Source organism: Salmo salar, chromosome ssa21 (genome assembly GCF_905237065.1).
Source record: "Salmo salar chromosome ssa21, Ssal_v3.1, whole genome shotgun sequence".
NCBI classification, from domain to species: Eukaryota; Metazoa; Chordata; class Actinopteri; order Salmoniformes; family Salmonidae; genus Salmo; species Salmo salar.
This window is the reverse complement of record NC_059462.1, coordinates 7,520,001-7,640,585: the sequence shown is the minus strand read 5'-3', so window position 1 is coordinate 7,640,585 and position 120,585 is coordinate 7,520,001. Positions and strand designations below refer to the sequence as shown.

Here is a 120,585-nt window from a genome sequence, read left to right as displayed (position 1 = left end):
ATATCAAAAACCAGCTTTTTAGATTAGCATGTGATGTTCAGAACTAGCATACCCACCGCAAACTTCCGGTGAATTTACTAAATTACTCACGATAAACGTTCACAAAATACATAACAATTATTTTAAGAATTATAGATACAGAACTCCTTTATGCAATCGCGGCGTCAGATTTTAAAATAGCTTTTCGGCGAAAGCATATTTTGCAATATTCTGAGTAGATAGCTCGGCCATCACAGGCTAGCTAATTTGACACCCACCAAGTTTGGTGCTCACTAAACTCAGAATTACTATAAGAAAAATTGGATTACCTTTGCTGTTCTTCGTCAGAATGCACTCCCAGGACTTCTACTTCAACAACAAATGTTGTTTTGGTTCAAAATAATCCATAGTTAAATTCAAATAGCTCCGTTTTGTTCGTGCGTTCAAGTCACTATACGAAGGGTGACGCGCGAGCGCATTTTGTGACAAAAGATGTCAAAATATTCCATTACCGTACTTCGAAGCATGTCAAACGCTGTTTAAAATCAATTTTTATGCTATTTTCTGGTAAAATAGCGATAATATTCCAACCGGGTGACGTTGTATTCATTCAAAGGCTGAAAGAAAAAAATCGAGAAGTCTCATGGACGCGCATCTCCAGTGTCACTGTCCCCAGGCTGACCACTCACAAACAGAGCTGCTGTACTTTGCCCAGAGACAGCAGACACCCCATTCCACTTTCTGGTGGCTTTAGAGAGCCAACGAAAGCCTTAGAAAGTGTCACGTTACAGCACAGATGCTGTAATGTCGATAGAGATGCAACAGAAGGACAACAAATTGTCAGACAGGGCACTTCCTGTATGGAATCTTCTCAGGTTTTGGCCTGCCATATGAGTTCTGTTATACTCACAGACACCATTCAAACAGTTTTAGAAACTTTAGAGTGTTTTCTATCCAAATCTACTAATTATATGCATATTCTCGTTTCTGGGCAGGAGTAGTAACCAGATTAAATCGGGTACGTTTTTTATCCGGCCGTGAAAATACTGCCCCCTATCCCAAAGAAGTTAATCCATTTTAGAATAAGGCTGTAACTTAACAAAATGTGGAAAAAGTCTAGGGGTCTGAATACTTTCCGAAGACGCTGTATATTCTGGTGGGGAGATTAGTTTGTTATCAAGGCAGGATAGTAGATACAGTACATTTTAAATAGGAGACAATAGAAGACAGCTGTGGGAGGCAATTACTTACTTGACTTAAACCCTTTTGCTATTTGAGGAGCATAGGTCTTTCACAAACTTCCTCCAGTGGGCTCGGTGTTGGGTGGTTTTCACTTCTTTCAAGGATGATTATACGTCTATAAGTTCTGCCTCCACAGACCTTGCTCTGCCTCCACAGACCTTCTCCAGCTGTTCCTGGGTCTTCCTGGTTTCCTTTTTTCCCAGTGGGTTCCAGGTTAGAGTTTTGTTGTTGTTGTGTTGGTGGGTGGGGGGGGGGTTTCCTCAAGGTTTCCTCAAGGTGTGCCCGATCCTCAAAGTGTGCCCGCTAATGTCCAGTCTCTGGATAATAAAGTTGATGAGCTCAAGGCGAGAGTTGCTTTTCAGAGAGACACCAGCGATTGTAACATACTCTGCTTCACGGAAACATGGCTCTCTCGAGATATACTGTCTGACTCTGTAAAGCCAGTTGGGTTCTCAGTACATCGCGCCGCCCAGGAACAAACATCTCTCCGGGAAACAGAAGGGTGGAAGTATATGTTTTATGATTAACGACTTATGATGTAACTCTGATAACTTATAGGAACTCAAATCCTTCTGTTCACCCAACCTAGAATATCTCACAATCAAATGCCGACCGTACTATCTACCGAGATACTTTTTGTCAATAATAGCCACAGCGGTCTATATACCACCTCAAGCCGATACCACGACGGCCCTCAAAGAACTTCACTGGACATTATACAAACTGGAAACCACATTTCCTGAGGCTGCATTTATTGTAGCTGGGGATTGTAACAAAGACAATTTGTTATACTACCTTCCAGAATGCATATAAGGCCCTCCCCCGCCCCCGCCCTCCATTCGGCAAATCAGACCAAGATTCCATCTTGTTCCTCCCTTCCTGTAGGCAGAAACTCAAACAGGAAGCACCCGTGGAAAGGACTATTCAACGCTGGTCTGACCAATTGGAATCCACGCTTCAAGATTGTTTTGACCACGCGGACTGGGATATGTTCAGAGTAGCTTCAGAAAATAATCATAAGGGTGCGTGCTCAGCCCCTCCAGTACTCCCTGTTCACCCATGACTGCGTGGTCAAGCACGCCTTCAACTCAATCATCAAGTTCGCAGACAACACAACTGTACTAGGCTTGATTACCAACAACGATGAGACAGCCTACAGGGAGGAAGTGAGGGCTCTGTGAGTGTGGTGCCAGGAAAATACTCTTTCACTCAACGTCAACAAAACTAAGGAGATGATCGTGGACTTCAGGAAACAGCAGAGGGAGCACCCTATCCACATCGATGGGACCGTGGAGAAGGTGGAAAGCTTCAAGTTCCTCGGCGTACACATCACTGACAAACTGAAATGGTCAACCCACACAGACGGTGTGGTAAAGAACATGCAACAGCAACTCTTCAACCTCAGGAGGCTAAAGAAATTTGGCTTAACAGCTAAAACCTTGACCCGATGCCATATGAAGATCATCAAGGACATCAACCACCCGATCCACTGCCTGTTCACCCTGCTATCATCCAGAAGGCGAGGTGAGTACAGGTGCATCAAAGCTGGGACAGAGAGACTGAAAAACAGCTTATATCTCAAAGCCATCGGACTGCTAACCAACCATCACTAGCACATCAGAGGGGGCTGCCTATAGACATAGATTAGGAATCAATGGCCACTTTAAGAAATGGATCATTAGCCACTTTAATAATGTTTCCGTACCTAGCATTACTCATCTCATATGTATAAACTGCACTCCACACTATTCTACGGTATCTTAGTCACTTTTAAATTGTGTTTACATATTGCATCACCCATCTCATATGTTTAAACTGTATTGTATTCCATACTACACCACTGACCGTTAAACAGCCATCTCCAGCACATCAGAGGCTGCTGCTTATAGACATAGATTAGGGATCACTGGCCACTTTAAGGAAATGAAACACTAGCCGCTTTAATAGTGTTTCCGTATCTTGCATTACTCATCTCATATGTGTAAACTGTACTCTATACTATTCTACGGTATCTTAGTCACTTTAATTGTGTGTAAATATTGCATCACCCATCTCATATGTATATACTGTATTCTGTACTATGCCACTGTATCTTCGTCCAATGCCGCTCTGTCATGTATGTATATATTCTTAATCCATTCCTTACTTAGATTTACATGTATTTTGGGTATATGCTGTGAAACTGTTAGATATTAAGTGTTAGATATTACTGCACTGTCGGAGCTAGAAGCACAAGCATTTCATTACACCCGCAATAACATCTGCTGTGTACGTGTATGTGACCAATATTTGTATTTTATTTTTTATTTGAGAGTCAATTTGTTCATTCTGGGAGTTAATGTTTAACCAATATTGTAGGATACTATGTGTGTTATGTGCTGAGTGCAACTCTAGCCCCAGTGTCGTCTGTTATAAAGACGCTTCAAGCCGGTGATCCACTGTTAACACTTTATTCCAACAGCCAATAATTAAAGGCACAACAATGGCGGTTTCGACAAAGACAGTAAACTAAACAGGTGTGCCTGGATTTTCCATGATATCCAAAAGGAAAACCTGCTGATCAACTAAACCTGCCAAGTGGCCCATGGGTGAGGTTAGCTGGCCAATAGCCAGCCGTTACAGGGAAGAAGACCCCGCCCTTCCGATAAATTCCCCAAAAGACTTTAGCCAAAAACAGATTTGCCTAATCCATCCAGCCTAATGTAACCTCTTTGTTTACAACCTAAAAATGTTAAGACTATATGGTTTAATGTGTTACTTGGCTCCTAGTCCAGTGGTCGTTAAATAATTGTAGAGTAGGAGATTTGCAAGATAAAGATAAATGGTTGACCCCTTTCCCAAAAACAAGACTTGCTCAGAAGCTTTCAGAAATGTTTCTCGACAGTTGGACTTTGCTCATTGCTTCTTTTTTTTAACTAAGGCATGCTATTATCACCATTTCACTTTGTTAATTCCTTTCAATAGAAAGCCTATGTCTTGGTAAAGTAACAAAAATTGCTCCGTTTTAGATAAAATGGAATTGTGTTTGTTATCTGTAGCTTATGCCTGCCTGACCATACCATAACCCCACCGCCACCATGGGGAATACTGTTCACCACGTTGACATCAGCAAACCACTCACCCACAGGACGCCGGGTACAGTTGAAACCGGGATTTACCGTGACGAGACCACACTTCTCCACTGTGTCAGTGGCCATCGAAGGTGAGCATTTGCCCACTGAAGTCGGTTACAATGCCAAAATGCAGTTAGGTCAAGACCCTGGTGAGGACGACGAGCACGCAGATGAACTTCCGTGAGACAGTTTCTGACAGTTTGTGCACAAACATTTTGATTGTGCAAACCTACTGTTTCATCAGCTGTCCGAGTGGCTCGTCTTAGACGATCCCGCAGGTGAAGAAGCTGGATGTGAAGGTCCTGGGCTGGCATGGTTACACGTAGTCTGCGGTTGTGATGGATGTACTGCCAAATTCTCTAAAACGACGTTGGAGGCAGCTTATGGTAGAGAAATTAACTTTCAATTCTCTGGCCACATCTCTGGTGGACATTCCTGCACTCAGCATGCCAATTGCTTGCTGCCTCAAAACTTGAGAAATCTGTGGCATTGTGTTGTGTGTCTAAACTGCACATTTTAGAGTGGCCTTTTATTGTCCCCAGCACAAGGTGAACCTGTGTAATGATCATGCTGTTTAATCAGCTTCTTGATATGCCACACCTAAGGTTGGATGGATTATCTTGGCAAGAAATGCTCAGTAACAGGAATGTAAACAAATTTGTGCACAAATTAGAGAGACATTTCTGTGTGTATGGAACATTTCTGGGATCTTTTATTTCAGCTCATGAAACATGGGACCAACACTTTACATGTTGCATTTCTATTTTTGTTGAGTATTGTAGGCCTACGGTAAGGGTAGCCTACTGAGTGATTTTGGTTTTAAAAATGGGAAATGGGAAGCAAGCAATTGTTACAGGAAAATCACTTAAATAATATCTTCTAAATAGGCGGTATTGACGAGGTTCTCATCTCTCGTTTAATGATGGGCGTGGACACGTGGCCTACATCATGGGGGGGTTACACACCTCCAAAGCACAGCAATAATAATGTAAGCCTGCCTATAATACATATAGAAATGTAAAATCAGGTCAATGTTTTGCTCCTCTCAAAATGTATCTTTTAATAAAGCTTTGGTGATTGGGATTGATGTTCAAGTGGTTTCACCAGTCACACCTTTTATCGATGGTCTTGACTAGCCTACTTGATTGCATTGGGCAGGACAAAAAGAAAACAGACTTCATTGAGAGGAGGGGAGGCTATGCTTGGTTTTTAATGAAATAAAATGGGAAAAACCTTAGTTTTCTATGTTTCTAAATAATAAGTAACCAGGCACCAAAAGCACATTACTCTTGTTCCATGTGCTATGGGCAGCGTACGTCACGGCTGGATAGGCTGTGTTTCCGCTGTCAAAACCAGCTTTTGGTTGGTCTTGAATATTTATTTATTTATTTCACCTTTATTTAACCAGGTAGGCTATTTGAGAACGACTTCTCATTTACAACTGCGACCTGGCCATATGCCTACCAGCGCTGCCTGAAATTAGCACGTTGGATCATGTTTTTAAGGACACACCTCAAATATTTCCACCCGTTTTATCTGAGCACAAGCTGATATAAGACAGGTAAATTACCCATCCTTGTGCAAGAGTTTGAAAATAGCAGACTGCTGGCTTTAACAGGTCGATATTGCATACGAACTCAGGTGTTTTACACTACACTCTAAAAAGAAAAGGTTCCTGGGGGATCCTTAAGGATAATTTAAGGTAAAAAAAAATGTCCCTTAAGGTCCCTGTATGAGCTTTAGGATAATATAAGGTTAAAAAAATAACCTTACATTTCATTTCAGAACCTATACTCTGCCATCAGTTCGTTTTTAACTTTTATAGACTTAATGGGTGCTTTGAAGAAATATATTTTCAAAAGAGGGGTTTGTTTTGGAACAGCCGCCTTATCACCAGCCAAAAATAGAGCCCTGAATGTCCTAATGAAAGTGCATAGGCCTACCTGATGATATGTGGCCGCTGTGTTAAAAAAACTGAGTGGCTTTCTCTCGAATTCATTGATGATCAGATATTTCAGTTGTAATTGGTTCTGTTGTGCAAGATTTTTACAGTTAATAGGCAACTTTAGCACTGTACCAAACTTAGAACTTTTTTTAACAATAGCCTATTTAGAAATCAAAACCTCTCTGGTGATGCAGCATGCACTCATTCATTGTCATGCTCTGTTGTGGTATTGAAAGATTGTCTCCAGTCATGTAAAATAATGTAGAACTACATGAAATGTATTTCTAAAAGCCCTTTTTTTCTTTGACCGCAAATAAGATCCTACACAGTAAAAAGTGGGTGTAAAAATAACAGTGTTGATTTATTTTAACCTCTTAGGGCTAGGGGGCAGTATTTACACGGCCGGATAAAAAACGTACCCGATTTAATCTGGTTACTACTCCTACCCAGTAACTAGAATATGCATATACTTATTAGATATGGATAGAAAACACCCTAAAGTTTCTAAAACTGTTTGAATTGTGTCTGTGAGTATAACAGAACTCATATGGCAGGCAAAAACCTGAGAGATTCCTTTACAGGAAGTGGCCTGTCTGACCATTTATTGGCTTTCTTTGACATCTCTTTCCAAAACAAAGGATCTCTGCGGTAACGTGACACTTCCCACGGCTCCCATAGGCTCTCAGAGCCCGGGAAAAAGCTGAATGTCGTCATTCCAGCCCCAGGCTGAAACACATTATCGCCTTTGTCAAGTGGCCGATCAGGGGACAGTGGGCTTAGGCGTGTGCACTGGTCGCCCCCGTCTTTCTTTTTTTTCCTCTATTTACCGAAACGCAGATTCCCGGTCGGAATATTATCGCTTTTTTATGAGATAAATTGCATAAAAATTGATTTTAAACAGCGGTTGACATGCTTCGAAGTACGGTAATGGAATATTTAGAATTATTTTGTCACGAAATGCGCCATGCTCGTAACCCTGATTTACCATTTCGGATAGTTTCTTGAACGCACTAACAAAACGCCGCTGTTTGGATATAACGATGGATTATTTGGGACCAAACCAACATTTGTTATTGAAGTAGAAGTCCTGGGAGTGCATTCTGATGAAGAACATCAAAGGTAATCAAACTTTTGTAATAGTAAATCTGATTTTGGTGAAGGCTAAACTTGCTGGGTGTCTAAATAGCTAGCCCTGTGATGCCGGGCTACCTACTTAGAATATTGCAAAATGTGCTTTCACCGAAAAGCTATTTTAAAATCGGACATATCGAGTGCATAGAGGAGTTCTGTATCTATAATTCTTAAAAGAATTGTTATGTTTTTTGTGAACGTTTATCGTGAGTAATTTAGTAAATTCGCCGGAAGTTTGCGGGGGGTATGCTAGTTCTGAACGTCACATGCTAATGTAAAAAGCTGGTTTTTGATATAAATATGAACTTGATTGAAAAAAACATGCATGTATTGTATAACATAATGACCTAGGATTGTCATCTGATGAAGATCGTCAAAGGTTAGTGCTGCATTTAGCTGTTTATGTGACATTATATGCTAGCTTGAAAAATGGGTGTCTGATTATTTCTGGCTGGGTACTCTGCTGACATAATCTAATGTTTTGCTTTCGTTGTAAAGCCTTTTTGAAATCGGACAGTGTGGTTAGATTAACGAGAGTCTTGTCTTTAAAATGCTGTAAAATAGTCATATGTTTGAGAAATTGAAGTAATAGCATTTCTAAGGTATTTGAATATCGCCCCATGGGATTACACTGGCTGTTGCCAGTAACATTAGAAGCCTCCTCCCTAAGATTGTTTTATTCACTGCTTTAGCACACTCTGCCAACCCGGATGTCCTAGAAATGTCCATCTCTAACTATAACATTTTCCGACAAGATAGAACTGCCAAAGAGGGCGGAGTTGCAATCTACTGCAGAGATAGACTGCAGAGTTCTGTCAAACTATCCAGGTCTGTGCCCAAACAATTCGAGCTTCTACTTTTAAAAATGCACATTTCCAGAAACAAGTCTCTCACTGTTGCCGCTTGTTACAGACCCCCTTCAGCCCCCAGCTGTGCCCTGGACACCATATGTGAATATATCACCCCCCCATCTATCTTCAGAGTTCGTACTGTTAGGTGACCTAAACTGGGACATGCTTAACACCTCGGCCATCCTACAATCTAAGCTAGATGCCCTCAATCTCACACATATTATCAACGAACCTACCAGGTACAACCCTAAATCCGAAACCATGGGCACCCTCATAGATATCATCCAACTTGCCCTCTAAATACACCTCTGCTGTCTTCAACCAGGATCTCAGCGATCACTGCCTCATTGCCTGCTTGCGTAATGGGTCCGGGGTCAAACGACCACCCCTCATCACTGTCAAACACTCCCTAAAACACTTCAGCGAGCAGGCCTTTCTAATCGACCTGGCCTGGGTATCCTGGAAGGATATTGACCTCATCCCATCAGTAGAGGATGCCTGCTTGCTCGCTCTTCAAAAGTCCTTTCCTCTCCATCTTAAATAAGCATGCCCCATTCAAAAAAATGTAGAACTAAGAACAGATATAGCCCTTGGTTCACCCCAGACTAGACTGCCCTTGACCAGCACAAAAACATCCTGTGGCGTTCTGCATTAGCATCGAATAGCCCCCGCGATATGCAACTTTTCAGGAAAGACTGTCACCACCGATATATTTATGACAATCGATATTTCAATAAGCATTTTTCCATGGCTGGCCATGCTTTCCACCTGGTTACCCCTACCCCAGCCAAACTCTCAGCACTCCCTGCAGCAAATTCAAATCAAATAAAATCAAATAAAATGTATTTATATAGCCCTTCGTACATCAGCTGATATCTCAAAGTGCTGTACAGAAACCCAGCCTAAAACCACAAACAGCAAGCAATGCATGTGAAAGAAGCACGGTGGCTAGGAAAAACTCCCTAGGAAAAACTCATTAGAAAGGCCAAAAACCTAGGAAGAAACCTAGAGAGGAACCAGGCTATGAGGGGTGGCCAGTCCTCTTCTGGCTGTGCAGGGTGGATATTATAACAGAACATGGTCAAGATGTTAAAATGTTCATAAATGACCAGCATGGTCAAATAATAATAATCATAGTAGTTGTCGAGGGTGCAACAAGCACGTCCGGTGAACAGTTCAGTGTTCCATAGCCGCAGGCAGAACAGTTGAAACTGGAGCAGCAGCACGGCCAGGTGGACTGGGGACAGCAAGGAGTCATCATGCCAGGTAGTCCTGAGGCATGGTCCTAGGGCTCAGGTCCTCCGAGAGAAAGACAGAAAGAGAGAAAGAGAGAATTAGAGAGAGCATATTTAAATTCACACAGGACACCGGATAAGACAAGAGAAATACTACAGATGTAACAGACTGACCCTAGCCCCGCGACACATAAACTACTGCAGCATAAATACTGGAGGCTGAGACAGGAGGGATCAGAAGACACTGTGGCCCCATCCGATGATACCACTGGACAGGGCCAAACAGGCAGGATATAACCCCACCCACTTTGCCAAAGCACAGCCCCCACACCACTAGAGGGATGTCTCCAACCACCAACTTACCGTCCTAAGACAAGGCCGAGTATAGCCCACAACGATCTCCGCCATGGCACAACCCAAGGGGGGCGCCAACCCAGACAGGAAGACCACGTCAGTGACTCAACCCACTCAAGTGACGCACCCCTCCCATGGACGGCATGGAAGAACACCAGTAAGCCAGTGACTCAGACCCTGTAATAGGGTTAGAGGCAGAGAATCCCAGTGGAAAGAGGGGAACCGGCAAGGCAGAGACAGCAAGGGCGGTTCGTTGCTCCAGCCTTTCCGTTCACCTTCACACTCCTGGGCCAGACTATACTTAATCATAGGACCTACTGAAGAGATAAGTCTTCAGTAAAGACTTAAAGGTTGAGACTGAGTCTGCGTCTCTCACATTGGTAGGCAGACCATTCCATAAAAATGGAGCTCTATAGAAGAAAGCCCTACCTCCAGCCGTTTTCTTAGAAATTCTAGGGACAATTAGGAGGCCTGCGTCTTGTGACCGTAGCGTACGTGTAGGTTTGTACGGCAGGACCAAATCGGAAAGATAGGTAGGAGCAAGCCCATGTAATGCTTTGTAGGTTAGCAGTAAAACCTTGAAATCAGCCCTTGCCTTGCCTTTCCAATCTCTCAAAAAGAATGTGGTGATCGATGGTATCAAAAGTGGCACTAAGATCTAGGAGCACGAGGACAGATGCAGAGCCTCGGTCTGACGTCATTAAAAGGTCATTTACCACCTTCACAAGTGCAGTCTCAGTGCTATGATGGGGTCTAAAACCAGACTGAAGCGTTTCGTATACATTGTTTGTCTTCAGGAAGGCAGTGAGTTGCTGTGCAACAGCTTTTTCAAAATTTTTTGAGAGGAATGGAAGATTCGATATAGGCCGATAGTTTTTTATAATTTCTGGGTCAAGATTCGGCTTTTTCAAGAGAGGCTTTATTACTGCCACTTTTAGTGAGCTTGGTACACATCCGGTGGATAGAGAGCCGTTTATTATGTTCAACATAGGAGGGCCAAGCACAGGAAGCAGCTCTTTCAGTAGTTTAGTTGGAATAGGGTCCAGTATGCAGCTTGAGGGTTTGAAGGCCATGATTATTTTCATCATTGTGTCAAGAGATATAGTACTAAAACACTTTAGTATCTCCCTTGGTCCTAGGTCCTGGCAGAGTTGTATAGACTCAGGACAGTGGAGCTTTGGAGGAATACCAAGATTTAAAGAGGAGTCCGTAATTTGCTTTCTAATGATCATGATCTTTTCCTCAAAGAAGTTCATAAATGTATTACTGCTGAAGTGAAAGCCATCCTCCATTTGCGAAGGCTGCTTTTTAGTTAGCTTTGCGACAGTATCAAAAAGAAATTTCGGATTGTTCTTATTTTCCTCAATTAAGTTGGAAAAATAGGATGATTGAGCAGCAGTGAGGGCTCTTCGATACTGCACGGTACTGTCTTTCCAAGCTAGTCGGAAGACTTCCAGTTTGGTGTGGCGCCATTTCCGTTCCAATTTTCTGGAAGCTTGCTTCAGAGCTCGTGTATTTTCTGTATACCAGGGAGCTAGTTTCTTAAGACAGATGTTTTTAATTTTTAGGGGTGCAACTGCATCTAGGGTATTGCGCAAGGTTAAATTGAGTTCCTCGGTTAGGTGGTTAACTGATTTTTGTCCTCTGACGTCCTTGGGTAGGCAGAGGGAGTCTGGAAGGGCATCAAGGAATCTTTGGGTTGTCTGAGAATTTATAGCACGACTTTTAATGCTCCTTGGTTGGGGTCTGAGCAGATTATTTGTTGCAATTGCAAACGCAATAAAATGGTGGTCCGATAATCCAGGATTATGAGGAAAAACATTAAGATCCACAACATTTATTCCATGGGACAAAACTAGGTCAAGAGTATGACTGTGGCAGTGAGTAGGTCCAGAGACATGTTGGACAAAACCCACTGAGTCGATGATGGCTCCGAATGCCTTTTGGAGTGGGTCTGTGGACTTTTCCATTTGAATGTTAAAAACCTCTTGGGGCTAGGTGGGACGCTAGCGTGCCACCCGTGGTGCACTCCATCAACAGCAGGTGCATTTCAAGAGCGGCAAATTTGAATCCAAATAAATGTCAAAATTCAAATTTTTCAAAAATACAACTATGTTACACCATTTGAAAGATAAACATCTCCTTAATCTAACCACGTTTTACGATTTCAAAAAGGTTTTACGGCGAAAGCATAAATTTAGAGTATGTTAGGACAGTACATTTACAAGAGTTGTGTGTAATGTTTTGTCAAGTCAAAGACAGGGTCACCAAAACCATAAAACCAGCTAAAATGATGCACTAACCTTTTACAATCTCCATCAGATGACACTCCTAGGACATTATGTTAGACAATGCATGCATTTTTAGTTCTATCAAGTTGATATTTATATACAAAAACAGCGTTTTACTATGGCATTGATGTTGAGGAAATCGTTTCCCTCCAATAACCGGCAGTCAAGTCAGCGTCACAAATTAAATAATTAAAATTAGAAAACATTGGTAAAATATTATATTGTCATTTAAAGAATTATAGATTTACATCTTTTGAACGCAATCAACTTGCCAGATTTAAAAATAACCTTACTGGGAAATCACACTTTGCAATAATCTGAGCACTGTGCCCAGAAAAATACGCGTTGCGATACAGACTAGACGTCATGTTGGGGAGATCTAAAATCGAAAATACTATGTAAATAATCCATTACCTTTGATTCTCTTCATCAGATGTCACTTCCAGGTATCACAGGTCCATAACGAATGTAGTTTTGTTCAAAAAAGCTCATCATTTATGTCCAAAAATCTCCGTCTCGTTAGCACATGATGTAAGCCAGCCGGACTTCTCGTCATGAACGAGGGGAAAAAATATATTTCCGTTCGTTCAAACATGTCAAACGTTGTATAGCATAAATCATTAGGGCCTTTTTTAACCAGAACATGAATAATATTCAAGGTGGACGAATGCATAGTCTTTTATAACGTATTGGAACGAGGGTACCCAACATGAAGTAGCGCGCCAGGTGTCTAATGGGACATCACCGTTCCATGGCTCTTGTTCGGTCAGATCTCCCTCCAGAAGACTCAAAACACTTTGTAAAGGCTGGTGACATCTAGTGGAAGCAATAGGAAGTGCCAAAATATTCCTAAACCCCTGTGTTTTTCAATGGGATAGGTTTAAAGTCAATACAACACATCAGGTATCCACTTCCTGTCAGAAAATGTCTCAGGGTTTTGCCTGCCAAATGAGTTCTGTTATACTCACAGACACCATTCAAACAGTTTTGGAAACTTTAGAGTGTTTTCTATCCATATATAATAAGTATATGCATATTCTAGTTACTGGGTAGGATTAGTAACCAGATTAAATCGGGTACATTTTTTTTATCCAGACGTGCAAATGCTGCCCCCTAGACCCAACAGGTTAAAGTCACCAAAAATTAGAATATTATCTGCTATGAATACAAGATCCGATAGGAATTCAGGGAACTCAGTGAGGAACACTGCATATGGCCCAGGAGGCCTGTAAACAGTAGCTATAAAAAGTGAGTGAGTAGGCTGCATAGATTTCATGACTAGAAGCTCAAAAGACGAAAACGTCATTGTTGTTTTTTTTTGTAAATTGAAATTTGCTATCGTAAATGTTAGCAACACCTCCGCCTTTGTCGGATCCACGGGGGTATGGTCACTAGTGTAACCAGGGGGTGAGGCCTCATTTAACCTCTTACATCTAGACGTTCCGCTAGCGGAACACCTGCTCCAATATCCAATGATAGGCGTGGCGCGAATTACAAATTCCTCAAAAATACAAAAACTTCAATTTTTCAAACATATGACTATTTCACAGCATTTTAAAGACAAGACTCTCCTTTATCTAACCACACTGCCCGTTTTCAAAAAGGCTTTACAGCGAAAGCAAAACATTAGATTATGTCAGCAGAGTACCAAGCCAGAAATAATCAGACACCCATTTTTCAAGCTAGCATATAATGTCACAAAAAACAAAACCACAGCTAAATGCAGCACTAACCTTTGATGATCTTCATCAGATGACAACCCTAGGACATTATGTTATACAATGCATGCATGTTTTGTTCAATCAAGTTCATATTTATATCAAAAACCAACTTTTTACATTAGCATGTGACGTTCAGAACTAGCATACCCCCCGCAAACATCCGGTGAATTTACTAAATTACTCACGATAAACGTTCACAAAAAACATAACAATTATTTTAAGAATTATAGATACAGAACTCCTCTTTGCACTCGATATGTCCGATTTTAAAATAGCTTTTCGGTGAAAGCACATTTTGCAATATTCTCAGTACATAGCCCAGCCATCACGGCTAGCCATTTAGACACCGACCAAGTTTAGCCCTGATCAAACTCCGATTTACTATTACAAAAGTTTCATTACCTTTGTTGTCTTCGTCAGAATGCACTCCCAGGACTGCAACTTCAATAACAAATGTTGGTTTGGTCCAAAATAATCCATCGTTATATCCGAATAGCGGTGTTTTGTTCGTGCGTTCCAGACACTATCCGAAATGGTAAAGAAGGGTCGTGCGCATGGCGCAATTCGTGACAAAAAAAATCTAAATATTCCATTACCGTACTTCGAAGCATGTCAACCGCTGTTTAAAATCAATTTTTATGCCATTTTTCTCGTAGAAAAGCGATAATATTCCGACCGGGAATCTCCTTTTCGGCAAACAGAGGAAAAAATCACAAAGACGGGGGCGGCCAAGTCACGCGCCTAAGCCCACAGTCCCTTGATCGGCCACTTGAGAAAGGCGATAATGTGTTTCAGCCTGGGGCTGGGATGATGACATTCAGGTTTTTCCCGGGCTCTGAGCGCCTATGGACGACGTAGGAAGTGTCACGTTAGAGCAGAGATCCTTAGTAAAAGATAGAGATAGCAAAGAAGTTCCAGAAATGGTCAGACAGGCCACTTCCTGTAAAGGAATCTCTCAGGTTTTGACCTGCCATTTGAGTTCTGTTATACTCACAGACACCATTCAAACAGTTTTAGAAACTTTAGGGTGTTTTCTATCCATATATTATAAGTATATGCATATTCTAGTTACTGGGTAGGATTAGTAACCAGATTAAATCGGGTACGTTTTTTATCCAGCCGTGAAAATACTGCCCCCTAGCCATAAGAGGTTAACACATTAAATTCATCAGGCTTAAGCCATGTTTCAGTCAGGCCAATCACATCAAGATTATGTCCAACCCCCCCGCTTCTCCTTCACCCAAATCCAGACAGCTGATGTTCTGAAAGAGCTAAAGAATCTGAATCCCTAAAAATCAACTGGGCTAGACAATCTGGACCCTCTCTTTCTAAAATTATTCGCTGAAATTGTTGCAACCCCCATTACTAGCCTATTCAACCTCTCTTTCATATCGTCTGAGATCCCCGAAGATTGGAAAGACACAGCGGTCATCTCCCTCTTCAAAGGGGGAGACACTATAGACCCAAACTGTTATAGACCTATATCCATCCTACCCTGCCTTTCTAAAATCTTCGAAAGCCAAGTTATTTAACAGATCACCGACCATTTCGAATCCCACCGTACCTTCTCCACTATGCAATCTGGTTTCCGAGCTGGTCATTGGTGCACCACCATCGATAAAAGACAATACTGTGCAGCTGTCTTCATCGACCTGGCCAAGGCTTTCGACTCTATCAGTCACCGCATTCTTATCGGCAGACTCAATAGCCTTGGCTTCTCAAATGACTGCCTCGCCTGGTTCACCAACTACTTCTCAGATAGAGTTTAGTGTGCCAAATCGGAGGGCCTGTTGTCCGGACCTCTGGCAGTCTCTATGGGAGTACCACAGGGTTCAATTCTCGGGCCGACTCTTTTCTCTGTATATGTCAATGATGTCGCTCTTGCTGCTGGTGATTCTCTGATCCACCTCTACGCAGACGACACCATTCTGTATACATCTGGCCCTTCTTTGGACACTGTGCTAACAAACCTCCAAACGAGCTTCAACGCCATACAACACTCCTTCCGTGGCCTCCAACTGCTTTTAAATGCTAGTAAAATTAAGTGCATGCTCTTCAACCGATTGCTGCCCGCACCCTCCTGCCCGACCAGCATCACTACTCTGGATGGTTCTGACAACTACAAATACCTAGGTGTCTGGTTAGACTGTAAACTCTCCTTCCAGACTCACAATAAGCATCTCCTATCCAAAATTAAATATAGAATCGGCTTCCTACTTCTCAACAAAGCCTCCTTCACTCATGCCAAAAACATACCCTCGTAAAACTGACTATCCTACCGATCCTTGACATCAGCGATGTCATTTACAAAATAGCTCCCAACACTCTACTCAGCAAACTGGATATAGTCTATCACAGTGCCATCCGTTTTATCACCAAAGCCCCATATACTACTCACCACTGTGACCTGTATGCTCTCGTTGGCTGGCCCTCACTACATATCCATCGCCAAACCCACTGGCTTCAGGTCATCTATAAGTCTTTGCTAGGTGAAGCACCGCCTTATCTCAGCTCACTGGTCACTATAGCAACACCCACCCTTGGCACGCGCTCTAACAGGTATATTGCATTGGTCATCCCCAAAGCCAACACTTCCTTTGGACGCCTTACCTTCCAGTTCTCTGCAGCCAATGACTGGAACAAATTTCAAAAATCTCTAAAGCTAGAGTCTTATATCTCCCTCTCTAATTTTAAGCATCAGCTGTCAGAGCAGCTTACCGATCACTGTACCTGTACACAGCCAATCTGTAAATTGCACACCCAACTACCTCATCCCCATATTATTACTTACCCTCTTGCTCTTTTGCAACCCAGTATCTCTACAGTGCCTTGCGAAAGTATTCACCCCCCTTGAACTTTTCAACCTTTTGCCACATTTCAGGCTTCAAACATAAAGATATAAAACTGTAATTTTTTGTGAAGAATCAACAACAAGTGGGATACAATTATGAAGTGGAACGAAATTTATTGGATATTTCAAACTTTTTTAACAAATAAAAAACAGAAAAATTGTCCGTGCAAAATTATTCAGCCCCTTTACTTTCAGTGCAGCAAACTCTCTCCAGAAGTTCAGTGAGGATCTCTGAATGATCCAATGTTGACCTAAATGACTAATGATGATAAATAGAATCCACCTGTGTGTAATCAAGTCTCCGTATAAATGCACCTGCTCTGTGATAATCTCAGAGGTCCGTTTAAAGCGCAGAGAGCATCATGAAGAACAAGGAACACACCGGGCAGGTCCGAGATACTGTTGTGGAGAAGTTTAAAGCCGGATTTGGATACAAAAAGATTTCCCAAGCTTTAAACATCCCAAGGAGCACTGTGCAAGCGATAATATTGAAATGGAAGGAGTATCAGACCACTGCAAATCTACGAAGACCCGGCCGTCCCTCTAAACTTTCAGCTCATACAAGGAGAAGACTGATCAGAGATGCAGCCAAGAGGCCCATGATCACTCTAGATGAACTACAGAGATCTACAGCTGAGGTGGGAGACTCTGTCCATAGGACAACAATCAGTCGTATACTGCACAAATCTGGCCTTTATGTAAGAGTGGCAAGAAGAAAGCCATTTCTTAAAGATTTCCATAAAAAGTGTCGTTTAAAGTTTGCCACTAGCCACCTGGGAGACACACCAAACATGTGGAAGAAGGTGCTCTGGTCAGATGAAACCAAAATCGAACTTTTTGGCAACAATGCAAAACGTTATGTTTGGCGTAAAAGCAACACAGCTCATCACCCTGAACACACCATCCCCACTGTCAAACATGGTGGTGGCAGCATCATGGTTTGGGCCTGCTTTTCTTCAGCAGGGGCAGGGAAGATGGTTAAAATTGATGGGAAGATGGATGGAGCCAAATACAGGACCATTCTGGAAGAAAACCTGATGGAGTCTGCAAAAGACCTGAGACTGGGACGGAGATTTGTCTTACAACAAGACAATGATTAAAAACATAAAGCAAAATCTACAATGGAATGGTTCACAAATAAACATATCCAGGTGTTAGAATGGCCAAGTCAAAGTCCAGACCTGAATCCAATCGAGAATCTGTGGAAAGAACTGAAAACTGCTGTTCACAAACGCTCTCCATCCAACCTCACTGAGCTCGAGCTGTTTTGCAAGGAGGAATGGGCAAAAATTTCAGTCTCTCGATGTGCAAAACTGATAGAGACATACCCCAAGCGACTTACAGCTGTAATCGCAGCAAAAGGTGGCGCTACAAAGTATTAACATAAGGGGGCTGAATAATTTTGCACTCCCAATTTTTCAGTTTTTTATTTGTTAAAAAAGTTTGAAATATCCAATAAATTTCGTTCCACTTCATGATTGTGTCCCACTTGTTGTTGATTCTTCACAAAAAATTACAGTTTTATATCTTTATGTTTGAAGCCTGAAATGTGGCAAAAGGTCGAAAAGTTCAAGGGGGCCGAATACTTTCGCAAGGCACTGTACTTGCACATCATCATCTGCACTCCAATATTAATGCTAAATTGTATTTATTTTAGCCTCTATTGCCTATTTATTGCCTACCTCCCTACTCTTCTACATTTGCACACACTGTACATAAATTGAAAAATCTTTCTTTTATTTTGTGTTATCGACTGTACATTTGTTTATGTGTAACTCTGTGTTGTTGTTTTTGTCGCACTGCTTTGCTTTATCTTGGCGAGGTCGCAGTTGTAAATGACAACTTCTTCTCAACTGGCCTACCTGGTTAAATAAATAAAATGTAAAAATAAATGTATCCTGGCACCGTGCCAGAGGCACAGATGAGCTCATTGTTCAAACACGGATTTCCACATTTCCATGTGTCCCAGTGTTCCAATACCAAAGCTACAGAGCAGAGGAGAGAAAAACAGAAGTGGAGTAGAGGGAGGGAGGGAGGTAGTGATGGGGGGGCTGTGTTATACATGTACTGTACAATCTTTTATCAACCTGTACCTTTTTGCTCAGCATTGTATATGTATTTCTATTGGCTAAGAACTCTGAACACTGCAAACAATCTGCAAACTACAAACAAATCTGAACCTGGGAGAGAGACATAAACACTGGAATAGGCAAATACACAACATCAGAAATGCTCATAGAATTAAATTGGCACTCAAACTGACATTACAGATTCATTCATTCATGCAGACAGACAGTGCAGTTAGAGAAGTCACATGAACGCACACAGTGGCAACCTCTGGCTCACTTGTCTCTAGCAATTTAGGGCAAGACCTGTTACCAGGACAACCACACCCCTCCCTCTGGCTTTGGGGGAGGTTTTTAAAAACCTACCACTGAGTAGAGAGAGAGAGAGAGAGAGAGAGAGGAGTAGATAAGTGGGTGTGATAAAACTGCACAATATGATACTGAGAGAGAAAGAGAGAAAGTGAGAGAGAGAGAAAAAAGGGAGGAGAAAAGTGGGAGTGTACATACAACTCTTGCTCTACTACACAGTGTAAAAAAGGGGATGGGACATCAAAACAATCAAGAGAAGAGAATCTCTGTTACCTTCTCATTCCTCCTCTGGAGCTAGAATCTCTGTTACCTTCTCATTCCTCCTCTGGAGCTACTGAAAACAGCAACAACAACAACCACCAACTGACTGAGACTTTTCACATCTCAAAACTAGACAATCCACATTCTCCCTCTTCAAAACAGGACATTTAACCCCCTCCACCCTGTGGCCATGGGAGAAGACTCATTGCACACCGAGCGCCTCAGCAATAGCAGCAGCATTTTGGTCAACCCCCAGCAGTACCATGCACAGCAAGACAACATGGACCTCCTGGTGCCCAGCTTCAGCCCCAGCTCGGCTCCCTCCTCCCACACTGACACCCTCTCCAGGCTGGGCTTGAAAACCCCCGGGAGCCCCGGAAGTCCCACCAGTCCCATGGCCAGGGATCAGGTGAGTGCCATCACAGTGGTGGCTCTACTTGACAAGCTGGTCAACATGCTGGAGGCGGTGCAGGAGAACCAGCTGCGCATGGAGCAGCGCCAGGCTGACCTGGAGGGCGCCGTGCAGGGGGTCCAAGGCGACGTGACTCGCCTGTCCAAGAACCACACCAGCACGTCCAACAGCATGAGCAAGCTGCTGGAGCGCTCGCACAAGGTCAACACCCACATGAAGGAGGTGCGGGAGCGTCTGGACAAGCAGGCGTCGCAGGTGAAGCGGCTGGAGGCCAACCATGGACACCTGCTCAAGAGGAACCATTTCAAAGTGCTCATTTTCCAGGTAGGGATAGAGGGGTGGATGGATGGATGTGGTTTAGTGTAAGGGGAAAAGGGAAAAGGGGTGAGGAAGAGAGAATATTGAGAGAATTAAAGAAATGTAAGAAGTGTGTTTGGGGGTTGTGAGAGAAGGAGAGGGACCAATGTTAAACGTGTTAAAAGTTTTTGTTTGTGGCACCTCCCGAGTGGCGCAGTGGCTCTGCATCGCAGTGTGCCACTAGAGATTCTGGGTTCGAGTCCAGGCTCTGTTGCAGCCGGCCGCGACCGGGAGACCCATTGGGCGGCGCACAATTGGTCCAGCGTCATCCAGGTTAGGGGAGGGTTTGGCCAGCAGGGATGTCCTTGTCCCATCGCACACTAGCTACTCCTGTGGCGGGCCGGGCACCGGGCACAGTGCACACTGACACTGACACGGTCGCCAGATGCACAGTGTTTCCTCTGACACATTGGTGCGGCTGGCTTCTGGGTTAAGTGGGCATTGTGTCAAGAAGCAGTGCGGCTTGGTTGGGTTGGGTTGGGTTGGGTTGTGTTTCGGAGGACTCATGGCTCTCGACCTTCGCCTCTCCTTAGTCTGTACGGGAGTTGCAGCGATGAGACAAGACTGTAACTACCAATTGGATACCACAAAATTGGGGAGAAAATTGGGTATAAAAGTGTTTGTGTGCATATGTGTCTAGTGTGTGAGAGCGAGAAACAATGTTAAAAAGGTTTGGGAGAATGTTGAAAGTAGTGTGTGTGTGTGTGTGTGTGTGTGTGTGTGTGTGTGTGTGTGTGTGTGTGTGTGTGTGTGTGTGTGTGTGTGTGTGTGTGTGTCAAACTGATTGTGGACGTTGGGAGCTAATGCAAGGGTGTTTTTGAGTGCAGTCTACACTGTAATGTTTGTGTTGTGTGTAAATGACAGGCTTTGCAGCTGTGTTTGAGAGAGAGACATGGTGTGAACATGTAACTACAGAGAGAGAGATGTGTGTGTGTGTGTGTGTGTGTGTGTGTGTGTGTGTGTGTGTGTGTGTGTGTGTGTGTGTGTGTGTGTGTGTGTGTGTGTGTGTGTGTGTGTGTGTGTCAAACTGATTGTGGACGTTGGGAGCTAATGTAAGGGTGTTTATGAGTGCAGTCTACACTGTAATGTTTGTGTTGTGTGTAAATGACAGGCTTTGCAGCTGTGTGTGAGAGAGAGACATGGTGTGAACATGTAACTACAGAGAGAGAGAGTGTGTGTGTGTGTGTGTGTGTGTGTGTGTGTGTGTGTGTGTGTGTGTGTGTGTGTGTGTGTGTGTGTGTGTGTGTGTGTGTGTGTGTGTGTGTGCGTGCAAGCTGTGTGAGGATGGTTGTGTGTGTCTGGGAACACTGCGGAGAGGATAATAAAGAAAAGCGTAGATCACTACTCGCACTTAAACTAGATCTGTTTTCAAGACCAAATGGCCATTATGTATAATGACCTACAATCAATGGTGGAAAAAGTGCCCAATTGTCATACTTAAGTAAAAGTAAAGATACCTTAATAGAAAATGACTCAAGTAAAAGTGAAAGTCACCCAGTAAAACACTACTTGAGTAAAAGTCTAAAAGAATTTGGTTTTAAATATACTTAAGTATCAAAAGTAAATGTTATTGCTAAAATATCCTTAAGTATCAGAAGTAAAAGTATAAATAAGTTCACCAGACGGCACAATTTTCTTGTTTTTAACATTTACGGATAGCCAGGGGCACACTCCAACACTTATACATAATTTACAAACGAAGCATTTGTGTGTAGTGAGTCCGCCAGATCAGAGGCAGTAGGGATGACCAGGGATGTTCATTGGGTGAATCGGACCATTTTCCTGTCCTGCTAAGCATTCAAAATGTAACGAGTACGTTTGCGTGTTAGGGAAAATGTATGGAGTAAAAAGTACATTAGTTTATTCAGGAATGTAGTGAAGTAAAAGTAAAAGTTGTCAAAAATATAAGTAGTAAAGTAAAGTACAGATACCCCAAAAATCAAAGTAAGTAGAACTTTAAAGTATTTTTTACTTAAAGTACCTTACACCAATCTAGTTAAATTAGATCTATGCATTAAGAGTGAATGCATCTTGCTTTTCCTCCTCTCGGATTACTGAAGTGATTTACAATATATAAATAATAATATAATGTAAAAAAGTATAATATACCACTTGGCAGACACTTACAGTACAATTACTGAATCCACATTTAATAATTGACTTTGATCCCTGCGGGAATTCAACCTGCAACCTAAGCAATATTAGTGTCATGCTCTTACCAACTGAGCCAACACATAAAAGGTGTGATCAGAGGATTTTAATAGTATTTGAATAGTGTTTCCCAACCTTACTCTTTGGTCAGTCCTAGCTCACATTATACTAAATATACGGAATTATTGAGTGGCCAGTATATTCTTGAATGATTTGAAAGGGCTTGATACTGTATGTGTTCAGTCAGGAAAAAAGGCAAGTCATATTGACACAGGCTAAGCCCTGAGAGCTCATAGTCACTGATCTTATCTGGTTTCCCAGGTGCTACTGCTCTTGTTCAATAGCAACAGGTGCAAATACTGCACATTGTCTCCAACTGCATGACTCTAGTCTGGTGGTTGTGCATTGGAGTTGGTTATCCACAGGTAATCCCTATAGTTGTTGCCTACGTGCAATTGCTTAACTGTTTTGAGTCCTTATAGTGTTATGGTCTAAAATGGTGTGACATAATGATGATGGGGTCATGGGGAATACTGATGGGTAATAATGATAGCATTATCAATACTGTATGACCAGCAACATACAGTAAGAGTAAAAAAACAAACATCAGAGGATGCCATTCTGTTACACAGTGCTACAAAGAACACGCTATGAGTCACAAAAAACTCACTGATAAGGCATTTAGATTCTCACTCCGCACCCCTGAGCTCTCTTTTGTCTTTTATTTTCTCCTGGCCTAGAAAATATCTCTCCACTGATTGGCGTATTTGTCCACGCATTGATTGAGAACACACGGTGCTCTGTACGTGCCACACAAGTTGGAAATGCCGCCGTGCTGCTCCCAAGGGCGCTCGGTAAATACGGCACTGCCATGGACAGGCTGACAGATCCGTGCCCCTCGGGTGCTCCTCTCCCTTTAACGAGCCCTAACGAGGCCGGAGGAAAATGTAGTGCTTAGTGTAGTTCGTAGATTGGCCCGTTGTTTGTGTTTGTGCTCCAGTGCTTTTCATGTCTCCCTGACCTCCCCTCTTTCATGGGGAGACACATATTCTCCCCTTCCCAGCCACAAAACAGAGAGTGCAATGCCATGTGGTAGCTTCTGTTTGTGACAAAGTTGGTTCTTGATACCAAGGGGAGGGGAAAAGTCTTGGATTAGCGAGAGGGTAAACGTTAATTTACATTAAAATGGGAAAGAGGTATAGTAATACAACTGTGGAATGTGACACATTTTGCTGTGCAGTTCCATGGATGTGTGTTTGTGCATGAGTGTGCACATGCATGCATAAGTGCATGTGCACGTGTGCAGGCATCTGTTTGTGTGTGTGTGCGTGTGCGTGTGTGTGTGTGTGTGCACGTGTGTGCATGTATGCAGTTTTCAAGATGAGTAGTGGGATTGGAGGGGTAGGATGGGAAAGGAAGTGATGACCTTTTATCACACACAATCAAAACACATTCAAATCCAACAGCATTGAATGAAAACACACTTCACAACCAAATAAAACATGCTGCATCAAGAAAACGAAACAGCCTTATCGAAAGACGTTCTTTAATACATTCAACCCGAGGAACTTTGGATAACAATGTATTCGTGCTGGAGAGTGTAAACAGATCGTAAGTTGAGTGACCTTGGTCTTGCCCATTGTATTTGTCATCATCATTTTTAACAAACACACTTGAATTAAGAATGAAACATTTTGGCATCATATAAATAGTTTTCTGAATTAAATTGAAGATTTCAGTAGTCAGCTTTGATTCATTAAGACTTTACTGCCATTGTCACAGAACTCTTGACCAAAGGTCTCTAGGCTTGTCAGCATCGGTGGCAGTGAGTAAGCACTGGTATTAGGTTTATTTACCCAAGTTCCTTATGCAGGATAAGGTAGAGCCAGTCCTGCTTTAGCTGCCTCACACAGTTTTTTCTGATTTAACCCTTGATTCAACGAATCATTCTTTGAATACTTAAAAATGCATCCTTCCCTCCTTGTTTCCTTGAAATATGCACACATCTATAAGGGATTGGATAGTTGAAAGTAAGGTTACCACCCCTTTACTTTACCACCCCATTATCAATCCAACCAATTCAGATATATGATTACTTCAATGAAGGTAGAAAGGAAGGAGACATTTGTAAAGTATTCCAACAAGGCCTATTATTTGAACTCAGGAAAAGCCTAACTAGACATAAATATGATTAACTAACTTCAGGCCTTGCCAGTCAGTTACTGTGCTTATTACGCTCTCATATCATTCTATTCAACAACGTTGATGTAGTGTAGCTGTTAGTACATGTGTCAGTTAAGGGATGCATAGTCAACTCTATAGTGTCTATGTTATAGAACAGATCTATTTCCACAGGTCCTAGCAGGAGAACAAGACTGGCTTGAGGGTGTGTGTGTGTGTGTGTGTGTGTGTGTGTGTGTGTGTGTGTGTGTGTGTGTGTGTGTGTGTGTGTGTGTGTGTGTGTGTGTGTGTGTGTGTGTGTGTGTGTGTGTGTGTGTGTTTGTGTGTGTGTGTGTGTGTGTGTGTGTGTGTGTGTGCGCGTCTACGTCTCTCAGGTGTTATGTTCCAGTAGGCAAGGCTCACTTAACCTAGCTCAAGGCATGGTAATACCACTGAAGCTCACACTCACGTACAAATATCCTCTCCTTGTTTTTACCTCTCTTTCAAACAACAAAGCCTTCCGTTTCGTTATCCCCGATGTCCATGGATGAGTTTGGTTCAGTGACACCTATCGCAACATGGAAGAGGGCCTTGAATCCCAATACTCATCTGGGTCATGTTCATTAGGCACCAAATGGAATAAATCAGACTGGAACAAGGAGGGACTAACTGTAACAAGTTTTCCATTGAAAATATATAAAAAACACAACCCTGTTTCTGTCCCACAGCCTAATATGGCTCTCTGTCTGTGGAGACAGAGAAAGGTAGTCCTACAGACTCAAGTGAACAAGCCTGTTTGTTTATCCTGTGGTTCCTCTCTTTGTTATCGGTCTCATTTTCCCTTTGAAGTTCATTCCTATTTTAATCTCCCTATTTTTGAACAGACTACGGAGAGAGAGAAGTGTATAAAAGCTGGGGAAGGATAGACAGAGCTAGAAGTAGAAAGAGAGAAAATGACAACAGAGAGAGGGGAACAGAGTGAAGTAGCTGAAAAGAAAAATCGAGGGATAGAGAAGGGAAAGGAGGAAAGGACATATGTGAAGTCAATTAGACAAAATGATAACACTAGGAAATGAGCCCAAACTATTGTATTATTCAATAAAAACATGTTTATTTTGGACCAGGTTAAGTCCATTTGTATGCTGTGAGGGCTAGAATTCAACAGTTTAGTGAACACACAACTGTATCCAGATATATATATATATTTTTGTATTTCTTAATTTTAATTAGCAAATTTAGTCCTCAAAGGCCCATAACTCCAAGGAGTGTGTGTGTGTGTGTCATGACTCATGCACACAAACACACACACACAGACACACACAGACACAAAGCGCTTTGGTTATGTTCCACACGCAGGAGGTGATTTATCTGAAATGATTACAGAATCTAATTGGAGGAGAAGAGGTGACTGAGGGAAACCAGCGGGGATCGAACCAAGCCAAAGAGGCTAATTGTCTCACAGAGCTACTGTAGGAAAGAGAAAACAATAGTTATCCTTCAGTGGCCTCAATCCAGATGGGATTCATGTCATCTTGCTTCTCTTTGTTCCTTTTTGACATTTGAACCATGGCTCAGGCAGCCATTCATCCACAGTCACAGGACAACGTCTAAAGGTCCAAAAGAGAGGCTGAGGTAAGAGAAAACAATAGCCCACTTTTAATGGGTTTTATTTCAACAAACTAGGGCTTGAGAATTTCATTCTAAATCTGTGTTGATTTGACCTTTGACCTCAAATAGAAGTTTCCAAGTAAACACTGGAACAATCAAGCATAGCCCCGGGAAATTGGGGTGCTGAGGCCTCAATATATACTGCTCAAAAAAATTAAGGGAACACTAAAATAACACATCCTAGATCTGAATGAATGAAATAATCTTGTTAAATACTTTTTTTCTTTACATAGTTGAATGTGCTAACAACAAAATCACACAAAAATAATCAATGGAAATCCAATTTATCAACCCATGGAGGTCTGGATTTGGAGTCACACTCAAAATTAAAGTGGAAAACCACACTACAGGCTGATCCAACTTTGATGTAATGTCCTTAAAACAAGTCAAAATGAGGCTCAGTAGTGTGTGTGGCCTCCACGTGCATGTATGACCTCCCTACAACACCTGGGCATGCTCCTGATGAGGTGGCGGATGGTCTCCTGAGGGATCTCCTCCCAGACCTGGACTAAAGCATCCGCCAACTCCTGGACAGTCTGTGGTGCAACGTGGCGTTGGTGGATGGAGCGAGACATGATGTCCCAGATGTGCTCAATTGGATTCAGGTCTGGGGAACGGGCGGGCCAGTCCATAGCATCAATGCCTTCCTCTTGCAGGAACTGCTGACACACTCCAGCCACATGAGGTCTAGCATTGTCTTGCATTAGGAGGAACCCAGGGCCAACCGCACCAGCATATGGTCTCACAAGGGGTCTGAGGATCTCATCTCGGTACCTAATGGCAGTCAGGCTACCTCTGGCGAGCACATGGAGGGCTGTGCAGCCCCCCAAAGAAATGCCACCCCACACCATGACTGACCCACCGCCAAACCGGTCATGCTGGAGGATGTTGCAGGCAGCAGAACGTTCTCCACGGCGTCTCCAGACTCTGTCACGTCTGTCACATGTGCTCAGTGTGAACCTGCTTTCATCTGTGAAGAGCACAGGGCGCCAGTGGCGAATTTGTCAATCTTGGTGTTCTCTGGCAAATGCCAAACGTCCTGCACGGTGTTGGGCTGTAAGCACAACCCCCACCTGTGGACGTCGGGCCCTCATACCACCCACATGGAGTCTGTTTCTGACCGTTTGAGCAGGCACATGCACATTTGTGGCCTGCTGGAGGTCATTTTGCAGGGCTCTGGCAGTGCTCCTCCTTGCACAAAGGCGGAGGTAGCGGTCCTGCTGCTGGGTTGTTGCCCTCCTACGGCCTCCTCCACGTTTCCTGATGTACTGGCCTGTCTCCTGGTAGCGCCTCCATGCTCTGGACACTACGTTGACAGACACAGCAAACCTTCTTGCCACAGCTCGCATTGATGTGCCATCCTGGATGAGCTGCACTACCTGAGCCACTTGTGTGGGTTGTAGACTCCGTCTCATGCTACCACTAGAGTGAAAGCACCGCCAGCATTCAAAAGTGATCAAAACATCAGCCAGGAAGCATAGGAACTGAGAAGTGGTCTGTGTTCCCCACCTGCAGAACCACTCCTTTATTGGGGGTGTCTTGCTAATTGCCTATAATTTCCACCGGTTGTCTCTTCCATTTGCACAACAGCATGTGAAATTTATTGTCAATCAGTGTTGCTTCCTAAGTGGACAGTTTGATTTCACAGAAGTGTGATTGACTTGGAGTTACATTGTGTTCTTTAAGTGTTCCCTTTATTTTTTTGAGCAGTATATATATATATATATATAAAATTACAAATATTTTTTCCCACCAAATGAGTGCATTAGGCCTTTATGACTCCTGTATGAGAGTAGAAAAATACTTGTCAGCAGAGCGGAGACAAATACCCCAGTGCTGGTCGGATGCTGGTCAAGCAGCAGGGTCTAGCGTTCTGCAGGCCGACCAGCATGTTCTATGCTGATTAATCAATGCGCATGCAAAAACACAGATATTGAAACAAACAATTTAAAACATCTAACTGCAATATGTGACTCACCACCTGGATTCAGTCTTATGTAGCAACATTTGAAATTGTGTTTTTAACATTGGATAAAAGTAGAGATTCAGAGCAACACAATAATATATCATACACTGCATTTGAGGAACAACGGGAAAGTTGATCAACTTGTAAACTCACTTTTGAGAAAATCGCCTTTGAATGTTTTGGTATCTAGTGAAGAACTTTTCTTTGTCTACACCTATTCAGCATCGTTCACACCCTTTAGCACCACCCATCTCATTTCACTCTTGCTCTGGCCAATGATTTGTTTACCTCTGGGTAACATGAAAACAGCTTAACCAGCTCTGCTGGCAACAATTTCATTACGCTTTTTTGCATACGTTTACTGACACCAACCATATTCAACGGGTGTTGTACACACGTCACATAACATTAGCTAACGAGCCAGCCAGCTAACATTAGCTAGTTAAACAACAATGAACAGTGCCAACAATGCCACAGTGCTGGAAAATAACCAACCAGGTTCAATGTTAGCTAGCTAACATTAGGCTCTAACTAGAAAAGCAAAAGGCTCTGGAAAACGAATAATAACATCAGCTAGATAGCCAGCCAGCTAACGTTAGCTAACTTGCTAACAGTACACTTTAGCTTAAGAGATATAGCTAGCTAGCTAGGTAAACAATGAACCTAACTAGGTAAACAACATTTAAGATCACACACGTCACAAAACGTTAGCTAATGAGCCAGCCAGCAAACGTTAGCTAGTTAATCAACAATGAACAAAGTGCCAACAATGCCACAGTGCTGGGAGCTATCCAACCAGGTTCAATGTTAGCTCGCTAACATTAAGCTCTAACTAGAAAAACAAACGGCTCTGGGAAATAAATAATAACATCAGCTAGGGAGCCAGCCAGCTAACATTAGCTAGCTAGTTTATATGGCAGACCAATCTGAACTCCTCTCTCTGCATTTCCAGCTCACTCATTATCTCAGCCAATCATGGCTAGGTTGCTGACTTTTTCTGTGGCTTAACCAACAAGGCTCATAATTGAACAATTGTATATGTATTTACGGATGGCATACAAGTTTGTTAATAAGGCACATGAAAGTTCACATGTTCGAGAAGGCATTTCTGCCAAAAAACACATTTTGATAAAAATAAATAATAAATTACATTCAAACAGCTCTCCTGTGTGTCACGTCCTGACTAGTATAGGGGTTATTTGTTATTGTAGTTTGGTCAGGACGTGGCAGGGGTGTTTGTTTTACGTGGTTAGAGAGGGTATTTGATTTATTAGTCCGGGGTTTGTTAGTCATTGTTCTATGTTAGTATATTTCTATGTTCTATTTAGTTAATTGGGGTTGGACCTTCAATTGGAGGCAGCTGGTTATTGTTTCCTCTGATTGAGGGTCCTATAATTAGGAGTTTGTGTTTCATGGGATTTTGTGGGAGATTGTTCTTGTTTAGCTGTTTGCCTGACGAGACTGTCAAGTTCGTTTTGTTTTGTATACGTTTATGTGTTTTCCTTCTTCACCTAATAAAAAAGAAGATGAGTGTACATTTTCCCGCTGCGTCTTGGTCTCTACCCTAAGACACCCGTGACACTGTGAAGTTGTGACTTGCGACATACGCCTAGTTTCCTGAATCGGGTCACATATAGTCAAACGATGTATAGAATCAATCTTTAGGATGTTTTTATCATAAATCTTCAATAATATTCCAACCGGACAATTCCTTTGTCTTTAGAAATGAAAAGGAACGGAGCTCGTGTTCACGGCCGTGCGCGTGACTAAACTAAAGGCTTTCAGCCTGACCACTGGTTCAAACAGCTCTTATTCGCTCCCTTTTCACAATAGTAGCCTGAAACGTTCTAAACAGTTCTAAAGATTGTTGACATCTAGTGGAAGCCTTGGGAAGTGCAATATGACCCCATTTACACTGTATATTGGATAGGCAATCACTTAAAAAACTACAAACCTCAGATTTCCCACTTCCTGGTTGGATTTTTCTCAGGTTTTCGCCTGCCATATGGGTTCTGTTATACTCACAGACATCATTCGAACAGTTTTAGAAACTGCAGAGTGTTGTCTATCCAAATCTACTAATTATATGCATATTCTAGCTTCCGGGCCTGAGTAACAGGCAGTTTACTCTGGGCACGCTTTTCATCCAAACTTCCTAATGCTGCCCCCTATCCCTAAAGAGTTAAGGGCTTGTAAGTAAGCATTTCACTGTAAGGTCTACACGTGTTGTATTCGGTGCATGTGACAAATACAATTTGGTTTCATTTGGAAAACACCTTAATCGGCATTCCAACAGTGTATTTGATCTGCGCATGTGTTAGCACCAGACAAGTGAGCCTCCCTCTTTTTCGCAATTGAAGTGAGTTCGGAACAACTGAATGTAAGTGTCTTCTAAGTAGTTTTCACATACAAACTTTGTATGTCCGAACTCAGAATCAAATTTGCTTCCCAAAAAAATAACATGTTCGCTGTCGTAGAACAATTATTTTGTTTGATGATTTTCTGCATTTATCAGAGTGCCATCAGGTAGCCTGATTTCAGATGTGTCCATGTAAACAGGATTTGTCACAGTTTCTGTGTTATTTGATTGTTGTTTCCTTAGGTTACCGCTGGTGGGAACCCTTGCCCTGTTTTCTAGTTTCCAGGTTACCCTCATTATTACTTATTGGATTCACCTGTGTTTAATTACCTCCTCTGTTCACCTGGTTGCCTTGTTATTTAGGTTCCTCAGTTGGCCTGGATCTTTGCTTAGGTCTTATTAATGTGCTTTTGTCTTGTTTCTGTTAAGACTAAGTAAAAGTTCTGTATTGACCCTTACCTCTGCTTGCTGTGTTTGAGTTTGTACTAGCATTATTGTTACAGGATTATTAGGGAAATCGTTCTTCTTACAAAGCATGTAAATGTTTTAATGAAACTATTATATTAATCTGACTATCCACAATAATCGCATTGTGTGTATATAACCGTATTCATTGTCTTACTTCAGTTAGCCACTAAATCCCTAGTTGGAAACCAACTTCTTTTTAAGCTGTGGGCTGGCATTTTGCATACTGAGGGAGTCTCCAAATAATTTGGTGAAGTACTGCAAGCTTGGTCCACATGGTCCAGCCCCTTAACAATTAGAGTTTCAGCCAATGAGCTTCATAACCTCGCCATTTGATTGACTATCAAGATGCACCTGAATCTTCATGGACCCGAGCCAGACCAGAACTAATGGAGTCAACGCATGGATTATGTAAACAATTGCCATTATTTTTAACATGTCAGCCGAAGAGGTAAGGTATACAGGCTATGTATAGTGTTTTTAATGAACACTGATTTACAAACTGATGTATTTTATAACATCACATTTTGTTAGTCAAGCTAGCTAACTATAGCCAGAACCATGTATTTTAGAAACACGAAATCATGAATAATGATGAGTGAGAAAGTTAGAGGCATAAATATCATAGCCCCCAAAAAATGCTAACCTCCCTTGTTATTGTAATGGTGAGAAGTTATGATATGTATCTAACATTCCTGATTAATTCAGGATTATCCATAATCATGGTAGCATCCACATGAATGTAGAAATGTTTAGAAACATTCTATTCTTATTTAGAATTATTTGATTTTCCAAGATGGCGTAGCAGCAAGACGTGTTTGCTTTTGTCCCGTTTTTGTCCTGTGGAAATATTCAGCTTTCATTTTTCTGTATACATTTCAATCTCTTTTTCCATGTTCGAATTAAATATGTTCCTGCAACCCGCCTCACCCAACGTGGTACGGATCTGCAATTCTTTTAGACCTTATAACTGGAACCTCCATCAGAATCTAGCCAGCTAATTAGCTACTAGCTATTTAGTCATTGTTAGCCACTGCTAGCAATCTTTAACTTTAGCACAGATACCAACCACTAGCCCGGATAATAGTCTGCACAGCGCGATATCAGCCCTGAGCATATTGGATTGCTTTTTATTTATTTCCCCCCCCACTATAAAACCGGATTCCTGCCGCAAGCTCTGGACCATTACACCGGATCATCGCAGCTAGCCAGCTGCTACCGAGTGGCTATCGCCCTTGTCCAGAAGCAAGCACCAGTTAGCCTCGAGCAAGACCCATTCCCCCGGCTAGCAAACGAAGTACACCAACTACAATACCACTCTTGCCAATTGGCCTGGACCCTTTGTCGACACGGAGCCCCGCCGATGCATCACGACTGATCTGCTGACGTATTTTGGCCGATGTGCTCTCAACCGGCCTCTGCGTCGTTGATGTCGGTGAGGACCCAGCTACTAGCCCCCGCTCGCCTAGTGTAGTGACGACTACCGAGTGGCTCCCTGTTTCGTCCATTGCTGCTTATTGGACCCTATGATCACTCGGCTACACAGCTGATGCCTACTGGACTGTTAATTAACATGGTACTATATTTTGTTTATCTGTCGGCCCCAGCCTTGAACTCAGGCCCTGTGTGTAGCTAACTGACCCTCTCTGCCCGTTCATCGCTTTTTACCCATTGTTGTTGTCTTAGCTGTTTACCCGTTGTCTTAGCCCTCCCAATCAACACCTGTGATTGCTTTGTGCCTCTCTCTAATGTCAATATGCCTTGTATACTGTTGTTTTGGATAGCTCTCATTGTTTTGCTCGCTCTACATGCCTCGGTTAACTCTCTTGCCCCACCCCCCCACACATGCGGATACCACACCTAGGTTAACTGGCGCTTCCAGAGATGCAGCCTCTCTCATCGTCACTCAATGCCTAGGTTTACCTCCACTGTACTCGCACCCTACAATGCCCTTGTCTGTGCATTATGCCCTGACTCTATCCTACCATGGCCAGAAGTCTGCTCCTCTTACTCTGTTCAAAATCATAAGACTTGCTTTTAAAAATGTGTATAAATCATTTTCATATGGTATATTAAAGTTGTTACAGCTTACTGCAGCCATAGCGTTATAGAAGTCTTGGTGTCTTCTGAACAAACCATGTTGACATTTGTGCAAATGTATGTATTGTTCAAAAAGTACACTTTTTTTTACATTTTTATAAAGTTCCAAGAAAACAACATTGTGTGAATATTATTTACATTTATACACATTTTACATAATGATCTTCTTGCCCAGGTATCGCCAAGGCCACAGGAAAGTCATGATTGCTAATGTCCATCTACTGGGGATAAAGAGCATATACAACATTTCTTTAGCATATAGAAAAGGGTTATATGTCAACAACAAAAAATGCAGAGCCTTTCAAACCACTATGACATTACAAGTGGGAATTTGCACACAGTGAGTCATGAATATAAAGCTGTGTACCGGATTTACCAACATGTAAACATGTAGAGGGGCTGGGCATCCTGAAGATGCACAACACTACAATAAAATAAATCAAATCATGTAGATATTCTGGAATTATATTATGATTCCATTCTCATACCTAGTCCATTGCTCATGTGAATCCTACAGTAGATTTGGCTATAAGTGTGTTAGGGGATTTGACATTCATGTGATGAATAATAATTTTTATATTTTACTCCCCTTTTCAATTTTGATCTTGTCTCATCGCTGCAACTCCCCAACAAGCTCGGAAGAGGCGAAGGTCGAGTCATGAGTCCTCCGAAACATGACCTGCCAAACCACGCGCCTTAAGACGCGCATGCTTAATTCGGAAGCCAGCTGCACCAATGTGTTGGAGGAAACACCATTCAACTGATGACCGAAGTCAGTCTGCAGGCGCCCGGTGTGCCACGAGTTGTTGCAGCGTGATGAGCCAAGTAAAGCCAACCCCTCCCCTAACCCGGATGATGCTGGGCCAATTGTGCACCGCCCTATGGGACTCCCGTCTGTAGTGACGCCTCTAGCACAGCGACGCAGTGCCTTAGACCGCTGCGCCACTCGGGAGGCCCTAAAGAATTCGTCTCTATCCCACCCCGGCTTCCTGACAGATCACAACACTGTCAGTTCCTACTGCTTGTTCAAGGCATGCCCTTTGAGCATGAAGCACACATTTACAATGGCGTTTACACACACATTAGCCTTTTATGTTATCAAACTGGTTCCTTGACATTTTTCAAACAAAGTTGACCTTTTCACAAGAACCAATCCGATTTGTTTTGCACAGAACAATTTCGATAAGGTTAATGCTCCTGGAAAGCCTGAGAATCCTGTCAATGTTAATTGACCTAATCAATATTAAATACACTTTAGTGGATGTGAGAAGCATTGCCTCAAAGCAGAGTCTTCTAACATCAATCACATGGTTTGCCATGTCAATGGAGGCTTTGATAACATGAGTCTATCCATATGACGTACAGATTAGGGAATCTGAGCAGCATTGCCTCAAACTGACTCCTCTAAATTAAAAGTGCTGTTCTATTGTATACCGCGTGGATTGATTGATTCATTTGACAATTTTTTTTAAACATACATAAGAGCATTTCAGCCAAAGAGGCCTCCTCATACAATTTAAAATTTACATTTTACATTTACATTTACATTTACATTTTAGTCATTTAGCAGACGCTCTTATCCAGAGCGACTTACAAATTGGTGCATTCACCTATAATATCCAGTGGAACAACCACTTTACAATAGTGCATCTAAATCTTTTAAGGGTGGGGTTAGAAGGATTACTTTATCCTATCCCAGGTATTCCTTGAAGAGGTGGGGTTTCAGGTGTATCAAAATATCATCAAGGATACCACAATAAAGCTTGGAAGCTTTGCTATTGACTGTGTAATTGACTGTGAATGGAGGCTTTGACAAGATTGGTCTATCCATAGGACGCACAAATTAGTGAAACTGTGAATCCGTGCAGCAGGCCTTTAAATGAAAAGCTTTCTTAGTCTTGATGATGAACTCAAGAGAACAGAACACTGATGACAGATTTACCTCCACCGTCACTGGAAGCTGCACATGCTTGGCATCCGCCTGATTCCACCTGAGCTGTGAATCATGCAGTGCGTGGCTTAGATAAGGTCCTGGGTATCTGGTATCTGCAGGTTAATAAAACAATCAGGAGTATCTATGGTATTTCATTTGGCTTCTCACGGTGGAGTAGAGTTCCAAATATTTAGTTAGGGCCGGTAATGTATAATTATTTTGTTTATTGGTTTGCTATGATTGATTGATTTGCTATGATTGATTATTGGTTGCTTTGTTATGAGGTATGTCTGATACGATGCACTGTTCAGGACCACATTGCAAATAAGTGTTACGTGATCATTTCATGTGTTATCTTCTGAGCACTAGACCTACACAATTTGTACAATCTTTTCCACCACAAAAGTAAATAAAATCAAAAGAGTTGTTCACACACCTTATATAGAGATCCAGGTGCATAGAATCTCAATGTTTGACAAAAAATAAACTCCAGCACACTGGCATTCGTGCATGCTCCACAATGTGTTTATTGGCTGTCAAAGCAATGTTTTGGTCAATAGACCTTAATTAGGCACCAAATGGATGTGAACGGACTGAAACAGGGAGTGAATACCTGGACTCATTTTGTTTTATCCTGTCGCCCAGCGTTTTAAAGTATTTTAAGTTGCATGCCCTAATGTACAACCCAGGTTTTTTCCCCCACAAAGTAACATGGCACATTAACATACTTGTGTTTTCTGTAACGTATTACGCTTAAAATACACATTATCCATGTGTCACAGTCACCAACTCAAAAAAAGAGAGGCCTTTAGTCTATCAAGAATAATTTGAATTTATGAAAAACGTGCTATTGGTTGACTGGTCTGACTTTTAATGGGTGACTGATTGGTGTTCTTTCCAGGGAGGGCATGCAATTGGTGGTGAGTGAGTGATGGACAGGGTGGGAGGGGCTCTTCCTGTCCTTCTGGTTGGTCCAGTCCCTAACTTTGCACTAATGACAGCCTATTGACACATGATATGGTCCTAAAAGCAATGTGTGGCATCCTTCCTCTAGTTTCCAGCATTCTTCCATGCTGTGTAATAGATTCCGGAGGGCACAAAAACTCCTAGTTTCACACACATGCACAAGCACACACAAATACACTTACTTTCCACTCCACTTTCCACTGACTTGAGATATATTACTCAAACTTTTGAGCAAATCCACTTTTGACATCAACGCATGATTTACATAGAAGTTCATGTTATACTGACATATCTTGAGCCCTGAGTGCATTTTTAAGGAGATAGTTTGTATGAAAAATACATGTTTGTATCAACATTAAGACAAGTTTCTTTTAATTTCATCTCCAGACATGTTTTGATTGATCTGATTTTGATTGGTTTGTTTGACCAGGGCGTAGTGTGTATTTGCACTGTTTTGTTGAGTGCAAGAATCCAAACTTTTTTCAGCAACAATAGAATACTATTTTAGTCTAACTGAATAGGGGCTTACTCTGTTTAAATATCCATGGTGTGTGAAGGAGTGCTGTGTGTGGGAGTGCGGGTGGCGAGAAGCCCATAAGGAAGGGTTTTAGTTTTTTCACAGTCAGTGGAGAGGCCCACACACGCTCGCACACACACACACAGTTCTGTAGATTGTGAACTATAGGGTGTTGTGGCTGGTACATGTAACTGGTACTGTTGAATAACTACTGCTCTGAAATTGCAAACCACCAACTGTCATTTGGGGATTTATTAAACACTTGAAACATGACATCCGTTTATGGCTGCCAAAGCATACAGCGGCAAATTATGTACTGTGAAGTTGATATTTATATTCCAGACTCTGACATTGCTCATTATGATATTTATTTATGTCTTTACATTTTTGGGGGATTTGTGTGTATTGTTTGGTATTACTGCACTTTTGGAGCTAGACTCATAAGCATTTCACTGTACCTGTGTACGCAACCAATAACATTTTATTTTATTTAATATTTGTGTGGATTATATTCGTGATTAGATTAAATGTCTTGAGTCAATAAGTATTCAACCCCTTTGTTATGGCAAGCCTAAATAAGTTAAGAAGTAAAAATGTGCACTCACTCTGTGTGCTATAATAGTGTTTACCATGATTTTGAATGACTACCTCATCTCTGTACCCCACACATACAATTATCTGTAAGGTCCCTCAGTCGAGCAGTGAATTTGAAAACAGATTCAACCACAAAGACCAGGGAGGTTATCCAATGCATCACAAAGAAGGGCACCTATTGGTAGATGGGTAAAAAAGCAGACATTGAATATCCCTTTGAGCATGGTAAAGTTATTAATTACACTTTGGATGATATCAACACACCAGTCATTACCAAAATGCATGTGTCCTTCAAAACTCAGTTGCCGGAGAGGAAGGAAACTGCTCAGGGATTTCACCAGACCAAAGGTGACTTTAAAACTGTTACAGAGTTTAATGGCTGTGATAGGAGAAAACTGACGATGGATCAACAACATTGTAGTTACTCCAATACTAACTAAATGACAGAGTGAAAAGAAGCCTGTACAAAATACAAATATTCCAAAACATGTATCCTGTTTGCAATAAGGCACTAAAGTAAACCTGAAAAAAATAAATGGCAAAGAATTTAACATTATGTCCTGAATACAAAGTGTTATGTTTGGGGCAAATCCAGCACAACACTTTACTGAGTACCGCTCTTCATATTTTCAAGCATGGTGGTGTCTGCATAATGTTATGGGTATGCTTGTCTAAGGATAGTTTGGGGGGGATAAAAGGAAACTAACAGAGCAAAGCCTAATCCTAAAGGAAAACCAGTTTTATTCTGCTTTTCAACAGACACTGACAAATGCAGCTTTCAGCAAGACACTAACCTAAAACACAAGGCCAAATATACACTGACATTGATTGTTCCAGAGCATCCTAGTTACAGTTTTGACTTAAATCTATGGCAAGACTTTAAAATGGCTGTCTAGCAATGATCAACAACCAACTTGAGAGCTTGTAGACGTTAAAAGAATCATGTGCAAATATTGTACAATCCAGGTGTGAATATCTCTTAGAAACTTACCCAGAAAGAACCACAGTTGTAAACACTGATAAAGGTGATTTTTAACCTGTATTGTGAATACTTACAGTACCAGTCAAAAGTTTGGACACACCTACTTATTTAAGGGTTTCTTAGTTAAAAAAAAAACCCAGACAGATGTAGAATAATAGTGAAGACATCAAAACTATGAAATAACACGTATGGAAAATGTAGTAACCAAAAAGTGTTAAACAAATCAAAATACATTTTATATTTGAGATTCTTCAAAGGAGCCACCCTTTTCCTTGATGACAGCTTTGCACACTCTTAGCATTTTCTCAACCAGCTTCACCTGGAATGCTTTTCCAACAGTCTTAAAGGAGTTCCCACATATGCTGAGCACTTGTTGGATGCTTTTCCTTCACAATCACCCAACCTCAACCCAATTGAGATGGTTTGGGATGAGTTGGACCGCAGAGTGAAGGCCAGGTCATCTGATGCAGCACTCCATCACTCTCCTTCTTGGTCAAATAGCCCTTACACAGCCTTGAGGTGTGTTGGGTCATTGTCCTGTTGAAAAAGAAATGATTGTCCCACTAAGCGCAAACCAGATGGGATGGTGTATCGCTGCAGAATGCTGTGGTAGCCATGCTGGTAAAGTGTGCCTTGAATTCTAAATAAATCACTGAGTGTCACCAGCAAAGCAACCCCACACCATCACACCTCCTCCTCCATGATTCACGGTGGGAACCACACATGTGGAGATCATCCGTTCACCTAGTCTGTGTCTCACAAAGACACGCGGATTGGAACCAAAAATCTCAAATTAGGACATCAGACCAAAGGACAGATTTTCACTGGTCTAATGTCCATTGCTCGTGTTTCTTGGCCCAAGCAAGTCTCTTCTTATTGGTGTCCTTTAGTAGTGGGGTCTTTGCAGCAATTCGACCATGAAGGCCTGATTCACACAGTCTCCTCTGAACAGTTGATGTTGAGATGTGTCTGTTACTTGAACTCTGAACTTATCCTCTGCAGCAGAGGTAACTCTGGGTCTTCCATTACTGTGGCGGTCCTCATGAGAGCCAGCTTCATCATAACGCTTGATGGTTTTTGTGACTGCACTTGAAGAAATGTTCAAAGTTCTTGAATTTTTCCGCATTGACTGACCATGTCTTCAAATAATGATGGACTGTCATTTCTCTTTGTTTATTTGAGCTGTTCTTGCCATGATATGAACTTGGTCTTTTACCAAATAGGGCTATCTTCTGTATACCACCCTTACCTTGTCACAACACAACTGATTGACTCAAATGCATTTATAAGGAAATAAATTCCACATATTAAACTTTTAACAAGGCACACCTGTTGAAAACCTCTACAGGATTGGTGGGTCCCCCATGGGACAGGTTGTAAGCATGAGGTTGTAAGTAAAAAGAACATTTCCCAAGACAGACATATCTGATATTGGCAGAAAGCTTCAATTCTTGTTAATCTAACTGCACTGTCCAATTTACAGTAGCAATTATAGTGAAAGAATACCATGCTATTGTGTGATGAGAGTGCACAGTTATGATCTTGAAAATGTATTAATAAAACAATTAGGCACATTTAAGGGTGTATAGATAAACATTTTTACAGAAATACAATGGTTCATTGGATCAGTCTAAATGTTGCACATACACTGCTGCCATCTAGTGGCCACAATCAAAATTACGCCTAGGCTGGAATAATACATTATGGCCTTTCTCTTGCATTTCAAAGATGGTACAAAAAAAACACAAAACAAAGCGCATGTTATTTTCTTTGTATTATCTTTTTACATTTACATTTTTACGTTATTCTTTCCTACATTCATATAACATTTCCAAATTTAAAAAATGGGCAGAATACCTCATGAAGCTGGTTGAGAGAATGCCAAGAGTGTGCAAAGCTGTCATCAAGGCAAAGGGTGGCTACTTTGAAGAATCTCATATTTTGATTTGTATAACACTTTTTTGGTTACTACATGATTCCATATGGGTTATTTGGATGTCTTCACTATTATTCTACAATGTAGAAAAGTACAAATAAAGAAAAACCTTTTGACTGGTTCTTTGAAATAAGATATTTCTGTTATTAATTTGCAATAAATTTGCAAAGAGTTCTAAAACATATTTTCTCTTTTTCATTATGGGGTATTGTGTGTAGACAGGGAGAAATAATTTTTGAATTCAGACTCTAACAACAAAATATAGAATAAGTCAAGGGGTATGAATAGTTTCTGAAGGCACTGTCCTGTAGCAGTGCACATGCAGGGTTTGATTTAAGTTAAGATCTAACTAGACTAAGTTGTATCTGCTTCTGATATACAGTATATACATATGTACAGGTAACTGTCAAAATAAAGAAAAAACCTTGAGTAAATGAGGGATACAAAGTATATGGAATGCAGTTGCTTCCACACAGGTGTGGTTCCTGAGTTAATTAAGAAATTAATAAAATGCCCAGTTGTACCCATTATTTTGGCTACCATGGTTAGAAGAGAAAATATCTCAGTGACTTTGAAAGAGGGGTCTCAAAGGAACATAAGGGGTTTAATGTGTTTGAGTGTGAGTGTCTCAGTCACAAGATCTCAACACAATGAATACTTATGGGAGATTCGAGAGCGACGCCTGAGACAGCGTTTTCCACCACCATCAACAAAACACCAAATGATGGAATTTATCGTGGAAGACGGGTGTCGCATAACTAGATTTCCAGATACTTGCGGAATCTTTGCCAAGGCGCATTGAAGCTGTTCCGGTGGCTCGTGGTGGTCCAATGTCCTAATAACACACAATGTTCTGTTTCCTTTATTTTGGCAGTTATCGGTATGTTTAATGCTGATGCTTATATCTGATAACCATATACAATTATAGTGTGCATGGTTTTGTGTTCATCTGCTTGATTAATAAATTAATGACCTGAGGCTTGTTTCAAGTGAGCCCATAACTTCACATGACCACCTTCCTAATCCTAACACCGTCCTCTCCTCTCTGTTCTCCAGGAAGACAACGAGATCCCCTCAAGCATGTTCATCAAGGACTCCCCCAAGACCCGCCAGGCCAGCCAGCTTGAGGACGACGCCCCTGCGGCACCTGCCCCGGCCGTCACCGGCACAGATGCCAACCGCTCTCAGGAGGAGGGTCTCCATAACATCAGCCTGTACTCCTCCGACAATGACACCAGGGGTCTCCACGAGGACGACGAAGCCCTGGAGGGAGAGGAAGAGCTGGACCTAGAAGTGGACCTGCCCTCCTTTGAGAGATCCAGAGCCGACCGGCTGAAGCGCTCCAGCCTGAAGAAGGTGGACAGCCTGAAGAAGGCCTTCTCGCGCCAGAGCATCGAGAAGAAGATGACCAAGATCAGCACCAAGATCGTGCCGCCAGCGAGCCGTGAGAAGATCAAGAAAAGCTTTACACCAAACCACCCTAAGAGTCCCGCCGCCAAGAGCTCTTCTTTCAAGGTGTCGCCCATGACGTTCAATGTGAAGAAGTTGCGAGGCGAAGGGGAGGCCTCGACACAGCCCGGAGGCTCGCCTAGCGGGCAAGCCCACGTGGAGATCCCTCCCCTGGGTAGCATGGATGGGGATCTGCCCCTGGCTGAGATGTACTCCCAGGAAGGGCTGGGTGTGGAGGGGGGAGAGGAGCTAGCTAGTCCTTCTACCACTGAGAGCGTGCAGGCCGATTTGACCATCAACGGAGAAGCGGGGAGCCTTGAATGTGACCTGACCACCGATCATCCCCCGGGGCTTGCTCTCCAGGAGCATGATGATGATATAGGGGAGGAGGAAGAGGTAGAGGAGTAGGAAAGTCCAGTGGAGGTAAAGGCCCCCATATCTGCTGTGGAGCAAGCCTCAATCTCATCCCTCTCATCTTTTGCTCCTGCACATTCCCTGGCCATTTTATGTTAACATGCCAACACTGTAGTCATCCCTCCATCTTTCCAGCCTACCAATTTCTGAAAAATCTCAAGCTCCAGTGCTAATGATACGGAGCCCTTAAGCATCCCTGGCCCTCCAATGCCTCCAGCCCTGCATGTACGATTGATCCAGGAGATCCATGGACATATCCCAGATCCCAAGCTTCCATTTCAGAGATCCTGATTGATCAAGAGTGATCAAGATATCCTGCATCAGTTGCTCCTGCCTGGTGTGTATAGCTACCTACCCTTCTTTGGGGCTACCTTAGGAAAAGAACCAACAAGCCAAGGGACTATAACTCACCTTCCCAACTGGAACCTGGGCTTCTGAACAGCACATCTCCAGGATGTTGAGCCAACTCTCTCGCTCTGTGTATCTGTCTTTGCATGGGCCTCTCTGTCTGACGGATAGTCTCTTTGTTCTCCTGCCTCGTTTGAATGCCGGTAAATCTTTGGCAAAGAGGGTAAAGCCCACAGCTTGGGAAGGGTAGCCCATTGCCAGGTTGTCTGGGCATTGGTATGGGGTGGTAGCTATGTTTCTAAAGCAAGGTTGGTGTAAGGCTGAGGTTTGTGACATATGCATTTGACCCAGGTCTGGATGTAACCATACAACCTGAGTGCAGGGTTAAAATGGAGCCATAGCATTAAGGCAATTTCATGCCATCCCTACCTTAGTTCATTTATTTGCCATAATATATATAATCAGAGCTCTCTTGACAAAAACAGCTGGAAAAACACAGCTTGAAAGTGGTAAGTGGTTAAGGTTTTGGGGGAGGGTAAGTTGATATCTCTGTTTTAGGGTAAGGTCTACTGGGTACATCACTGAGACAGAAGATGACTTGGGACCTTAAGGCTTTACAAACTGGGATTTTCCTAAAACACCCTATATCAGGGCAATCATAATCTTACGTTTATGTATACATTTGATTGTAGGGAGTGAAATATCAGTAAGCGTAACGACTTATATAGACTCATGTTTGAGTACTGTCACCTGGCTTTCATAAATATACTGTAAAAATTGTAATGTTGGAGTTGATTACGTGTGCATTCGGTGCACCTAATATTAGCATAGCACTCACATGAACAATGTTGACACATTCCTATATGGTTGAAACACACATGCACACAAACACTTGCTTAACTAGCACATATTTACCGAGGCACCCACAAAGACAATCACACACACTTATACACGCACGGAATTCTTCAAATTTATACAGGCTGCCATCCTGGAGTGAGGAATTCCTGTTTTGGAAGCCCTGTTGAAAAAAAACAGCATATACCAGCATAGGCTGGTGACCAGCCTTCATTGTGTTTTGGACACTGGTCACCAGCATTCCAGCATATGGTGGCCACCCGCAAAACCCGCATCAAGTTACGTTATGGTGGCTTTGCAAAGTGATGTCTAATTCCTAATGGAATCCAGCCTGAACGGGGATATCCAACAATTGTAATGTTTATTCACCAACGATTTGCATTCAGAATGACTGCCCAGGGTTTTGCCCTCAACATCAAATCAAGCTTTATTTATACAGCACATTTCAGACATGGAATGCAACGCAATGTGCTTTACAGGAAAAAATAAATTGAAAATGATTAAAATACAGGTGAAATATTTACTACACAACAAACACAAGATAAAAAACTAAAGAATGGCACAAACTTAACCAATGGCTGTGCTGTGTAGGCCTATGGTGGCAGTTCAGGAGGAGAGTCAAAGGCTTTTTCTAAAAATGATTTTGATTAGGCCTAATCCAAAAATGCACTCTTGCGTGTGGACTATCCTGAAGCCTTTGTTCTGTTCAGTTCAGTTTGAGAAGGAGAGCGCAAAGATGACGAGGACCTGAGATCAACTTTGATTGCGTGCTACTTCTATAATTTATTTTATTAAAAACAATGTTACTCTTCCATTCTGAAAGTGTATTGATCAGAGTTATTGGCCTCAATATCAGCCAGATTTGAGTAACTTACATTGTGATGACTGAAACTTGAAACAGCAGCTGTGGTACAATCAACTGGAAATTGACTGCTCATGGTGCTGAAAGTGGGCAAATTTGAGTAGGCATAATTAATTAGACATTAACAACAAGAGGGCTTTGTGTTGGAGCCTATTTATTCATATTTAAGAAATAAGAGGTAGGCCTATCTGTTTGGCAGATTAAATTAGGCAATAGGCTGCTATATAGATATATTTGTCAGTCAATTCCATGTCAGTGAAGGGCTGTTAGGTTAAAACCAAGACTCAAATTGAGGGGGTATGAGGGTATGCTATAGCCCTACTTTTTATGAAAGAAAATGGCAAAAAGCACAAGCTTACCTCTTGTTAGTTTAAGATTTTAAAACTGATCCGATTATATAACGTGATATATTAGAGCGCTTTGGTTTCTTTGACATTCAGAGGCTGAGACACAACCTTCTATAGCCGAGGACCAAAAAAATATACTTTGCTTGGGAAGTAATCTAATTCTCTCACTATCAATTGATTAAGCAATTCACTTTCTGTACAACAAATGTTTAAACCCAGACAACTTTTAGGGAAACAGTTGTGACCATCTCTCGTTGGGTTAAGCCACGGGAAAGGGCTATTGTTTCTCAGACCTGCAAATACGATGATAGATTCATGCAATGCTTTTACTATAAAGGAGATCTTTCCACCCCTACTCTTGCCCATGGTGGTCTGTGAACCCACAACCTTCTGGCCAGCAGCCCTGTGCGCTATCAAAATTCCTGCATTGCCATGTAATGCTTACAGGAAGAAGAACACTTTCTAAAACTGTTTCTAGAAGGCTCTGGTCTATCCAAGATGTGAGGATAAATGGTATAGACATGTTCTCCACTATCCACTTTGTTTTAATTATTATTATTTGGGGTATAAGGGAGAGTCACTTTTTTTTCAAGCATTCAGGGAGGGTTTAATTTAAATGTAACTGATGAAGGTAGGACTGTCCATAATAATTTCAGAAAGATCCCATTTTCTCCACGTATCCCTTACTACAAAATAATGTTCACCACCTAAACTGGAACAGTTTCAGTAACGGGTGCAATAAGTTCAACTAAGATATTGGGTTAGTACGTATGTTATGTATCTTTGTGTAGCATAAGATAAATTAATTGATTAATTAAAACAAACTTTTCTAGAAAATCAAACTGCAATATAGCATGCTGGGAAATATGACAATGATGAGTGTAGTTTAGCAGACCAGCTTGTCCAGCTAGACCATGCTGGACCAGCATACACCCCAAAGAAGAAAAAAAAGTGTATTTGCCAGGGCTGAGGGTAATTTTATTTTTCATATTAAGGGTTCTTCACTGCTGTGATAGTTGTGCAGAACCATCCCGTTATTTCCCTCTCCACGGTGTTTTCCTTTTATGCCATGTAATGCTACACTGTTGCAAAGTTCCTTTAATTGCATGGTACACTATAGGCTACTGATTGCAGTGAAAGGAAGGTAAACAACAAGTTACTGATTTTTTACAGCTGAATGAAGGTGTTATTGCTGTAAAACAACAGCATTCTGCTGAATGCTAGTTACCTAAGACTATACCTCACTTGGGATTTGAACTCAAACTCTTTGTTGCTAATGACCTGAACTTCCTGCTACACCACCAGCTCTATGTGCATGACAGAGCTTGGCCACAGATGTAATGGCGAGAAAACAGTTCTGCACACTGCTAGAAGTTGCCCAGAATCAAGTCAATAATTTTATAATTATCTGACAACACCAATGTGAAAATATCAGTATTCAGGGACACTTGATGTAATGTGTGCATAAACGCTTTGGGGATTTGAACTTACAAGCCTTTAGGCGGAAATGTATTAATGTTTCAGCAGTGCCACCAGGTACATCTTTGTTACCAAGAACATGTGCATTCAGAAAGTATTCACCTCTTGACCTTTTCCCCCCATTTTGTACAGCCTGAATTTTAAACGGATTACATTGTGATTTATTTTGTTACTGGCCTAACACAATGCACCATAATGTCAAAGTGGAATTATGTTTTTCAAGATTTTTACAAATTAATTAAAAATTAAAAGCTGAAATGTTTTAAGTCAATAAGTAATCGACCCCTTTGTTATGGCAAGCCAAAATAAGTTCAGGAGTAAAGATTTGCTTAACAAGTCACATAATAAGTTGAATGGATTCACTCTGTGTGCATTAAGTGTTTAACATGATTTTTGAATGACTACCTCATCTCCGGGGTGGCAGGTAGCCTAGTGGTTAGAGCATTGGACTTATAACCGGAGGGTTGCAAGATCAAGCTGACAAGGCAAAAGTCTGTCATTCTGCCCCTGAACAAGGCAGTTAACCCACTGTTCCTAGGCCGTCATTGAAAATGTGAATTTGTTCTTGTATATTAGCATAGTCTAATATATGTGTTTTTGTGCCAACCATCAGTGGAAGTGTACCAGATTAAGTGGTTGGTTGTCATCAAAGGTTGAATACCTCTTTTAACATGGTCAGTTTTGCAGTTGTTGTAAGAGCATGTGACATTAAATAAGTGCTGTACTGTTAAAAGGTTACTTTGTATTTGACAGTAAATTAATGGAAGTTAGTTATATGGTTGTTACTGAATTTTGTGCCTCTGAATTGGCAAACAGCTAACAGCTCAATTATTGTAAAATTCACAGCAACTGCTAGGAACATACTGACAGTTAGGTTGCCAGTTAATTAACCTCTTACATCTAGACGTTCCGCTAGCGGAACACCTGCTGCAATATCCAATGATGGGCGTGGCGCGAAATACAAATTCCTCTAAAATCCGAAAACTTCCATTTTTCAAACATATGACTATTTTTCAGCATTTTAAAGACAAGACTCTCGTTAATCTAACCACACTGTCCGATTTCAAAAAGGCTTTACAGCGAAAACAAAACATTAGATTATGTCAGCAGAGTACCCAGCCAGAAATAATCAGACACCCATTTTTCAAGCTAGCATATAATGTAAAAAAAACAAAACCACAGCTAAATGCAGCACTAACCTTTGATGATCTTCATCAGATGACAACCCTAGGACATTATGTTATACAATGCATGCATGTTTTGTTCAATCAAGTTCATATTTATATCAAAAACCAGCTTTTTTACATTAGCATGTGACGTTCAGAACTAGCATACCCCCCGCAAACATCCGGTGAATTTACTAAATTACTCACGATAAACGTTCACAAAAAACAGAACAATTATTTTAAGAATTATAGATACAGAACTCCTCTATGCACTCGATATGTCCGATTTTAAAATAGCTTTTCGGTGAAAGCACATTTTGCAATATTCTCAGTAGATAGCCCAGCCATCACGGCTAGCCATTTAGACACCGACCAAGTTTAGCCCTGACCAAACTCCGATTTACTATTACAAAAGTTTGATTACCTTTGTTGTCTTCATCAGAATGCACTCCCAGGACTGCTACTTCAATAACAAATGTTGGTTTGGTCCAAAATAATCCATCGTTATATCCAAATAGCGGCGTTTTGTTCGTGCGTTCTAGACACTATCCGAAGTGTAAATAAGGGTTACGAGCATGGCGCAATTCGTGACAAAAGAATTCTAAATATTCCATTACCGTACTTCGAAGCATGTTAACCGCTGTTTAAAATCAATTTTTATGCCATTTTTCTCGTAAAAAAAGCGATAATATTCCGACCGGGAATCTCCGTTTAGGTAAACAGAGGAAAGAAAACAATGCTTTCGGTCGACGCGGGCACGAGCCTGAGTCTCACAGTACTTTAACCAGCCACTATCCAAACGCGCTACTTTGTTTCAACCAGAGCTTGCAAAGCCACGATTCAGCTTTTTGACGCCTTCTGAGAGCCCATGTGAGCCGTAGGAAGTGTCACGTAACAGCAGAGATCCTTTGTAATGGATAGAGATGGCAAAGAAGGCCAAGAAATGGTCAGACAGGGTACTTCCTGTACAGAATCTTCTCAGGTTTTGGCCTGCCAAATGAGTTCTGTTATACTCACAGACACCATTCAAACAGTTTTAGAAACGTTGGAGTGTTTTCTATCCAAAGCTAATAATTATATGCATATTCTAGTTTCTGGGCAGGAGTAATAATCAGATTAAATCGGGTACGTTTTTTATCCGGCTGTGAAAATACTGCCCCCTATCCATAACAGGTTAACCTCTATGGGCTAGGTGGGACGCAAGCGTCCCACCCGTGGTGCACTCCATCAACAGCAGGTGCATTTCAAGAGCGGCAAATTTGAATCCAAATAAATGTCAAAATTCAAATTTTTCAAACATACAACTATTTTACACCCTTTGAAAGATAAACATCTCCTTAATCTAACCACGTTTTACGATTTCAAAAAGGTTTTACGGCGAAAGCATAAATTTAGAGTATGTTAGGACAGTACATTTACAAGAGTTGTGTGTAATGTTGTGCCAATTCAAAGACAGGCGTCACCAAAACCATAAAATCAGCTAAAATGATGCACTAACCTTTTACATTCTCCAACAGATGACACTCCTAGGTCATTGTGTTAGACAATGCATGCATTTTTAGTTCTATCAAGTTCATATTTATATCCAAAAACAGCGTTTTACTGTGGCGTTGATGTTCAGGAAATCGTTTCCCTCCAATAACCGGCATTCAAGTCAGCACCACAAATTAAATAATTAAAATTAGAAAACATTGGTAAAATATTATATTGTCATTTAAAGAATTATAGATTTACATCTCTTGAACGCAATCAACTTGCCAGATTTAAAAATAACCTTACTGGGAAATCACACTTTGCAATAATCTGAGCACTGCGCCCAGAAAAATACGCGTTGCGATACAGACTAGCCGCCATGTTGGGGAGATCTATAATCGAAAATACTATGTAAATAATCCATTACCTTTGATTCTCTTCATCAGATGTCACTTCCAGGTATCACAGGTCCATAACGAATGTAGTTTTGTTCAAAAAAGCTCATCATTTATGTCCAAAAATCTCCGTCTTGTTAGCACATGATCTAAGCCCGCCGGACTTCACTTCATGAACGAGGGGAAAAAATATATTTACGTTCGTTCAAACATGTCAAACGTTGTATAGCATAAATCATTAGTGCCTTTTTTAACCAGAACATGAATAATATTCAAGGTCGACGAATGCATTCTCTTTTATAACGTATTGGAACGAGGGTACCCAACATGAACTCACGCGCCAGGTGTCTAATGGGACATCATCGTTCCATGGCTCTTGTTCGGTCAGATCTCCCTCCAGAAGACTCAAAACACTTTGTAAAGGCTGGTGACATCTAGTGGAAGCAATAGGAAGTGCCAAAATATTCCTCAGCCCCTGTGTTTTTCAATGGCATAGGTTTAAAGGTAATACAACACATCAGATATCCACTTCCTGTCAGAATCTGTCTCAGGGTTTTGCCTGCCAAATTAGTTCTGTTATACTCACAGACACCATTCAAACAGTTTTAGAAACTTTAGGGTGTTTTCTATCCATATATAATAAGTATATGCATATTCTAGTTACTGGGTAGGATTAGTAACCAGATTAAATCGGGTACATTTTTTTATCCAGCCTGCAAATACTGCCCCCTAGCACTAACAGGTTAATTAAGCTGCCAGTTAGTTATTGTAAAATGCACAGTAACATATTTGCAACTAACTGCCAGTAGCTCACTGTAACTTCAGGGAACTTTTCTGATTACAAGAACGCTTATGACATTAGGTGACAACTATTATGTGGTCTTTGGCATGAGCACACTTGGGGACCCAGCCTCACCTGGCATCAACATCTAGGTTGGCAGCAAACTGACCTTCCTGCCACACCATCAGGTCAGTGAGTGTGACAGAAATCAGCCAAAGTAAGTTTCTGTGAATTCTACAATTACTACTTGCAGCAAGCTGACAGTAAGTTATTCACATTTAAACATGAACTTCCCAGTGACCAACTTCCATTAACTTACAGAAAAAAGCAGAGTAACCTTTAAACAGTTCAGCTCTTGATTGTCACAAGCTCTTACAAAAAAAATTGTACCGCTGGCCATAGACAAATCAGGTGCTCTAACTTAACCTGTTGGGTCTAGGGGGCAGCATTTGCACGTCTGGATAAAAAAAATGTACCCGATTTAATCTGGTTACTAATCCTACCCAGTAACTAGAATATGCATATACTTATTATATATGGATAGAAAACACCCTAAAGTTTCTAAAACTGTTTGAATGGTGTCTGTGAGTATAACAGAACTCATTTGGCAGGCAAAACCCTGAGACATTTTCTGACAGGAAGTGGATACCTGATGTGTTGTATTGACTTTAAACCTATCCCATTGAAAAACACAGGGGCTTAGGAATATTTTGGCACTAGATGTCACCAGCCTTTACAAAGTGTTTTGAGTCTTCTGGAGGGAGATCTGACCGAACAAGAGCCATGGAACGATGATGTCCCATTAGACACCTGGCGCGCGAGTTCATGTTGGGTACCCTCGTTCCAATACGTTATAAAAGAGTATGCATTCGTCCACCTTGAATATTATTCATGTTCTGGTTAAAAAAGGCCCTAATGATTTATGCTATACAACGTTTGACATGTTTGAACGAACGGAAATATATTTTTTCCCCTCGTTCATGACGAGAAGTCCGGCTGGCTTACATCATGTGCTAACGAGACGGAGATTTTTGGACATAAATGATGAGCTTTTTTGAACAAAACTACATTCGTTATGGACCTGTGATACCTGGAAGTGACATCTGATGAAGAGAATCAAAGGTAATGGATTATTTACATAGTATTTTCGATTTTAGATCTCCCCAACATGACGTCTAGTCTGTATCGCAACGCGTATTTTTCTGGGCGCAGTGCTCAGATTATTGCAAAGTGTGATTTCCCAGTAAGGTTATTTTTAAATCTGGCAAGTTGATTGAGTTCAAGAGATGTAAATCTATAATTCTTTAAATGACAATATAATATTTTACCAATGTTTTCTAATTTTAATTATTTAATTTGTGACGCTGACTTGACTGCCGGTTATTGGAGGGAAACGATTTCCTCAACATCAATGCCATAGTAAAACGCTGTTTTTGGATATAAATATGAACTTGATAGAACTAAAAATGCATGCATTGTCTAACATAATGTCCTAGGAGTGTCATCTGATGGAGATTGTAAAAGGTTAGTGCATCATTTTAGCTGGTTTTATGGTTTTGGTGACCCTGTCTTTGACTTGACAAAACATTACACACAACTCTTGTAAATGTACTGTCCTAACATACTCTAAATTTATGCTTTCGCCGTAAAACCTTTTTGAAATCGTAAAACGTGGTTAGATTAAGGAGATGTTTATCTTTCAAATGGTGTAAAATAGTTGTATTTTTGAAAAATTTGAATTTTGACATTTATTTGGATTCAAATTTGCCGCTCTTGAAATGCACCTGCTGTTGATGGAGTGCACCACGGGTGGCACGCTAGCGTCCCACCTAGCCCCAAGAGGTTAATCAACTTAACCTCTATGGGACCGGCGGGACGAATTCGTCCCACCTACGTAACAGCCACTGCCAGCCTGTGGCGCGATTTTCAAAATCTTCAAAATCCTATTACTTCAATTTCTCAAACATATGACTATTTTACAGCCATTTAAAGATAAGACTCTCGTTAATCTAACCACACTGTCCGATTTCAAAAAGGCTTTACAACGAAAGCAAAACATTAGATTATGTCAGCAGAGTACCAAGCCAGAAATAATCAGACACCCATTTTTCAAGCCAGCATATAATGTCACCAAAACCCAGAAGACAGCTAAATGCAGCACTCACCTTTGATGATCTTCATCAGATGACAACCCTAGGACATTATGTTATACAATACATGCATGTTTTGTTCAATCAAGTTCATATTTATATCAAAAACCAGCTTTTTACATTAGCATGTGACGTTCAGAACTAGCATACCCCCGCAAACTTACGGGGAATTCGCTAACATTTTACTAAATTACTCACGATAAACGTTCACAAAAAGCATAACAATTATTTTAAGAATTATAGATACAGACCTCCTCTATGCACTCGATATGTCCGATTTTAAAATAGCTTTTGGTGAAAGCACATTTTGCAATATTCTAAGTACATAGCCCAGGCATCACGGGCTCGCTTATTTAGACACCCGGCAAGTTTAGCACTCACCATAATCATATTTACTATTATAAAAATGTCATTACCTTTTGTTGTCTTCGTCAGAATGCACACCCAGGACGTCTACTTCAATAACAAATGTTGGTTTGGTCCAAAATAATCCATCGTTATATCCGAATAGCGGCGTTTTGTTCGATGCGTTCCAGACACTATCCGAAATAGTAAAGAAGTGTCGGCGCTTGGCGCAATTCCTGACAATAAAATTCAAAGTATTCCATTGCCGTACGTCGAAGCATGTCAACCGCTGTTTAAAATCAATTTTTACGTCATTTTTCTCGTAGAAAAGCGATAATATTCCGACAGGGAATCTCCTTTTCGGCAAACAGAGGAAAAAAATCCCAAAGGCGGGGGCGGTCGGGGTCACGCGCATAAGCTAGTGTCTCTTGATGGGCCACTTGAGAAAGGCGATAATGTGTTTCAGCCTGGGGCTGGAATGACGACATTCTCTTTTTTCCCGGGCTCTGAGAGCCTATGGACGACGTGGGAAGTGTCACGTTAGAGCAGAGATCCTTAGTAAATGATAGAGATGGCAAAGAAGTTCCAGAAATGGTCAGACAGGCCACTTCCTGTAAAGGAATCTCTCAGGTTTTGACCTGCCATTTGAGTTCTGTTATACTCACAGACACCATTCAAACAGTTTTAGAAAATTTAGGGTGTTTTCTATCCATATGTAATACGTATATGCATATTCTAGTTACTGAGTAGGAGTGGTAACCAGATTAAATCGGGTATGTTTTTTATCCAGCCGTGTCAATGCTGCCCCCTAGCCCTAACAGGTTAACAATAAACCCCCTTAAACTGGTACAACACTTCCACTAACGGTTGGCACAAATGTAACATATTTTAGACCATGCCCCCAAATATGCTTATGAGCCCAGCCAGGCACATTGCCCCATCTATATTTCAAAGTGTCATGAAAGGTAAACAACGATTTAACAATAACACCATTCAACTGTAAAACATATATATACTGTAATTTTACTGCAACTCAGTAGCTGGTAACTTACTATCAAATAACAGGTAATTTTTAACAGTGTATGCCACAAGCACATCTGAAGTATCCTATAAGTATAACTGTAAAACATGTCATTGCTTCTACCTTCTAACCAGAGGGTTCTTCATAAGAGGATTCTAAAAGTAACTCAAAATGGTTCCCCTACCTACAGGAACAAATCAAACACTTTCATGTTGCACCCAAAACGGTTCCCCCATAGGGACAAATTACAATGCCTATTGGTTCTAATCTTTTAACACTGTCACACCTAGGGTTGTTATGGTGACCATATTACCGTCACACTGGCACTCATGAGTCATGACCGCATTAAAATTCCACGTGACCGAGTCACGGTAATCTCGTTTTATGGTAGTACCCAACTTGCTAATGACCATCAGGTCACTAATTGCCTGTTACTTAGGGCTCTATTGTCCCGCTAACCACTCTGACATCAATTCAAATCCAATCAAAAATCACATCAAACATTGATCATCAAAACAGTATCATGCATTTAGAACTCACATCACTGTGATTAATCAGTCTGAAGAATGAAGTTCAACAGGTTTAAACTTAATGGAAAACATGGTCATTGTGGATGTTGTTTCAAAGCCTAAAAACGAAATGGACAGCACTTTCTAAGGTGATGATTAATTCAAAACAGCCATATGCATATTAGAGCTTATGCAAAGGCTTGGCCTAAATATGAGCCCAAGCCTGAAAAAAACCCCAGAGTTAAAGTAATGATTGTGCCATTATAGAATACCTAGCCTACCACTGTCACGTTCTTGAAAATGAGCAGACCAAGACGCAGCGTGAGTATAGTTCCACATATTTTTAATCTCCGTGAAACAAAACAATAAAGCAACAACACACCATGACAGGCAACCAAACACAATTAATATCCCACAAAACACAGGTGGGTAACTGGCTACCTAAATATGATCCCCAATCAGAGGCAACGATAAACAGCTGCCTCTAATTGGGAACCATATTAGCACCAACATAGAAATAAACATACTAGATCACCCCCTAGTCATGCCCTGACCTACTACACCATAGAGAACCAAGGGCTCTCTATGGTCAGGGCGTGACAACCGCACATTAAGCATGGCAGAAATACATAAATATGTACATAATTGGTCTAGCTGATACCCCGAAATTAAACATATTCTTGTAATTGCTTTTGAGTGTAGACTGTATTAATATGCATAATGGATGGACTGGTTAACTCATGCTACGCTCCAAACTTTCTATACATGAGTCGGGGAGAGAACATATAGGCCTAGGCGATACTGTTGGTTCATTGATAGTGCAGGGTGGCTTACAGAGTTACAGTGCCTTCAGAAAATGTTCACACCCCTTGACTTTTTCCAAATTTTGTTTTGTTTGTCTGAATTTAAAATAGAGTCAAATTAGATTTTTGGGGTACTGGCCTACAGACAATACCCCATACTATCAAGGTGGAATTATGTTTAGACATTTTTACAATTTAATTAATAAAAAATGTAAAGCTGAAATGTCATGAGTGAATAAGTATTCAACCTCTTTGTTATGGCAAACCTAAATACATTCAGGAGTAAAAATGTGCTTCAGTAACATAAGTTGCATGGACTGACTGTGTGCAATAATAGTGTTTAACATAACTATTGAATGACTACCTCATCTCAGTACCCCACACATACAGGTAATACACACATACAGTCCAGCAGTGAATTTCAAACAGATTCACCCACAAAGACCGAATTTTCCTTTCCAAGAAAACAATGAATGTTTGAGTGGCCGAGTTAGTTTTGACTTAAATCTGCTTGAAAATATATTGGAAGACCTGAAAATGATTGCCTAGCAATGATCAACAACCAATTTCACATAGCTTGAAGAATTTTGAAAATAATAATTGGCCAAATGTTACACAATTCAGGTGTGGAAAGCTCTTAGAGACATACCCAGAAAGACTCACAGCTGTAATCGCTGATTCTAACATGCATTGCCTCTGGGGATCATATTTAGGTAGCCATTTCCCCTATCAGAGGCAACGATAAACTCTTCCCCGGGAGGAAGAGCAGCTCTGTCTTGCCGAGGTTCAGCTTGAGATGGTGATCCGTCATCCACACTGATATGTCTGCCAGACATGCAGAGATGCGATTCGCCACCTGGTTATCAGAAGGGGGAAAGGAGAAGATTAATTGTGTGTCGTCTGCGTAGCAATGATAGGAGAGACCATGTGAGGATATGACAGAGCCAAGTGACTTGGTGTATAGCGAGAATAGGAGAGGGCCTAGAACTGAGCCCTGGGGGACACCAGTGGTGAGAGCACGTGGTGCGGAGACGGATTCTCGCCACGCCACCTGGTAGGAGCGACCTGTCGGGTAGGACGCAATCCAAGAGTGAGCCGCGCCGGAGATGCCCAACTCGGAGAGGGTGGAAAGGAGGATCTGATGGTTCACAGTATCAAAGGCAGCAGATAGGTCTAGAAGGATGAGAGCAGAGGAGAGAGAGTTAGCTTTAGCAGTGTGGAGAGCCTCCGTGACACAGAGAAGAGCAGTCTCAGTTGAATGACCAGTCTTGAAACCTGACTGATTTGGATCAAGAAGGTCATTCTGAGAGAGATAGCAAGAGAGCTGGCCAAGGACGGCACGCTCAAGAGTTGGAGAGAAAATAAAAAAGGGACACTGGTCTGTAGTTGTTGACATCGGAGGGATTGAGTGTAGGTTTTTTGAGAAGGGTTGCAACTGTCGCTCTCTTGAAGACGGAAGTGTCGTGTCTTTGGCTATGCCGGATTAAGTGATATGACATGCTAACCTATAAAATCCTTTCTCTGTAATTAATATTACCTGATTAAGCTAATCATGTAAATGTAATTAACTAGAAAGTCGGGGCACCACGGAAGAACGTTTATAGAGCCGTTATCTTCCGAATAAACTCATATTTTACATCGATAGCAGTCAATATTAACCCTTATCTAATTTTCAGTCTCATAATGAAAGTTGTAAATTCTTGGCTATCTTCACAAACCCTGGCTAACAAGTTGAATCAGCAATACAAAAATTGGGTTTAATTATTTATTTACTAAATACCTAAACTAATCACACAGAATTACAAATACACCGAATACAAATGATGTCATACATGATGGCTGGTTACACAAAGGAAAGGGGGTTGGGCTTGAATGAAAGAGCGGGAAGACTTAGGAACAAAGAAACAGCAGCTATGCTATCGTAAATACATTATCTTATGCATTCTAAATTACCGCCCATTTGGAAAAGGAAAATGCAATAAATATTTACTCTGAGCTGCGCTTCGGTAGATTGGTCGTAGATGCTGGCCGGGTTGGCCAACAGATCTTCCTGTCCTCGGAAGAATGTCTCTGGTGGTAAATTGGATACGTGGTGGTATCTTTGTCTGTCTGTTAGACTGAATCCGTCGTCCGTCCTTTCCTAGCCCCCGTCTACAGTGGCCGCTGCTAACTCAACGGCTAGGAAGTATCACTTCTGTAGTGAATAAGCTCAAAGTTCATACCATTCGCCACCAAAGCTCACGCCGAGGTTGGCTTAGTTCTGTACTTGACGTGTGTCCTTCTAACGTAGAGGCTGCAGACCTCACGTACTGGAACATGTGGTTATCTTTTCGTCAAAGGCTTATATAGTGGAGAGGGGGAAGGATGTGTTTCATCGTTTATAACCCCTGTCTCTTCACAGGGGTGGGCCACTGATCAAGCAGGGAACTTTCCTTATGAAAACCCAATTCTCTCATTTGGAAGCTAAAATTACATTTAATCTCCTAACAAACAATTTCAATATCAAACATTTCAATTGCATAACAATTCCATGTGACTCTGATAACTAGAGGATGTGTACTTTCCCAGGTACATTTTATGTCGTCCTGTCATCAGTCATAATGTCTCAGATGACAACCGAACTGACATCCATACTCATTACGTTCCAAAGCATATTTCCAACTGGTTTTATTACCAAAATATGGTTCCTTTCCCCATTTGTTTGATGTTCCCAGACTCTATATTTAACAGGACAGCAGTCCTTCAGTAGGGTCAGAAAAAGAGGGGAAGGGAGAAAGGTATTTATGGGGGGTCATAAACCTTACCCACAGGCCAACGTCATGACAGAAGGGACGAGGTGAGCGAGGTGAGGTAAGGGAGAAGGTCTCCGGAAATGGTCTGGAGAAGAGAGGAGGGGATAGGGTCAAGCGGGCAGGTTGTTGGGCGGCCAGCCGTCACAAGTCGCAAGATTTCATCTGGAGAGAGAGGGGAGAAAGATGTCAAAGCATAGGGTAGGGCAATGTGAGCAGGACCAGCGGTGTCGTTTGACTTAACAAACGAGGATCGGATGTCGTCAACCTCCTTTTCAAAATGGTTGACAAAGTCATCCGCAAAGAGGGAGGAGGGGGGAGGGGGAGGAGGATTCAGGAGGGAGGAGAAGGTGGCAAAGAGCTTCCTAGGGTTAGAGGCAGATGCTTGGAATTTAGAGTGGTAAAAAGTGGCTTTAGCAGCAGAAACAGAGGAAGAAAATGTAGAGAGGAGGGAGTGAAAAGATGCCAGGTCAGCAGGGAGGCTAGTTTTCCTCTATTTCCGCTCGGCTGCCCGGAGCCCTGTTCTGTGAGCTCGCAAGGAGTCGTCAAGCCACGGAGCAGGAGGGGAGGACCGAGCCAGCCGAGAGGATAGGGGACATAGAGAGTCAAAGGATGCAGAAAGGGAGGAGAGGAGGGTTGAGGAGGCAGAATCAGGAGATTGGTTGGAGAAGGATTGAGCAGCGGGACGAGATGATAGGATGGAAGAGGAGAGAGTAGCAGGAGAGAGAGAGCGAAGGTTGCGACGGCGCAATACCATCTGAGTAGGGGCAGACTGAGTAGTGTTGGAGGACAGAGAGAGGGAAAATGATAGAAGGTAGTGGTCGGAGACTTGGAGGGGAGTTGCAGTGAGATTAGTAGAAGAACAGCATCTAGTAAAGATGAGGTCAAGCATATTGCCTGCCTTGTGAGTGGGGGCGACGGTGAGAGGGTGAGGTCAAAAGAGGAGAGGAGTGGAAAGAAGGAGGCAGAGAGAAATGAGTCAAAGGTAGACGTAGGGAGGTTAAAGTCACCCAGAATTGTGAGGGGTGAGCCATCCTCAGGAAAGGACCTTATCAAGGCGTCAAGCTCATTGATGAACTCTCCAAGGGAACCTGGAGGGCGATAAATGATAAGGATGTTAAGCTTGAATGGGCTAGTGACTGTGACAGCATGGAATTCAAATGAGGAGATAGACAGATGGGTCAGGGGAGAAATGTCCACTTGGGAGAGATGAGGATTCCAGTGCCACCACCCCGCTGACCAGATGCTCCCGGGGTATGCGAGAACACGTGGTCAGACAAGGAGAGAGCAGTAGGAGTAGCTGTGTTTTCTGTGGTAATCCATGTTTCCGTCAGCGCCAAGAAGTCGAGGGACTGGAGGGTAGCATAGGCTGAGATGAACTCTGCCTTGTTGGCCGCAGACCGGCAGTTCCAGAGGCTGCTGGAGACCTGAAATTCCACGTGGGTCGTGCGCGCTGGGACCACCAGGTTAGAATGGCGGCGGCCACGTGGTGTGAAGCGTTTGTGTGGCCTGTGCAGAGAGGAGAGAACAGGGATAGACAGACACATAGTTGACAGGCTACAGGAGAGGCTACGCTAATGCAAAGGAGATTGGAATGAAAGTTAACTAAACAACTGGGGAAGCGAGAGAGCAGGGCCTCCCTCACTAACCATTCACTGAAACACTCAAATATAACTTTTCCAACTTCCACTTTAGAAATTATAATTGATGTAAACTACAGTGGTTCAATGTTTCCAGGAATAGGCTCAAACTTAGTTTATTCAGCTAGATAACTTGGTACAGTATTCTTCCGTGAAACCCACCCAGTGCACCGTGTCCTATGATGCCGTAGCTAACTAGCATGCTATAACACACGGTTAGCACCAATACTTGGTTACAACAAACTACCAATGGATCATTCGTGTCCGTGTCTAGTTCCTTTCATAACGCAGAAGTAATTAAACGTTGGCTAGCCTGTTGGGGCTCGGGGGCAGTATTGAGACATTTTGAAAAAAATATGTGCCCATTTTTAACTGCCTCCTACACCAACTCAGAAGCTAGGATATGCATATTATTAACACATTCGGATAGAAAACACTCTGAATTTTCTAAAACAGTTTGAATGGTGTCTGTAAGTATAACAAAACTCATATTGCAGGCAAAAACCTGTGAAAAATAGATTTAAAAAAAATTGAATTTTGTGACTGTACTATTTAGTGTCATTGTTTTATAGATACCATAGTGAGAAAGGATTCATTTCGCAACACCTACGGCTTCCACTAGATGTCAACGATCTTTATAAAGTTGTTTGAAGCGTCTATGATAAACAGAGAGCAAATTAGAATCCAAGGAAGTTGACATGTCATCACTTCATTTTTTGCGCCTGCGCATAAATCTGAGAAACGTGAGTTTTGTCTTCATTGTTTATCTAGACATAAGGATAGGTTGTGTGAAAATATTACTGATGTTTAACGTTAAAAATGGACCAAAAGATTAATGCTAAACAACATTTGACATGTTTGAACGAACATAAATAGATTATTTACTAGTTTTTTTAGCTTTTCGGCGTGATTTTACAGTCCCCCACCACGTTTTGTGGGAGCATAATGAACGCTAAGTACTTGGTGTTATTTGGACATAAATTATGAACTTTGTCAAAAGAAACCACATTTGTTCCGGACCTGGGATGCCTTCCGGACCTGGGATGCCTGCCTTCTGATGGAGATAATCAAAGGTAAGGGGATATTTACAATGTTATTATCGATTTTAGATGATGCTAACTGTATAGCATAGCCTGTTGTTCTTAGCATAGCACCCCGTTTATTGCAAAATGTGATTTCCCAGTAAAGTTATTTTGAGATCTGGCCATTCGGTAGCAATTACGAGATGATAATATATTATTCTTTGAATGACAATATTATAATTTACCAATGTTTTCGAATAGTAATTTTGTTATGTTCACCGGAAGCATTTCAGAGAAGAAAAAAATCTGAATTTCACGCTACTGTAAAATGCTGTTTTTGGATATAAATATGAACTTGATGGAACAAAAAATGCATGTATTGTATAACATAATGTCCTAGGAGTGTCATCTGATGGAGATTGACAAAAGTTAGTGCATAATTCAAGCTGGTTTCTGCTTTTGGTGACGCCTGACCTTGAATTGAAAATGGATGTTTGTACTTTTGTGGCTATGTACTGTCCTAACATAATCTAACTTTATGCTTTTGCCGTAAAGCCTCTTTGAAAATCGAACAATGTGGTTAGATTAAGGAGATGTTTATCATTTAAATTGTGTAAAATAGTTGATTGTTTGAGAAATTGAAATTATTAGATTTTTGATGTTTTGAATTTCCAGCCTTGTTAGCAATCCCGGCTCGGGGTTCATTGCTAACCTGTAGCCCCAACAGGTTTTAACTAACACAAAGTCAGTCCTGCTAGCTACACAAGTGGACTACACGACTCGAAAGTTCAGAAAGCTAAGCTTACGTTGCAAAAATCTTATTGACTAAAAATGATACAGTACTGCTAGCTGGTAGAGTTGGCTAGCTAGCAGTGGTTGCATTAACCTTTATCTTTTATCTTTGATACAGAGACAACTATGTAGCTATGTAGCTAGTTAACATTACACTAATCAAAACGTTCTGTTGTGATGTATTTAGTTTCTACAGTACTGCTAGTTGGTAAAGTTAGCTAGCTAGCAGTGGCTGTGGTGTTGTGGCCGTTTGGAAAACGGCACGAACGAATGAACGAATACAGCTGGCTAGCTAACCTTGTTCGTTTCTCAAAGTTAGTTTCTCAAAGCTACACCTACACCTTTAGCTACACCTTTATCCAAAGACAACCATGTAGCTAGCTAGCTAATATTACACTAATCAAATCGTTCCGTTGTAATGTAATGTAATGTAATATTACCCGCGGAGCGAAGTACAGCATGACTACTCACTCCAGCATCCGGAATAACATATTTAATCAATATACTGTTATATATATATATATATATATATATATATATATATATATATATATATTTTACAAATGTTTCTTCTATGTTGACATGAGTATTTTGTGAAGATCGTTGACTAAAAATGTACAGTTAAATCCTTTTGAATCCCACTTTGTAACAAAATATGGAATAAGTCAAGGGGTGTGAATACTTTCTGCAGGCACAGTAGCCAATAATTTGTGACATTTTGAAACCCATTTTCTTCATATCATAATGTTTCTTCAGAGCTGTCTGAAATAAAATGGATTTATTGTGATGGTGCACATTAAAATAATTTATTAGACTTTAAATGTAGATGTTCCAAAGGCGAGCATCAGCAACATGTATGAGTGGAGGCCTGGAGATGCTAAACATGTTTGTTACTTAACCGTCAATTACTGTGAGACCGGCAGTCTTTCGCATGATAATAACCGGCTGACAAAATTTGATGACCACCACAACCATAGTCACAAGAACAGATCCAGTATTGTAGCAGGAAATTCAGTTTGCTGGCAACTGAGAGGTTGTGAGTTCAAACCCCAAGTGAGGTTGACACCAAAGTAATCATCATTTTACTGGTCTGCAAAACCACGCCCATCAGTGACATATTTCCCAGCATTGCAGTTAGATTTTAAGAATAGTTGTTTTCAATATCTGTGTTGTTGCATGTACATTGATTGGTTAAGTAATACATTCATTTATGTTTTGCTACACAAAGACAAATAACTAAACTAATCCAATCTGTTAGTTGGACTTATTGCACCCGTGACTGAAATGGTTGTTCGAGTTTAGTCTAATTTTGTTTATCTTTATGACACTGGCAGTCATTCTGAATCCACTCTGGCTGGATCCCAATAGGAATGAAACATCACTTTTCAAGCCAGCATAATGTAACTTCTTTCTGGTTACCAGAGCCTGCAGGTAGGGAGGTGAAGTTCCTCATTGTTCGGTAGGTGAGCACCATGGTTTTGTAGTGGATGTGAGCTTCAACTGGAAGCTAGTGGAGTGTGCGGAGGAGCGTGTGACATGAGAGAACTTGGGAAGGTTTAAAACCATGTGGGCTGCAGCATTCTGGATAAGTTGAGAGCACAAGTGGGGAGCCCAGCCAACAGCGAGTTGCAGCAGTCCAGACGGGAAAGGACAAGAGCCTGGATTAGGACCTGAACCGCTTTCTGTGTGAGGTAGGGTTGTACTCTATGGATGTGGTCAAGCATGAACCTGCAGGAGCAGGTCACTGCTTTGATGTTTGCAGAGAACAACAGGGTGTTGTCCAGGGTCATGCCAAGGTTCTTTGCACTCTGAGAGGGTGACACTGTGGCGTTGTCAACCATGATGGAGAGGTCTTTGAGCAGGCAGGCCTTCCCTGGGAGGAAGAGCAGTTCTATCTTGTCGAGGTTGAGCTTGAGGTGGTGGGCCGACATCGAAGTTGAGATATCTGCCAGGCACGCAGAGATGCGTGTCGCCACATGGGTGTCAGAAGGGGGTGGATGAAGAAAAGTAGTTGAATGTCATCCGCATAGCAATGATAGGAGAGACCATGTGAGGATATGACGGAGCCGAGTGACTTGGTGTATAGAGAGTAGGGGAGAGGACCTAGAACCGAGCACTAGAGGACGCCAGTAGTGAGGGTACGTGGTGCAGACACAGATCCTCTCCACGTCACCTGATAGGAGTGGCCTGCCAGGTAGGATGCAATCCAAGAGTGTGCAGAGCCTGAGACGCCCAGCCCTGAGAGGGTGGAGAGGAGAATCTGATGGTTCACTCTGTCGAAGGCAGCGGATAGATCTAGGAGGATGAGAACAGAGGAGAGCGAATCAGCTTTGGCTGAGTGACCCGTCTTGAAGCCTGACTGGTTAGGGTCAGGAAGATCATTCTGAGAGAGATAACGAGGAAGTTTAGAGACAGCACATTCAAGTGTTTTGGAAAGAAAAGAAAGGATACAGGTCCATAATTTTTGATGTCAGATGAGTCGTGTTGGTTTCTTGAGGGGAGCAACTCGGGCCATTTTGAAGTCAGAGGGGACACAGCCAGTGGTCAGGGATGAGTTGATGCGGGAAGTGAGGAATGGGAGAAGGTCTCCAAAGACGGCCTGGAGAAGGAAGGAGGGGATCGAATGTGCAGGTTGTCAGGCAGCCAGAACTCAATAGTTGCAGGATGTAATCTGAAGAGAAAGGGGAGAACGAGGTCAAGGTGTAGGGTAGTTCTGCGTGAGTGAGAACAGTGGACTCAATAGGCTGAGTGAATGAGTAGCGGATGTCAATCTTTTTTTTCAAAGTGGTTGACAAAGTTGTCCAGAGAGGGTGGATGGACGATTAAGGAGGGAGGAGGTGGAAAAGAGTTTCCTAGGATTAGAGGCAGAAGCTTGAAATTTAGAGTCGTAGAAAGTGGGGGCATCTGTAAAGCCTACAGGGAGAGGTACGAACAGGTATAGAAAAACACACATAGTTGACAAAGCTACAAAGGAGTAAAATGAGACAATCTGTAAATAACTAGGTAAAATACTCAAGTGAGAGAGTTGAGTGGAACCTTCCTCGAAGAACTCCGCAGAACAGTCCTGGTTTTGGCGACGGTCTTAGTTTTGCAACACAGCCACCACTGACACAGCCGCCGCTGAGAAATCAGGGGAGACTGAAGAACTAACACTAATTGCTAATTGCCAAGCAGAGGTGGAGAGCACACCTCAATGTACTTACTAATTGTTGATTGCCTAGGAGAGCTGAAAACAACATAGGCTGGTCACCAGCAAAATAAACAATGACGGCTGGTCTGTCAGCATAACCAGCTAGACCATGCTGGTCAGACAAGCTTGACCAGCTAGGCCATGCTGGTCGGCCAGCAGAACCAGCTAGACCATTCTGTTTAGACCAGCTTAACCAGCATCCAACGAGCATTTACCAGCATGGACCAACATAGACCAGCATGGACCAGCTTGAAATGTATGCTGGTCTATGCTGTTTTGTTAGGGGTATACTGTTTCATAACCATATGATGGAGGGACAGGAATTTTAACCCTTGTGTAGTGGTAATATATCAGCCTGAACTTCATGGTTAGCGTCCCCTATGCCTTTCTGACGACTAGTGCCTTGCAGCCAGTCAGTGCCTAATCTCTTGTGGACAGACATGAAACGGTGAGGTTCACGTAGAATTACAGCATGTGATTATGAGCAGCAGTAGTTCCTGGTTTTGGGTTTTCGTCATTGATTATTTGGACAAATCAGGATTGGCAAAAAGGAGGGATTTGGCTGAGAGTTTCAATTTGTGTAACGGCTGTCTTCAGAAATGAACCAAGCAGGTATGTGAATACTCATATTTATTTACCCAACAAAAGGAGTAAAGCATCCACAGGAAACAATAAACACGACAGCAGCAACAGTTTGCAGGCTAAAAAACGCAGTGCAAAACAACCACCCACAACCCCAAAGAAAAACACACACACCTATATAGGACTTCCAATCAAAGGCAACTCAACACACCTGCCTTCAATTGGAAGTCCCAATCACCAACCCAACATTTAACAAACACAAACCACCTGCCACATCCTGACCAAGACTAACACAATTACGCCCTCTGCTGGTCAGGACGTGACAATTTGCGAGGGAGGAGACGTTACTTCCTTCCTTCGCACAAAGGTAATCACAATTGTTAACGTCAAATAACAAACTTTCGCAAAATAATCAAACTTCTGGATAACCAAGATGAGTCAGTGCCTAGTACACACTTTAGGGTCCTCCGGGATATATATAAGTGCCTAATGAAATGTAATAAACAAAGGAATGAAACCATTGAGGAGATGATGTGCTGATAGATTTTTTTGGTCATGGATTTAACAATGGTGGACACTCCCTCCAGCTAATGCCAACACCAATTTAATTATTCGAAATCCATGACTGGAAGATTGGAAATGCATACTTCTGGAGAAGGGGGGAGAATCGGAACAAATAAGGGACGAGTTTTGAGGGAAGGGTGCATCACCCAGGTTGGTGTGCTATTGTACACAATTTTGGCAGGTGGGGTGCGTTACTCCCATGCAATGTAAAGCACTATGAAGCTTATTGAAAAGCGGTGACATTTTTTTAAATGATGTCTGTATTTTTTTTTTTCAAACAAGAAAACCTCAAAATCAGTCACATTTGAATCGTCATCTCTACATATTATACACACATATTTAAAGTTTGGCACTTTTTTCAGTACTGTGATATCTATAAGAGGAAACACCATCCATACGTGGATGAGCACATACCAGAGATACTGTATTACAGATAGAAGGCTTATAATTTCATTATATAATGTGTAAATATTTCATACTTCTATATTTCATCATCTAAGACATATGCCTTCTTCCTCCTCCATAGGTTCCATTGTTCAAAGTTCAAACACTTCTCATCAGACAATGAACACCATGGAATATTTATAGGAAGGCCTTCTTGCCGCGCTTTCCCACTAAAGCGTTGTCGAGAAAATTTGAATATTCATTACAGGCATTGGATTCTTTCTTTGTTTACCAGACCTCCATAATGATCAACAGCACTTCCCTTGCATAGTTTTTACATGACAACAAATAGGTTGGAGATATACTAGGGCAATGTAGGGTTCAACTTCAGAATCAAAAGTGATACTTCACCTGGGATGTGAACCCGGGACATATTTCTGTCTTGAAAATGTGACAAATGGTGGCCCTGGTTGCAATGCCATGATATTTTACACTTTAAGTATAGCTTGTGGTAAAAAATGAAAGGCCATGCATGTGCGCAAACAGGTGGACACACATCTCTGTTCAGCTTATGCCTCAGCATCCATTTTATGCCAGAAAAGCTCACCACACATTGGCTCTCACATTGAAAGAGGTGAATGTCACAGGTATCAAGTCCCCATACATGGAGTACTAGTATTGTTACTGTAACATTTTGGTTTTAGATGATACTTTATTTAGTCACATAATTTCACCCAGTTGTAATCCCTCAAGCCAAATAAGTTCTTTGTCCGTGGCAGAAAACTCTTAACAACATTTACTGTAACGTATTTTCTTCCTATAGACACTACTTGTAATTGATATCCTCGAGTTCAGCATCACAATACGTAAATAAAGATGTGTAACAACAGCTGGAGTCTACCTGTGTTTCTTCAATTGCCACACCAAGTCATGTATTACTGACAGTGGAGGCTCCTCAGAGGAGGAAGGGGAGGAACATCCTCCTCAGTAAAATTTCATAAAAATGTAAATAGTGAAACATTAAAAAAGTCTTTAGATAATTGATTAAAATACACTGTTTTGCAATGGTCTACAATAACTTCAACAGTACTGTCTGAGGTAGCACCGTGGTGTAGTCGGAGGACAGCTAGTCCTCCTCTGACTACATTGACTTCAATACAAAACATTGGAGGCTCGTAGGCCTCACCCCCTTCCATAGACATACATGGTAATTATGACCACTTCCAGAAGACGTCCTCCAACCAATCAAAGCTTTTTCAGTATGAACTGACATGTTGTCCATCCAATCATAGCATGAGGATCAGAGAATGAACCTTGTGTGTTGTATTGAGATTGTGCCACAGAGCATTATGGAGGTTCTATTTGTTGAGAAGCTTAGTGACATTGTTGGATAGAGATTAAGCGTGATAGTTGAGCATTTTTGGGATATTATTCCATTCAAATTACAGGAGAAGGAGAAGGTATAAAATAAATAGTTTTCTTGATTTTAGAACTTCAATTTTGGGTCCAGTTAGTGCAATTTATAAAAATGTGCCTTGCTAACTTCAGTAGCTAGCTAGCTACCAGCGCGAGTGTGCAGTTTTCTCCGCCATAATGGTAGAATGACCAACGCTGCCAAAAATGTTGTGGACTTTTTGTTGAAGAACCCCTTTCATTCTCTGGGGTACACGGAAAAGGTGCAAATTAAAAGTGAGGGTCGACCTCTGCCTGAGATCAGTTTCATGAAGAAGGATGAAAAGGTGAGGGCATTCAATACCAACTGGTATCAAAAGTATAGCTGGTTAAGAGGGGGCCTTTCATCAAGCCGCCTGTATTGCTGGCCTTGCTTGCTTTTTGGAAAATCTGAGCCTTGGTCGAAAGGTGAGTACAGTGACCTTGAGAACATCGATTTTCAGCTAAATGGTAAAACAAAAGCAGGGAGCATATAAATGCCCACATCAGATTCAAGCTTCTGGGAAAAAGCTGCATCGATTAGGACAAAGGTCTGCGTATTCAAACTACGCAACACAACGAGAAAGTAAGAAGAAATGGGGATGTTCTCAAGCGACTTATCAACACCACTGCATTTTTGGGCATGCAAGAATTTGCTTTTAGAGGACACGACGAGAGGGAAAGTTCTGCCAACAAGGGCAACTACAAGGAGCTTGCAGAGGTAATTGCACGTTACGATGCTTTACTTGCTGAACATATCAAACTTCCGACAGTCTTTTCTGGGTGTCGAAAACAATTCGGAATGATTTGATAGCTTCCGTCGCATCATCCATTACAAATTAGATTAAATAGAGAGGTTGACAGAGTGCATTTTTTTCACATGAGCTCAAGTAGGCTTTCCACCTTCCTCTGATATTTATTTATCAAAGATGATAACACATAATCACCCCGGACAGACACAAGCAAAAACTCACAGCATAAATATTGCAGCAGCCTAGGCTACACCTAGACATTATAAATCTGTATGGGATGAAAATGAGACTATTTTTCCACCCCATACAGAACCAATCACTTGATATAATCGAGAACAATCATCAGAAATCACGCGATATGAATTAGACAGTTGGGCGCCGCCTGACCCACTAGTTGGTCAGAAGGTTCAAATCAACGTTCCATATGGTAATTTCCGAGTAGGCAAAAAGCATCAACCACGGCTGTTATTACACCCCGTATACATTGGTGGCGGTAATTACCATATGTATTGTGCTGTGACTAAAACCAGAAGAAGCTGTCTTTTCAGCTTAAATTTCCTGGGAACCATGGCATGGTGTCATTTCCTGTTTTCGGTGCTAGCCTGAGTCTCATTTATTTGGCTGCATCTCATGTCTCTGTCTTAAATATCCATATTTTTCCCGAAGTGTGCAATAGTACACTATCTTGCATGGATTTAAACTGTCTAGCCAATGCTTACACCATTCATATAACCAGGAACCAATATCCAAAGTGGGTACTTAGAAAGACTCATTTAATATGATATGCCTACATTTAAAATGCATATGAGGGGGTACTTTGGGGGCACTATGGTCAGAGCAAGATGTGATTGGGCCTACAATGATCAAAAAAGGTTTTGGAACCACTGGACAAGGCAAGTATTAGATGGTACATTATAACAATTCCAACAATAATCATCCATTTGCCAAGATGCCCAAAATATTCCTGTCCCATGCTTGTTGAAGCCCAAAGATGTGTCATCACCTTTCTCTGGAGGCATTTCAGACTACTTAATGTCCTTGCGCAGCACAACTTCCTACCAATAACTTTCTTTAGATTCCCCATAAGAACATTTTTTTATTTTATTTTATTTCACCTTTATTTAACCAGGTAGAATAGGTGAGAACAAGTTCTCATTTGCAACTGCAACCTGGCCAAGATAAAGCTTAGCAGTTCGACATATACAACAACACAGAGTTACATATGGAATAAACAAACATACAGTCAATAATACAGTAGAAAAAAAAGAAAACAAAAAGTCTATATACAGTGAGTGCAAATGAGGTAAGATAAGGGAGTTAAGGCAATAAATAGGCCATGGTGGCAAAGTAATTACAATATAGCAATTAAACACTGGAATGGTATATGTGCAGAATTATTTTTTTCCCTCACATTTATTTAACCAGGTAGGCTAGTTGTTCTCATTTGCAACTGCGACCTGGCCAAGATAAAGCATAGCAATTCGACACATACAACAACATAGAGTTTCACATGGAATAAACAAAACATACAGTCAATAATACATTTACATTACATTTACGTAATTTAGCAGACGCTCTTATCCAGAGCGACTTACAAATTGGTGCATTCACCTTATATCCAGTGGAACAGCCACTTTACAATAGTACATCTATATCTTTTTTTTTGTGGGGGGGGGGGTTAGAAGGATTACTTTATCCTATCCCAGGTATTCCTTAAAGAGGTGGGGTTTCAGGTGTCTCCGGAAGGTGGTGATTGACTCCGCTGTCCTGGCGTCGTGAGGGAGCTTGTTCCACCATTGGGGTGCCAGAGCAGCGAACAGTTTTGACTGGGCTGAGCGGGAACTGTGCTTCCGCAGAGGTAGGGAGGCGAGCAGACCAGAGGTGGATGAACGCAGTGCCCTTCTTTGGGTGTAGGGACTGATCAGAGCCTGAAGGTACGGAGGTGCCGTTCCCCCCACAGCTCCGTAGGCAAACACCATGGTCTTGTAGCAGATGCGAGCTTCAACTGGAAGCCAGTGGAGTGTGCGGAGGAGCGGGGTGACGTGAGAGAACTTGGGAAGGTTGAACACCAGACGGGCTGCGGCGTTCTGGATGAGTTGTAGGGGTTTAATGGCACAGGCAGGGAGCCCGCCAACAGCGAGTTGCAGTAATCCAGACGGGAGATGACAAGTGCCTGGATTAGGACCTGCGCCGCTTCCTTTGTAAGGCAGGGTCGTACTCTGCGAATGTTGTAGAGCATGAACCTACAGGATCGGGTCACCGCCTTGATGTTAGCAGATAACGACAGGGTGTTTTCCAGGGTCACGCCAAGGCTCTTAGCACTCTGGGAGGAGGACACAATGGAGTTGTCAACCGTGATGGCGAGATCATGAAACGGGCAGTCCTTCCCCGGGAGGAAGAGCAGCTCCGTCTTGTCGAGGTTCAGTTGAGGTGGTGATCCGTCATCCACACTGATATGTCTGCCAGACATGCAGAGATGCGATTCACCACCTGGTTATCAGAGGGGGGAAAGGAGAAGATTAATTGTGTGTCGTCTGCGTAGCAATGATAGGAGAGACCATGTGAGGATATGACAGAGCCAAGTGACTTGGTGTATAGCGAGAATAGGAGAGGGCCTAGAACTCAGCCCTGGGGGACACCAGTGGTGAGAGCACGTGGTGCGGAGACGGATTCTCGCCACGCCACCTGGTAGGAGCGACCTGTCAGGTAGGACGCAATCCAAGAGTGAGCCGCGCCGGAGATGCCCAACTCGGAGAGGGTGGAAAGGAGGATCTGATGGTTCACAGTATCAAAGGCAGCAGATAGGTCTAGAAGGATGAGAGCAGAGGAGAGAGAGTTAGCTTTAGCAGTGCGGAGAGCCTCCGTGACACAGAGAAGAGCAGTCTCAGTTGAATGACCAGTCTTGAAACCTGACTGATTTGGATCAAGAAGGTAATTCTGAGAGAGATAGCAAGAGAGCTGGCCAAGGACGACACACTCAAGAGTTTTGGAGAGAAAAGAAAGAAGGGATACTGGTCTGTAGTTGTTGACATCAGAGGGATCGAGTGTAGGTTTTTTGAGAAGGGGTGCATCTCTCGCTCTCTTGAAGACGGAAGGGACGTAGCCAGCGGTCAAGGATTGATGAGCGAGGTGAGGTAGGGGAGAAGGTCTCCGGAAATGGTCTGGAGAAGAGAGGAGGGGATAGGGTCAAGCGGGCAGGTTGTTGGGCGGCCGGCCGTCACAAGTTGCAAGATTTCATCTGGAGAGAGAAGGGACAAAGAGGTCAAAGCATAGGGTAGGGCAACGTGAGCAGGACCAGCGGTGTTGTTTCACTTAACCTGTTGGGGATAGGGGGCAGTATTAGCACGGCCGGATAAAAAAACGTACCCGAATTAATCTGGTTACTACCCCTGCCCAGTAACTAGAATATGCATATAATTGTTTGATTTGGATAGAAAACACCCTAAAGTTTCTAAAACTGTTTGAATGTTGTCTGTGAGTATAACAGAACTCATTTGGCAGGCCAAAACCTGAGAAGATTCCAAACAGGAAGCGCTCTCTCTGCCCATTTCATGGCCTTATTGATCATCTCTCACAAAAACAGGGGATCTCTGGCATGATGTGACATTTTCTAACGCTCCCATAGGCTCTCAGAAGGCGCCAGAAAGCTGAATCGTGGCTTTGCAGCCCATGGCTGAAAAACATTAGCGCATTTGGTAAGTGGCCGATCTGAGGACAATGGGACGGGGCGCGCATGCCTGAGTCGACTCAATGTTTACTTTCTCTCTCTTTGAACGAAAACCACCACTCCCGGTCTGAATATTATCGCTTTTTTACGAGAAAAATGGCATAAAAATTGATTTTAACCTGTTATGGCTAGGGGGCAGTATTTTCACGGCTGGATAAAAAACATACCCGATTTAATCTGGTTACCACTCCTACCCAGTAACTAGAATATGCATATACTTATTACATATGGATAGAAAACACTCCAAAGTTTCTAAAACTGTTTGAATGGTGTCTGTGAGTATAACAGAACTCATTTGGCAGGCAAAAACCTGACAAGGTTTCAGGCAGGAAGTGGCCTGTCTGACAAGGTGTCGTTCTTCTTGTCTCTGTTTATTGAAGAGTGAGGATCTTAGCTGTCCCGTGACACTTCCTACGGCTGCCATAGGGTCTCAGAAGGCGGCAAAAAGCTGAATCGTGGCTTTGCAGGCTCTGGCTGAAAAAAAGTAGCGCGTTTGGGTAGTGGCTGGTTACAGTACTGTGAGACTCAGGCTCGTGCCCGCGTCGACCGAAAGCTTTGTTTTCTTTCCTCTGTTTAGCTAAAAGGAGATTCCCGGTCGGAATATTATCGCTTTTTTACGAGAAAAATGGCATAAAAATGGATTTTAAACAGCGGTTGACATGCTTCGAAGTACGGTAATGGAATATTTAGATTTTTTTTGTCACGAATTGCGCCATGCGCACGACCCTGATTTACCATTTCAGATAGTGTCTGGGACGCACGAACAAAACGCCGCTATTCGGATATAACGATGGATTATTTTGGACCAAACCAACATTTGTTATTGAAGTAGCAGTCCTGGGAGTGCATTCTGACGAAGACAACAAAAGGTAATGAAACTTTTATAATAGTAAAGCTGATATTGGTGAGTGCTAAACTTGCCGGGTGTCTAAATAGCTAGCCCGTGATGCCTGGGCTATGTACTTAGAATATTGCAAAATGTGCTTTCACCAAAAAGCTATTTTAAAATCGGACATATCGAGTGCATAGAGGAAGTCTGTATCTATAATTCTTAAAATAATTGTTATGCTTTTTGTGAATGTTTATCGTGAGTAATTTAGTAAAATGTTAGCGAATTCCCCGGAAGTTTGCGGGGGGTATGCTAGTTCTGAACGTCACATGCTAATGTAAAAAGCTGGTTTTGATATAAATATGAACTTGATTGAACAAAACATGCATGTATTGTATAACATAATGTCCTAGGGTTGTCATCTGATGAAGATCATCAAAGGTTAGTGTTGCATTTAGCTGTCTTCTGGGTTTTTGTGACATTATATGCTAGCTTGAAAAATGGGTCTCTGATTATTTCTGGCTTGGTACTCTGCTGACATAATCTAATGTTTTGCTTTCGTTGTAAAGCCTTTTTGAAATCGGACAGTGTGGTTAGATAAAGGAGAGTCTTATCTTTAAAATGCTGTGAAATAGTCATATGTTTGAAAAATTGAAGTTTTTGTATTTTAGAGGAGTTTGTATTTCGCGCCACGCCCATCATTGGATATTGGAGCAGGTGTTCCGCTAGCGGAATGTCTAGATGTAAGAGGTTAAACAGCGGTTGACATGCTTCGAAGTACGGTAATGGAATATTTAGAATTTTTTTGTCGCGAAATGCGTCGTGCGCGTGACCCTATAATAGTCATATGTTTGAGAAATTGAAGTAATAGAATTTCTAAGGTATTTGAATATCGCGCCACAGGATTCCACTGGCTGTTGAGTAGGTGGGACGCAAGCGTCCCACCTAGCCCATAGAGGTTAACAAACGAGGATCGAATGTCGTCAACCTTCTTTGGTTGACAAAGTCATCCGCAGAGAGGGACGAGGGGGGAGGGGGAGGAGGAATCAGGAGGGAAGAGAAGGTGGCAAAGAGCTTCCTAGGGTTAGAGGCAGATGCTTGGAATTTAGAGTGGTAGAAAGTGGCTTTAGCAGCAGAAACAGAGGAAGAAAATGTAGAGAGGAGGGAGTGAAAAGATGCCAGGTCCGCAGGGAGGCTAGTTTTCCTCCATTTCCGCTCGGCTGCCCGGAGCCCTGTTCTGTGAGCTCGCAATGAGTCGTCAAGCCATGGAGCAGGAGCGGAGGACCGAGTCGGCCGGGAGGGTAGGGGACATAGAGAGTCAAAGGATGCAGAAAGGGAGGAGAGGAGGGTTGAGGAAGCAGAATCAGGAGATTGGTTGGAGAAGGTTTGAGCAGAGGGAAGAGATGATAGGATGGAAGAGGAGAGAGTAGCAGGAGAGAGAGAGCGAAGGTTGCGACGGCGCAATACCATCTGAGTAGGGGCAGAGTGAGTAGTGTTGGAGGAGAGCGAGGGGGAAAAGGATACAAGGTAGTGGTCGGAGACTTGGAGGGGAGTTGCAGTGAGATTAGTAGAAGAACAGCATCTAGTAAAGATGAGGTCAAGCATATTGCCTGCCTTGTGAGTAGGGGGGGATGGTGAGAGGGTGAGGTCAAAAGAGGAGAGGAGTGGAAAGAAGGAGGCAGAGAGAAATGAGTCAAAGGTAGACATAGGGAGGTTAAAGACACCCAGAACTGTGAGGGGTGAGCCATCCTCAGGAAAGGAACTTATCAAGGCGTCAAGCTCATTGATGAACTCTCCAAGGGAACCTGGAGGGCGATAAATGATAAGGATGTTAAGCTTGAATGGGCTAGTGACTGTGACAGCATGGAATTCAAATGAGGAGATAGACAGATGGGTCAGGGGAGAAATGTCCACTTGGGAGAGATGAGGATTCCAGTGCCACCACCCCGCTGACCAGATGCTCCCGGGGTATGCGAGAACACGTGCTCAGACAAGGAGAGAGCAGTAGGAGTAGCTGTGTTTTCTGTGGTAATCCATGTTTCCGTCAGCGCCAAGAAGTCGAGGGACTGGAGGGTAGCATAGGCTGAGATGAACTCTGCCTTGTTGGCCGCAGACCGGCAGTTCCAGAGGCTGCTGGAGACCTGGAACTCCACGTGGGTCGTGCACGCTGGGACCACCACGTTAGAGTGGCAGCGGCCACGCGGTGTGAGGCGTTTGTGTGGCCTGTGCAGAGAGGAGAGAACAGGGATAGACAGACACATAGTTGACAGGCTACAGGAGAGGCTACGCTAATGCAAAGGAGATTGGAATGAAAATTAACTAAACAACTGGGGAAGCGAGAGCGCAGGGCCTCCCTCACTAACCATTCACTGAAACACTCATATAACTTTTCCAACTTCCACTTTCGAAATATAATTGATGTAAACTACAGTGGTTCAATGTTTCCAGGAATACGCTCAAACTTAGTTTATTCAGCTAGATAACTTGGTACAGTATTCTTCCGTGAAACCCACCCAGTGCACCGTGTCCTATGATGCCGTAGCTAACTAGCATGCTAGCATCCACGATGTTAACTAGCATGCTAGCATACACAATGTTAGCACCAATACTTGGTTACAACAAACTACCAATGGATCATACGTGTCCATGTCTAGTTCCTTTCATAACGCAGAAGTAATTAAATGTTGGCTTGCTAACACAAAGTCAGTCCTGCTAGCTACATAAGTGGACTACACGTCTCGAAAGTTCAGAAAGTTAAGCTTACGTTGCAAAAATCTTACTGACTAAAAATTATACAGTACTGCTAGCTGCTAGAGTTGGCTAGCTAGCAATGTCTGCGTTAACCTTTATCTTACCTTTATCTTTGATACAAAGACAACTATGTAGCTAGCTAACATTACGCTAATCAAAACGTTCCGTTGTAATGTATTTCGTTTCTACAGTACTGCTAGTTGGTAAAGTTGGCTAGCTAGAAGTGGCTGTGGTGTTGTGGTGTTGACGCCGTTTGGAAAACGGCGCGAAAGAACGAATACAGCTGGCTAGCTAACCCTGTTAGTTTCTCAAAGCTAAACCTTTATCCTTGATACAAAGACAGAAAAGACAACTATGTAGCTAGCTAGCTATCAAATCAAATCGTTCCGTTGTAATATTATGAACTGTAATATTACCCGCAGAGCAAAGTACAGCACGACACATAAACTACATTTGCACACACTATACATAAACTCTTAACGATACAGTAGAACAAAAGAAAACAAAACGTCTGTATACAGAGAGTGCAAATGAGGTAAGTTAAGGCAATAAGATGAATGTGCAAGTAGAGATACTGTAGTGCAAAGGAGCAAGATAAATAAATAAATAAATACAGTATGGGGATGAGGTAGTTGGATGGGCTGTTTACAGATTGGCAATGTACAGGTGTAGTGATCTGTGAGCAGGTGCAGTGCAGGGAAAATAATTGCATGCAAGCAAAGTAACTCCACTAGTCATGCATTACGATAGAGTAGATAAATATGTGTCCTATGTATCAGATAATTTAAATGTAATTAATATTACATCTTAATTTAGAATAAATCAAAGTTAGTTGTTGTTGTCTTGTTTTTCTTTACAGATGCCATCTTTTAAAAGAAAAAGAGCCACACTGGTTTACAGAGACCTGACTAGAGGCGTGATAGAACATCAACTTGGATCAGTGAGAAAGTTGCTCTGTTCTGTTCTGTTCAATTTAATTTAACCAAGATAGTCCACTCAGTAACAATTGTCACTATTCTCTAGGGAATACTGGGAGAACAGAGTCGGTTTCCTATGCAGCAGAAGTTGTGCCCAGCTGTAGTGATCCACCTCCTCCACCAGCATAAGAAAAAGGAAGGCAGCGGATGTTGAGGTCTGGAAGGGGTTGAGGGAGCTACTCCACTTGCCTGCAGTGGAGGCGGAATGTCCTCCACCCAACGCCATCTGCAGTGTGTGTAGAGTTTTGGAGGGGGCTGAGCTATGGTGCAGTGGGTATTGTGGCTCAGATAAATATTTCTGTGCCACTTGTGCTGTGAGAACACACAGCACTCCCAACAATGTCCACCAGTTGGAGCTATGGAAGGTCATGTATTTTATGTTATGTCAACAAACCTGTCAACTTCTGGCAAAAAATAATTGCTTCCCAGTCCAAAATATTTATCATGTACATACAGTTCAGTTTCGATAAAAGTTACAGTTCCCTTCTTTTATTTTTTTATGTTATTTCACCTTTATTTAACCAGGTAGGCCAGTTGAGAAAAACTTCTCATTTACAACTGCGACCTGGCCAAGATAAAGCAATGCAGCGCGACAAAAACAACAACACAGAGTTACACATGGGATAAACAAATATACAGTCAATAACACAATAGAAAAAGTATATGTATAGTGTGTGCAAATGTAGTAAGATTAGGGAGGTAAGGCAATAAATAGGCCAATTTACAATTTAGCATTAACACTGGACTGATAGATGTGCAGATGATGAAGTGCACATCTATCAGCGGCAAGGTAAATGTGACAAATCTGTCGTGCCAAGCACAGAGTTGATTTTGAGTTTTCTAACAACTTGTGCAATGAAATATCCCCGATAGTGTAGTGTCAAATCTTGCAAACTATATCATAGCATCAAATGTAGCAGCACCATGCTCAGAGACAGTTTCTCCCGCCAAGCCATAAGACTGTTGATGAAAACTGAACTGACTCTTTGCTACTATGGCAAATACTGTACTGTACTGTACATAATATTCTGTAGTTATCTACTTATTTCATTGTATTGTGCACACTACGCTGTATTCCTGCACAAATTACAACTTTGATTTTGATTTCATTTGATCTAGTTTACCATAACCCTGTTCACTCGGTTGTTATGATGAAAATATGGAGTCATTTAGAAAGTTCTTAAGAGACATGCATCTCACCAACATCGGATGTAATGTTTAGTAATGGAATCTAAGAAGCGGAATGTCCTCATTTCAGGAAGAGCTCATGACGTCTGGCTGCAGTTTTGCAGCTGTGAGCTGGAACCTGTCACCCTGATCCGCTACAGACTCTGGCCTGCCACCCCCCATCTGCTGCAAACAGCAATTTCTGTGGACCTCCTGCGCCAGTTTGTAGCCCTGCAGCTGGAGTGTGGGGTGTCTTTGAGGAGAATTACCTTGGTTTTTCATAAATCCAAAGCATGCTGGAAGGTAGTTATTGTATTTTAAATTGGAAATCAAACCATACATGTAAGTGTTTTTTACTATGAGGAGTAGTTTTATTTTCATTCTATCTACAGACAGTTCTGTTCTACCGGAAGCTCACAAATGAGTCATTTGAGGAGTTCAAACACTGGCAGTTTGAACGAGAGACTGTCAGGAAGTTGGCGCTACTGACCTTGGATGGAACAAAGTGTCCTCTCTGTCCACAGGTATGTAAATGATAACAATTAAGGAACAACAATAAGTAAGCGAGGATTCTTATTTGCATTCAGTGTTGTTCATAATTGATGAGGGGAAATACATCCAACCATAGTTGTCTTTCTCATATATCTTCTATTGTTGGGTGGCAGGTAGCCTAGCGGTTAGAGTGTTGGACTAGTAACCGAAAGGTTGCAAGATCAAATCCCTGAGCTGACAAGGTAAACATTTGTTATTCTGCACCTGAACAAGGCAGTTAACCCACTGTTCCTAGGCTGTCATTGAAAATAAGAAATTGTTCTTAACTGACTTGCCTAGTTAAATAAATAAAAAATTGTATTCCTTGCCGAACAGTAGCAGAAGTAAACCAACAACAGAAAGGCTTCAACAGAAGAAAATACCCTTTGTCCAAGTCGTGGGAGGCGGAAACAGGTAAAGTACGCGATTGCCAGACAGGGCAAAATTTTCTGTGTGGCTTTGCCACCCAGGCCGCTACGGTTGCCATGAAAGCCTGTCTGAATCCACAATATGCTGGATAACGGGGCTCTGGTAAAGCTAGGTGGACCAATCATCTGCTTAGTGGATACACCGATTACAGATGCATTCACAATGAAACTACAGTGACCCATGTTTCCCAATTAGCACAAGGGTTTAAGTAATAGCCTTACAAATGTCCATTCCCTGTATCTCTAATAATTTCATATAATTCATTATTTGCATTATTGTTTTAAAGGAAAACGGTCATCAAATTATTGCAGCTGATGCCCTATTTGGTCTTCCCAGAAAAATAATGCCTGGGACAAGCATTGAGGGTCCCAAACATGCTGGCAGCTGGACGGTTCTTTTGTGACCAAGACAAAGTCGACTGCTTTGTAGGAGGAGCATCAGACACCAACTGAGGTATACTGGATTTTGAAGAATGGGATGTATTTCACAATGTTAGTATCACTAGCCCTCTTCTGTCTGACTTGTGTAACGTGTGTTTATGTGTATAATCAACAGCTGGGCTAATGTTGGAGAAAAGGTTAAAAGGTTTGATTGAAATCAGGATAAGCCATTTATCCTTGGTGATGCGACACTAGCATTGGACTATTCTGTCCCTAATACTTTTTTGAAGTTGAACAGATCAGATGAAACATGAACTGCTTAGTGAATGTGACTTTTTATTCACTCTTTTTACAGGTGTGCCTGGGATTTCAAGCAGGGAATGTGCTGCGATCCAAACCCAAAACCCAAAAAGACATAACTGGTGTGTTTGGGATGGCGTGCAGGCACGAGCATCCACTGAAGTTCCTGAACCTGAACAGAGGAGAGAAGTATTGTTGATGGATGAATGTGGATGGATGGATGGATTCTTCAGATGTGTAGCTGATGTATAGCTGATTTTTGTTGTTACAGTGACAAGAAAATGTATGTGAACCATTTGGAATTACCTGGATTTCTGCAGAAATTGTTCATCAAATTTGATCTGATCTTCATCTAAGTCACAACAATAGACAAACATAGTGTGCTTAAATTAATAACACACAAATTATTGCATTTTTCTTGTCTATATTGAACACATCATTTAAACATTCACAGTGTAGGTTTGAAAAAGTATGTGAACCCTAGGCTAATTACTTCTCCAAAAGCTAATTGGAGTCAGGAGTCAGCTAACCTGGAGTCCAATCAATGAGACGAGATTGGAGATGTTGGTTAGAGCTGCCCTGCCCTATAAAATTTGAGTTTTTTATTCACAAGAAGCATTGCCTGATGTGAACCATGCCTCGAACAAAAGAGATCTCAGAAGACCTAAGATTTAAGAATTGTTGACTTGCATTAAGCTGGAAAGGGTTACAAAAGTATCTCTAAAAGCCTTGATGTTCATCAGTCCATGGTAAGACAAATTGTCCATAAATGGAGAGTTCAGGACAAGTTCAGCACTGTTGCTACTCTCCCTAGGAATGGCCGTCCTGCAAAGATGACTGCAAGAGCACAGCGCAGAATGCTCAATGAGGTTAAGAAGAATCCTAGAGTGTCAGCTAAAGACTTACAGAAATCTCTGGAACATGCTAACATCTCTGTTGATGAGTCTACGATACATGAAACACTAAACAAGAATGGTGTTCATGGGAGGACACCACGGAAAAAAAACATTGCTGCACGTCTGAAGTTTGCAAAAGTGCACCTGGATGGACAGATGAAACTACAGTTCAGTTGTTTGGAAGGAACACAAAACACTATGTGTGGAGAAAAAAAAGGCACAGCACACCAACATCAAAACCTCATCCCAACTGTAAACTATGGTGGCGGGAGCATCATGGTTTGGGCCTGCTTTGCTGCCTCAGGGCCTGGACTGCTTGCTATCATCGATGGAAAAATGAATTCACATGTTTATCAAGACATTTTGCAGGAGAATGTAAAGCTATCTGTCGGCCAATTGAAGCTCAACACAAGTTGGGTGATGTAACAGGAAAACGACCAAAAACGCAGAAGTAAACCAACAACAGAAAGGCTTCAACAGAAGAAAATACGCCTTCTAGAGTGGCCCAGTCAGAGTCCTGATCTCAACCCAATTGGGATGCTGTGGCATGACCTCAAGAGAGCAGTTCACACCAGACATCCTAAGAATATTGCTGAACTGAAACAGTTTTGTAAAGAGGAATGATCCAAAATTCCTCCTGACCATTGTGCAGGTCTGATCTGCAACTACAGAACATGTTTGGTTGAGGTTATTGCTGCCAAAGAAGAGTCGACCAGTTATTAAATCCAAGGGTTCACATACTTTTTCTTGCCACTGTATATATAACATTGGCTACGATGACTGATGTCGGACTGTCCTTTCAGGCTTGCAAATGCTGTGTTCCTGCTGGGGCACTTGAAAGCAATGCAGGGACCAAACATAACGTTTCTTCACTATGACATTGTATGCCAGCTACAGGTAAAATTGACAGATCAATCTATATTAGCTATTATAATACATGAAATAATGTATTTAATATTTAACTAACACCCTGTAGTAAGAGATTCATGAATAGCTCAATACGGTTTTATGAATGGCTTGAAATGGATTGCTCCATACCTGCATTGTAATCATAAGTCATATTTTACATAAAAATGCACAAAATAACTGCTCCGACACTCAATTATTTTGACATTTAGAAAAACATCTTTATAATTTATTCTGTTAAACACCAATTCTTTGTAGTTGCAGACAGCCCAAACAGTATTAAGTAACAGCTAGTTGTAATTTGTCCTTGTCCTTTAAATGGCTAGGGGTTCTCCGCTAGTGGAACGTTTCGACAACATCCGGTGAAATGGCAGAGCGCGAAATTCAAAACAAATTATTAAAAATATTTAACTTTCGTACATTCACAAGTCCAACACACCAAATTAAAGCTTAACTTATTGTTAATCTAGCCACCGTGTCAGATTTCAAAAAGGCTTTACAGCGAAAGCACACCATACGATTATGTTAGGTCAGCGCCTAGTCACAAAAAAAACATACAGCCATTTTCCAGCCAAAGAGGAGTCACAAAAAGCAGAAATAGAGATAAAATTAATCACTAACCTTTGATGATCTTCATCAGATGGCACTCATAGGACATCATGTTACACAATACATGTATGTTTTGTTCGATAAAGTTCATATTTACATCCAAAAATCTCAATTTACATTGGTGCGTTATGTTCAGTAATGTTGTGCCTCGAAAACATCTGGCGAATTTGCAGAGAGCCACATCAATTTACAGAAATACTCATCATAAACTTTGATGAAAGATACAAGAGTTATGCATAGTATTAAAGATAAACTTCTCCTTAATGCAACCGCTGTGTCAGATTTCAAAAAAGCTTTACGGCAAAAGCACACCATGCAATAATCTGAGTACAGCGCTCAGCCACCAAAACAAGCCATACAGATACCTGCCATGTTGTGGAGTCAGTAAAAGTCAGAAATAGCGTTATAAATATTCACTTACCTTTGATCTTCATTGGAATGCACTCCCAGTTCCACAATAAATGTTCGTTTTGTTCAATAAAGTTCATCTTTATGTCCAAATACCTCCTTTTTGTTTGCGTTTAACTCAATATTCCAAATGCACAAGGTGCGGGCACTAAGTCCAGACGAAAAGTTAAAAAAGTTCCATTACAGTTTGTAGAAACATGTGAAACGATGTATAGGATCAATCTTTAGGATGTTTTTATCATAAATCTTCTAAATATTCCAACCGGAGAATTCCTTTGTCTTTAGAAATGAAAGGGAACGGAGCTCGTGTTCACGGCCGTGCGCGTGACTAAACTGAAGGCTTTCAACCAGACCACTGGTTCAAACAGCTCTTATTCGCTCCCTTTTCACAGTAGTAGCCTGAAACAACGTTCTAAAGATTGTTGACATCTAGTGGAAGCTTTAGGAAGTGCAATATGACCCCACAGACACTGTATATTGGATAGGCAATCACTTGAAAAACTACCAACCTCAGATTTACCACTTCCTGGTTGGATTTTTCTCAGGTTTTTGCCTGCCATATGAGTTCTGTTATACTCACAGACATCATTGAAACAGTTTTAAAAACTTCAGAGTGTTTTCTTTCCAAATCTGCTAATTATATGCATATTCTAGCTTCTGGGCCTGAGTAACAGGCAGTTTACTCTGGGCACGCTTTTCATCCAAACTTCCAAATGCTGCCCCCTATCCCTAAAGAGTTAATGAATCATCATCACCCATTGTAATGCTCATTATGGTTTCTGATTGTACTTTACATTTCTGGTCACTGATTGTACCAGGTATGTGACTGGTAGTTGGCTTGCTGATGGAGAACAGATGAAGAGGTTGTGGTCCTACCTTATAACATTTGGGAAGATCACAAAAGAGATGACACCATCTCATCATGTTGACACCCTCACCGATGACCACCTCTACTACAGAGCCAGGGTCAGGGAGGTATAAATTGTGGCAGCAGGTAGCCTAGTGGTTAGAGCATTGGGCCACTAATCAAAAGGTTGCTAGATCAAATCCCTGAGCCGACAAGGTTGTTCTGCCCCTAACAAGGCAGTTAACCCACTGTTCTCTGGTAGGCCGTCATTGTAAATAAGAGTTTGTTCTTAACTAACTTGCCAAGTTAAATAAAGGTTAAATGTATAACTGGAAATCAGTTAAGTATTGAAACAACCCACTGTGTTGATATCATTTTGCACAAAAAAACACTGATGTTTTATGAAATGTATATTCACCTTCACATGTTATAATACCAGCAATAAAACTCAGTCGGCAGAAGGTCTTGAAGGAGGGAACCGAGGCAAAGGAGGAGTTGATGGTGCTGCTAAATAGCATTCTAGGTTAGATTCCATGTGTTTTGCTCATAATTTTTCTTAATATGTAATTATCCTTTTCTGAAACTTCAATCAAATGAATTGGAAGCAGGGCTTCAGTAGCTGGAGGCTTTCTCCTACAGAGCTCCTCTTTATGGAATAGTTTGCCGACGTGAGAGAATCAGACTCAGTCTCAACCTCCAAGTCTAGACTGAAGACTTCTCTCTTCTGTCAGTCTTATGATTGAGTGTTGTCTGGCCCATGGGTGGGAAGGTGAACAGAAAGGTACTACCCCCCCCACCCATAACTACTGACTTCCTTAAACATGAAAGCCATCTGACCCTAGAGTCTTGAAATGTTTGCATCCTCTATAGCCATTATGGTCTTTACCTGACCCTGCTGGTCATCTATGAACGTTTGAAAGTGTTTTTGTGTGCTCTATCCTGTTCTGATTATCCATCAGTCTGACAAGTATGCACACCATGAAACGTTTGTATTGTGCTTCTGCCTCTGCATTGCTTGCTCTTTCGGGTTTAGGCAGGGTATCTGTAAAGCACTTTGTGATGCTGTTTTACAACTGCTGATGTAAAAAGGGTTTTATAAAATACATTTGATTTGATAATGAAATCCTTGCTGTGGTTTGACTGACAATTTGATATTTTAGTGAAATTCCTAACATTGTCCATAAGATATTTTTCTCTAACTTGTGAGCATTCCACATGTATAACTTAATTGTATTTTGTTCTGCAATATATTTAATTAGGCCCTTGATTATGTTGTAGGCAGCACACAGTCGGATGTGGAAGTTTGGATCAGATCACACTTCACGCTGCATAATCCACTCTATGCTAAAATCGATTTTTGCCTTCCTAACTGGTTAGTTTTATGATGAGAAGCTTTCATACTGTTATATTTTCACTTATATATTTGTATAATATTTTCTACGTCTGACATGATGCCTCCGTCAATCCCCGATGATAGGAACGCTCAGTTTACTACTAAATAGCTTTTTAATGATGTCTCCATCATATTTGTCCCACTGTATTCGGGCTAGTCAATATAGGTTTTAAACCTTTTAACATAAGTGCTTATGTTTCAGCCTGGAGATAAGGTTGAAGACCATGGAGAAGAGAAACTGGATTGTACACTACACTGCGCAGCAATTTTGGAAAGTCTGCAAAAAAAGAAGACTCACTGTCTGCTGGCCACAATCCATAGGCTTGTCCTGGAGTGCTCTTTCTATTGTGGCCTGGTCAGAAAGTATGCAGGTACTGAAGCCAATTCAGTGTTGAACACTGCATCACGCCCTGGCATATCACTGCTGTTGTTATCTCATTCACCCAGATGCTTTGAACTATATGAAAGATTTCTATCAAACTTCAAGATTTTCATTAGCATTTCTTAAAATTGTTTTTCAGATGGACAAACCGTTGCTGTGCGGCTCTCCAGAAAAATCAAGCAGACATCAGAGAATAAAACAGCAGATCAACGCCTACAATGGAAGGAACAATTCCCCCCAATTCTTGGGCAAAGTGTGGCCGAGCCAACACGCTTTCACCTGGGTGCCTCTGTGCTGTCCGAAATAAAATACAGAACATATTAAAGCTCCAGCAAGCATTTTCAATGTTGGCTGGTGATGGCCCAGTCAGCACAGATGAAGAGGAGGACAGTGAATCGAAGGACAGTGATTCAGAAGATGAAAGTGGTTGAGGAATGAATGTTTGTGTGTACGTGTGAGTTCTATAGGGACAAACTATACACCGAGTATTCCAAACATTAGGAACACCTTCCTAATATTGAGTTGCACCCCCCCTCCCCCTTTTGCCCTCAGAACAGACTCAATTTATCGGGGCATGGACCTGTACCCCCGCACATTCACTCGGTACCCCCTGTATATAGCCACGTTATTGTTATTTTATTGTGTTACTTTTTTACATTTAGTGTATTAAGTAAACTCTATTTTCTTTAAAACGGCATTGTTAGTTAAAGGCTTGTCAGTAAGCATTTCACAGTAAGGTCTACAGGTGTTGTATTCAGCGCATGTGACAAATACAATTTGTTTTGACTCTACAATGAGTCGAAAGCGTTCAACAGGGATGCTGGCCCTTGTTGACTCCAATGCTTCCCACAGTTGTGTCAAGTTGGCTGGATGTCCTTTGGGTGGTGGACCATTCTTGATACATATGTGAAACTGTTGAGAGTGAAAAACCCAGTAGCGTTGCCATTCTTGACACACTCAACCGGTGCACCTACCACCATACCCCGTTCAAAGGCACTTAAATCATTTGTCTTCCCCATTCACCTTCTGAATGGCACACAGACAATCCATGTCTCAAGGCTTAAAAATCCTTTAACCTTTCTCCTCCCCTTCATCTACACTGACTGAAGTGGATTTACAAGTGACATCAATGAGGGATCATAGCTTTCACCTGGATTCAACTGATCAGTCTGTCATGGAAAGAGCAGGTGCTCTTAATGTTTTGTATACTCTGTGTACATGCATATATTATTACCAACCTCCGGAGAATTAGACACAGGTACTGGTGCAGCCCAACCTCCAGCTCCAGCCCAACCTCCAGCTCCAGCCTCAGCCTATCCTCCAGTTAAAGACCCAGGCCCTGTTCCAGCTCCACTCCCATCTCCAGCTCCACTCCAGCTCTAGGCCCAGCACCACCCCCAGCTGCAAACATATATTCTAAAATTTGCACCATCTTTTCATAATCAGCAGACACATTTACCCAGAAAAAAACAATAACAAGTGGTGGATGGCCATATATAGTAAAGCTCACCGTTGCCCTTTAGTGAGAGCAGTGGCCACAATGAGTATCTGTTCAAAGGGAATGTCATGATTGTCTAAAGTAATGGGTCAAGTCACTGCCTGTACTGTACATGTCAATGTTGTTCATCTCAATGACCAAGACATTACAATTCCGCATTGAAACATTATAGAGAGCATTGATTGCATCTTATTGTGAACTTGATGCCAGGGCCTGCCTCCAAAATGGAAGATAGTTGGTCCATGCCATACTGGGAGGGCCTTTTTAATTCTATCCCACCTGACATACCCTCTACTTCAATGACCACCTTTTTGGCAGCCACAGCCATATATGGAACTCTGCCCTGTCCACCTGCTTCATCATAACAGAAACAGAAATAAGTGAAGGAAGATCAAGTGTACGCATTATTCCAAGCTTCTACCAGTGATCCAGAAATCGGCTTACTTGAATATCAACAATGTAAACCAACAAGGCACAGCTACCACATGTTTTTATAAATCAAATGTCAGCCCTTGTATCCAGAACTCTGTCGGTGAATTTTAGTGGTTACATTTTTTAAGCTTGCTTAAAAGCAGAGCAAGACCGTTATTTAATTGTTGAATCACAGATATACAGTACATTTTAATAGTTATTTCAAAGAAAATGGTACATACTATACTTCTGGTTGAATAAGGCTTGTACTCCTTGCACCCTAGCCTTGACTGTGAAGCTGCAGGTTTGCCAAGAAGTAACAATAAGAGGCACAGTGCTGTATGAGTGTGTTTAAAGGCATTATAGATGTACAGATGTAGGATCTTAATTTGAGTCTGTTTGCTACAGCAGGAAAATAATCCTGCAGTAAAAGTAAAATGTGGTATGTGGATTTTAATGAATTGACATTTTTGTTGGGGGTTGATACATTTATGGCAAGGGAAAATCAAGTCTGACATTTCTAAGTGGCAATTACAAACTTCAGAAGCCTTTTCAAACCTCAAATACACTATAAGTTAAAAATGTCCTGCATTGCATAAAAGTTGTCCTGCACCTGGGTGATCAAATTAAGATCCTACATCTGTATGCTTGAGGTTAAGTGTTACCAAAGTTATTTTTAAAATATATGTATCAGAAAAGTGTACAGAAAACTTGGCGATCAGATCTTGGCCCTCAATAAATTCCTTTCCCCTCCCAGATGAGGCTGTGCTGACTGGTATGGGGTCCTCGGGGTTGTGGACAAGGAAAGCTGTGTCGACCCCCATACCTTCCAACTTGATAACCTAACAAAACATTTGGTAGAAATAGACAAGATAAATAAGAAATTAAATTAGATGTAAAAAAAGACGATGCCTAAAAATGCTTATAGGAAAAGAGTTGGTGAAAAGACTGAAATCCTCCTGTATGAAAAATGCCTGTTCTCTCTTATCTTAAATCTGTATCTGAAATTTAACTCCAACTATCAAATCCAAATAGAAAAGTAATGTAAGTTAAACCTTCAAAATGTAATGATTTACCATTGTGACCCTACAGTATATATTCCCACCATTGATTTCAGCCGTCTTAAATCATCTTTGACTTTTAATGCCTTCGGGTTCCCCTTCAACTCCTGACCTCCTGCCTGTAGCTTGTCTGCCTCCTCACTGTAATGGGCTTTTGTGGCAGGTGGTAATGCCTGCCATTTGCCCTGTGTACCTGCCATAACTCCTGACATACAACAGAAAACATGACAATGTCGGTGACATTGTTTTATCTATCTATTCTATCAAGGCATTACTACAACAAAACATTTACTTGTTGTAGAAATATGTGTCAGACAGAGTCAGTAGACTTTAGCATTTGTTGTTTGAACCATAAAGTTCTGAAGAGAAGTCCCTCTGATCATTCATCTAAAAATAATAATTAACCTACATCAAAGACACACCGATTGAAAAATGCATACAGTCCACAATACCTGAATGCCCACCTTGCTCTTGTAATTGCAAAAAGGTAATTAAAGCCAAACCTGCACAAATCTTTAGCTTTAAGGTGGTTGTAAGCTGACAAATTACATTTGTAGAGCTTAGTTTTTTGTGGAGGGACAGCTTGACTGGGCCAGTTTTCTTCTTTCATTCCCTAACCAATTCTAGAGGAAACAATAGCAAGACAACACAATAGTAAATACTACTGCATCACATTTTCATATCAGAGTAATTGCACATAATACTTTATTAAAAGAGTAGACACAAAAATATTGCTCCACCAACTCAGCTTTTTATCTAGCAGATGATTGAAAAAGGAGCCCTTACATACTAAGAATTATCTTTATTGTGTCACAACCAGAGGGACAGCGAGGGGTGTTTTGAATCTGGGTTTTACCAGGCAATATGAAACTAGAAGCAAAACACAATTAGCTACATAAGAATCAACATTATTATGACAACAGCAAGGACAGGATCCAGGATTTGCATGTTATGTTTTCAGAATTTGAAGTCATAACCCTCTGATAGCTAGCCAAGGGGAAGGGGAAGGGAGTGCATTGGAACCAGGTGAGGGAATCCAATAGCCCGACAACAATGGATGAATGAATACTTAATTGTTCCATATTGGCATTTGTTTGGGAATAATGGCACACATGTAACAAATCACAGAACATTCAACACTTCACTTAAATACAACATAAATATCACAGGACGTACTTCACAAGACAAGGTCAGACAGACAAATAGACAGAGGTATACTGTAGGTGCTGAATTACGGTTTAGTCTTCCTGGATTGAGGAACCTGGTGCTGGTTGACATGAATGACTTGTGTGGCCTGTTTGTTCAACAGAGTGGGGGTTTGAACCTTCGGCCTGGCAGCAACTGTTGGTACTGGTCGTATAGTGGGTGTCTTAGTAAAATGGATCTTGATTTGTAGAGTGATGTGATGCTTTGAGTCTTGACACTGCCGAACCATACCACTCAAGGAAGCAGAAGGTTAAGATGCTTTCAAGGAATGTCTTAAATAAAAGATGAATCATCAGTAAGGCCATAGGAAGTTTCCTAAGTAGTCCTAAGCCAAATGTTTTGTCCAGAACCCAGGGAAATATTACAAAAAGACAAAACCCTTTTTTATGTTCACAGAATACAAAACAGAACATTAATGACCCTCACCTCCACCACTCTCTGACAGTCCAGTTCAGGTGGCTGCCTCAGCCATCAAAGGCGACCCTCTCCTCATTATTCCCTGGTCAAATAAGGCTTTCAGAAACTCTCTTTGATCATGAAAAATGTATGATCTTATTTGTCCTAAGAACAGAATGACACTTGTTAAGACATATCCTAATCCAATGTATACATGGATATATACATATATGGATATATACCGTTGAAGTTGGAAGTTTACATACACCTTACATACTCCTGACATTTAATCCTAGTAAAAATTCCCTGTCTTAGGTCAGTTAGGATCACCACTTTATTTTAAGAATGTGAAATGTCAGAATAATAGTAAAGAGAATGATTTATTTCAGATTTTATTTCTTTCATCACTCTCCCAGTGGGTCAGAAGTTTACATACACTCAATTAGTATTTGGTAGCATTGCCTTTAAATTGTTTAACTTGGGTCAAATGCTTTGGGTAATCTTCCACAAGCTTCCCACAATAAGTTGGGTGAATTTTGGCCCATTCCTCCTGACATAGCTGGTGTAAGTGAGTCAGGTTTGTAGGCCTCCTTGCCCGCACAGGATTTTTCAGTTCTGCCCACACATGTTCTATAGGATTGAGGTCAGGGCTTTGTGATGGCCACTCCAATACCTTGACTTTGTTGTCCTTAACCTGTTAGGGCTAGGGGGCAGTATTGACACGGCTGGATAAAAAACGTACCCGATTTAATCTGGTTACTACTCCTGCCCCGTAACTAGAATATGCATATAATTATTGGCTTTGGATAGAAAACACTCCAAAGTTTCTACTGAGAATATTGCAAAATATGCTTTCACCGAAAAGCTATTTTAACACCTCGATTGCACAAAGGAGTTCTGTATCTATAATTCTTTAAATAATTGTTATGTTTTTTGTGAACGTTTATCGTGAGTAATTTAGTAAATTCACCGGAGGTTTGCGGGGGGTATGCTAGTTCTGAACGTCACATGCTAATGTAAAAAGCTGGTTTTTGATATAAATATGAACTTGATTGAACAAAACATGCATGTATTGTATAACATAATGTCCTAGGTGTGTCATCTGATGAAGATCATCAAAGGTTAGTGCTGCATTTAGCTGTCTTCTGGGTTTTTGTGACATTATATGCTAGCTTGAAAAATGGGTGTCTGATTATTTCTGGCTGGGTACTCTGCTGACATAATCTAATGTTTTGCTTTCGTTGTAAAGCCTTTTTGAAATCGGACATTGTGGTTAGATTAACGAGAGTCTTGTCTTTAAAATGGTGTAAAATAGTCATATGTTTGAAAAATTGAAGTTTTTGCATTTTTGAGGTTTTTGAATAACGCGCCACGGGATTACACTGGCTGTTACGTAGGTGGGACGATTTGGTGCCACCTACCCTACCCTTTTATGGTTACACCTCTCCTGAATCGAACCACGTTGTCCGATTTCAAAACATTAGATTATGTTAGAGGAGTATATTGTAAAAGTAGCCACATAGCCATTTTCCGACCAACCACATGCATCACAAATAACCAAAAAACAGCTAAATGCAGCACTAACCTTTGACAATCTTCATCAGATGACACACCTAGGACATCATGTTACACAATACATGCATTCTTTTGTTCGATAAAGTTCATATTTATATATAAAAACAGCATTTTACATCGGTGCGTAACGTTGACTAGCTATTTTCCCTCAAATGCATCCGATGAAACAGAGCTACAATTTACTAAATTACTATTCGAAAACATTTTTAAAATGTAATATTGTCATTCTAAGATTTATAGATGAATATCTCTTGAAAGCACCTGTAATGCCAGATTTAAAATTAACTTTACTGGGTAATCATACTTTGCGATGAAAGGGGATGCGATACTCTGAAAAATAGGCTAACGTTACAGGTCAGCGCCATCTTGGAACAATCGCATATCACATCTAGTCTTGTATACTATTGTCAATAATCCCTTACCTTTGATTGTCTTCATCAGAAAGCACTTCCAGGAATCCCAGGTCCGCAACAAATGTATTTTCGTTCGAAAAAAATACTCCTTTATGTTCCAAGAGCTTGTTCTAGTTAGCGCGTCTGAAGGCTGCTCCAAATCCTTCGTCGGCCACGGGACAGCCATTTCGAGAAAATTCATTTCTTTCCCATTTAGGTTCGTTCAAACTTGTCAAACGTTGTATAACATAAATCTTCAGGGCGTTTTTCAACAAGAGAGCCAATAAGATTTGAGGGGGACGATTGCATTGTGTTTCAAAACGTTTCGAAAGGGGAGGGTAACCAGGGGCGTCGGCGTCATAATGGTGATGGCCCTCTCCGTGTGACCACGTTCCACTGCGTCTCATTCATTCAGTTTTCACAGTAGGAGTCTCAAATCACTTTGTAAAGACTGGGGACATCTAGTGGAAGCAATAGGAAGTGCTCAATGAACCATAGCTCACGGTGTGATTAATAGGCAACGTGATGAAGTTGAGTTCGCAATTCAGAATTCCACTTCCTGTTTCGATCTGTCTCGGGGTTTTGACTGCCATATGAGTTCTGTTATACTCACAGACACCATTCAAACAGTTTTAGAAACTTTAGGGTGTTTTCTATCCACAAGTATTAATATATGCATATCGTAGCTTCTGAGTTTGAGTAGGAGGCCTTTTAAAATGGGCACAAATTTTTTTCAAAATCGCTTTAGCGCCCCCTATCCTAGGGGAACGCCAAGAGGTTAATCTAACCACACTGTCCGATTTCAAAAAGGCTTTACAACGAAAGCAAAACATTAGATTATGTCAGCAGAGTACCCAGCCAGAAATAATCAGACACCCATTTTTCAGCTAGCATATAATGTCACATAAACCCAAACCACAGCTAAATGCAGCACTAACCTTTGATGATCTTCATCAGATGACACACCTAGGACATTATGTTATACAATACATGCATGTTTTGTTCAATCAAGTTCATATTTATATCAAAAACCAGCTTTTTACATTAGCATGTGACGTTCAGAACTAGCATACCCACCGCAAACTTCCGGTGAATTTACTAAATTACTCACGATAAACGTTCACAAAAAACATAACAATTATTTTAAGAATTATAGATACAGAACTCCTTTATGCAATTGCTATGTCCGATTTTTAAAATCGCTTTTCGGTGAAAGCACATTTTGCAATATTCTGAGTAGATAGCCCAGCCATCACGGGCTAGCTATTTAGACACCCACCAAGTTTAGCCCTCACCAAAGTCAGATTTACTATAAGAAAAATGTGATTACCTTTGCTGTTCTTCGTCAGAATGCACTCCCAGGACTTCTACTTCAATAACAAATGTTGGTTTGGTTCAAAATAATCCATAGTTATGTTCAAATGTCCTCTGTTTTGTTTGTGCGTTCAAGACACTATCCGAAGGGTGACACGCCCGACGCATTTCGTGAAAAACATTTCTAAATATTCCATTACCGTACTTCGAAGCATGTCAACCGCTGTTTAAAATCAATTTTTATGCTATTTTTCCTGTAAAAAAAGCGATAATATTCCGACCGGGAAACCCTGTTTACGTTCAAAGACAGAGAAAATAAAAACATGGTGTCGCCTCGTGCACGCGCCTCAGTCTCATTGTCCTCTGATCGACCACTTACCAAATGCGCTAATGTTTTTCAGCCAGGGGCTGCAAAGACATCATTCAGCTTTTTGCCGCCTTCTGAGAGCCTATGGGAGCCGTAGGAAGTGTCACGTTACAGCAGAGATCCTCAGTTTTCAATAAAGAGAATGTAGAAGCCCAAGAAATGGTCAGACAGGCCACTTCCTGTAAGGAATCTTCTCAGGTTTTTGCCTGCCATATGAGTTCTGTTATACCCACAGACACCATTCAAACAGTTTTAGAAACTTTAGGGTGTTTTCTATCCAAAGCCAATAATTATATGCATATTCTAGTTTCTGGGCAGTAGTAATAACCAGGTATCGGGTACGTTTTTTATCCGGCCGTGCAAATACTGCCCCCTACACTAGAGAGGTTATTACAGGTAACGAGTGGAGGACAGAGGAGCCTCTTAAAGAAGAAGTTACAGGTCTGTGAGAGTCAGAAATCGTGCTTGTTTGTAGGTGACCAAATACTTATTTTCCACCATAATTTGCAAATAAATTCATAAAAAATCCTACAATGTGATTTTCTGGAATTTTTTTTTCTCATTTTGTCTGTCATAGTTGACGTGTACCTATGATGAAAATTACAGGCCTCTCCCATCTTTTTCAGTGGGAGAACTTGCACAATTGGTGGCTGACTAAATACTTTTTTGCCCCACTGTATAACACTTTTATAAATTTTTATAATGAGTATTTCTGTTTTTGAATTTGACGCTCTGCAATTTCACTGGATGTTGGCCAGGTGGGACGCTACCGTCCCACAACCCCTAGAGAGGTGTTAAGCAAGCGGGTGTTAAGAAGTGAGGCTTGGTGGTTCATGTTTCGGAGGACGCATTACTCGACCTTCACCTCTCCCGAGCCCATTGTGGCGTTTCAACGATGAGACAAGATCATATTCATGAAATTCGGAAGAAAAAGGAGGTAAAAAAAAAAGAATTCAGTATAGTCATTATGGCTCTAGACTGCAGGAAAACGCTGTTTCAGGTTTTTTTTAAATGATAAATTCTCCATCTTTTGGATGGGGGGCCTAGCACCACTCCAGACAACTCCCCAGCAATCCTCACGTACTTTGTGCCCCCTCAGATTTCTGAGGTGCATGACGCCCCTGGACGTAGATACACCATTTTATCCACAAGTTAATCTAACTCTGGGGAAGCAGATAAAGGGCTTCATTGCCAAAATCCCAAACTATCCATTTAACATTGCATACATACTAAAACGCATATTTATGCTATGACATTCATTATTAAGAAAATTAGATTGATTATCTCATTTAGAAAGATCAAACTTCACATGTCATGTTTGTTCCATGCATGCCAAACAGTCATTGGAAGACATCAGTTGGAAGATACCAGAGTACTTGGTCTTTGTCTCCCCCAAGTGTTTTGTTTTCTATATAAAACTACCTCTATTTTTGTCTTGCAGAACTTCACAAAAGGTAGGTGACTATGGAAAGTTTAGCCTACTAATGAAATAAAACAAACTCAAGTTTCATGTGGACTCTATGTTTAAAGAAAAAAGCGGATTGCTTTGTGGTATGGCTCTAAGGTTAGCACATTTTAATTGGACAGACAGCGGCTGGTATGGTAAAAATCTGAACGCACTACCAGCGCTTTGAAAAGTTGATGTACACCTTACAAAATATAAATGCAACATGTAAAGTGCTGGTCCCAGGTTCCATGAGCTGAAATAAAAGATCCTTGAATTTTTTCCATATGCACAAAAAGCTTATTTCTCTCTATTTGTGTGCACAAATTTGTTTAAATCCCTGTTAGTGCTCAAGATAATCCATCCATCTGACAAGTGTGGTAGTATATCAAGAAGCTGATTAAACAGCATGATCATTACACAGGTGCACCTTGTGCTGGGGACAATAAAAGGCCACTCTAAAATGTGAAGTTTTGTCAAACAACACAATGCCACAGATGTCTCAAGTTTTGAGGGAGCGTACAATTGCCATGCTGACTGCAGGAATGTGCACCTGAGCTGTTGCCAGAGACTTGTTGTTGTTCATTTCTCTACCATAAGCCAACTCCAACATTGTTTTAGAGAATTTGGCAGTACATCCAACCGGTCTCACAACCGCAGACGACGTGTAACCATACCAGCCCACGACCTCCGCATCTAGCTTCTTCACCTGCGGGATTGTCTGAGACCAGCCACCCAGACAGCTGATGAAACAGAGGAGTATTTATGTCTGTAATGAAGCCCTTTTGTTGGGAAAAACTAATTCTGATTGGCTTGGCCTTGCTCCCCAGTGGGTTGGGCCAGTCTTCCAAGTGGGTGGGCCTATGCACTCCCAGGCCCACCCATGGCTACGCCCCTGCCCAGTCATGTGAAATCCATAGATTAGGGCCTAATTAATGAATTTATTTCAATTGACGGATTTCCTTATATGAACTGTAACACTGCAAAATCTTTGAAATTGTTGCACGTAGCGTTTATATTTTTGTTCAGTATAATTATACTTTCCTGTAGATATATTCTCACATTCCTACGTGCAAAACGTATATCATTTTCAGAAACATTCTGGCTTGTAGAGGTCGTCAGAGGAAACTTTCCTTATCAAAACGCACATTTTTGCCCGAGGTAGAATTCAATGCAATTCAAAGTCGAGTCTTCGGGTTAGGTAAGCACATTCTGCTGCTATGCAATAATACGAAATCAATTGGACGCGAACTAATAGTTGTGCAAAAATACGAAAGAAAACATCAAAATGATTTTGTTATTAAACTCACCTGCTTCGAGATCGTAGAACGTTATCACATAAAGTGTACGACATGCATAGAATGTTATACCAAAAAGTTTACAACTAACCTCATATAGTCCTATCTCTCTTATTCTTTTTATCAAGTCACGGTGGCCGAGAGGTTAAGGCGTTGGACTCGAAATCCAATGGGGTTTCCCCGCACAGGTTCGAATCCTGTTCGTGACGATTTTTTTTGTAGAGATTTGACTGTTGCTAATTTATTTCATTTTGAGACGTAGTTTACCCAAATCGAAAATATATATTTAACAGAGTAAATGCCGTCATTTGGCATACCGAACATACACAACAGTGTCATAACCAAGAAAAAAAATGATATGAACTACATTGTATATTGGATATAGATATAATTTAACATTATAACATAAGTGCACAGCACACTTGATAACACTACTGTACAATGTGCTACAATGTGACTAGCACTGTAAATATAACCTCACAAGTGATCTTTTGTCGCGTGGCCGTCTGGATACATCTTTAAAGATAGCGTATTGCAAAAGTCAATATGGTATTGCTATGCACCAAATTATGCACTGCTAGATCAGCCAAAGCTAATAATTCGTCAGTTTTGTGATTTAGAAGAAATTAGACAAAGGGTTTAAAATAAATCGGGAGAGGGGGTATAGTCAGTGATTATTTATGGTTTTGAAACGGAAGAAAAAATACCCTCCCGTGCACCCCTTTCTTGCTAGTGAAATGGAATGGTCGGGTGTATTTATTCAACCGGTGAAACACGTTGACGTAGTTTGGGGGCATTGTTTGAAGAGCAGGGGGAAGCGTGCCACAGTTGTCTAGATTTAAACTCGCCGAGAATTTTCTTTAGCCATAATTCAAGTCTAATTACTAGCAACACTTGAATTTACGTTTATCAAATAATTCTATATAGCGGCCATGTATTAGCAACATAGACACGTACGAGTTTGTGTTGTAACAAAGCTGAAGTTGGACAGCTAACGTTAGCTAGCGCTACTTCCTCCATCAGACTAGAAATTAGTGTTAACGTTAGCTATAATTTATAATTGAGCCAACATCAGTCTTGTTCGCTATGTAAGTAGCTAGCTAGTTCAAGTAAAGCACAAGTCTTGCGTAAACTCACCATTGTGAGAATATTCAGGCTAACGTTACTGCTGTAGCTAGTTAGCACCAGATGAGGAAAGAACTGAATTGTCAGGCGTTTAAACATTTTTGGCGTTCATATTTTTTTATTCACCATAAACTGGTGTTTTAGATTAATACTTAGCACAGCAATATCGTTTAATGTAGTTGGCTAGCTTTATGTAGTGATTATTTTTTAACGTTTAACTAAGATTGTTCTAGCAGGAAGTACAGTAACCTTAAGAAAATAGCTTGGTAGAAAATGGAGTAAAGCAGCTACAGTAGTCCATCCATTGAAAAGCAAAAGTAACGTTAGCTTGTTATCCTTTTGGAGGCTAGCTTTATAAATCGGGAACCCCACATCTCCTTTGTTTCAGGTTGTGGCAAAAAAAACCTTTTCAAGTAACTTTGTATAGACCGCTTGCAAGTTATGACAATCCCTTTATGTTGAAAACGAACGTTAGCTGGCTAGTTTGCTGCTAGCTACCGACCGAATGCTGCTACCGATTGCATAGCTTCCTAGACAGCTTACTAGCGTGTCACTTTCCCAACTGCATCCTAAAGATGTCGAACGCCATAAACGAAGGTCTGTTCTTGATAAAAGACGTGAAGCCTGGATCGAAAAATTTAAATATCGTATTCATTGTTTTGGAAATAGGTAAGTTGGTGGAGATAACAATGTCGTGTTTCTCGTGTCATGTCAACCTAGATTCGTTACCGTTTTCTTAAAGGGCCAGAGGAACAATTGAGTCGACTGTGCAACTTACTGCGAGTAATAGCATACAATTACCTTTATTTATGTTTGTTTTTGCTTTGGTCATGTTCTGACAGATATTACAGCCTTGGTCACCCATCACAAAGACTGTAGAAGAGCTATGTTTATTGAATTGCATTTCTAAAGGGAAAACTTCACTTGCTCTTATTCTTTATTATATGTTAGGACGGGTAACCAAGACGAAGGATGGCCATGAGGTGCGTTCCTGCAAGGTAGCGGACAAGAGCGGAAGCATCGCCATCTCTGTCTGGGACGAGCTGGGCAGCCTCATTCAGCCTGGGGACATTATCCGGCTGACCAGAGGGTATTGACCCAAACCCATTGGGCTTACTGCAATGATTCTCATCTCTGGCATTGGCTACCCCATGGTTGTACATTTTGTTCTAGCCAAGCACAATAACATCCCATTTAACTACTCATTAAGCCATTTGATATGTTGAATCAGGTGTGCTTTTACTGGACTAGAACAGAAATGCAACCTTGGCAGGACATGAGGATTGGAGATGAGAAACACTGCATGACAGGTAGAGGCCTTGACTGATATGAGCAGTTACTATATGGAGCATACACTCCCCTGAGCACCTGCACAGGCTTACCATTGATTCTGTTATGACAAGAATCTTAGAAAAGTGAATAGAAGTATAGCAAAATGTGTTAGTCAAAAAACAATGCTCATGAAATCCCATGAGCTGTTTTCCCCTCTGGAATATAACTCATTTTTCTGAAATTAGTAGAAATGGAACTGATCCCAACCCCAGTACTTTGTTAGCTAGATACAGTATCTTGACTTTCCTCCATCTCTGCAGCTACGCCTCCATGTGGAAGGGCTGCCTGACCCTGTACACTGGAAGAGGTGGAGACCTGCAGAAGATTGGAGAGTGAGTACAGTCTATTTATACCACCAGGAACTTCCTGTATTTCACGAGAATTCAACTGGCCACTTGCCGCACTCTTTATGATTTAATGATGCATAAAAGCAGAGAACACAAAGTGAGACTGTTTCCCCCCCCAAAAAAAACTCTGTGGTTGACTCATGTTGAAAAAGTGGTAGTGTAGGAGTCTCATACCAAGAAAAACAGAACATAACAACACTGATATCATGGTTTGGGTAGCATTCAACAGGCCTGAAATTTGATGGAAGAAAAAAAAGTATGTGAACTTGTCCAATAAGAGTGCTTGTTTTTCAAAAAGGTTGCGTGAAAAGTACTAATGTGCAACCCCACTACCCCTCCACTATTGTATTGTAAACAATACAATTGTTCTATCAAACAAAACATGTCTGTTCTTACATCTTTCTACAATAGTTGAGCAACAGGAATCACATTTAGTTTAAGAATACAGAAGGTTATATTGCTTTGAAATAGTTTTGGCGATAGTACGATAGCAACGTTTATCGACAATGATTGACAGCCGTGGTCGACGTTGACGACATCATGATTTGACAAGATGGTTTAGTGTATTTGAGTGGCGCCACGCAGTACATTTTTGTTTTGCAGGGCAGCACACAAGTGACATTCTGAGTCTGCCTATTCCAATATGCTATAGCCCATTTCAATAAATGTTGTATAGCCTACAGAATGTAAGAGGAATGTAGTCCTGAAAGAACAGAATTCCACCAAATCAGCACCAAAATGTCCAGTTTTATAAAACACTCTTTAACTATCTGTTTAAAAAGAAATGTAGCCTATGTTCCATTCTCTCTCCATTCGATAGGCTATGAATATGACTGAAGGCTACGCTTCATCGTTTTATGCATGGCTTTCTCCCGATCAAACATTGAATGTAACAGAATTATTTGAAAGCCTTAAGGTAAGATTAATAACATGAGCACAAACAATATCAATAGCCTATAGAAAAAGCTAATGACCATTTTATTGAAGTTTAACTGTTATTATGAAATTATCCATGCGGGGTGAGAAAATTCCTCCATGCAGGGTTGAAAACCAAATTGGCCAATTACCTATCCTCCAATTAGGCCTATCATAAAAGCTTTAAGACCAGTTTAAGTTATGAACATTAGCTTATTTCCCAAGTATTCTAGCCTATCAAAGTGTTCTCCTAAAGTTGTTGTGGCTTTCGAAAATAACAAGAATTAAAGTCTGTAACCTAAGCCTAGGCATAGGCTATTCTCAAGCACTGCTTTGAGAGATCGAATAAACAATATTTATTTTTCTATTTTGAGGCAAATAAAGCAATTATTATCCAGTTCTGAAGACTGTAGACTGCTTCTATCCAGGCCATGATGTAGGCCTAATACCTAGCTCACTACGGTAAGACAGCCCGTTCATCATCAGTCACTGCTCCATCATGTGCAAGCCACACAGACACACAACTGTTCTGCTTCTCCACCAGCAGGGAACATTAGAAAAGATGTGCCATTGCCTGCACTGCCCATGCTTTCAACCACATTGACTTATGTCATGATTCGTCCAGTTGCATTAGGTTTCACGCTATAGCCCACCCTAAGTTTTAGGAGTTATTTTTTTCCAACAAAAAAATAAATACTTTTTTGGGTGGCCAATCGGGGCGATAGCATCGTATATCAATGTTTTATGGGTACATGATCATGATAGGACAAAGGTTTACATCGCCCAAACCTGCTTTGAAATATAGGTGTCATGTATACTGAACAAAAATATAAACGCAACATGTAAAGTGTTGGTCCCATGTTTCATGAGGTGAAATAAGAATCCCAGTTTTCCATATGCACAAAAAGCTTATTTCTCTCCAATTTTGTGCACAAATGAGTTTACATCCCTGTTAGTGAGCATTTCTCCTTTGCCACGATAATCAATCCACCTGACAGGTGTGGTATATCAAGAAGCTGAGTAAACTGCATGATCATTACACAGGTGCACCTTGTGCTGGGGACAATAAAAGGACACTATAAAATGTGCAGTTTTGTCACACAATGCCACATATGTCTCAAGTTGAGGGAGTGTGCAATTGGCATGATGACTGCAGGAATGTCCACCAGAGCTGTTGCCAGAGACTTGAATGTTCATTTCTCTAACATAAGCTGCCTCCGACGTGGTTTTAGAGGATCTGGCAGTACATCCAACTGGCCTCACACCACAGACCATGTGTAACCACGCAAGCCCAGGACCTCCACATCTGGCTTCTTCACCTGCGGGTTTGTTATGAGACTGGACAGCTGATGAAACTGAGGAGTATTTCTGTCTGTAATGAAGCCCTTTGTTGGGCCTGGCTCCCCAGTGGTTAGGCCTATGCCCACCCATGGCTGCTCCTCTGCCCAGTCATGTGAAGTCCATAGATTGGTGCATAATGAATTTATTTAAATTGACTGTTTCTTATATAAGCTGTTACTCAGTAAAATCGTTGAAATTGTTGCATGTTGCGTTTATTTCTTCAGTATAGTTTCAAGCTGGCTACAATACATTGTTTTAATGCTTTTCGGTACAAGTTGATGCATGCAACATTACTTGAATGTGCTGGGTTACTTTTAAATATCAATGACATGCATGCAGTATTAACATACAGGGTTAATGTTCCTAATATTCACTAAATGTATTCCCTCCCATAGGTTTTGCATGGTGTATTCCGAAGTGCCTAACTTCAGTGAACCCAACCCAGATCTGCTAGCCCAGAACAGCCAGCAGAACAAGACTGTAAGTACCTCTACCCTACCCTGGTCCCAGATCTATTTGTTCTGTCTTGCCAACTCCTATGGGCATTGTTATTGCCAAACATGTTGGCTATCCAGCACAAACAGCTCTGTGACCAGGCTAACGGCAGTCCACCTCCAGATTGCTCAAGAGGGTTGGTTAATTAAAAACGAAAAGCTGAAATGTCTTTAGTCAATAAGTAAAACATTTCTTAACAAGTCACATAAGTTGCATGGACATAAATTGCATCCAATTAGTGTTTAACATTATTTTTGAATGACTACCTAATCTCTCTACTCCTCACTTAATGATCTGTAATGTCCCTCAGTCGAGCAGTGAATTTCAAGCACAGATTCAACCACATAGACCAGCGAGGTTTTCCAAAGAAAGGCACCTATTGGTGGATGTGTAAAAATAATAATAAGAAGAAGAAGAAGAAAAGCAGACATTGAATTTCCCTTTGAGCATGGTGAAGTCATTAGTTACACTTTGGATGATGTATCAATATACCCAGTCACTACAAAGATACAGGTGTCCTTACTAACTCAGTTGCCAGAGTGGAAGAACACCACTCAGGGATATCACAATGAGTCCAATGGTGACTTTCAAATAGTTGCAGAGTTTGATTTCTGTGATAGGACAAAACTGAGGGTGGATCAACAACATTGTAGTTACTCCACAATATTAACCTAATTGACAGTGAAAACAAGGAAGCCTGTACATAATACAAATATTCCAAAACATGGATCCTGTTTGCAGTAAGGCACTGAAATAAAACTGCAAAAAATGTGGCAAAGAAATGAACTTTGTCCTGAATAGAAAGCATTGTTTTGAGGCAATTCCAACACAACACAGTACCACTTTCCATATTTTCAAGCGTGGTGGCTGCATCATGTTATGGGTTTTCTTGTCATCGGCAAAGACTAGGGAGTTCTTTATGATTAAAAGAAACGGAGTAGCACCTATCTGCTTTCCAACACCCTGGGAGACATTCACCTTTCAGCAGGACAAGAACCTAAAGCACAAGGCAAAATATACATTGGAGTTGCTTACCAAGACGACATTGAATGTTCCTGAGTGGCCTAGTTAGTTTTGACTTAAATTGGCTTGAAAATCTATGGCAAGATGTTAAAATGGCTGTCTAGCAATGATCAACAACCAACCTGAAAGAGCGTGAAGAATTATTAAAATGTGCTAATTTTGTACAATCCTGGTGTGCAAAGCTCTAAGAGACTTACCCAGAAAGAGTCTATACGATTGAAACAGACTTTAATTAACTCAAAAGGAGAACACGTTTCTGAGAGAATCTGGTACTTAATGGTATCAAAGAAATATGTTGAAGATCCTGTAAGTCTTGTGAAATTATTTCTTACAGCACTACAGATCTCAGGTGATACTGTTGACAAAATGAAACTTTGAGATAAGAGCGCCCAGTCATTGGCAAATTTTTGCATTCCTTAAAGTTAAAATAAAAGCCTGGGTAAAAGACTTTCTGGCAGGAATGGTCCAGTTCCCGAAGGAAATTGCAGAACAGTGCAAAGGTCTGTTCCCACTCTTCATGGTGAATAGATTGAAAGGGAAATGTGTAGCTCTCGTAGTCGATAAACTGTATATTGATAACGAATTGTGCCGAGACACCAGGACTATTCCATGGCTATTCTAAATATTACAAAATTCCCGGAGTCGTCGAATAATGGATCACCAAATACTATCCATGGTAGGGATTGTAATATTTTTTTGCGGGGGAAAACAATAAAATGCAACAGTTGATAAAGACATAAGCTACACTATACCATTCAAGATTGGGAATGTTGTAAAATAATTAGTATTCAACTTTCTATTTATAGTATTTAAAAATAGATAAGACAGCATTAGAAGAAAGTATAATTATTGAAAAAATAAATCTTCAAATATAAGGAACTGGAACACAAGTACTCAAGCCTGAAATTAGGTAGGAATCAACAACAGGAATAAATCAGAGGCACAGTTTGTGCGGGTGTAAGGTGGCGTGTGTATTTTTGTTTGGGAAAAGTGGAGTAAAAAATAAATGGTTGCAAATGTCAGAGCCCATGTGTCTATGAGCAGGAGTTGAGAGCTTTCAATTTTGTGCAGATATGGGATATACCTTTTTTTTAAATAAGTAGTTTATTTATTGTCCTATCATGGTGGAACGGTCCCCAACTCTATACCCTAGACACCCACCTGAGCGACCCATACTCTAAGGAGAAGTCCTTATCTGTTTTATAAGCCTACTGCAAGTAGCCTATACCCAGCCAAGATGGAAAGATAAATGCAGTCAGACACCCACTAAAGCAGCACCGCCCCCTCCAAGATTCTGAGCCTGCCTGGCAGTTGGTCCTTCAAAGCCTCTGGATGTGTGAGCATAATATTCAATGATTTTCTCAGTCGCTAATGAGAACCTTGACCTTGTACCTAGCTGGTGGGGTGCCCCCACCCAGGTAGTGGCAGTACTGGTAACACTAGCTGCAGTAACCCATGGGGAGGGGGGTCACACTCAGGCAATAAGAGGGGGCAAATTATTGTGGCCCTGGTGGCACATAATAATCGAAGGTCTGACTGCACAGAGATGCTTGGGAAAATGGTCACAACGGGGCACCTGTGTGTGTTTCAGGGGAAGGGGTGTGTACCTGATCTCAAACAGCTAGGACTTGACATTGGTTAATCAAATCTTCCCATTGTTGCTCAATGTTGCATGCCTTTTCAAACAGCTACAACTGTATGTGTTTGTACATCAAGTCCTTTCTTGACTTGGACGGCACAACTGTACAACATCTGAGCTTGTTGTGTTTGTGGGGGAAGGGTTTGTGTTTATCCCACATCTGTTGCTATGGGGTAATGATGTTGGGGACGATATAGGATGAATCACAATTTTGTGATGGCCATCCTGGTTATAGGTAACAATCCTTTGCATAAACTGCCTACATTATTACACATTATTTGTTAATTGTGGAAATTAAGATGCGTATGATTTTTAAAATGTGTTTATTTTTTTAAACTGTATATAATACAATTGAGGTGAGGGCGTTGGAAATGCTTTTGGCGGTTGATCTGCTTCTGTTCTGTGTTCACTTGGATGACAACCCAACTTGGGATGGGGGGAGGTTTTAGCGGGTGGAATAGTGGAGGACAATTGGATGTTTACATAGTAGCAATGCAAATATCATGGTACAGCTATATGAACACTCAATCATTATGGCACTTTTTAACAGTAAGTTTACAAACATATATTATGATGAACAGAATTGGGTGCTGAGCGGTGAAAAATTATTCTCCCATAGGCAAAGAAACTCAAAGGGGTGACAATATTAATGAACAATTTTGATCCAAATGTGCAAATTGTCCAAACAGATCTGCAAAGTAGATGGATTATTTTAAATGTGTTATTGGATCATGATCAGATTTGGCTCATTTATTTATATGGTCCAAATAATGATCCACGCTTGTTTGAAAATAAATAATTATAATCCACAGCCGCATAGATGAGAGAGATACTTTTTATATACTGTAGTTTATTACTTTATCAATTGTTGTATTTTGTTTCCTTTTTAATTTATTCACATTGAAGAGTGGGTACAGAACTTGGCGCCATTCTGCAATTTCCTTCAGGAGCTGATCATTCATGCCTATATACTGTACTATATTACGTATTGGATCACAAAAAAACACAACTTTTACATTACTGTGTAGTTTACCAATAAAAGGGTCTGACCGTGATGTGAATATATTTTTCGGGAAATGATCTCACTAAAATACATTATAATAAAGTTAGCAAAAATTGATAAGATCTTGCTACCATAGAAAGGAAAATGCTTATGTTAAAATCACGCTGAATAACTTGAGTCATATCCCAGTTGACCTATTTGCTTTATGGCCTTGCCTACACCTAGCAACCAATTTTTTTTTTATTTTTATTTTTTTATTTTATTATATGAGCAAAAAATTTTACATTTTACTTGGAACAGCAAGCTAGATAAAATTTAAACAGGCCTATTTATATGATGAATTCGGAGGGCAGAAATGATTAACCTCCACGGGATCGGTGTCCGTATACCGGGACGGTTGAGCTAACGTGTGCTAATGTGATTAGCATGACAGTTGTAAGTAACAGCAAACTTTTCAGGACATAGACATGTCTCATATGGGCAGAAAGCTTCAATTCTTCTTAATCTAACTGCACTGTCCAATTTACAGTAGCTATTACAGTGAAATAATACCATGCTATTGTTTGAGAGTGAAACAAACATCACGGCAACTGGTTTGATACATTCACCTCTAAAGGTAAATAATGTTCTTACATTCTGTAATCTTGCTCTCATTTGTCATCCTGAGGGTCCCAGAGATGACATGTAGCGTAGTTTGGTTTGATCTATTTTTTTTATATTCACATGTAGGAACTGGGTTCTACAGTTTGAACCCCTGCTGTCTCTAGCTCCACACCCACCCCGCCTGGCTATCTATATGTGTGAAAGTTATTGTGTAAGCTAAGGATCCATCATCTATGACATTCCTGGGAGTGTGTAAAGCTTAATTTTGTTACCATATCACTTTTGTATGTTATCTATAGTTATGTACTTAAATGTATCAATTGACCAATTTGGCACATTGGGCTGACTTCATACAAAATATTGTCCAGTATTGCAATGCTTCACTGGATCAATCTGAAACTTTGCACACTGCTGCCGTCTAGTGGCCAAAATCTAAATTGCACCGAAACTGCAATATTATGTTGTGGTCTTTCTCTTGCATTTCAAAGATGGAACAAATAAAAAAATGTATACATACAGTGCATTTGGAAAGTACCCCTTGACTTTTTCCACATTTTGGTAGGTTACAGCTTTATTTTAAAATTGATTACATTGTTTTTTTCCCTCATTCTACACACTACCCCATAATGACAAAGCAAAAGGTTTTTTGCAAATGTATTAAATAAAAAACATACCTTATGTAAATAAGTATAAAGACCCTTTGGGATGAGATTCGAAATTGAGCTCAGGTGTATCCAGTTTCCATTGATTATCCTTGATGATTGGAGTCCACCTGTGGGGAAATTCAGTTGATTGGGCCTGATTTGGAAAGGCACACGCATGTCTATATAAGGTCCCACAATTGACAGTGCATGTTAGTGAAAACCGAGCCATGAGGTCAAAGGAGTTGTCCGTAGAGCTGGGAGACAGTATTGTCGAAGCATAGATCTGGTGAAGGGTACCAAAAATATTTTGCACCAGTGGCAATCCCCAAGAACACAGTGGCCTCCATTCTTAAATGGAAGGAGTTTGGAACCACCAGGACTCTTCCTAGAGCTGGCCGCCTGGCCTAACTGAGCAATTGGGGGAGAAGGACCTTGGTCAGGGAGGTGACCATGAATCTGATGGTCAGACAGCGCTCCAGAGTTCCTCTGTGGAGATGGGAGAACCTTCCAGAAGATCAACCATCTCTGCAGCACTCCACCAATCCCGCCTTTTATGTTAGTGGCCAGACGGAATCTACTCTCCAGTAAAAGGTGAAGCATGGTGGTGGCAGCATCATGCTGTGGGGATGTTTTTCAGGGACTGGGAGACTAGTCAGGATCGAGGGAAAGATGAACGGAGCAAAATACAGAGATCCTTGATGAATACCTGCTCCAGTGCGCTCAGGACCTCAGACTGGGGAGAAGGTTCACCTTCGAACAGGACAACGACCCTAAGTACACAGCCAAGACAATGCAGGAGTGACTTCGGGACAAGTCTCAATGTCCTTGAGAGGCCCGGACTTGAACCCAATTGAACATCTCTGGAGAAACTGGAAAATAGCAGGGTGCAGCGCCGCTCCCCTTCCAACCTGACAGAGCTTGAGAGGATCTGCAGAGAAGAATGGGAGGAACTCCCCAAATACAGGTGTGCCAAGCATGTAGCGTCATACCCAAGAAGACTTGAGGCTGTAATTGCTGCCTTAGGTGCTTCAATAACGTACTGAGTAATGGGTCTGAATACTTATGTAAATGTGATTTGTTTTATTTTAAAAATTTGCACACAATGTTGTCATTTTATAGGGTATTGTGTGTAGATTGATTAGGGGATATAAACAATTTAATACATTTTAGAATAAGGCTGTAGCTTAACAAAATGTGGAAAACTTCAAGGAGTCTGAATACTTTCTGACTGCAATGTGTATTTACAAAACAAAATGGGGGATTGGAAATAATGCAGATAATTTACATTGGTGGAAGCTGCAATATTAAAGCTGATCTACCCCCCCCCCCCACACTAATCCCACTTTGTGACACCACAAAATTTGGAAAAAGTAAACGGGTGTGAATACTTTCTAAAGGCACTGTAACAAGAACAACATCAACGGCAGACACTCTCTAGAAAAGGAAATGCTCAGTTTACACACCTAAATCAATGTTCATTTGAAAGCACAAACAAAATTCTAATTCAAGTTTCAGAGAACAGGAATTGCCCATCTATGTCTTAGACTCTACATGTGTAAAGTGTTTTTAGTTTTTACAGAGTCTTAATGAGGTTAGTGGGTTAGTTAATCCCAAAATATTGAATGGTGTGAGGTGATGCTTAATGGACTTTTTGAAAAGTGTTTTCTAATGCCCTCACCATGTCTCCCCTTGCAGGGCAAATCGGATCAGAGGGGGAATTCTCCGCCTAATCAGAATTCAGGTACACCTGCTCAGTCAGGTAAGTGATAATTGGGGTGGTGCGGCACTTGATCTAGTCAGAAAATCCACAATGAATCACTCTGTTTAAATTCACTCATTTGTTCATATTGGCGTATAACAACTGAAATCAGTCTAGATTTCCAGGCTAGTTGAGGTCCAGGCCCAGTCCAGAAACATCTAGCCCCTACCCCCAGTGTAGCTCTGAAAGTATTTGATGGGTATAAGCAATATGGCAAAAACTAACTTATCAGGGGGTGAGGTATTAGTTCTGTTTGATTAGATAGACCCTTTGTACACACAATTGTGGCAGAAGCATTCGTGTTGTGCTATTTAAAGTAGAACCTGCTTTGACAACTGGAGAATGGGCGTTTCTATTCCGCTTTGCACGGCGCAGCGGAATCGATGACCTACGTGGTGATAAATGTTACGCTGCTCTATTTTCTCTGTTTGTGGGGATGCATTCTGCTTCGTCCAGTCAACCAGAAAATGTTGAGGGATAGGGGTTGCTTTAAATTGTCACACTTTAACATGTTTTTGCTGCCTTTGTGTGTACAGAGTAAACCGGGTGACGGCCCACCACGTGAGCAGGTGAAGGCGGGGGTACTGTTCTCTGGTATATTGTCAACAAAGAAACCTGATGGATTGTTCAGAAACATGTATTCATTCCATAAAATGAATGTAAAAAAGATAACTAGATTAGTTCTATACTCAGCAAAAAAAGAAGCATCTCTTTTTTAGGACCCTGTCTTTCAAAAATGATTTGTAAAAATCCAAATAACTTCACCGATCTTCAGTGTTAAGGGTTTAAACACTTTTTCCAATGCTTGTTCAATGAACCATAAACAATGAATGAACATGCACCTGTGGAACGGTTGTTAAGACACTAACAGTTTACAGAAGGTAGGCAATTAAGGTCACAGTTATGAACATTTAGGACACTAAATAGGCCTTTCTACTGACTCTGAAAAACATCGAAAGAAAGATGCCCAGGGTCCCTGCTCATCTGTGTCAACGTGCCTTCGGCATGCTGCAAGGAGGACTGCAGATGTGGACAGGACAATAAATTGCAATGTCCATACTGTGAGACGCCTAAGACGGCGCTACAGGGAGACAGGACGGACAGCTGATCATCCTCGCAGTGGCAGACCATGTTTTTATTTAATTTATTTTACCTTTTATTTAACTAGGCAAGTCAGTTAAGAACAAATTCTTATTTTCAATGACGGCCTAGGAACAGTGGGTTAACTGCCTTGTTCAGGGGCAGAACGACAGATTTGTACCTTGTCAGCTCTGGGATTCGATCTTGCAACCTTTCGGTTACTAGTCCAACGCTCTAACCACTAGGCTACGCTGCCGCCCTGTTTAACAACACCTGCACAGGATCGGTACATCCGAACATCACACCTGCGTGACAGGCACAGGATGGCAACAACTGCCCGAGTTATACCAGGAACGCACAATCCCTCCATCGGTGCTCAGTCTGTCCGCGATAGGCTGGACTGAGGGCTTGTAGGCCTATTGTCTGGTGTGGACCTGCCTTACATCACTGGCAACAACGTTGCCTATGGGCACAAACCCACCGTCGCTGGACCAGACAGGACTGGCAAAAAGTGCTCTTCACTGACGAGTCGCGGTTTTGTCTCACCAGGGGTGATGGTCGGATTTGCGTTTATCGTCAAAGGAATGAGCGTTACACCGAGGCCTGTACTCTGGAGCGGGATTGAGGTGGAGGGTCCTTCATGGTCTGGGCCGGTGTGTCACAGCATCATCGGACTGAGCTTGTCATTGCAGTGAATCTCAACACTGCGTTACAGGGAAGACATCCCCCTCCCACATGTGATACCCTTTCTGCAGGGTACCAGCATGACAATGCCACCAGCCATACTGCTCGTTCTGTGCGTGATTTTCTGCAAGACAGGAATGTCAGTGTTCTGCCATGGCCAGCGACGAGCCCAGATCTCAATCCCATTGAGCACGTCTGGGACCTGTTGGATCGGAGGGTGAGGGCTAGGGCCATTCCCCCCAGAAATGTCCGGGAACTTGCAGGTGCCTTGGTGGAAGAGTGGGGTAACATCTCACAGCAAGAACTTGCAAATCTGGTGCAGTCCATGAGGAGGAGATGCACTGCAGTATTTAATGCAGCTGGTAGCCACACCAGATACTGACTTACTTTTGATTTTGACCCCCCCCCCTTTGTTAAGGGACACATTATTCCATTTCTGTTAGTCACATGTCTGTGGAACTCGTTCAGTATGTCTGTTGAATCTCATGTTCATACAAATATTTACACGTCAAGTTTGCTGAAAATAAACACAGTTGACAGTGAGGACGTTTCTTTTTTAGCTGAGTTTATGCGTTTTGTGTTGCTTATACTCATCAAATCCTCTCTGATCTGCATGCAGTGCCTTAATGGGTCAGGCATGTCAATGTACATGGTCATACTTGATTTTGAACTTCTTTTTGCTAGTGCCGAATTAGGCCACCTACGAGTAACTGCCAAAATATTGGGAACCAACCCTGTCTTAACCTTTCTCTTACAATTTCTGTGGCCCTGTGGAAATATAATTAACATAATAGAAACATCCCCATCTGTCTAGGCTAGAGATGTTTTTTTTGCATGGGCTGTCTCAATCCACTGCATCTGTTAATATTGCCCTTCTGTATCTGCGGTGAAAGGTGGCAGAGCTAGAGCTGTGTTTGTCAGACCATAAAACATCCCAAAAATCTGTCTTCTCACAAATGTCTAAAGCATCAGAACGGTTTGGCCTACAAACTATTATGACCCCTCTGTGGAAAGATGAGACTCTCTGAAACATGATGGTGTTGCTCTACGACCCCCACAAGTGTCACGGGACTTGTCTGAAGGTGGAAATAATTTAGTGCCTAGAATAAGGGGTTAAATACATGTGCGTAAAAAAATAAAAAAAGAATAGTTTCCTGATCTTTTATTTCTCAGATTTTGGACAAACACTTCAGAACAAACTTAGTGCCCCCCAAGTTTAAAAAAAACAATCTGTTCCATGTAGTGAATCTGTTATTCAAAGCATTTCTATGGGCTAATAGCAGAAACGCTAAAGTCAATAAAAATGTTTAAGCTTAATGCTTCTTGGCATGACCATCTTAAAACGATTCCATATGTTAGCTTATCCAGCTGCAGATTATGCACACAGACTCCTTGTGGTCTGCTAACTTCAAATACTAATTTACTTGCGTCTCGGATGGTATTTTTGCATTTCAAATGCTATGTACGTGCGCAACCTGTACACTTTTTGTTATCGACTGAGTCAGTCGACTGTCTGCTCTACAAATCACCTTGCATCCTAAATAACTACTTCTAGTTCAGTCAGTCACAATTTACCCTTGATGCATCACGATTTTGATGCTCTCCAACACGGCCATTAACTTTGTTCCTAGGCGTTGGTGTGTTACGCACACTAGCTCTGGTCCAGGATGTTATGTTAACCACTGTTGCCTGTGCAGCTAGCTAGTACAACGCTGGACACTCGCTGCTCGCAAGTACGACTTTCAGGGGTAGGCAACCCTGGTACTTAGTTTTAGATTTAACCTCTCTGGGCTAGGTGGGACGTTTGCGTCCCACCCTAGTCAACAGCCAGTGGAATCCCGTGGCGCGATATTCAAATACCTTTAGAAATGCTATTACTTCAATTTCTCAAACATATGACTATTTTACACCATTTTAAAGACAAGACTCTCGTTAACCAACCTAGAAAACCAGGTGGGTTGAATTTAGGCAATCACTGACCTGAACAATTGGCTCAGTTGGTCAGGTGTGGTGCCTAGTTGGAACAAAATCTTGCATTATCTTTGGCACTCCAGGAGCAGGTATGCCTACCCCTGACCTTGCTTCTAATTCTAAATGTAATTTAATCACCTGTGCTGTTGGTGGCGGTAATGTACCATTTGATATCTTGTCTCATTTCTTATGCCTCACAATGTCTGTGTCTGAAGTTATCTGCTGGAGTCAGACTCTGGAAAATAATATCCTCCCCCGCAGGCCCTAAGCATGATGGGATCTTAATTGCTTAAATAACTTGAACCACACCTGTGTGGAAGCACCTGATTTTCAACCTACTTTGTATCCCTCATTTACTCTAGTGTTTCCAATGCTTTGGCAGTTGCATGTGCACTATATGACAAAGTATGTCATATATATATGCTCATCGACCATCTCATTCCAAAATCATGGGCAATAATATGGAGTTGGTTACCCCCTATGCTACTATAACAGCCTCCACTCTTCTGGGAAGTTTTTCCGCTAGATGTTGGAACATTGCTGCGGGGACTTCCATTCAGCCACGAGCGTTAGTGAGGTCGAGCCCTGATGTTGGGCAATTAGGCCTGGCTCAGTCGGCATTCCAATTCATCCCAAAGGTGTTCCATGGGGTTGAGATCAGGGCTCTGTGCAGGCCAGTCAAGTTCTTCCACACACATCTCGACAAACTTTCTGTATGGACCTCAATTTATGCACAGGGGCAATGTCACGCTGAAATAGGAAAGGGCCTTCCCTAAACTGTTGCCACAAAGTTGGAAGAACAGAATCATCTGGAATGTCATTGTATGCTCTAGCATTAAGATTTCTCTTCACTGAAACTAAGGCGTCTAGCCCGAACCATTAAAAAAAAAAAAAAACAGCCCCAGACCATTATTCCTCATCCAGCAGACTTTGCAGTTGGCGCTATGCATTCGGGCACTTAGCGTTCTCCTGACATCCGCCAAACCCAGATTCATCGTGGACTGCCAGACGGTGAAGCGTGATTCATCACTCCAGAGAACACTTTTACACTGCTCCAGTCTAATTCCTCTATATAGTCCATGTTTAACTGGAATTGTTAGTTTTGGTTTCTGAATGGCTGTCTCACATATCCTTATTAAATTGGTGCTACTGTTATCTAAGCATAGTGGACTCATGCATTTTGTATGTTTGGTCCATGGCAGGCGGCCTTTCTGGTCTGCTGCTTTCATGTGAAGTTATGATGCTCATCTCCATGCCATGTCCATTCAAAGGATTAAGAAAGCGGTAGTCTGCTATGTTTGATAAATGAACTCTGACACATGTTTCCCCCTCCTATGTGATATACACTGTTGGTCATGACTGCTGTTCTTAGCATTTTTGCCCATCCCTTCTCTTCCCACAGGTAACGGTGCCATGATACCATTTGTCAACAACAGTTCTCCCTCCACTCCTCGTGACCCTGTCTTTGGGGGTGTGGGGCGGACTAACGGCCGTTCCCCTGGCAGCGCAGCTCCTCCAATGTCCGCTGTGGGACCTCCCAGTGCCCCCAAGCCTTCGGTCACTATTAGCAATGGCAGGGACCCCCGGCGTGCCAAGAGATGAAACTGGCATTAGGGAAATCTTTCCCCTGGCCTCTTAACCCTCCTTCCTCACTCTCTCCCTTCCATCTACCTTTTGGACAAGCCAGACCTGGCATTTGCAACATTATCACTGAAAAAGACTAGTTTCTGATCTGCAGCTTATACTGGTTAACCTAGTCAATGTTGTCTTTCTCTAGTTGAGCTAATGTTTGTTGGTTATGCCATCAATTGCAAAAAGCACCTCACTGAATAATTGTGACCTAAACATGAACACAGTAGCAGGACTTGCAAAGCTCTGGACATAAAGTATGTTTACCCCCTTCCACCACCATAATTGCCAATTTTGTGCTAATGTTATTGACAACCCTCCCTGTGCCTCCCTCGCCCATCTTGTTGGCTGAAACTATTCACCCTACTTGACCACTAGATGCACTTTCTTCTCTTTAAGTCAAAGTGAAAGCATCACTAATTTGATTAAGGAACTGATTACTGCTGATGGGGAAAGCCTTACGTAGGTGAAACAACTTTTTGGACAGAATTAACTAACAAACCCCCCTTGGAAGGATCACTACTCCCTTCTCAACCAAAACATATCAAAAGTGACTGAAAAGAAAGGTGATAGTTTGATTTTCAACGGTAGGTCGATTAGATTTAGTTGAGAATGGCTACAGTTTTCATGAGGACTAGTTTATTTGCTGTCCAGTTATGAACAATACATTTATTAGGTGGGAACACTTAAGAGTTTCACCGAAATATATTTTACTGCCATTTTGATTTCTGTTTCATCTCTGAGATACAGATGGTGAAGTAGTTAATGAGTGCAATAAATAATATTGTCACATTTAACTAGCTATGTTCCTCATTCTGTCAAACAACTTTAATTAAGACTGATGAGTAATACATTTAATCTGTTTTATCACATGAACGCATTTCCAATGAACGACAGACGGGAGAACAGTGTTTCTGATGTGTCAAAACTAGCCCTAAGGCTAATATCCTTAACTTTAATCGATAGTCCTGAGGCTTGTTGCATGTCTACTCTGTGGGACGGTTTCCCAGACAGGTTAAACATAGTCCAGGACAAAAAAATTATACTCAATGGAGATTCTCCATTGAAAGTATTTTAGTCCAGGACTAAGCTTAATCTGTGTCCAGGAAACTGTCCCTATATGTCATCTATCTGAAACACTTAATGTTGAAACCTATTGAATAAGCTCCAGGGATCACCCAACTGCCCTCAAGTAGAGAGACATTTTAAAGATCTGTCATCATGTGGTGTTTATTTATATACTAACATTATACAGTGCCCTCTAGTGTCCATCCACTCAAGTTCTTGGCATGCCTTGCGCAGGAAACTCATTCCATGAAAGGCCAAGAATCTGCTGGTTTTTGTTAAGACCTAGTCAACCAGGTGAGAGGAGTGTCTTACTAATCAGCAACCTTAATTGATCAAGGCAAGAGCAAAAACCGCAGACACTCGGCCCTGTGTGGAATGAGTTTGACACGTGCCTTACTGGGATCATTTAGGCTGCTGCTAAAAAAAAAAGTGCTTTTTTGGTAGTCCTCTGTGCCATATTGTACCCTTCAATTAGATTGTTATGATCAAAGTTTAGAATCCATGCTTTGCAATCTTATTTATTTCCCAAGTCCAGTTGGACTGACCTCAAATTGTTTCATAGTACAGTTTTGGCAATAGTCTGAACTAGACGAAGCCTTCAGAAGGCCTACATATGTTTAAGTAATTTATAAGCAGATATATAAAAATGTGTTAACCCTTAAGTATGTTTGCTTCTAGCCACAATAACAGAAGCTCATTCAAAGATCTAGACAAATGTAATTAAGAGACCAGTCCATATGACAGTTATTTTGGCCCATTGATTATGGTTAATTAATGTTGTGAGAAAGATGCAGTATGATGACAATTAGTTCTTTACTTATTTTATCCCAGTTGTCTGTTTTGAAACTTATTTTGTAACCACGCATTGCAAGAGACTAAACACACATGGCCTCATATCCTATGTTTCACAAAGCACCACTGACCACAGACAGGGAAGGCTTTGGCCTGTGAGAATTTTCCCTGCACTAACTGATAGGCACTGTCATGTTCCTCAAAATAAAAATAGTTTCAGGCTATTCTAGATATTAATTAACAATTTAAAAAATAGTTATCTACTCTTTGATATTCCAAAATAGGGCTGGTTTCCCAGACCCAGGTAAAGCCTATTCCTTTACCAAAAAGCACTTTAAATGAAGACTTCATTGAGCATGCATTTTTGTTCACAACTAGGCTTAATCTGTGTCTGGAAACTGGCTCATATAAAAATAAGCAATGTAAAACAGTGAGAGTGCTTACTCGGTTGTTGGGTATGTGAGCTTTATATTTTGAAATGTATAAAATATTTCCTAGACAAATTGTTGATTGAATAAATGTACAGTGCATCAGACACTTTGACAGAGGACAACAGCACCATATTTTTGTAATGTCTTTGGTATGTTATGAAATGTGCTCCTAAAAGTGAGTGTGCATGTGTTTTTTGTGTATGTATGAACTAAATCCTGGGTGGTAAAAGTTGATCAAAATGAAAGCGGAAGTGTGGAGGTACAGCTGGTGATTAGACTGTAAGAATTGTGTCCTTGGAGTCATTTTCTGCCTCAGATGCTTGAAAACAAATGTATGCTTTGAAATAAGATAAACATTACCTCGCACAGGTGCATGCCATATAATGTTTAATCTTCCTAATAATGATTATTCTCTTACGGTTATTTTCTGTTTCACTTATAGTATTATTGTGACAAGTTGAGAGGTTGAACATTTTCAGAAAAACATTGTGGTCTGGTCATGACTGGAGAGTTTTTTTTTTTTTTTGGTGTAATTTCCCTTCAGGTAGTAAAAAAAAAAAAAGTTAACAATTTATAGAATACATCAGTGTTATAGTACATGATCACTTAAATGAATGAGACTTAAAGGAATAGTACACTCCAAACCAATGTTTATAAGATTGTTATATAGCCTCAGAAGTGCTCTTCAGTCATATTCTACAATATCTGATGAATAGATAGTATTAAGGGAAATATGCATGATCTACCTCAAATTAATGGAAAAGATCTGTTCAACCAATGTTTGAATTTGAGTGACGAGTGTTATATTGCTACATTTAATTAACCTCTTGGATGTTAAGGCCCCTGAAGAGGGGACTAGCAAAGTTCTGGTACCTGTAATTTTAGCTTTTAAATCGATCTGTGGATGCCGTAGATCAAAATGACTACCATTCAGCAATAGCCCTAGTTCTCACGGAGTCTGGAGTATTGCCACGTTCATGTGCTAGTCAGAACAAGGAAATTTGGGGTTTCCGACTTGCTTATTTGTTGCAGCTATACAACTGCTGCGTTCAACCAATTTAGCAAGTCGGAAATTTCAGAGTTTCCTAGTTCCCCGACTGACATGTCAACAAATCTCTTTCACCTTTGTGACTCAGGCTGTGAAATCTGGCACCACTTTAATTTGGGATGTCCCGCCCACCATTTCATTCGCTCTTCCGACTGTCCATTATCTTCTGGCTGAACGCTACATCGCAGCAGTTGACAAAGCGCATGCCTGAAATCCTTAGATCCAAGCACAGCAGAAGAGTGTGGTTTTGACACACCAGCACAGGGATGGGCAGCTGGTGGCCCGTGGGTTCAGTTTTCAATAGATTCTTAATGTTAAATTTGGGAACTCAGTCCGGGTCTCAATTTACTGTTGAGAGGTAGAATACACAGGGTGCAGTTTCTCTTGTCAGTCACTGACAGTCACTCAATTAGCCCATGTCAACATTCTTATTTTATTTTTTAGATTGGTAAGTTAGTCTAGTGGCCATTAATCAAAATGTCTAGTAATCATGGTCGAATTACTGACCGGGGGGCCCCATTGATTTTGTTTATCACTCTCAGATATAATTTAAAAAAATGCAAATATTTCTCTCCGTCCCAATGCAAAATTAATATAATTGCATAACATTTTGTATAAAATTGCTAAATCTTCTCTACGCCCCATGGCAAAATGTGTAGAATTAACCCAAAAATCCCTGCCGCTTAAAACGTTTTGCCCACAAGGTGGGGGTGGGCACCCCCAACAAAATTTCACTTATGGCCCCCAAAAGGATCAGACCATCTCTGACGGCATGTGTGGGTATGGATGTGGGTATGCATACCCACGAGGCACTGCGGCCCCTCATGATGACTTCAGATTTTTTTTTGTGGCCCCGCCCCCATCAAAGGTGCCGATCCCTTTGTATTGTAAACTCTACTTCCTTTCTGTAAATGTCATTGTGCACTCAAATAATTGACTCCTGACAGTATGTAAATAGTTGTATTGTATGTTAGTGTCGTCAGGTCGGCTAGTATTTGTAACGTGATCCTGCGTTGTATATTGTGAAATAATAAAAAGTGCCGATCCCTGCTCTAGCAGATTCAGGGATTGATTTCAAGTCAAATCAAACTTTATTTGTCACATGCGCCGAATACAACAAATGTAGACTTTACAGTGAAATGCTTACTTACAAGCAAGCCCTTAACACTTTTTGAACTGCACTGTTGGTTAAAATATTTACCAAGGAGACTAAAATAAGAAGTAATAATAAAAAGTAACACAATAAGAATAACAATAACGAGGCTATATACAGGGGTCACCGGTACCGAGTCAGTGTGCGGGGGTACAGGTTAGTTGAGGTAATTTGTACGTGGGGGTGAAGTGACTATGCATAGATAATAAACAGCGAGTAGCAGCAATGTACAAAAGGGAAGTGGTATCAATGTAAATTGTCCTGTGCCGATTTTATTAATTGTTCAGCAGTCTTATGGCTTGGGGGTAGAAGCTGTTGAGAAGCCTTGGTCCTAGACTTGGTGCTCCGGTACCGCTTGCCATGCGGTAGCAGAGAAAACAGTCTATAACTTGGGTGACTGGAGTCTCTGACAATTTTATGGGCTTTCCTCTGACACCGCCTATTGTATAGGTCCTGGATGGCAAGGGAGCTTGGCCCCAGTGATGTATTGGGCCGTTGTCACTACCCTCTGTAGCGCCTTACGGTCAGATGCCGAGCAGTTGCCATACCAGGCGGTGATGCAACCGGTCAGGATGCTCTCGATGGTGCAGCTGTAGAATCTTTTAAGGATCTGGGGACCCATGCCAAATATTTTCAGTCTCCTGAGGGGGAAAATGTGTTGTGGTGCCCTCTTCACGACTGTCTTGGTATGTTTGGACCATGATAGTTAGTTCGTAAATTGGACACCAAGGAACTTGAAATTCTCGATCCGCTCCACTACATTCCCGACGATGTTAATGGGGGCCTGTTCGGCCCTCCTTTTCCTGTAGTCCACAATCAGCTCCTTTTGTCTTGCTCACATTGAGGGAGAGGTTGTTGTCCTGGCACCACAATGCCAGTTCTCTGACCTTCTCCCTATAGGCCGTCTCATCGTTGTCGGTGATCAGGCCTACCACTGTTGTGTCGTCAGCAAACTTAATGATGGTGTTGGAGTCGTGCTTGGCCACGCAGTCGTGGGTGAATAGGGAATACAGGAGGGACTAAGTACACACCCCTGAGGGGCCCCAGTGGGAAGGATCAGTGTGGCAGACGTCGGTAAGTCACATCCATTGTTGCCTACTCTTACCACCTGGGGGCGGCCTTCAGTAAGTCCAGGATCCAGTTGCAGAGGGAGGTGTTTATTCCCAGAGTTCTTAGCTTAGTGATGAGCTTCGTGGGCACTATGGTGTTGAACGCTGAGCTACGATTGCATCATCTGTGGATCTGTTGGGCTGGTACGCGAATTGGAGTGGGTCTAGGGTGTTCGGGGGATGCTGTTGTGAGCCATGTCCAGAATTTCAAAGCACTTCATGGCTACCGACGTGAGTGCAATGGGGCGGTAATCATTTAGGCAACGTACCTTCGCTACCTTGGGCTCAAGGACTATGGTGGTCAGCTTGAAACATGTAGGTATTACAGACTCGGTCAGGGAGAGGTTGAAAATATCAGTGAAGACACTTGACAGTTGGTCCGCGCGTGCTTTGAGTACACATCATGGTAATCCGTCTGGCCCAGCAGTTGACATGTTTAAAGGTTTTGTTCACATCGGCTACCGAGAGCTGGCGCTCTCGAGTATGCTTCATTGTTGCTTGCCTCGAAGCGAGCATAAAAGGCATTTAGCTCTTCTCATAGGCTTGCGTCACTGGGCAGCTCACATCTCAGTTTCCCTTTGTAGTCTGTAATAGTTTAAGCCCTGCTACATCCGACGAGCGTCAGAGCCGGTGTAGTAGGATTCAATCTTAATCCTGTATTGACGCTTTGCTTGTTTGATGGTTCGTCTGAGGGCATAGTGGGATTTCTTATAAGCGTCCGGATTAGTCTCCTGCTCCTTGAAAGCGGCAGCTCTAGCCTTTAGCTCGATGCAGATGTTGCCTGTAATCCATGTCTTCTGGTTGGGAAATCTACGTACAGTCACTGTGGGGACGACGTCATCGATGCACTTGTTGATGAAGCCGATGACTGAGGTGGCGTATTCCTCAATGCCATTGGATGAATCCCGGAACATATTCCAGTCTGTGCTAGCGAAACAGTCCTGTAGTGTAGCATCTGCGTCATCTGACCACTTCCGTGTTGGGCGAGTCACTGGTACTTCCTGCTTTAGTTTTTGCTTGTAAGCAGGAATCAGGAGGATAGAATTATGCTCCGATTTGCCAAATGGAGGGCGGGGGAGAGCTTTGTATGCATCTATGTGTGTGGTGTAAAGGTGCTCTAGGATTTTTTTTTTTCTCCTCTGGTTGCACATGTGACATGCTGGTGTGAATTTGGTAGAACAGATTTAAGTTTTCCTGCATTAAAGTCCCCGGCCACTAGGAGCGCCGCTTCTGGGTGAGCATTTTCTTTGCTTATGGCCTTATAGAGTTGGTTGAGAGTGGTCTTAGTGCCAGCTTCATTCTGTGGTGGCAAATAGATGGCTACGAATAATATAGAGGAGAACTCTCTTGGTAGATAGTGTGGTCTACAGCTTGTCATAAAGTACTCTACCTCAGGTGAGCAATACCTCGAGACTTCTTTAATATTAGACATCGCTCACCAGCTGTTATTGACAAATAGACACACACCGCCACCCCTCGTCTTACCAGAGGTAGTGTCTCTGTTCTGCCGGTGCATGGAAAATCCCACTGGCTCAATATTGTCCGTATCAACGTTCAGCAACGTCTCGGTGAAACATCAGATGTTTCAGTTTTTGATGTCCCATTGGTAGAGTAATCTTAATCGTAGGTCGTCAATTTTATTTTCCAATGATTGCACGTTAGCAAGAAGAACGGATGGCAGTGGGAGTTTACTCGCTCGCCTACGGATTCTCAGAAGGCTGCCTGATCTGCTGCCCCTTTTCCTGCGTCTTTTCTTCACGCAAAAGGCATGGATCTGGGCCTGTTCCAGTGAAAGCATGATATCCTTCTCGGCGGACTCGTTAAAGGGAAAAGTTTCTTCCAGTCTGCGGTGAGTAATCGCAGTTCTGATGTCCAGAAGTTATTTTCAGTCATAAGAGACGGTAGCATCAACATTATGTACACAATAAGTTACGCAAAAAAACTAACGAAATAGCATAATTGGTTGGGAGAATGTAAAACGTCAGCCATGTTCATCGGCGCCATCTCATTTTATAGCCTACTTTTTCAAAGTAATTTAAAATAATGAATAGATTTTTTTTTTACAAAAATCCCTTTGTCATACATGGATAAGATTTAATATGAGATTAAAGGCCAGTTCATAACGATTTCAGGAAACCAAGCTAGAACCCTGTCCGAACCCTGTCCGGGCTGAAGCTTGATCAAGTGAGACTTTTAGAAAATATGCTAATTCTCTAACACTAAGCATACAAATATATATATATATATATATATATATACTGCTCAAAAAAATAAAGGGAACACTTAAACAGCACAATGTAACTCCAAGTCAATCACACTTCTGTGAAATCAAACTGTCCACTTAAGAAGCAACACTGATTGACAATAAATTTCACATGCTGTTGTGCAAATGGAATAGACAACAGGTGGAAATTATAGGCAATTAGCAAGACACCCCCAATA

At 41.5% G+C, this 120,585-nt stretch overlaps 2 protein-coding genes and 1 non-coding gene across 3 annotated transcripts; all 3 read left to right on the top strand.

Moving 5' to 3' along the window:
• Positions 1–19,249: 19,249 nt before the first annotated feature.
• Positions 19,250–45,927, top strand: cavin2a (caveolae associated protein 2a). The gene is made up of 2 exons (XM_014163910.2): positions 19,250–20,085; positions 40,972–45,927. The coding sequence occupies exons 1-2, from the start codon at positions 19,540–19,542 to the stop codon at positions 41,770–41,772; spliced, it is 1,347 nt and encodes a 448-aa protein (XP_014019385.1). The 5' UTR covers positions 19,250–19,539; the 3' UTR covers positions 41,773–45,927.
• A 49,152-nt stretch (positions 45,928–95,079) lies between these two features.
• trnas-cga (transfer RNA serine (anticodon CGA)) lies at positions 95,080–95,161 on the top strand. Its single transcript has one exon. It is a non-coding gene; the product is annotated as a tRNA-Ser (tRNA).
• Positions 95,162–95,719: 558 nt separating this feature from the next.
• nabp1a (nucleic acid binding protein 1a) lies at positions 95,720–114,963 on the top strand. The gene is made up of 6 exons (XM_014163909.2): positions 95,720–96,746; positions 97,029–97,167; positions 97,670–97,741; positions 100,408–100,492; positions 107,115–107,178; positions 112,316–114,963. Exons 1-6 carry the CDS (start codon positions 96,653–96,655, stop codon positions 112,513–112,515), a joined length of 654 nt encoding a protein of 217 aa, XP_014019384.1. The 5' UTR covers positions 95,720–96,652; the 3' UTR covers positions 112,516–114,963.
• The last annotated feature ends 5,622 nt before the right edge of the window (positions 114,964–120,585 follow it).

Bases quoted from the DNA above. Each gene is read 5' to 3' on its own strand.
- nabp1a (XM_014163909.2), top strand. From the start codon at position 96,653: ATGTCGAACGCCATAAACGAAGGTCTGTTCTTGATAAAAGACGTGAAG. The intron at 97,168-97,669 runs GTATTGACCCAA...CCATCTCTGCAG, and splicing joins ATTATCCGGCTGACCAGAGG to CTACGCCTCCATGTGGAAGG. The intron at 100,493-107,114 runs GTAAGTACCTCT...CTCCCCTTGCAG, and splicing joins ACAGCCAGCAGAACAAGACT to GGCAAATCGGATCAGAGGGG.
- cavin2a (XM_014163910.2), top strand. From the start codon at position 19,540: ATGGGAGAAGACTCATTGCACACCGAGCGCCTCAGCAATAGCAGCAGC. The intron at 20,086-40,971 runs GTAGGGATAGAG...TCTGTTCTCCAG, and splicing joins TCAAAGTGCTCATTTTCCAG to GAAGACAACGAGATCCCCTC.